Source organism: Ranitomeya variabilis, chromosome 4 (assembly GCF_051348905.1).
Source record: "Ranitomeya variabilis isolate aRanVar5 chromosome 4, aRanVar5.hap1, whole genome shotgun sequence".
Classification (NCBI taxonomy): Eukaryota; Metazoa; Chordata; class Amphibia; order Anura; family Dendrobatidae; genus Ranitomeya; species Ranitomeya variabilis.
Window position 1 is genome coordinate 217412580 of NC_135235.1, and position 139458 is coordinate 217552037.

General features: G+C 46.4%; 2 protein-coding genes across 6 annotated transcripts; one reads left to right on the plus strand and one right to left on the minus strand.

Moving 5' to 3' along the window:
• Nucleotides 1-23265: 23265 nt before the first annotated feature.
• LOC143770383 (guanylate-binding protein 7-like) lies at nucleotides 23266-38254 on the minus strand. 2 transcript variants are annotated; one of them, XM_077259986.1, is made up of 12 exons: nucleotides 38183-38254; nucleotides 37020-37225; nucleotides 35620-35747; nucleotides 35386-35495; nucleotides 31402-31589; nucleotides 30125-30367; nucleotides 28525-28808; nucleotides 25115-25246; nucleotides 24859-24961; nucleotides 24343-24536; nucleotides 23465-23945; nucleotides 23266-23378 (listed from the first exon to the last, which is right to left on the minus strand). In XM_077259986.1, the coding sequence occupies exons 2-11, from the start codon at nucleotides 37210-37212 to the stop codon at nucleotides 23841-23843; spliced, it is 1680 nt and encodes a 559-aa protein (XP_077116101.1). In that variant the 5' UTR covers nucleotides 37213-37225; nucleotides 38183-38254; the 3' UTR covers nucleotides 23266-23378; nucleotides 23465-23840. The 2 variants fall into 2 exon arrangements, with proteins under 2 accessions (XP_077116101.1, XP_077116100.1); XM_077259985.1 differs by having other exon boundaries at nucleotides 25115-25327; nucleotides 38183-38253.
• A 112-nt stretch (nucleotides 38255-38366) lies between these two features.
• On the plus strand, nucleotides 38367-113018 carry LOC143770384 (fish-egg lectin-like). 4 transcript variants are annotated; one of them, XM_077259987.1, is made up of 8 exons: nucleotides 38367-38463; nucleotides 39020-39166; nucleotides 41792-42051; nucleotides 102881-103237; nucleotides 103879-104046; nucleotides 104759-104986; nucleotides 112220-112553; nucleotides 112742-113018. In XM_077259987.1, the coding sequence occupies exons 4-8, from the start codon at nucleotides 102970-102972 to the stop codon at nucleotides 112908-112910; spliced, it is 1167 nt and encodes a 388-aa protein (XP_077116102.1). In that variant the 5' UTR covers nucleotides 38367-38463; nucleotides 39020-39166; nucleotides 41792-42051; nucleotides 102881-102969; the 3' UTR covers nucleotides 112911-113018. The 4 variants fall into 4 exon arrangements, with proteins under 4 accessions (XP_077116102.1, XP_077116103.1, XP_077116104.1 ...); XM_077259988.1 differs by lacking the exon at nucleotides 41792-42051; XM_077259990.1 differs by lacking the exons at nucleotides 38367-38463; nucleotides 39020-39166 and adding an exon at nucleotides 39177-39215.
• Nucleotides 113019-139458: the final 26440 nt, after the last annotated feature.

Genomic DNA, 139458 nt, shown 5'->3' on the forward strand with positions numbered 1-139458 from the left:
ACCACTACGCCACCAACGGAAAACTAAGCAAGATCTGGGGGAAGACACCATGCCCATCTGACCAGACCAGCCTGATTGACAGGCGAAAACGGCTACTTTGGTAACGTATTTCGGCAGCATAGGTGGGGAATCGGGGTCCACAAAATACACTATTGTAATGCACAGCTCAGGCCCTATTTAACAGTATTTTTATCTCATACGGAAAAAACGGGGTGACAGGTTCCCTTTAATTTAACCAAAAAGTTATCATGGAGGTATATAATGTGCAAATTAAAAACAGACCTATACCACCCAGTCTTGGTCTGCCGTCCCCCACCCGTCAATTCTTCCATTCTACTGTTTGATGCCCTGTGCCACTACAGATCGGGTTGTTCCTCTGTGACGTTGTCGTGTTCGCCTTGCCGTCTAGCCACAATCCTTTACCCTATCCCAGCCATATAACATCAGATGTGACACCTTACTTCTCCTGGCAGCCATCAGGTTCCTTATATCATTCCGCCATTGTTCGGCAAAATAGAAATGAGTAAAGTTGATCAGTAAGTTATATGGAGACTGTAGACGAGCGAATTGATTTTCAGGACCCTGGTCAGGAGGCCACATCATGTCCACCGAATGGGAATGCTTCCCACTTGCCGAAATCCTTTGCCGAACTGTAGATCCAAAATGGTCATCATTGTGACATGACGCACATGTCATGTCATGCCAGACCTACCAATCAGGGGAGCTGTCATGGATGCCAGTAGTAGGGCTAGGGTAGGGTAGGGTAGGAAGCCAGTTGTAGGGCTCCTTCCTAGGGGCCTGGAATGACATATGTGGTTGCTCCACCAGGGTCCTGCAAATTAATGGAAAAATAAAATCAAAGGGATACAAAAAAAAAAAAAAAGTAATGGCTCCTTGATGAAGGGGAATGTAAAAAATGAGGGAAAAATATAAATAAAAATGTAATGATGGGAAAGAGTTAAAGGAAGCAAGTAACGTCATGTACAAGTCTGCAATATGCCTTTAGATTTAATTTTTCACATTTCTGAACAAAGGCTTTAGGAGGAGATTCCTGCCGACGGCTGTGATGGGACATTTCCAGTAAGTTCGCCGTTTCCAGTAAATGTCTCCGATCTTCTCTACCTACTTTTGGTTTCAATGTGAGAATTGTATTGTTTTTTTTATAAAAACTTAAAATGAACACTGGCCTCCTGATCATTGTGTTGCAAAAAATTGAGATTCTCACCCATATGGCTTGTGCTGAAGTCTGTATCCTCTATGCCTAATAGTATGTGAATAAAGAAAACTTTTTTACGGATTCGGTGAAGCTGGACATTCTTTTCTTTGTTGCAAAAAATTCTCTGCTGATTCTACAAAGATCAGAGAAATATTTTTTTTTCTTTTTAAAGCTTCAAAGCCCCTAGCACAGACATAAAATGATGTTTTTTTTTTAATGTGTTTAAAAAAAATCTTCTTTCGAGTAGGGAATTCTTTGAAATAGAGAAATAAACATTACTTAATGGACTGTCCGATACATGAAGTCCTGTATTACCACATTGGTAATTTGCTTTGAAAATGCCTTATTGTAATCCCTATACAGCTTCCTGTGTTTCGTTAGATGAGATGTCTCAGGACAATGGCCCCGAAGTCACTTCTCTGTAGCTTTCATCATCCCCCACCACCAAAACAGGACTTCATCATGGAGGGGAAACTGCGGTCACTTTACCACAGCTTCTATCACTGCAGAGTCTAGACCTCCTCTGGTGTTACCATCAGCACAAACACTGCGCCCCTGCCAGGAGCTTCATGACTGAGCAGCCTTACATTTTTTGTGGGGGGTGGGGAGAGACCCTTCTTTGTTCCCCATGACTGTGCCCAGTGCACAAGGTCCATACAGACAAGAGGAGGGAGAACATGAGTGGCAGCACAGAGTCCAGACCTCAGTCTCATCCTAGACCATTTGTAGTAAACTAGACTGGAGATTGTGAGCCCGGCCTCTCCCAAAAAATCCAGGTCTGCCTTCACAAATGTTCTTCTGGATGAAGGGGAAAAACAATCTCCACAGAGACCTCCAAAATCTAGTGGAAAGTCTTCCCAAAATACAAATTTTGTTTTGCAGCATTTTAATGACATGTGTGCACAGCATCTTTCAGGGCATGGCAAAATCACCCTATAACATGAGCATAGTGCATAGCAAAAGGACATTACTGCATACATGTTCCATCTTAAGTCACTTTTAGCCACTTCAGAATTTGAAACCCCTGAACCCAGAAGTGGTTAAAAGAACTTCACAGTAGAGGGTTACGATTAACATCCCATCTGTTTTTTTTCATACATTTCTACTCCCTGTATCAGGTAGCCATTTTTTGACAATTTTGCTACACATTTGTTCCAAACATTGGTCTACTCTACACTACCCATGTAACCTTAAGGAGCTAACTGCAACGTAATGATGTCAAATTTTTTGGATAACAACTTTGGTAAAATATTATTTGTCCATCTGTGTTTGAGATATACATATCCATCTGTAAACTATTGTTCTTACACTAAACCAACATATCCAGGAATTGAATTTCTCTCCTAGAATATGTTATGGTGAACTGAAACTCTGCAGATATACCATTCAATTCTTGTTGAAAACTCAGTAGTTCCTCCTCTGGTCCATCCTAGAGGAGGAAAAAAGAAATCTAAATACATCAGCCAAAATCTAACATGTCCATCAAAAATGAGTTTTGCCCTGGGGCAGAATTATTTTCCGTTTGGGGATAACTTGTAATTGGCAGTGACAGGGAACTGCCATGGGGTCCAGTGTGACCCCTACATATGCAAACTTCCTTTGCTGCCTTTGAGGGTATGTGTACACATCTTTTGGGGCAAAGTTAATCCTGTAGATGCTGCTCCAATATGGCAGCCTAAGATCACTTTAATGCCATTTCCCTTAAAATGAACCCTGTATCTGCAATTAAATACCATTTTTCGAACGTGAAAGGTTCCCTTTAATGTTCCTGTGCAGATATGTCCAGTATATGTTATGATTGAAGGTCTCCCAACAGGGTTGAAACACAGAAAGAAAAGGAACATTCTGTCTCTCCATCCTTCTGTCATGCATTCATCTTTTATCAATAATTGTATGGTCCAGATCCTAGAGTGGAGGAGACAGTTGGACACATATAACCTAGGAAAAACAGGATCTCTGAGATACTTTGTTCAGTGTTATTCTTGGGTCAAAAAACAACAAAAAAAACGAACATCAGAATGTTCTGAAAGGTAAATTAAGAACTGTAACCCCCTGCCATCCAAAATATATAGCATACAAACATAGGAATCATATAAATCTTATGTAGTATCTAAAACATACCAGTTGAATCATATTGTAATGCCAAAATAAAGATTGTGTTGTTCACACTTCCCTTCATTTAAGAATTATAGTAGCCATTTCTTGAATTTTGCAATTTTTTATTTTCACAAACAGCACCATCGTTTATTTACAGGCAGTGACTGGTATTGCAGTATTTAAATGAGAGACTTGCAAATCTCTTAACTTGCAGGATCTCCACCAGAGCTTTTGATTAGCCAGGGCTGGTGTGACTTCATCTGTATGTCATGTGTTATGATCCGGTGACCTTGGAGCCGCATGAGAGACTTTCTCAGGAGTAGGTGGTACCTGTACTGACCGCAAACCCTAAACTAACACCGCAACTAGAAGTAGCCGTGGGATGTACCTAACACGTCCTAGACACCTCGACACAGCCGGAGGACTAAATACCCCTATAGATAGAAATGGGAATTCTATCTTGCCTCAGAGCAGAACCCCAAAGGATAGGACAGAATTATAAGCGGTCAGTATTAAAATCCTAAAAATATCCACAGCAGATAATACAAATATTCTACATCTAACTAAAGACATAGAAAGTATATCTGCATCTCCTGAGAATCCAGCATGACTGAAAAATCCAAACAAAGTCTAAGCTGGACAAAAACACAATGAATAGCACTGAATTGCAAAGCACACTGCATGTGTGCACAGAGACAAAAAAACAGACACTTATCTTAGATGAATTGGCAGCAGGGCATGAGGAGCCAGAGAGAGATGCAATCCCACCAAGTACAATGGACAACTGGCATGGACTCATGGATCCTGCACACCTTAATACCTAATAGAGCTGCAATCAGCAGAAACACCTGCCCAGATTTCAACCCCAAGACAACTGCACTACCACCAACAACCACCAGAGGGAGCCCAAGAGCAGAATTCACAACAGTACCCCCCTTGAAGAGGGGTCACCGAACCCTCACCAGAGCCCCCAGGCCGATCAGGACGAGCCAGATGAAAGGCACGGACCAAATCAGCAGCATGGACATCAGAGGCAAAAACCCAAGAATTATCCTCCTGGCCATAACCCTTCCATTTGACAAGGTACTGAAGCCTCCGCCTCGAAAAGCGAGAATCCAAAATCTTCTCAACCACATACTCCAACTCCCCATCAACCAACACAGGAGCAGGAGGATCAACCGAGGGAACAATGAGCACCACATATTTCCGCAATAAAGATCTATGGAAAACATTATGGATGGCAAAAGAGGCCGGAAGGGCCAAACGAAAAGACACCGGATTGATAATCTTAGAAATCCTATAAGGACCAATAAAACGAGGCTTAAACTTAGGGGAAGAAACCTTCATAGGAACATGACGGGAAGACAACCAGACCAAATCCCCAACCCGAAGCTGGGAACCAACACACCGACGACGGTTAGCAAAACGCTGAGCCTCTTCCTGAGACAACACCAAATTGTCCACCACATGAGCCCAAATCTGCTGCAACCTGTCAACCACAGAATCCACACCAGGACAATCAGAAGGTTCAACTTTCCCCGAAGAAAAACGAGGATGAAAACCAAAATTACAAAAGAAGGGCGAAACCAAGGTAGCCGAACTAGCCCGATTATTAAGGGCAAACTCGGCCAATGGCAAGAAAGCCACCCAATCATCCTGATCAGCAGACACAAAGCATCTCAAATAAGTTTCCAAAGTCTGATTAGTTCGCTCGGTCTGGCCATTTGTCTGAGGATGAAATGCGGAAGAAAAAGACAAATCAATGCCCAGCCTAGCACAAAAGGCCCGCCAAAACCTAGAAACAAACTGGGAACCTCTGTCGGACACAATATTCTCCGGAATACCATGCAAACGAACCACATGCTGAAAACACAACGGAACCAAATCAGAAGAGGAAGGCAATTTAGGCAAAGGCACCAAATGAACCATCTTAGAAAACCGGTCACAAACCACCCAGATAACAGACATCCTCTGGGAAACAGGAAGATCTGAAATAAATTCCATAGAAATATGCGTCCAGGGCCTCTCAGGGACCGGCAAAGGCAAAAGCAACCCACTAGCACGGGAACAACAAGGCTTGGCCTGCGCACAAGTCCCACAGGACTGCACAAAAGAACGCACATCATGCGACAAAGAAGGCCACCAAAAGGACCTACCAACCAAATCTCTGGTACCAAAAATACCAGGATGACCAGCCAACACAGAACAGTGAACCTCAGAAATCACTCTACTAGTCCATCTATCAGGAGCAAACAGTTTCCCCACAGGACAGCGGTCAGGTTTGTCAGCCTGAAATTCCTGCAGAACCCGTCGCAAATCAGGGGAAATGGCAGAAAGGACCACCCCTTCCTTCAGAATGCCGACCGGCTCCAATACCTCAGGAGAATCAGGCAAAAAACTCCTAGAGAGGGCATCAGCCTTATCATTGTTAGAACCCGGAAGATACGAGACCACAAAATCAAAACGGGAGAAAAACAGGGACCATCGAGCCTGTCTAGGATTCAGCCGCTTGGCAGATTCGAGGTAAATCAGATTTTTATGATCTGTCAAGACCACAATACGGTGCTTGGCTCCCTCAAGCCAATGTCGCCATTCCTCAAACGCCCACTTCATAGCCAACAACTCCCGATTGCCGACATCATAATTGCGTTCCGCAGGCTAAAACTTTAGGGAAAAGAAGGCACATGGTTTCATCAAGGAACCATCAGAATTCCTCTGTGACAAAACGGCCCCTGCCCCAATCTCAGAAGCGTCAACCTCAACCTGAAACGGAAGGGAAACATCTGGCTGACGCAACACCGGGGCAGAAGTAAATTGGCGTTTAAGCTCCTGAAAGGCAGAGACAGCCACAGGGGACCAATTCGTTACATCAGCGCCTTTCTTCGTCAAATCGGTCAGGGGTTTAACCACACTGGAGAAGTTAGCAATGAAACGGCGATAAAAATTAGCAAAGCCCAAAAATTTCTGAAGGCTCTTCACAGATGTGGGTTGAATCCAATCATGAATGGCCTGAACCTTAACCGGATCCATCTCTATAGATGAGGGAGAAAAAATAAAGCCCAAAAAAGAAACCTTCTGCACTCCAAAGAGACACTTAGACCCCTTCACAAACAAAGTATTATCACGAAGGATCTGAAATAGCATCCTGACGTGTTTCACATGAGACTCCCAATCACCGGAAAAAATGAAGATGTCATCCAAATATACAATCATGAATTTATCAAGATAATTCCGGAAGATATCATGCATGAAGGACTGAAAAACAGATGGAGCATTAGAGAGCCCGAATGGCATCACAAGGTATTCAAAATGGCCTTCGGGCGTATTAAACGCAGTTTTCCATTCGTCACCCTGCTTAATATGAACAAGATTATATACCCCCCGAAGGTCAATTTTAGTAAACCAACTAGCCCCCTTAATCCTCGCAAACAAATCGGAAAGCAAAGGTAAAGGGTATTGAAACTTGACCGTGATCTTATTCAAGAGGCGATAATCAATACAGGGTCTCAAGGAGCCATCCTTCTTAGCAACAAAAAAGAATCCCGCTCCCAACGGTGAAGAAGATGGCCGAATATGCCCTTTCTCCAAAGACTCCTTAACATAACTCCGCATGGCAGTATGTTCCGGCACAGACAGGTTGAAAAGTCGGCCCTTAGGAAACTTACAGCCTGGAATCAAGTCAATAGCACAATCAAAGTCCCTATGCGGTGGAAGGGAACTGGACTTGGGCTCATCGAATACATCCTGAAAATCAGACAAAAACTCTGGAACTTCAGAAGAGGAGGAAGAGGAGATTGACATCACAGGAACGTCATTATGAACCCCCTGACAACCCCAACTAGTCACAGACATAGACTTCCAATCCAACACAGGATTATGTATCTGCAACCATGGAAAACCCAGCACAATAGAATCATGCAAATTATGCAATACCAGAAAACGACAATCTTCCTGATGGGCTGGCGCCATGCACATGGTCACCTGTGTCCAAAACTGGGGTTTATTTTTAGCCAAAGGTGTAGCATCAATGCCCCTTAAAGGAATAGGGTTCTGCAAAGACTGCAAGGGGAAACCACAACGCCTGGCAAATTCAAAGTCCATTAAGTTCAAAGCGGCGCCTGAATCCACAAACGCCATGACAGAAAATGACGACAATGAGCAGATCAAGGTCACAGATAACAGAAATTTAGGTTGTACAGTACTGATAGTAACTGAACTAGCGATTCTCTTTGTACGTTTTGGGCAGACTGAAATGACATGAGAAGCATCGCCACAATAAAAACACAACCTATTCTGACGTCTGAATCCTTGTTGTGCCGTTCTAGACAGAATCCTATCACACTGCATAGGCTCAGGCATCTGCTCTGAGGACAACGCCACAGCGCGCACAGTTCTGCCCTCCCGCAAGCGCCGACCAATCTGAATGGCCAGAGACATAGAATCACTCAGACCAACAGGCGTGGGAAACCCCACCATAACATCTTTAACAGATTCAGAAAGACCCTTTCTGAAAATTGCCGCCAAAGCATCCCCATTCCATTTAGTCAGCACAGACCATTTTCTAAATTTCTGACAATACAATTCTGCTGCTTCTTGACCCGGAGACAGGGCCAACAAGGTCTTCTCCGCTTGATCCACAGAATTTGGTTCATCATATAATAATCCTAGAGCCTGAAAAAAGGCATCTACATTAAGCAAGGCCGGATTCCCAGATTCCAGGGAAAATGCTCAATCCTGAGGGTCGCCACGCAGCAGGGAGATGACAATTTTAACCTGCTGAATGGGATCACCAGAGGAACGAGGCTTCAGAGGAAAAAACAGTTTACAATTGTTTTTAAAACTCAAAAATTTGGACCTGTCCCCAAAAAACAAATCAGGAGTAGGAATCCTAGGTTCTAAAAGCGGAGTCTGAACAATATAATCTGAAATACCCTGTACCTTAGCAGCAAGCTGGTCTATGCGAGAAACTAATCCCTGAACATCCATGCTAGTGGTATATCATATCTTGGACACAGGGGCTTTCCTCAATATCCTGAAAGAACTAGGACATATCCCTCCACATTCTGTACTGGTGACTATGGACGTAAAGGATCTTTATACTTCCATCCCACATATTGAAGGCATTAATTCTGTGCATAAACTTCTCACTCATTCCGGCTTACAATCCGATCAAGTCAGTCTTTGTGTAGAACTGTTAACCATTATTCTCACCCACAACCATTTCATGTTCCAGGACAATTTCTACCTACAGATCCGTGGCACCGCGATGGGCTCCAACGTAGCGCCCCCCTATGCTAACTGCTATATGGCTGATTTTGAGGAGAGTAAGATATACTCCCACTCTCTATTCTCTAGTAACGTGCTCCTTTGGAGACGTTACATAGATGACATTTTCTGCATATGGGGGGGCACGTTGGAAGCCCTGGCGTCCTTCTTTGACTAGTTTAATACAGCCTGGCCGGGTATCTCTTTTACCATGTCCCACGATCCCAACAAAATTAATTTTCTTGACACAATGGTGATTCTTCAGCCGGATGGCTCCATCTCTACTGACCTTTATACAAAAAGTACCGACCGTAACAGTCTGTTACATTTTACGAGTTTCCACCCTCCTGCTACTAAGAGATCGGTACCCAAATCTCAATTTCATCGGGTTTCAAAAATCGTGTCTGACTCAGAATTGCGGCCTCTCCGCTTACAAGAAATGGCCACTAAATTCACTCAACGTGGATATCAGTCACCCATCCTTCAAGAGGCTGCCTTACCTTCGCCTCCACGACCCAATGGAGCCACCAATCGGATCCCATTTATACACTCCTACCATCCGTTTGCTTACATCTTACATAGGTCTATACGTAGACACTGGCACCTACTGGCAAGTGCCCACCCCAACGTCCTGGAATTCAAAAATCCATTTCTTCCATGCTTTAACCCCTTCATGACCCAGCCTATTTTGGCCTTAATGACCTTGCCGCTTTTTGCAATTCTGACCAGTGTCCCTTTATGAGGTAATACCTCAGGAACGCTTCAACGGATCCTAGCGATTCTGAGATTGTTTTTTCGTGACATATTGGGCTTCATGTTAGTGGTAAATTTAGGTCGATAATTTCTGAGTTTATTTGTGAAAAAAACGTAAATTTGGCAAAAATTTTGAAAATTTCGCAATTTTAACATTTTGAATTTTTATTATGTTAAACCAGAGAGTTATGTGACACAAAATAGTTAATAAGTAACATTTCCCACATGTCTACTTTACATCAGCACAATTTTGGAAACACATTTTTTTTTTGCTAGGAAATTATAAGGGTTAAAATTTGACCAGTGATTTCTCATTTTTACAACAAAATTTACAAAACCATTTTTTTTAGGGACCACCTCACATTTGAAGTCAGTTTGAGGGTTCTATATGGCTGAAAATACCCAAAAGTGACACCATTCTAAAAACTGCACCCCTCAAGGTGCTCAAAACCACATTCAAGAAGTTTATTAACCCTTCAGGTGTTTCACAGCAGCAGAAGCAACATGGAAGGAAAAAATGAACATTTAACTTTTTAGTCACAAAAATTATATTTTAGCAAAAAAAATTTTATTTTCCCAAGGGTAAAAGGAGAAACTGGACCACGAACGTTGTTGTCCAATTTGTCCTGAGTACGCTGATACCTCATATGTGGGGGTAAACCACTGTTTGGGCGCACGGCAGGGCTCGGAAGGGAAGGAGCGCCATTTGACTTTTTCAATGAAAAATTGGCTCCAATCTTTAGCGGACACCATGCCGCGTTTGGAGAGCCCCCGTGTGCCTAAACATTGGAGCTCCCCCACAAGTGACCCCATTTTGGAAACTAGACCCCCCAAGGAACTTATCTAGAAGCATAGTGAGCACTTTCAACCCCCAGGTGCTTCACAAATTGATCCGTAAAAATGAAACAGTACTTTTTTTTTTTTCACAAAAAAATTATTTTAGCCTCAGTTTTTTCATTTTCACATGGGCAACAGGATAAAATGGATCCTAAAATTTGTTGGACAATTTCTCCTGAGTACACCGATACCTCACATGTGGGGGTAAACCACTGTTTGGGCACATGGTAAGGCTCGGAAGGGAAGGAGCGCCATTTGACTTTTTGAATGAAAAATTATCTCCATCGCTAGCAGACACCATGTCACGTTTGGAGAGCCCCTGTGTGCCTAAACATTGGAGCTCCCCCACAAGTGACCCCATTTTGAAAACTAGACCCCCAAAGGAACTTATCTAGAAGCATAGTGAGCACTTTAAATTCTCAGGTGCTTCACAAATTGATCCGTAAAAATGAAAAAGTACTTTTTTTCACACAAAATTTCTTTTAGCCTCAATTTTTTCATTTTTACATGGACAACAGGATAAAATGGATCCTAAAATTTGTTGGGCAATTTCTCCTGAGTACGCCGATACCTCATATGTGGGGGTAAACCACTGTTTGGGTGCACGGCAAGGCTCGGAAGGGAAGGCACGCCATTTGGCTTTTTGAATGGAAAATTAGCTCCAATCATTAGCGGACACCATGTCGCGTTTGGAGAGCCCCTGTGTGCCTAAACATTGGAGCTCCTGCACAAGTGACCCCATTTTGGAAACTAGAGCTCCCAAGGAACTAATCTAGATGTGTGGTGAGCACTTTGAACCCCCAAGTGCTTCACAGAAGTTTATAACGCAGAGCCATGAAAATAAAAAATAATTTTTCTTTTCTCAAAAATGATTTTTTAGCCCACAATTTTTTATTTTCCCAAGGGTAACAGGAGAAATTGGACCCCAAAAGTTGTTGTCCAGTTTCTCCTGAGTACGCTGATACCCCATATGTGGGGGTAAACCACTGTTTTGGCACACGTCGGGGTTTGGAAGGGAAGTAGTGACGTTTTGAAATGCAGACTTTGATGGAATGCTCTGCGGGCGTCAGGTTGCGTTTGCAGAGCCCCTGATGTGCCTAAACAGTAGGAACTCCCCACAAGTGACTCCATTTTGGAAACTAGACCCCCAAGGGAACTTATCTAGATGTGTGGTGAGCACTTTGAACCCACAAGTGCTTCACAGAATTTATAACGCAGAGCCGTGAAAATAATAAATGTGTTTCCTTTCCTCAAAAATATTTTTTTAGCCCAGAATTTTTTATTTTTGCAAGGGTAACAGGAGAAATTTGACCCCAAAAGTTGTTGTCCAGTTTCTCCTGAGTACGCCGATACCCCATATGTGGGGGTAAACCACTGTTTGGGCACATGCCGGGGCTCGGAAGGGAAGTAGTGGCGTTTTGGAATGCAGACTTTGATGGAATGGTCTGCGGGCATCATGTTACGTCTGCAGAGCCCCTGATATGCCTAAACAGTAGAAACCCCCCACAAGTGACCCCATTTTGGAAACTAGACCCCCCAAGGAACTTATCTAGATGTGTGGTGAGCACGTTCAACCCCCAAGAGCTTCACGGAAGTTTACAACGCAGAGCCATGAAAATAAAAAATCATTTTTCTTTCCTCAAAAAAGATGTTTTAGCAAGCAATTTTTTATTTTCACAAGGGTAACAGGAGAAATTGGGCCCCAATATTTGTTGCCCAGTTTGTTGTGAGTGTGCTGGTACCCCATATGTGGGGGTAAACCACTGTTTGGGCGCACGTCAGGGCTCGGAAGGGAAGTAGTGACATTTGAAATGCAGACTTTGATGGAATGGTCTGCGGGCATCACGTTGCATTTGCAGAGCCCTTGATGTGCCTAAATAGCAGAAACACCCCACAAGTGACCCCATTTTGGAAACTAGACCCCCGAAGGAACTTATCTAGATGTGTGGTGAGCACTTTCAACCCCCAAGTGCTTCACAGAAGTTAATAACGCCGTGAAAATAAAAAATAATTGTTCTTTCCTCAAAAATTATGTTTTAGCAAGTAATTTTTTATTTTTGCAAGGGTAACAGGAGAAATTGGACCCCAACAGTTGTTGCCCAGTTTGTCCTGAGTACACTGGTACCCCATTTGTGGGGGTAAACCACTGTTTGGGCGCACGTCGGGGCTTGGAAGGGAGGGAGCACCATTTGACTTTTTGAACGCAAGATTGGCTGGAATCAATGGTGGCGCCATGTTGCGTTTGGAGACCCCTGATGTGCCTAAACAGTGGAAACCCCTCAATTCTAACTTCAACACTAACCCCAACACACCCCTAATCCTAATCCCAACTGTAGCCATAACCCTAATCACAACCCTAACCCCAATACACCCCTAACCACAACCCTAACCCCAACACACCCGTAACCCTAATTCCAACCCTAACCCTAATCCTAACCCTAATCCCAACCCTAACCCTAATCCCAACCCTAACCACAACTGTAACCCCAACACACCCCTAACCCTATCCGTAACCCCAACCACAAGCCTAATCTTAACCCTATTTCCAACCCTAGCCCTAATTCCAACCCCAACTCTAATTCCAACCCTAACCCTAAGGCTATGTGCCCACGTTGCGGATTCGTGTGAGATTTTTCCGCACGATTTTTGAAAAATCTGCAGGTAAAAGGCACTGCGTTTTACCTGCGGATTTACAGCAGATTTCCAGTGTTTTTTTGTACGGATTTCACCTGCGGATTCCTATTGAGGAACAGGTGTAAAACTCTGCGGAATCCTCAAAGAATTGACATGCTGCGGAAAATACAACGCAGCGTTTCTGCATGGAATTTTCCGCACCATGGGCACAGCGGATTTGGTTTTCCATAGGTGTACATGGTACTGTAAACCTGATGGAAAACTGCTACGAATTCGCAGCGGCCAATCCGCTGCGGATCCGCGGCCAATCTGCTGCGGATCCGCGGCCAATCCGCTGCGGATCCGCGGCCAATCCGCTGCGGATCCGCGGCCAAATCTGCACTGTGTGCACATGCCATTACCCTAACCCTACCCCTAACCCTAACCCTACCCCTACCCCTAGTTCTAACCCTAACCCTAGTGGAAAAAGAAAAAGCATTAAGCTACTTACAGGTAGCGGCATTTTTCGGAGGCCCATGACAGCACTACGAGAGAGGGGATCCGCCCTTCAGGAACAGGAAACCTACAAAGATACAAAAGGGCGGCACCTCTCCCTATGCATCAGTTGTATATTAGAGCCTGAGAGGACTACCGCGGTTAGTAGCACACAAATATTATATACAGTTTATATACAAAACTAATCCAATACAAATACCCCACGTGAGATCTATATATATCTCATTATATACATTATAGGAAGTGCAACCCCCACGTGAATAGGGAGGGAACTAAGGGTGCTGTCATGGGCCTCCGAAAAATGCCGCTACCTGTAAGTAGCTTAATGCTTTATTCGGACTCCCATGACAGCACTACGAGAGAATTACAGAGATGTAAAACTACCTTAGGGAGGGACTATAGCTTGCAGCACCCTTAACCCGAAGGTGAGATCAGAGGAGCACCCCAAGTCCAACCGATAGTGCTTGAAAAAGGTGGAAGGGGACGACCACGTAGCTGCCTTACATATCTGGTCGATTGATACTCCAGATCTTTCCGCCCAGGATGTAGCCATGGCCCTGGTGGAATGCGCCCTCAGATTCTGCGGAGCCGGACCTCCACCTGCAGTATAAGCCAGAGAGATAGCCTCCCTAATCCACTTCGCTAGTGTGAACTTCGAAACTCTAAGCCCTTTCCTAGGACCTTGGAAGGATAAAAATAACGCATCCTCTCTCTTCCAAGCGTTAGTGACTGTGATGTATTCTAACAGGCATCTCCGAACATCTAATGTATGGAGTAGTTCTTCTTTAGCGTTAGAGGGGTTAGGGAGAAATGATGGTAACACTATCTCCTGTGATCTGTGAAAATGTGAGGCGACTTTTGGCAAATAGGCGGGGTCTGGTTTTAGGACTACTCTGTCCTGTAAAAACTCTGTATATGGGGAGAGTCTAGAGAGTGCTTGAATGTCCCCTACTCTACGAGCAGATGTTATCGCTACCAAGAACGCTGTCTTGAGGGACAATAATTTAATTGAAGCAGAATGTAAGGGCTCAAACGGTTCTCTAGTCAAGGCTGACAGGACTAGGTTGAGATCCCAAGGTACCGACCTGTTCTTGTGTATAGGTCTAGCTCTACTAGAAGCTTTTATAAACCTTGATACCCAATAGTTATTAGCAACGTTACAAGAAAACAGGGCCCCCAGGGCTGAGACTTGTACTTTTAGTGTACTTGTGGATAGGTTTAGCTCTAACCCTTTCTGCAGGAATTCTAAAATTTGGTTAATTGGTAACCCTTCTTCAATTCTGAAATCTGAAGAGGCCAAGAACTTCCTCCAGGTTCTAGAGTAGATCTTTGTTGTTATATTTTTTCTACTCTTCATAAGGGTATCAATTAAGTTTGGGGAAAAACCTCTGTTTTTTAATAATGACCTCTCAAACACCATGCCGTCAAATGGAGCCCCTTCACCTGCGGATGGGTGATCGGACCTTGATGGAGTAAATTGGGAATGTCCGGAAGTACCCAGGGGTCTTCCACCGACATGGTCCTGAGCCACGCGAACCAAGCTCTCTTGGGCCAGAAAGGGGCGACCAGTATGACCCTTGCTCGGTCCTCCCTTATTTTCCTGACCACAAGAGGTAATAGGCCCAGCGGGGGAAACGCATAAGCCAAACGGAAGTCCCATTTGATCAGGAAGGCGTCCACTGCCAACGGATTCTCCCTGGGATTCAGAGAACAGAATTTTTTTGTTTTTCTGTTGTCCCTGGTGGCAAACAGGTCCACGTCTGGATGACCCCACATGTGGACGATCTGACCGAAGATGTCTCTGTTCAGGGACCATTCCCCTTGTTTTAAGGTGTTGCGGCTTAGAAAGTCCGCTTTTATGTTTTCTTTCCCTTTTAAATGTAGAGCAGTTAAAGATAGTAAACTGCTCTCTGCTGTCTGGAGAAGGCGGTCTGCTACTTCCATCAGAGATTCGGAGTGTGTACCACCCTGGTGGTTTACGTAGGCTACTGCCACCTGGTTGTCGGAGAGGATCTTGACATGGTGACCCTGTAGATACACGAGGAGTTTTTTAACTGCTAGTTCAATAGCCATTAACTCTCTGATTGGAGGAAGCTGATGTTTGAGGGTCCCATAGCCCTTGAACTACGATGTCACCCATGTGCGCCCCCCATCCCGTAGGGCTGGCGTCAGTTGTTATTACACGAGTCACATGTGTCACCCAGGGAACTCCTGCCGACAGATTGCCTTCCACTAGCCACCATCTGAGAGATGTAAGTACTACTGGACTTAACGTCACCTGACCCTGCAAGGACCCCTGTAAGGCTCTATCATTGTCCAGAACCTCAAACTGTAAAGGTCTGGTATGGAATTGGGCCCAACGGACGGCAGGAATGCACGAAGTTAGGGATCCTAACAGTGACATAGCCTGTCTAAGGGTCATGGATGGTTTATTAATCGCCTTCAACACCTGTTGTTGAATGTGGAGTAATTTATCAGGCGGCAGACAGCATTGTTGGGTCTCTGAATTTAATAACAGTCCGAGGAATCTCTGAATTTTTAGGGGCTGTAAACGGGATTTGTCATAATTTATAATCCAGCCCAGATGTTCTAGTTTGGCTATGGCTGTCTTTGCTTGTGAAAGGCAATGACCTGCTGAATTCCCCACAATAAGGAAATCATCCAGATAAGGTATTATGAGGATATCGGATTCTCGCAAATATGCCATAACCTCAGCGACTACCTTGGTAAATACCCTAGGAGCTGCAGAAATGCCGAAGGGAAGGGCTCGATATTGAAAATGACGAACAATTCCCTCTATAGACACCGCCACCCTCAGGAACCTCTGGAAGTTCTCATGGATAGGAACATGATAGTATGCGTCCTTAAGATCTACAACTACCATAAAGCAGTGTTTGAACAACATCTTTATTGTAGTACTGATAGACTCCATTTTGAAGGTTTTATTAACCAGGAATTCATTAAGAGATTTAAGATTAATGATGGTCCTAAATGACTTATCTGGTTTTTGAATCAGAAATAGAGGAGAGTAGAACCCTCTTCCTCTTTCTGAATCTGGGATCTCAATCAGCACCTTTTTAAGACATAAATTGGTGACTTCAGCTTCCAAAGCCGTTTGTTCAATAGAGGAGGAACGTAAGGGGGTTAATTTGAACTTATCCCGAGGCCAATGGTCAAACTCCAGTCTCAGACCGTCTGATATAATGCCTCGGACCCAGTCACTATTAGTGATGTCAGACCATGCGGAAGAGAAGGCTGCCAATCTCCCTCCCACAGGGATTGCTAGTCATTGGTCTGACTTTTTACGTTCTTTTGAGGAACGGCGGAACATATAGCCCGTACCTCTCTTGCGTCTATCCTCCCATCTGAAATTATCTCTCGAGGGTGAGGACGCGCGTTTCCTTCCGCGACCAAACCTCCTTCTGTTGAAGGGGCGACGGTAAGATGCTGATGGCAGATTAGGGAACTTCTTATCATCACCTGCTTTTTCAAGCAAGTCATCCAGAGTTGGTCCGAAGAGATATTCCCCTTTACATGGGATAGCGCAGAGCTTGGATCTTGATTGGATGTCACCAGACCAACATTTTAACCATAAGGCTCTACGAGCCGCGTTGGAAAGACCTGCTGCTCTGGCCGCCATTTTGACGGAATCCAGTGAAGCGTCCAACAGGAAGGCCGCAGCATCTTGAATCACTGGGAGCGCATTCAGGATTGTATTCCTGGATGCACCTTCCTTAAGTTGTGACTCTAACTGATCCAGCCAGACCATTAAGGATCTGCCTGTACACGTTGCGGCCACCGCTGGTCTCAGAGATCCGGCCGCCATCTCCCAGGTACCTTTAAGGAAGGTGTCTGCCTTCCTATCAAGCGGATCTTTAAGGGTCCCCATATCCTCAAAGGGTAATGAGGCTTTTTTGGACGCTTTCGCCACCGCCGCATCTAGCTTAGGGGCCTTGTCCCAGGTATCAATGGCTGCATCCTCAAAGGGATACCTGCGTTTTAAAGCTGGTGGTAACGAGCCTTTTTTCTCCGGTTTCTTCCACTCACGGAGAATTAGATCTTGAACTTTATCTATCACCGGAAAGGATCTGCGCTTCTTATGGTCTAATCCGCTGAACATTATTTCCTGCCTGGAAGGTTGTGTTTTAGGCTCTTCCAGGCCCATGGTACCCCTGACCGATTTAACTAGTTTGTCCACTCGGTCCAGCGGTAGACAAAACCGGCCAGAGTCCTCTTCCGATGACGAGGAAGAGGGAATAGAGCCATAGGAACCTTCCTCTCTTTCTTCCTCCGAAGATTCAGAGATTAAGGGAGTTTTAGGTTTTGAACTTCCCGCCTGGGATAGAGACCGCAGGGATTCCCTTACTTCCATACGGATCATCTCTTTTAAGTTAGCCGTATTTGCAGATTCTTCCGCTACCTAGGGGAGGACAATAAGGTGATACCATCTATCCGACCTGATGTCCCTTAACCCCTACCACACCTGTAGACCTCACCGTCTGTTGTATACAGGGGGCACATAATTTTTTAGGGTAAGAATCTGGTAAAGGGATTCCACACAGGGCGCACTCCTTATGTTTCGTCTTTGCACTTCTCTTCCCCTAGAATGACAAAGTATAAGGGGGCCCGCGTCACTGAGTGAACATTCACGTAGATCACTTACCAGTGTACGCCAAATCAAGGTACCGGAACACGAAGGGGTTCTTTCCCAGTCGAAGCTCTCGATCCCTGCTTGGACGAGCTTTTGCGGCTGGACTGGTCACTCCTGACATGCTCCTTCTCCAAGGGCTTCTGTCGCACCTCCAGTAGCTGAGGCTGCTCACCACCACTCTCCATGATGGAAGTGTGACCAAAAGCAGGGCTCTAAATCCGACACCTGCTTAAATCCCCCTGGGTTCCGGTCAGCAGACTGCCTGGCGTCATCCCATTGGTTTCTGCTGACCAGACCGCAGCTGGGAGGTCAGCGGTAGTTAGTGGGGAATCCGGTGTCCAGGATCGATGGGCGCCGCCATCTTGGATAGACTGCGCATGCGCAGCCATCCAGTAACCCGGAAGCGCCTGCCGACTCCGCCCCCGGCGTCACAGCATTCCGGAAACGCTCCTGAGAGCGGTGCAGGACGCCGGAGATGTGCGACAGCGCTCCGGTCGGCGCCGCTTTCCCGTCACCGCTACCCCACTCCACCACTGCACCGCCGCATCGCTGCAAGAACCAAGGGGGGCATATACTTACCAACGCCGGCATAGAATGGAGATCAGGCAATCCTCCGGACCCTGCTGCCATACACCACCGACGTGCAGTCCAGCCAGGACCACCGTGGCGCCTCCAGGGACATCCGCACCGGCCGAGGTAGGAGACCCCCCGCTACCAGATTCGGCCGGCCGGCCTGGGATCCACTACGGAGAATTTCATCTGTAGGATCCTGTCCCTCCAGGAACAGGAAACCAACTGATGCATAGGGAGAGGTGCCGCCCTTTTGTATCTCTGTAGGTTTCCTGTTCCTGAAGGGCGGATCCCCTCTCTCGTAGTGCTGTCATGGGAGTCCGAATAAAATATATATTTTCTTTATTTTATTATTGTCCCTACCTATGGGGGTGATAAAGGGGGGAGTTTATTTATTATTTTTTTTATTTTGATCGCTGTGATAGAACCTACCACAGCGATCAAAATGTACTTTGTAATGAATCTGCCGGCCGGCAGATTCGGCGGGCGCACTGCGCATGCGCCCGCCATTTTGGAAGATGGCGGTGCCCAGGGAGAAGACGGACCGACTTCGGGAGGCTCGGTAAGTATGAGGGGGTGGTGGGGGGGGGGGGAATCGGAGGACGGGGGGAGCGGACAGGAGCACGGGGGAGCGGACAGGGGGACGGAGGGGGTACCGGACAGAACGGAGGACTGGGGAGGAGATCGGGGGCGGTGGGGGGGGGGCAGAACATGATTTCCAGCCATGGCAGATGCTATTGCAGCATCGGCCATGGCTGGATTGCAATATTTCACCATTTTCATAGGTGAAATATTGCAAATTGCTCTGATTGGCTGTTGCACTTTCAACAGCCAATCAGAGCGATCGTAGCCACGTGGGGGCAAAGCCACCCCCCCTGGGCTGAAGTACAACTCCCCCTCTCCCTGCAGATCGGGTGAAATAGGAGTTAACCCTTTCACCCGATCTGCAGGGACGCGATCATTCCATGACGCCACATAGGCGTCATAAGTCGGATTGGCACCGACTTTCATGACGCCTACGTGGCGTCAAAGGTCGGGAAGGGGTTAAGCGCCCCCCGAACCTGAAAGATTCATTGGTAAAGGCCGATATGGGATCAAACAAATCGTCCCCACGGCAACGTTTCTTACAAACTCCCCGTACAGGTACATTTCCCTGCCTCAATTGCGCACAATGTCATAATGTCCTTAAAGGTTCTTTTCATCATCCTCGTTCAGGTAAAACATTTCGTATCCCTGACTATTTCACTTGTGCTTCATCATGGGTCATATACTTGATCAAATGCCCATGCGGCCTATTATACGTGGGTGAAACCACACAACCTATACGCGATAGGATTTCCAAGCACAAGTCCACGGTCCGTTGCAAACATCTCTTACTACCCATCCCGTCACACTTTAACACTCAAGGCCATAATATTTCACAACTAGTGTTGAGCGATACCGTCCGATACTTGAAAGTATCGGTATCGGAAAGTATCGGCCGATACCGGCAAAGTATCGTATCTAATCCGATACCGATACCCGATACCAATACAAGTCAATGGGACTCAAGTATCGGACGGTATCCCTGATGGTTCCCAGGGTCTGAAGGAGAGGAAACTCTCCTTCAGGCCCTGGGATCCATATCAATGTGTAAAATAAAGAATTAAAATAAAAAATAGGGATATACTCACCCTCCGACGCAGCCTGGACTTTACCGCTGTAACCGGGAGCCGTTGTACCTAAGAATGCGCGCTTGAAGGGCCTTAGATGAGGTCACTGCACTCTGATTGGTCCGTAGCGGTCGCGTGACCGCGTAGCGGCCAGTCACAAAGCAGTGACGTCACCTAAGGTCTTTCAAGCGCTTGAAATACCTTAGAAGACGTCCGCAGCTTCTGATTGGTCGCGTAGGGGTCGCGTGACCGCTACGCGACCAATCACAAAGCATTGACGTCTTCTAAGGTATTTCAAGCGCTTGAAAGACCTTAGGTGACGTCACTGCTTTGTGATTGGTCGCGTAGCGGTCACGCGACCGCTACGGACCAATCAGAGCGCAGTGACCTCATCTAAGGCCCTGCAAGCGCTCATTCTTAGGTACAACGGCTCCCGGTTACGGCGGTAAAGTCCAGGAGCCGCCGGAGAGGTGAGTATATCCCTATTTTTTATTTTAATTCTTTATTTTACACATTGATATTAATCCCGATACCGATTCCCGATACCACAAAAGTATCGGATCTCGGTATCAGAATTCCGATACCCGCAAGTATCGGCCGATACCCAATACTTGCGGTATCGGAATGCTCAACACTATTCACAACTAAAATTTCAGGTCATTGAGGTCATTGAGCACATTCCCCCTATGAGACGAGGTGGCGATCGGGTTGCCCGTTTAAAGCGTAGGGAGGCCTTCTGGATCCACACTTTGGAGACCCTCCATCCATTGGGTCTCAACAGGGACTATGACCTGGCATCATTCCTCGGAGTACTCATTTAAATGGTTTTGTTATCAGAAGTATACCCATCGTTCCACACCACCCGATAACCTTTTACCCTCACTATTAACATATCTGTATGACTTATATCATAGTTCACACTGTTTATATGCCTTATCATAAATCCGGATGTTTCCTTAATTTTTCTCTTCTGCCAACAGTGTGGTTATCATGTATTTCCAAAAGAGCATTTAGTGACTATGTACACCCAGCGCTGTCTATTTGACCCCTGTGTTGCCTATCTATGACCTTACTGTCTATATAATGCTATTTGTTCTATTTAACAACTATATCAGGTTATCATGTAAGCTGTATATTTGCTCTCACAGGCAGCTCTCTATTATTCTTTAAGGTGTACCAGTGCATCACATTTGTAACCCTTTTTTCCTCTATTGATAGAGCCGTCTATACTGAAGTCACTTTACCACCGTCTTGCTGCATAGACACTGAACGCACTGGATCAAGCTCTGTTTCACATTATGCCTAGAACTGCACGGCTGAACCCAGCACTGAATAACAGCATTCACCACGGAGCCTTTCCACCACTCTCTGGATCTCCGCTAGGCACCGCCCCTTTGTTTATCCTCCAGTGGACTTTGTTCTCATTTTTCTTAAGTGGAACGTTTCTCACCGCTGCATGTTGTTTAAGGGGTGTTACACCCTGCCGCGTCATTTCCGCCGGCACACTATTATGCGATACACATAGCCGCACATTGACAAGCCGGACTATCACATGTCCGGTGACGTCACTTCCGGATTCACGGGTGCACATCGTGCATTGGCTAACAATGCCTGCACGGTCACTCCCCTGGCTTATTTAACGGCGGTTCACATGGCCACAGACCAGACCAGCGGTGGACACCGCGTCTGACAGCGGCACATCACACCAGGTCTCTACCAGGTAACACCCACACATCGCGGTCACATATCTTAGGCGAACTGTTCTCCTCATTATAACGCTCACTACGTACCTTTCTCCTACCCCCAGTATCTACATCGGTCCAGCGCTCAGATAAGGTACGCCTTCTCCGGCATCCCTTCCTACCTTAGCACCATTATCACCCTTTAATACAATTCTCCTGTGACTCTTAGACGCTGTACGTATATGTGCCCTGAGACATTACTGTCTCCTATGCCCAAGCTTCTATCTAGTACGGTATGTGTCACATAATCTCACCACTTACTTTCTCTTTTAATGGACAGAGTGCCTCTATATGTCGTATGGTCCTCTTCAGCATGACATTTAGTTGTATGTCTATTTCACTGATTCTTTTGACCTGCCATTTTATTAATGCTGTACTATTTCTTGATATACGATTATTACATTATGTATATACTTTTGTTGTTTTTTGTTATATTATTTTGTTTGGTGTATTTGTTTCTCACCTGTAGTAACTGAGGAAGGTCTGTTTGGTGGACCGAAACGTTTATTGGTACTACAATTAAATTTCACTTAAGCATAAAAGTTGAGTGCTAGGTTTTTTTGTTATTTTGAACATCCATGCTAGCACAAGACTCCTCAGTCACCCAGAGGAAAAGAGGGAAGAAAAGACAAAGCAGACTACAGAAAAAAAATGGCTCTTTCTTCCCTTCTTCCGAGATGCATTTAACTCATTGTTGGCCAGTTGTACTGTTATGATCCGGTGACCTTGGAGCCGCATGAGAGACTTTCTCAGGAGTAGGTGGTACCTGTACTGACCGCAAACCCTAAACTAACACCGCAACTAGAAGTAGCCATGGGATGTACCCAACACGTCCTAGACACCTCGACACAGCCGGAGGACTAAATACCCCTATAGATAGAAATGGGAATTCTATCTTGCCTCAGAGCAGAACCCCAAAGGATAGGACAGAATTCTAAGCGGTCAGTATAAAAAACCTAAAAATATCCACAGCAGATAATACAAATATTCTACATCTAACTAAAGACATAGAAAGTCTCCTGAGAATCCAGCATGACTGAAAAATCCAAACAAAGTCTAAGCTGGACAAAAACACAATGAATAGCACTGAATTGCAAAGCACACTGCATGTGTGCACAGAGACAAAAAACCAGACACTTATCTTAGATGAATTGGCAGCAGGGCATGAGGAGCCAGAGAGAGATGCAATCCCTCCAAGTACAATGGACAACTAGCATGGACTCATGGATCCTGCACACCTAAATACCTAATAGAGCTGCAATCAGCAAAAACACATGCCCGGATTTCAACCCCAAGACAACTGCACTACCACCAACAAAAACAGGAGGGAGCCCAAGAGCAGAATTCACAACAGTCATGCCACAATGATGACGTTGAACAAGTACCAGCTAGTCGAAAGCATCATCAAGGATTCCAGAAAGCAACAGATTCGTGATCCTCCCATCCAGCGGCCAGGGACTACAGACCTGGCCGATTAACTGGAGTCCCATAAATCGATCTGGCCATCTCTAACCATCAACTAGAATTTTGGTAAACAAAAAAAAGATGTAACACATCACTAATTCCTTAGGCATTTTACACATGCACAGAGCAAGGAATCTGTCGGCTTGCAGGTGAAACTACAAAGAAGGAATCATCCAGGATCCTGGGAGACTTCGAAACACAATCCAGCACATCTTTTATAGTATTGGCAAAAAGTATTTTTATATATTCTGTTATTTTACAGCACAGAAAATGTACATCCACCAATCCTTGTCCTAGAGGGAACAGCAATGTCAAACATTCAAGACTTTTTTTTTTTTTTTTTCCAGCAGGCTGGGGACCGGTCTTTCATTGTCAAAGTACTGAAAATTACAGGTCTGTTGGGTTCCAGAGTAGATTACCTTAATATTTTGAACTTTAACTAAGGGATTTTATTTTTTATAATTTTACATTACATTACATCCACTTTTTGAGTTCTCTTCCTGTAATTTTTTAATTTCTTTCTTCAGGTCTGACATTTGATTTTGCAAATTCATCATCATTTCTTGCTCCTAAAATGGACAAAAAATACAGAATTAGCAAAGATTTAGAAAGACTCAAAAAACTAAATACATGGGAGTGATTTCTTAGTTCTCAATCAACATTTTACATACCCAAGTACCCTACTTTTGCATGTAATCGGGCCCTGAACGTTTTCCAGGAGACTTGCAGACATTGTTGGACTTTGTAGAGTTTGTATTTTAAAACAAGAAACGTGACCTCTCTCGAGGAAGATTCAAAGTCATCGCTGAGACTTTTTGTGGAAGCGTCAGAAGCCACCATACTGTAGTCTGAGTGCCATTTTAGACTAATCGGCCACCAGAGACACAAAAATATTCCCATTTTTTGAATCTCATGCACCAGAAAGGACAGTTTTGGGAAATCCAGCTGAGCTTTACAACACCCTACCTTGAGCTTCCGGGCTATGACCAATTCATTTTGCTGAACCATCATCTTTCTTTCTTGTTCCATCTTTTCCATGAGCATTGCCTTATGCTGCTCAAAACTTCTTGGCTGATCTTCCTTAAATTGTTGCATATTTCTGGTATTTTGCTCTATAATTTGTTTTTCCCTAACCGCGTTTTCAGCTTGAGCACGTTCCTCTGAAACAGCAAGAACAAGTGAGCAATTACCAATTAGCATTACGAAATACATAGACAGTAGATCAGAATGCCACCAGTCCTGAGAAAGAAGGACCTTTAGGTCTGATTTTATAGCATGGCCTTTTTTTGGCCTTTCCAGGGACCCAAAACCGCTCTCCAATCAAGTAAACTGTCGTGCAGCAGATCACTGGATTGCAGCGCTCCTTGCACTCCAATAAGATCATATTTTGACCAGTATTTGGTTCCAGAAACATCAGTTGATCAAATATTGGGTCAACGTCCACGATATTCGCAGCCGTCCCTACGACTGCCCATTTCTCACCTGCTAGCTGTCTCTCCTTCTCAGTCAGGGTCTCATCTGCTTTAATGATGGCAGCTTCAATGTCTTTCTTCTCAATGATGTACTTCTGGATCACTTCAAGAGACTGTTGTTGTGAAAAGGTGGAATTGGTTACATGGTGGCTAGGGTCAGCTGACCTGATGAAGTATACCAAATATTTTCTCTTTTACAAAAAGTATAAAATTGCAATTAAGTGAGTATTTCTATCAGGGGTCTTAACCCACGTTACGAAACTCACCTTTATACCTTTTCCAGGCCGTGTGTTATAGGCTTCTATAACCTTAAGCTTCTCCATTAAATACAGTTTGTGTCCTCCAGGTACGAAATATATCCCCGCCAATATGTCATTCTCCATAGTGGCACTGAGTTCCTGAAGAAGATTACGGCAATAATCTCTTGATGCCTTTTCATTCTTTGTAGAATATTCACTCATTTTATCATCAATTAATCCCTGGTTTAAAAAAAGGAAACTAATTAAAATTTTCAAATACAATGGAAACTAACAAGTGTGGTGTAGATATCAAAGATGACCCTGTCCATGAGATCTGGTCATTCGGCACACTGCTATCGTTCCAACTCAGCCATACACATGAGCACTCATTTTGACGGAGTATTTTATAACAGGGACAGAATAGAGAGCCAAAGCCAGTTACCTTGGGCATCAGCTCATTTCTTTTGAAGATTGGACTTTGGAATGCCAACTTCCTGATCCTTTAGTTTGATATCTGTCGAGAAGGCGTCGGTATATGAAATGTATGGAGTCTCATCGGAACGTCCAGTCATGCCAAAATAAACAGGCTCTGATGACTATCAGCTAGCATGGATGAATGTCTTAAGGGTGAATCATTTATACCAAAAGAGTACACAATATTCCATAGTGTCATTAGGGTTATAAAAGCTTGAGTTAGACAAAGAGCAGTGGAGTCCAGACTAACGGTAGAAGTGTGCAGAAGTCAAGTCTACTCTCATTAGATGAAGTCTCGGTGTTCAATAAATAGAATCTCCCACAGATTGATTAAATCGTGGAGGGAGAGTATACTACATTTTTTTTCTATATCCTGTTGATACTATCATATCTTGATTTAGTTTGTCTAGTATTTCTATTGATCTTATGTTTTGATATCTCGTAGGAATTTTATTTTTTTGTATGTTTGTCTTTTTCACTTCAAAGTGGTTGTCTAGAACCAACACATTCATTCAATGCCAGACTGTCAGGAGTCAACTCCTAGCATCCCTACCAAAAAGTGTTTGTCTGCTCCAGTAGTGGCAGAGCAGCACAACTCTTCTCTGTACCCTGTTTGGCGACAGATGGTGGGTATTGGAGATATTGAATGATTAAGATCTGAACTCCAGCTATGATAGAAAGGAGGTCACTGTCCTAAAATGGAATCGCCAAGTTGTGCCTATTGATTGCCATTCAAAAACATGAGTGCCAAGATTTAACAATTCTCATAGGCGAAGCAGCACAAAAATAATGCCAATAATGACAATATACTTATTTTCATGGAAAAATTAAAATCCATAAGCATAAAACAATGTCACTGGCGCTCAGCACTGATGCCCACCAAGTGAGTGGGAAAGACTGGTAAAATCACCCAGCTGCTGGTATCCTCAGAAATTGTGCCACTTCTGTAAGGACCTATAAATATACTAAAAACTGATACCGCGCTCGGGTGATTATGGTGATCTATCCCTGTTTCAGGGGTACGATAGACCTGAGTGTACTGGTGGATGGTGAACAAGACACACTAGAAATAATGGTATAGCCAATTGGGGAATATTGCGCAAGCTGGCCAACTGCTTGCTACTAGCGGTATGTCCTTGTGTGAATAAAACCAGAATATGTGGTCCCCCGCAAATCAAACATATACAGTTATGGCAGACGCTAACAGCGTATAAAGAAACAAAGCCTGTGTAAGACTCTTACCGTGCGCTACATTCAGTAACCGCCCAGCTGCTCCTGGTGAGTATCCGAGGGGTGTGCAGTGTCCCACGAATCCCCGTGGCAACTAAAGGGGCGAGACTGGCCTCCAGAGGGTAGCGGACGGATGGGCACGCATATACTGATCAGACCCGACCAGTGGGAGTGTAGCTGCTAAGCGTAGAGACGTCACACGCTGCCTGTCAGCGGCGGCCATTTTTTCCTAAATGTAGCCAGGGACGCCTCCGGCCGGGACGTTCCCTGGCTCTACGCTAGGTCTATCGTACCCCTGAAACAGGGATAGATCACCATAATCACCCGTGTGAGGTATCAGTTTTTAGTAAAATCCATAAGACATCTCCAGAAAAGGGACAAGAGCTGACAAATTAAACTCCTTTTGGAAGTGGGGCCTCACATTAACATTTGGGGAAGAGAAGAAACTAGTTCTAGTTAGGAAGAAAAAAAACATTTGAAACAGTAGCCCCCCTGCAGTGTCCAGGTAATTAAACAGATGTGTTGGAAAAGTGACAAGACAGACATTTAAGTACACACAAGGATGGAACATCCTCAGTTCAGAGGGAATGTTCCAGACATTGTGTCTACATTGTAGAAATATGAATATTAGTGTTTGTATCGATTTGACATTAATGGGATATAGATGTTTGGCTTTATAGCAAAGAGGGATGCGAGTCACATCCCTGTAGGGGCTACTAGAACACCTCCTTCAACTTAACAATCCAATATATTATGCAAACCCAAGTCATATTTGGTCTCTATGCCAGGGTAAAATCTTGATAAAAAAAATAAGACATTAATTTCCAATGCCTGGGACCTTCAGGAGAGAAGATATCCTGTAAGTTGGAGCTCTCAGAATGTTAAAAGGGCTGAGAACAACCTACAATCAGCCCCAACGTGAGGTAATCAAGTGGAGGTGTGTGGGCGTAACCTAAAGCTAATAAAGCAGAAACTGGGTTTGGGTCTGTCATTGTGGGAAACATTTACTGTGTGGCTCCGAGCCATTTCTGTGACCAGGTTTAGCAAGTTTATTTCATTACCTTTTTTAATTTTATTTAACTGTATATATAGTGAATTGTTTTGTTCCAATTTTGCATTATCTTTGTATATTTATATAAGCACTGCCCATCTTTCTGGATTAAATATTAATTTTAATAACTCTGTTCCTCTTGTTCTGTAAACCGCACCCCTGAACTGAAATGCTACCTGTAACGGGTGTCCAATCAGCCTATATAAAAGATTTGTGGTGGCAGCGAGTAGCTTGCCATTGTGAAGCTGGCAGTGACCATACCGGGGTATTAACATATCGGAGGTGTATATACACCATACAGTCACTGAGTTCACCAATAACCGGCCTAGTAGTGGAAGCAGCCACGGGCTCGTCCATCACTCAGCAGCCAATTGCATAATTGTCCTGACGTCTGGAGGCTGTGGTGAGATCTGTATGGTATCTCTGGTGTCATCTGTGTCAAAGTGGTCACAGTGGTGGGTTCAGTGTGATCACTTCCCCCCCCCACCGGCTATGTATCTGACATTTTTTAATAAAAGTTGTAAATAGTAAAATTTACAGATATTAATATTCAAATCAAGGATGAACTGGTTTTCGTGATCAGTGCAGCCATCTGTTTTCAATTATGGAGCCTGGAGTTTCAGGAGAGTCATTATTAAAGGAAGGGGGGGGGGGGGATTAATTTCTTATTCTCGCGACTGACCTTCAGCTTCTTTTGATATTTCTGATCCTCGTCATTGAGGGAACGTCCCATGAAGACCACAATGGCCTCTTTCTCACATTCCATGTGCATGTTCAGGAACTCTTGTTGTGTCTCCGTTGGGAATTTCAGAACACATTTTTCCATCTCACATTGATATTTGGACATTGCGTCTTGCACAGCTCCGCTGTTTTCTATCTTGGCCAGAGCCAGAACCGCATTCTCCATGCAGGGGACTGTTCCACTCTGAATTGCTGCCACATACGAGGCCGCGAGAACGACTAACACTGAAAGATACAGACAATATTAGATTCCCATATTTAGCGTTATATGGCCATCATGTTATTTCTTCTATGGTATTCATCCCCATTTGTGTATTCTACAGAAAGAGCTAACAAAACATTTGTTCACACAGGTTTAAGGTTTACAGCAGACTACCTGTCCTTGCTCCACAGACTGGTTTTAGGTTATTTAGACTTCTGTAAAACCATAAATAACCCCCCCAAAAAATACATTGTTTGATAAAAGCAAGAAAGGGTGGAAAGTTGAATGAATAAAGACTGAAAGTTACATACTACACTCTATTAGTATTTCATCTACATGCCAACATTAAGGGAAAATTGCATTTAAAACGTAGAGGTCCCTTCACAAAAAAACAACCAGTCTGCTGCATTTAGGAGCTTCTTATAATCTGTAACTTGCGTTTACTATTTGAGTGGGTCATTCTATATCAGTATTCTGTCAGCACATTAGGAGTTGTGTCTACCTTTCCCGGCTATGCTTCGCTCCAGTTAAGCATCAGCCCAGTCCATTAGATTGTCTCATGCTTCATGTTGCAAGTATCCCTGCATGTTCCTATGTGTTGCTTTTCCTGGGCCTAGATAAGGCCTCCCAAGACACTGACCTGGGTCTTTGTAATAAGACTTGCTAGTAACTTAGTTGACTGTACCGTTCCAGTGTACAGTTCCAGTCCACAGTCATGATGTTTCCTGGCTGTCTGGTTTGTTTGTCCATGAGTTTCCAGTAACCTTGTTGCCTGTCAGTGGAAAACATCAAATGCTTGTTTGTGACTTCAAGGATCCCTTTAAGATTGTTTGTCTCTACGGGCCCACCTGCGGCTTCCAGTACGTCTCCTGTCTGCCTGCAGCTTCCAGTACGTCTCAAGACTAAGTTTCTCTCTACGTGTCCACCCGTGGCTTTCAGAAACTCTGCTAGCTGTTTTGCCACGTTCTATACCTGCCTGTTACACAGACGACATTGGCACGTGTGCTCACCCTGACCTTAGGAGGATCCTCCTCACCAAGTGAGCCCACTTTGTATAACAGCTCCTGCTTTGTCCAGTAGCTTACCTTTCCTAAGTAAATCATCCATATGAGTAGAGAAACAAACAACCTCCCCTCATCTTGCATTTTTTGTTTGGCATCTTTGCTTCTAGAAATTGATTAGACTTGACAACAGGCCACAAGTTGTGAGAAGGACAGAAGGGTTCCACTTTGTGGAGGAAAGGCTACAATTTTAGGCAAAACGATTATCAAATAGAAGGTTTATCAAAAACCAGTAGGAGGACTTTGTATGGAACATAGTCCACATTTATGTAACTTACTTCTCCCAGTTACTTCAGCTCCTCCAGCCAGGGATTTAGCCTGACTGTGATGCATCATGTAACTGTAGAATCTTGTAGTTTGTTCCACAAAGTCCTCATCCAATTCGCTTTCTTCCAATTCTTCTAAAATCTGAAGTTGTTTCTTTGATCCCGGCCGGTCAAATACAAAACATTTGTGCTCGTGGAAGAAGTGCAGAATGCAGTCACGGGACAAATTGAAAATTTTGGTTTTTTCATCAGTACCTTGAAGAGATAAATTAGAGTAGTTAATATCCATTACATCAACCCAGATAAGTTGTGAAGCCTGCAGACAAGGTTTTCCAGAGTCACCTCCTATGGTAGCCACACACTGGACACTGGGCATGTCACAGGAGGGAGGCTATGTGGGGGTGGCTAATACTCTACATAGAGGCTATGTGGGGGATCATAATGAATATAGAAGCCGTGTGGGGGCTCATACTGTAAATAAGGGGAATATATATATATATACACACACACACAGATCACAGAACCTGAAAGGGTTCTGCATAAGATCAATATAGCTGCAGGACAAGTGCCTGGAGAAAAGATGGTGTAAAAGTCTTATCAATTAGCCCAATAAACATATACAATCAAAAAATTTTAAGAGATGCCAACACTGGGATGGATTGGAAGTCAGTAATATGCTGTCAATAATTTGACATATCCTTAATTCGTATTCAAGGTGTAGATACTATATTGCACATGCCATCACAATCCATCACTGCTTGACATATAAAATGTATAGATGTGTGAAGATATCCAGCTGGGGGAATGGCTCGTACCTGGATCAGAACATGTTCTGCAGACAGTGTGGCACTCACCCCGACGCACGTTTTGCTGCATCCTGATCATTGACTATGGAGGAGGTGGCCCCGGTTCAGGACAGGAGTTAATTTTTTTTTTTTTTTTAGCCTCACTGGAAACATTAATAAGTGCTTATCCACTGCTTATTTATTTAGAAATAATAATGAAAAATAAACTGGTATGAAGTTGTGCATTATCTTAGCCTAGATGTCGATAAGTAACCAAAACAGTTGCAAATATTTCTAAAGTTTTCACAAATTTAAGTGAATCTAAAAAGGATTTAGAAGTTAAAAAAACAAAAAACAAAACTTGCCAAAATTGTCAATCTGAGCATTCTCATAGAATACAGTCTGATTCCAGGATGCAAAAAAGTCTTCATTCCCCCATCCCCTCTCCTACAGGGAAAAGAAAAATTAAACTAATTTTGTAACTAAAGTTACAAATTCTATTACCTTTCTTGAGCTCCAGAGAAGACAGCAGATATTCATCTTCCGTTATTTCCTTTCCATTCTTTTCCAGTGTCAGAGTGAAGTCTCGGACGCACCAGGTGAAGGATGGCATGTATCTCTTATAGTCCCCGCTGTGGACTTCCTCAGTAGATGATTTCAGCTTGATCAGTTTTGTCAGTTCAGTGACGTAACTGGGAGACTGGGGTTAAGGGCTCATTTCCACTGGCGAGGAAAACGGACGAGTGCAATACGATAAAAAATCAGATTGCACTCGGACCAATGTTATTCAATAGGTGTCTTTTCATTTGCGATTTTTTTCTCAGCCGAAATCGGACTGAGAAAAAAATCGCAGCATGCTGCGATTTGTTGCGAGTCTCGGACGAGACTCGCCAATGCAAGTCAATGGGCGCGAGAAAAAAAAAAAAAAAAAAAAATCGCACAGCACTCGCACCATGCGAGTTCTGTCCGATTTTTACGCTCCGGTGTCCTTTGAAAAGCAGGTAATTCAGCGCGGTGTACAGTAAAATCACACTGACAGGTTAGAATAGAGTAGATATATACACATAGAATAGGTATATATACATATACATATACATATATATATATATCAGTGAGACACCTATATAATGCATATTTATATTTAATGCAGCGCAAGATAGCATTAAAGCCGCTAATTCAATTACCGGATTTTCATTTCTCCTTCCCAAACCCGACAGGATATGAGACATGGTTTACATACAGTAAACCATGTCATATCCCCCTTGTTTTTGCATATTCCACACTACTAATGTTAGTAGTGTGTATGTGCAAAATTTGGGCGCTGTAGCTATTAAATTTAAGGGTTAAATCGCGGAAAAAATTGGCGTGGGCTCCCGCGCAATTTTCTCCGCCAGAGTAGTAAAGCCAGTGACTGAGGGCAGATATTAATAGCCAGGAGAGGGTCCATGGTTATTGGCCCCCCCTGGCTACAAACATCTGCCCCCAGCCACCCCAGAAAAGGCACATCTGGAAGATGCGCCTATTCTGGCACTTGGCCACTCTCTTCCCACTCCCGTGTAGCGGTGGGATATGGGGTAATGAAGGGTTAATGCCACCTTGCTATTGTAAGGAGACATTAAGCCAGGTTAATAATGGAGAGGCGTCAATTATGACACCTATCCATTATTAATCCAATTGTATGAAAGGGTTAAAAAAACACACACACATGATTAAAAAGTATTTTAATGAAATAAACACACAGGTTGTTTTAATATTTTATTGCTCTCTCAATCCATGTGATGACCCTCGCTTGGAAAAATAATAAACCAACAATATACATACCTTCAGATGACCCGTCAAGTCCCACGAGATAATCCATCTGAAGGGGTTAAAATATTTTACAAGCAGGAGCCCTGCTAATGCAGCTGTGCTCGTGCTTGTAAGCCCCGGGGAATGAAGGAAATGTAGGTCAATGACCTATAGTTACCTTCAGTCGCGGTGATGCGCCCCCTGGTGGATGTCCTCATGAACAGCAGCCTGGGAACTTTTTCCCACGCTCGAGGTCATATGAGGACAACCAGCAGGGGGCGCATCACCGTGACTGAAGGTAACTATAAGTCATTGACCTACATTTCCTTCATTCCCCGGGGCTTACAAGCATGAGCACAGCTGCATTATAGCAGGGCTCCTGCTTGTAAAATATTTTAACCCCTTCAGATGGATTACCTCGTGGGACGTGACAGGTCATCTGAAGGTATGTATATTGTTGGTTTATTATTTTTCCAAGCGAGGGTCTTCACATGGATTGAGAGAGCAATAAAATATTAAAACAACCTGTGTGTTTATTTCATTAAAATACTTTTTAATCATGTGTGTGTTTTTTTAACCCTTTCATACAATTGGATTAATAATGGATAGGTGTCATGACTGACACCTCTCCATTATTAATCTGGCTTAATGTCACCTTACAATAGCAAGGTGGCATTAACCCTTCATTACCCCATATCCCACCGCTACACGGGAGTGGGAAGAGAGTGGCCAAGTGCCAGAATAGGCGCATCTTCCAGATGTGCCTTTTCTGGGGTGGCTGGGGGCAGATGTTTTTAGCCACGGGGGGGGGGGGCCCCAATAACCATGGACCCTCTCCTGGCTATTAATATCTGCCCTCAGTCACTGGCTTTACTACTCTGGCGGAGAAAATTGCGCGGGAGCCCACGCCAATTTTTTCCGCGATTTAACCATTAAATTTAATAGCTACAGCGCCGAAATTTTGCACATACACACTACTAACATTAGTAGTATGGAATATGCAAAAAAAAAAGGGGGATATGAGATGGTTTACTGTATGTAAACCATGTCTCATATCCTGTCGGGTATGGGAAGGAGAAATGAAAAGCCGGCAATTGAATTAGCGGCTTTAATGCTATCTTGCGCTGCATTAAATATAAATATACATATATAGGTGTCTCACTGACATATATATATGTATATATCCCTATTCTATGTGTATATATCTACTCTATTCTAACCTGTCAGTGTGATTTTACTGTACACAGCACTGATTTGCCGGCTTTTCAAAGGACACCGGTGCGTAAAAATCGGACAGCAATACGGATGTTGCGATAAAAAAAAAAAAAAAAAAAAAAAAAAAAATCGCATGACACTCGCATGACAATCACATGATTTTCCTCCGTTTTTTCGGTCCGTTAATCGGACCGTTATGTCTCTCGCATGTGGAAATAAGCCCTAAGGAAAATGAATGGGTGATAGATTTATAAAAAAAATAATAATAATAATAAATCGCTCGTATTACTGTGAGGAGGCTGCTTGACCAAATTGTGCTACCAGGTCCTGCAGCATCTCCAGACTTGTCTCCCATCAAGAACGTCATTGGTCCGTGATTGCTTAAGGTGCTTCCAGCAGTGGATCTTGATTTCCTCAAGCGCATTTTAGCATAGAGAACCTTCCTCTGTCAACCATTAAAGTAAACTAGTCAGCAGAATTTTGATAAGTAAACTACAGGCACTGTCAGGTTGGCAGTGTTAAACTGATTAAAATGAAACCTGGGGTGAAGAAACCTGTCTTGTGGTTCTTGTGTAATCAGTGTTAGAAGTGTTCAGTTAATGAGATGCCCGTGCTACGGGTTGATACTGGAGGCATACTCATATCTTCCTGCTCTAAGCCAGAGAAACCAAGGAAAGACCAGCCCACAGGCCATACCGAAGCACAAACATGTTCCTCAAAGAGGCAGAGAAAAAGACTGCTTTGGAGCGGCCTGTGGTCAGGTCTTTCCTTGGTTTGGCTGGCTTTAGAGCAGGAAGATCAGACTGCCTACAGTCCTGACCCGGAGCACAGGCATCTCATTAACTGAAGACTTCTAACACTGGTTGCACAAGAACCACAAGACAGATTCATCACCCCAATTATCAGTATAACGGCGCCAACCTGACAATGCCTGCAGTTTACTTCTAAAAATCCTGCTGACAGGATCTCTGTAATAACCTAATTGATAGCAGCAGAGGCTGGAAGTGTGTAGAATTCTGCACATGGCTCATATTCTCCCTCCACACTTAAAAGGAACCATCATAAATATATATATCTGTTGTAAATGCTGCTATTCGGAAGGTCAAATTTTTTTTTTGTTGCCTCACCTCTCCATTCTTGGATTAGGGCCTTCTTTTCAAACATATAACTCTTGTCTTGTTCTCCAACTGGACGTAGTGATCAGCCATTTTTATTTATTTATTCTTTTGGAGTGTCCTATTCAGGATCATGACTACTTGGTTAACATTAGATTTACAGACAAGATGGAGCCATAACTTAAGAGGTGCAGGAGCAAAAGACACTGACGGATTCAAGAGAATAGCAGCATTTACATCAGAGAGAGATAGATAGATAGATAGATAGATAGATAGATAGATAGATAGATAGATAATACACCTCTATATAGCAAGCGACAGGTCATCTCTAAAAGTCAAATGATATGTTCCCAAAGTGTATTGCGGATACTGCAGCTGCTCAATAGACTGTTGGTCAATCGTCCCCAAACTGTTAAACACCAAGGAGCTGCTCAACATGACGGCCAAGGAGAAGATCCAGGCATCGTTCTTACAGTCACCCTGAAGAACAGGAAGAGGAAAAGAGGAAAAGATTACTGCCGATCCACAACACCTGAGGGAAGGAGGAGACAAGAGACTGATCAATGTCTGACCGATAGGAGAGGAGACAGAGGCTGTAACTCACCTTTTCCACATCACCGAGACCCTCCGTGTCCAGGAGAACAAGTGTCTGTCCAGATTTCTGAGGGTGAGGAACGCACCACATCCAGATCCCTTTAGTCTTCGACTGGATGGTGGATCCCAGAGGAAAACCTGGAGAGATTTAAACAAACACAATAATTTATTTATGTACACCAGCAGAATAGAGTGCAGCTCTGGAGTATAATACAGGAGGTAACTCAGGATCAGTAATGTAATGTACTGTATGTACACAGTGACTGCACCAGCAGAATAGTGAGTGCTGCTCTGGGGTATAATACAGGAGGTAACTCAGGATCACTAATGTAATGTATGTACACAGTGACTGCATCAGCAGAATAGTGAGTGCAGCTCTGGAGTATAATACAGGATGTAACTCAGGATCAGTAATGTAATGTATGTACACAGTGACTGCACCAGCAGAATAGTGAGTGCAGCTCTGGGGTATAATACAGATGTAACTCAGGATCAGTAATGTAATGTATGTACACAGTGACTGCACCAGCAGAATAGTGAGTGCAGCTCCGGGGTATAATACAGGATGTAACTCAGGATCAGTACATCCTTTACACGTAACTATACATCAGGCTACTTTCACACTAGCGTTGGGCACTGCACGTCACAATGCGTCGTTGTGGAGAAAAAACGCATCCTGCAAAGTTGCCCGCAGGATGCGTTTTTTCTCCATAGACTTTTATTAGCGACGCATTGTGACGCAGTGCCACACGTCGCAACTGTCGTGCGACAGTTGCGTCGTGTTTTGGCGCACCGCCGGCACAAAAAACGTTACATGTAACTTTTTTTGTACGTTGAGGCCGCCATTTTTGACCGCACATGCGCGGCCGAAACACCGCCCCCTCCTCCCCGGACCTTGCAATGGGGCAGCGGAAGCGTCATAAGACTGCTTCCGCTGCCCACATCGGGCATTTTTTTCTCAGTATGTGTTGGTATGTTGGGCCGACGCAGCGCGACGGCCCCGTACCGACGCTAGTGTGAAAGCAGCCTTAGTGTGATATTTCTGGGAAGCAGAGAGCTCTCCTGCTGCAGATGATGTGATGATATCATTCCCTGTTTTCGCTGCTAAGGAACAGAAATGTCAATATTTACAGATCCTGGTGTAGAAGGAATTTCTGCACAGGACAATGAATGGTGCCGTTTGTTACTTACAGGAGCTTTTCGTGCAGATAACAGGACCGGCTCCCGGGGTCAGTGGAGCAGTAATGTCCATGTATGACCGGTCTCCCATAGACAATGAGTGGAGCATTGGTCGGTCATGGACATGTGACCTCTGTGGATGAGCGGCGCTCCCCCCTGATCAGTGACCGGACCCCCGATCATACATTCTTCATACATAGGACATGTTTGGCGCTCGCCTTTATCACTCACCCGTTCTGCTCCCGGCCAATTTGTTCATCAGATAAGATTTTCCTGTCCGGTATTTCCCTACGATTGCGATCACCACCACCGGCTGTGAGATTTCCAGAAGGATTTTCTCGGCTTCTTTATTGAGAACCAGCGTATTCCCATCAACATTTTCTATCAGGCAGATCGGCCGCGGCATAGGAAGGAGCGGAGCCATCGTCAGTGGGGTTCTACAGAAGAGGAAGGACAGCCATTACAGGGCATCACAATCTCCGGCTCCACTGCACGGTCTATAGGGGATCTGCAGTAGTCTGAAATTTCTCCACAGGCTCAGGTTTGGTCAGCAGATATATAAAAGAAAAAAAAAACAAACAAGCAAAACACCTCTGTCATAACGTGCAAATTCAGCCTTAAGAATGCTGTGGTTTTGTTTCTAGCTTTCATTATTACATTCCAAAACTCTGTTTTCTGAACACATTCTATCCATTAATGTAAATTACAGAAGAAAAAAAAAATTGACATATATACACATTATATATATATATATATATATATATACACACACACACATATATATACATATATACATATTTTTTTTAAATCAGATTAATAAAACTACAGCTTGCCACACGAAGATGAGAAGCTTAGCCTCACTGAATGACAAAAGAAAGCAACTTTTTTCTTTTCAAATTAGAAAATTACTTTTTTTTTTTTTTTTTTCTTTAAGCCTCTTAAAACAAAAAGGACTGTAGAGCTTTTTTAGAGAGTTTTTTTTTAAGTTTTACAATTTGTAAAGTTTGGCTTAGAGATAGTTGTGCTGATAGGAATCATGTAGTCAGGTAGTCAGGTTGATTTTTACCACATTTACTGAATCCTGAACCCCAAAAACAATTGGAATTAATTTTTTGCCCCCATTATTTCATTTTACTTGGATTTTTTTTTTTGCCCCTCCATAATAAAAAAAAAAAAAAAAAGTCATAGCTCTTGGAAGTAAAGGATATAAACAAAAGTGAAGTTTGGCTGCATCTTTCAGGAGTTATTTTTTTATTAACAAAACCAGTCCCCCTCCCTCCCCCAGCCTGCCTCCCCATTTTTTATCTAGCTGGAAACAATGTATCAACACAAAAGGAAAATATTTACACCAATAAGCGTAAATACCAGTGTCATTGTGTATCACACTCCATTACCTTCACTAGCCCCAACCACAGCCGGTGTGTCTGCTCTCACCTTGTAAGAGGCCAAGGTGCAGCCCCACCGACATTATATGGTTAATACTGCAAAGAATTGTGGGAGTCTTCATGTGTATAAGATGCAATCAGGTAGATTAAAAAAAAAAAAAAAAAGAAATTATAAAAAAAAAAAAGTGCTAAAGGTGTCCTGCGTGCTTGGATGGTTCTGGGAAACTGGACTTACAGAGAAATTACCATTTGCAAAAATTTAAGCTGCTTTGTTCTCTGGGAACAATCAGGTAGATTTAAAAAAAAAAAGTACAAAAGTTGCTCTGTTCTTGGATACTTCCTAGAAACTGGACTTACAGAGAAATTATCCTTTGCAAAACTGTAAGTTCTCTGGGATCTCTCTAGATTCCAAAGCAGAAGAAATACAAGATCTAGGGGGGGAGGGGAATCGCTCTGCCCTTAACCATCACTCATCTAGGATCATCGCCACTCATCTAGGATCATCGCCGCTCATGCTGGACTGTGAATTTTGGCTTTAATATGGTTTAAAAAAAGAAAGATGGCCAATAATTGTCATTTTGCTGACTGCACAGACCCAAATTACAAATATTCTGTGTTTCCCCGAATGCCGATTTTTGTAAAATTCAAATTGAATTCAATTACACCCAGGGCCGTATGTGTCCCTAGGAACCTGGGGCAGGCGCCTAGGGCGGCAGGTTGTCTATGGCGGCACCACTATGAAAGAAGAGTTTTAAAAAATAAATACAATTTTTCAACCTTCCTCTTTTTCTTACCTTTACTGGACTGGGTAGGAAAACCACCATCTTTATTTATTTTTTTTCAGAGTGCAAGGGCAGAAGAGCACCGATCAGCTCCCTGGCTCAATGGAAGGACCAGTGATTACACTACGCCCATGTGACTTATAGGTGGAGCCATACTTCAGATTACAAGTGATTAAGGGCTTTCCCAGGAAGGAGGAGGCACTGGCAACAGGTAATTGGGGAGCAGGGGTACGTCATGGGATCACAGGCTGTGTGAGGAGGTACGTGAGGTAAAGAGTGCATATGGGGTGCAAGCTATATGTGGGGGTGCATGTGGGGTGCAGCCTATATGTGGGGGTGCAAGTTATATGTGGGGGTGCAGGCTATATGTGGGGGTGCAGGCTATATGTGGGGGTGCAAGTTATATGTGGAGGTGCAGGCTATATGTGGAGGTGCAAGTTATATGTGGGGGTGCAGGCTATATGTGGGGGTGCAAGTTATATGTGGGGGTGCAGGCTATATGTGGGGGTGCAAGTTATATGTGGGGGTGCAGGCTATATGTGGGGGTGCATATGGAGTACAAGCTACACACCTCCCAACTTTTAAACAATAGAAAGAGGGGCAGATCTTATAAAACAAGCAGCAGAATATACTCAGCATTTAGGCTATATGTGAACAAGGTCTAAATTTCCAAGCAAAATGGAGGTGATTCCATGAAATCTCCACCCTCTGTGGTCTGAAGACTCTGCTGAACTCTGCGGTTTTGGTGCTTTTTTTCTCTGTAGGCTTCTTCTGAAAAAAACCTCTGCTGCATTTTTAAACTCAGAATCAAAGCTTTACTTTTCTATTAAAAAAGCGTTGAAAACTCTGCTTCTTATCTGCACCAAAAAAATAAGAGGGAAAAGGCATAAAAGAAACGCAGCAAACACATAGTAACCTGAGGAGTTTGTTATTGCATATTCTGGTGCAGACTCCTGTAGAAAACGAGCAGAAAAATATCTTTAGAAATGCATTTATATATCCAGTGTATGGACATGTATACTCTGTTTCTGGGTGCATTGCCCCTGGGAGGGGCTGAATGTTCTACACTGGGGGCAATAGGACTGATTGAAAATCCTGAATTCAATGATTAAAGGGAACTTGTCACCTGAATTTGGCGGGACCAGTTGTGGGTCATATGGGCGGGGTTTTCGGGTGTTTGATTCACCCTTTCCTTACCCGCTGGCTGCATGCTGGCCGCAATATTGGATTGAAGTTCATTCTCTGTCCTCTGGAGTACACGCCAGTGCAGCGCCCCAGAGTCCTGGTCGTTGCAGTACTGTGGCTCCGCCACTATGGGGAGCTATGGTACGTCTGATGGCACTGAAGGAGTTCATCTGATCAGGTATCACAGACACCAATACATTTCACAGTCGGGCCTCCGGGGGGAGCTAAGGGTTCTATTCACTAGGCCACTCCCCACCATAGTGGGTAAACTGGGGGTCAGGCAGGAAGTTAGATGAGAAAGCTGACTGGGTTGGAACCAGGCAACACCTTGTGGCAGAGGGTGTTGTGGGGGAAGATACAGTAGGGTCTCTGTCAGGGGTGGGATCCTGACAGAGGCTTGGCAACTAGAGCGAACGTAACGGGACCGTGCCTGCTCAGGATAGCGACGGTGCCCAAGGAAGGATCAGAAGCGAGATAGATTGTGCTGAGTGAGAAACGAGATCAAGCAATAAGGAGAATACCAGTAGGAGTCGTGCTGTAAGACCGAAGCAACATCCTACTGAGGCGCACTACCGGTGGCCGGAATGCCGAGGGAGTATTACAATATTCAGCTTCAAGCAATACTCCAAACAGCGGCAGGACAGTCAGTCTAAGGCGGGCTGTCTAACTTAAATCACCTATGCAGTCTTGGGGGGCAACTTGTGGAGAGGGGCGACTCTAGGGTCCCGGAAGAGCTCCGAGCCTACCCGTCAAATGGGTGCCGTCCTAACCAGAACACCAGGGAGGGACGGAGGATTAGCAGAACATCATCTAATCGAGTTGTGAGGGAACTTAAGAAACAGACACAACAGTTGTGGGGACTTTCCGTAAGCACAGCAGGGAAGGACCGCAACACATAGCGCTAGAAGGAAGGCACAGATTTCCACCTGTGAAGAGAACTCTGGAGGTGCCATTGGACCGGCCGGACTTGCGCAGCCTGGTGAACCGTATTCCGGACTGAGGACCCAGAGATCTTCAGTAAAGAGGTAAAGAGACTGCAACCTGGTGTCATCCGTCATACCTATCACTGCACGCCCCTCGGCAGGGTCACGGACCGGGCCTAGCCACCGTGACAACCCCAGAGCAGAGACTCAGAGGCCCGGTACCGGGTACCCCTCGGCCTTGCGGCTGTGGGGGCGTTGCACCTGCGCAAGGCAATATTGCCTTACGCAGGCATGTACTATGGAGGACAGAGAATGAACTTCAATCCAATATTGCAGCCAGCATGCAGCCAGCGGGTAAGGAAAGGGTGAATCAAACACCCGAAAACCCCGCCCATATGACCCAAAACTGGTCCCGCCAAATTCAGGTGACAGGTTCCCTTTAAGACGTGGTGCGGACCACCAGATCTGTGGTACTGGGGTGGCGGGGGATTTATTAGTAAATAATGCTTAGTTGTTTATTTTATAGCATTCACTAGCATAAAGAATATTTTGTGAAATCCCACAAAAACCCTTTGAATTTTATGTCTGTGTTGGGGATTTGGAGCTAAAAAAAGAAGTTTTTACTTCTCTAAAGATCAGAGAAATAATTAGCAGAGAATGTTTAGCCACATGGTGACCAGGAGGCGAATGTTCACGCTGAGTCTTTTTTATTTTGCATTCTTTTACAGTGAAAGTAAAAGTAGGTAGAGAAGATTGGAGACATTTACTGGAAACAGGGAACTTACTGGAAACAACACACAGCAGCAAATCGTCAGGAATCTCCAGCTAAGGCCTCTTCATTCAGCAATGTGAAAAGTTGTATCCAAAGGCAGATTGCAATGTAACGTGGCGCGGAGTGAGGTACTAGTCTTACACGCTCTGGCACGCTACATGAAAATGGAGGTCCTGGCTGGGGATGTGGACCCTCTTTAGGCAGGCATTGCTCATGGTAAGCTGTTGTCTCTCTTTAGGACACTCCCTTCTAGAGGTGGAACATCTGGAGGACTGGTCGGTTCTTTGCGCCGTTTCATGTCCTCTACAAACACAATGGGTCCTTCTCATGCTGGGACACTAGCCGTCATTTTAAAGGCCATGCTCGGCACCATCTTAAACCACATCATGGTTGCCAACTTCCATGTAACTCGAGTCATCTCTGCATTCCTCCGTTCTTTCTCTTCCGAGACTCGATCCTGCTAACTACACTAAACGTAACATGGCACAGTGCGGTAGCTGTGGGCGAGGTACTTTTCTTCCAAGCCCCGTCACGCTACAGGAAAATGAAGGTCCTGGTTGGGGATGTGAACCCTCTTTGGGCAGGCATTCCTCACTGTAAGCTGGTGTCTCTCTTTAGGACACTCCCTTCTAGAGGTGGAACCTCTGGAGGACTAGTCGGTTCTTTGCGCCCTTTCATGTCCTTCCTCTACACCCACAATGGATCCTTCTCATGCTGTGCCACTAACCATCATTTTAAAGTCCATGCTTGGCATCCTCTTAAACCACATCATGGTTGCCAACTTCCATGCAACTCGAGTCTTCTTCGCATCCCTTTGTTCTTTCTGTTGCAAGACTCGATCCTGGCGACTACACCAAACGTAACATGGCACAGGGCGGTAGCTGTGGGCAAGGTACTTGTCTTCCAAGCCCTGTCACTCTACAGGGAAATGAAGATCCTGACTCGATGTGTAGACTTTATCCGTGGGGGCACTACGACCATTGCAGACCACATGATGCCGTTTACCTTCCATTGACCTTGACTGGCCAAGACTTGATGTTGTAGAGTTCAATGAGGGAGACCACTCAAAATAAACTGTTTTACTAAACAATTACTTACGGGGATGTATGTACAGTAGATAGCGAGTACAGCACTTCGTGGTTGTTTCCCTTAGAACATATGACATTTTCATACACACTTCTTCCTGAGGTCGCCTCGTTCTCTGTTCTTAAGCCTCTCTCTCTAGCATCACCACCACGCTTCCCTAGTCCCCATCAACGGCACCACTAACCGGTAATCGAGAGTTCTATTTCTCAACCCGCTGTATCGCATCCTTTTCCTCTTAGAGGAGATACATGTGCCACTATGGCAAATACTTAGCTTCTCTGCTTGCCGACGCCTTAGAACTACCGCACCGAACACTCTCTCTCTTCGCCCCAATTTCCTTCTCAGAGCTGCTCCACCCTTTGACTGTCAGATAACTCTCTACCATCCCGCAATGCTTCTTGCCCCAGAACTCGTCTCAGGAGAATCACTCACTCCTTCTAAGGCCGGGGTCACACTAGACCGTAATACGGACGAGTGCTATGCGATAAAAAATCGCATAGCACTCGGCCCAATGTTAATCTATGGTGCAGCTCCCATCATCCGATATTTTCTCCACCGTATTTCGGATCCGAGGGAACTCGCAGCAGGCTGCGATTGTCAGCGTATCTCGGCCGAGACTCGCCAATGCAAGTCTATGGGTGCGAGAAAAAATCGGATTACACACGGACCATGTGTGTGCATTGCGAGAAATACGCAGCGGTGTTCTATAGAAAAGCCGGTAATTCAATTGCCGGCTTTGCATTTCTCCTTCACAAACCCGACAGGATATGAGACATGGTTTACATACAGTAAACCATCTCATATCCCCTTTTTTTTGCATATTCCACACTACTAATGTTAGTAGTGTGTATGTGCAAAATTTGGCCGCTGTAGCTGCTCAAATAAAGGGTTAAATGGCGGAAAAAATTGGCGTGGGCTCCCGCGCAATTTTCTCCGCCAGAGCGGTAAAGCCAGTGACTGAGGGCAGATATTAATAGCCAGGAGAGGGTCCATGGTTATTGGCCCCCCCGTGGCTAAAAACATCTGCCCCCAGCCACCCCAGAAAAGGCACATCTGGAAGATGCGCCTATTCTGGCACTTGGCCACTCTCTTCCCACTCCCTGTAGCGGTGGGCTATGGGGTAATGAAGGGTTAATGCCACCTTGCTATTGTAAGGTGACATTAAGCCAGATTAATAATGGAGAGGCGTCAATTATGTCACCTATCCATTATTAATCCAATTGTTTGAAAGGGTTAAAAAACACACACACACATGATTTAAAAGTATTTTAATGAAATAAACACAGCGGTTGTTTTAATATTTTATTGCTCTCTCAATCCATTTTCAGACCCTCGCTTGGCAAAACAATAAACACACAATATACATACCCTCTCTGATGAACTGTCACGTCCCACGAAGTAATCCATCTGAAGGGGTTAACTAATATTACAGGCAGAGCTGCGATAATCCACTCGCTCGTGCCTGTAATCCCCGGGTGCTGAAAGGAAAGCAGTGATGTGTACTTACATTCAGTCGCGGTGATGCGCCCCTGCTGGATGTTCTCATGAACTGCAGCCTGGGAACTTTTCCCCAGGCTCCAGGTCATATGAGGACATCCACCAGGGGGCGCATCACCGCGACTGAAGGAAATGTAGGTCAATGACCTATAGTTACCTTCAGTCGCGGTGATGCGCCCCCTGGTGGATGTCCTCATATGACCTGGAGCGTGGGAAAAAGTTCCCAGGCTGCAGTTCATGAGAACATCCAGCAGGGGCGCATCACCGCGACTGAATGTAAGTATAGATCACTGCTTTCCTTTCAGCACCCGGGGATTACAGGCACGAGCGAGTGGATTATCGCAGCTCTGCCTGTAATATTAGTTAACCCCTTCAGATGGATTACTTCGTGGGACGTGACAGTTCATCAGAGAGGGTATGTATATTGTGTGTTTATTGTTTTGCCAAGCGAGGGTCTGAAAATGGAATGAGAGAGCAATAAAATATTAAAACAACCGCTGTGTTTATTTCATTAAAATACTTTTAAATCATGTGTGTGTGTGTTTTTTAACCCTTTCAAACAATTGGATTAATAATGGATAGGTGACATAATTGACGCCTCTCCATTATTAATCTGGCTTAATGTCACCTTACAATAGCAAGGTGGCATTAACCCTTCATTACCCCATATCCCACCTCTACAGGGAGTGGGAAGAGAGTGGCCAAGTGCCAGAATAGGCGCATCTTCCAGATGTGCCTTTTCTGGGGTGGCTGGGGGCAGATGTTTTTAGCCACGGGGGGGCCAATAACCATGGACCCTCTCCTGGCTATTAATATCTGCCCTCAGTCACTGGCTTTACCACTCTGGCGGAGAAAATTGCGCGGGAGCCCACGCCAATTTTTTCCGCCATTTAACCCTTTATTTGAGCAGCTACAGCGGCCAAATTTTGCACATACACACTACCAACATTAGTAGTGTGGAATATGCAAAAAAAATGGGAATATGAGATGGTTTACTGTATGAAAACCATGTCTCATATCCTGTCGGGTTTGTGAAGGAGAAATGCAAAGCCGGCAATTGAATTACCGGCTTTTCACAGATATCGCGCTGAATGAAATATAAATACAGAATATATATATATGTGTCTCAATGACATATATATATATATATATATATATATATATATATATATATACATACTGTATATATGTTTTCCCGAACATTTGAGCACATAAATCCATTAGATGTCGGTTTTGCAAGCTTGCGAGAAAATCTCGGCATACGGATGCCATACGGATGTCACACGGATGTCACACGGATCATTTGATGCGAGGAAATTGCATCCTCGCACTGCACACGGATCACTGTTTTTGAAACATTTGTGCGATTCTCGGCCGTGAAAAACAGACCGTTTTTTTATACGTTAAGTGTGTCCCCGGCCTAACACTTTTCCTTGTCTCTACTCCAGATCACTCTATCTCTTGCATCGGTCTCTGCTCACTTCTAGGGACGTCCAATTCATGCAGCTCTGCTGAATAATCAGAACGTAGGCCTACTCTAATTGTAAGCTAGACCCTATCTGACTCGTGACAGGAACCTCACCACTGTCACTTCACTTTATCCCCTCCCACCCTGGACTAGTCCCAACAATTAACCCTATAGGCTACTTAGTCTTGGGTATAACAAAACCTATCACTATCAATACAGATTATTAATCATTTAAAGGTCATAATGTATTGCAACAACATACATGTCTTCAAGGGGGAAAATGGGCAACACCCCCACCTTCTTACAGTAGACTAGTGCATGATTTTTCTTGCTAGTTGTTTTCGTTAACCCCTTCCAACATTTTTAATTTTTTCACTTTCATTTTTTGTATTCCTTTCTTCCAAGAACCATAACTTTTTTTTTTCCAGCAGTAACACTGAGCCTTCTTCAAGTGTTCGAGCCAAACTGTTGCACACCTTGGGCATGGAAGAAGTATCTTTCTAAGCTTTATTGAAGGTCGTGCTGCATCCATTGTATTGGTCTACAAGCATGGCCGATAAATCATTAGCCAAGATTCCGGAACTGGAGGGTCAGCCGTGGCCAATCCTAATCACATTTATGAGGTTTCCAGACAGGTTTTATCACCAGAGATAATTAGGTTTATCCTCAATTAAGCATTGTAACCTCATTTATCCACAGAAACTCCACAATGGAGCGAACGGACGTCAATTCACCGATTCGGCGTGTCCCACTCCAGTGCAGTGGACAGATGGACCACGTGTGTGACCTGGAAATCTTCGGCACTGATTATGCAGCGCCCCAGAGTCCTGGTCGTTGCATTAATGTCATTCTTCCACCAGGGGGAGTGATATTACATCTGGAGGTAATAAAGGAGTTCATCTTTCCAGGTATCACAAACCAAACACCACACTTCACACTCCAATCCACCAGGGGGAGCTACGCTCCTATCTAGTAGGGCACTCCTCACAGAAGGTTAGTTAGAAAGTAAGAAAGTTAGAGAGACGCTGCCTGGGTTTGACCCAGTAAGTACCTGTCAGGCAGACAGGGGGAAAAGGAGGAACATCTGAGCTGCAGACAGAAGGTCCCTGTCAGGGGTGGGATCCTGACAGAGGCCTAGCGGGATAGAAAGCTACGGAGCTGCGCCTGCCCCACGTGCGGCAGCATCCTAAGAAAGGACACGAAGAGAACTGTGTTGTAGAGAGTGAGAAATGAAGTCACAGCACAAGGAGAAAACACCGGGAGGAGTTCTGCCCTGTAAAGGCTGCCTCCTTCTGAGGCGCGTAGCCGGTGGCCGGAACACAGAGGGAGTAATTGACTCTACGCTTTACTTCAGAGACCAGCAGGACAGTCAATTGCAAGTTGGCTGCCCGACCTAAATACCTAAGAAGACACAGTGGCAAATTGTGGGGGTCGGGGCGTCTCTAGGTTCCCTATAAACAAACCTCAGGCCATCAGTCAAATGGGTTTGTCCTATCCATACCATCTGGGGGACAGAGAGGAAGAAATAACATCTAGAACATCTACAAGAGTTGTGAGGACCTTACCGAGAAGCTCAGCAGGGAGGTACTACAACCCACAGGCGCTAGTAGGAAGGCTACTGATTTCCACCTGGATAAGGGAACTCTGGATTTGCCTTCGGACCGGCCGGACTCTGCCTACCCTGTGGTCCGTACCCTGGACTGTGGATGCTGAAGCTTCCAGTAAAGGTAAAGAGACTGCAACCTTGTGTCCTCGTTATTCATCGTGCCTTGCACCATCCACCATCATCACCTACATTTCTGGGAAGCCCTGGCTGGGGATACACTTCACCTGTGGGAAGGTATACCATCTTGCTGCCATAACATCACCCCAGCGGACCCCTAAGCAGCGTCGGTCAGCCTGACCGAATACCACAGGTGGCATCACGAACATCATACAAACTCTCCATTTATTGGACGCCCCTCAAAAGGGCCACAGACCGGGTCAGGCCACCGTGACATCCCCCGAACCGAAGGACCCGGTGCCGAGTTCCCCATTGCCCTTACACGTGGGGGCGCTCCAATTATTAATTAGAAAAATATAAGGAGAAAATGGAAAAATTACATAATGACGTAGTTAATTCAATTAAGTTTCTACCCTGGCTGCAGTATTTTATTTTATTTTTTTAAGCCTATTATCACCTTTCCCAGGTCCACCAGCAAGACCCTGCATCTGGTGTTGGCTATGGCGCTGACGTCACTTCGACAGAAGTATGAGTCTTAAAAAAAAAAACATTGGGCAGTGTAAAAAGTGATTTGTATACAGACAGTAAACAGAAGTTTCATCCCCAGAGTCCAGCGGTGACGGTTTTACACCACTACATCCGACGCTCGACATTGTGCTTGGTGATGTAAGGCTGCTTGGCCATGAAGACTCGTATAATAAAATAATAATAAAATCATGGCTTTTGAAAGAAAAATGGAAAAATAAAAAGTTAACATTTATTTATTTTTGTTCCGAGAAATTTTAAATTTAGGGATGACGGAAAAAGTGGAAATAATGAAAGCAAAAGAGAAAAATAAAGGGTCAGAAAACAGTTAAAGAAACCAGTCTCTAATCGCCTTTGCATATGAATTTTCCACATTGCTGAGCACTCAAGGGTTTTAATCTGAGAGATTCACATGTTTGTGACATCTGTGCTATTTCCAGTAGACTCCTAGTTTCCAGGAAATGTCTACGTGCTTCTCTAACGGCTTTCACTTTCATTGTGAGTAGGAGAAAAAAAGCAAAAAAACCCTGAACCCTCGTCCCCCTGATTATAACATCCTTGCTCGCTACAAGGTCTGAAATTGTTTGCGGATTATTTCTCTAATTTTTAAAGAAGTCAGAACTTCTTTTTTTTTTTTCTAAAATTCCCTGGTCATAAAATGAAAAGAGTTATTATGGGATTTGTCAAAAATGTTATAAAGCATTACTGAGCCTCAAATCGTTCACCGCTCCAGCACCACTGCTCTGGTGGTCTGTGCCAGTAGCCAATCTCTAGCTTTAGTGGCCATGTGCTGTGCATGTGCAAGAGGTCCTTGAAAAACATGGCTGCTTTTCTCCAAAAATACCACCACGTCGTGTTCATGCTGCAGCTCAGCCCCCTTCCCTTCATTGGAGCCAAGCTGCACTATCACACAAGGACAGGGGTGGCGCTGTGTTTATTACATTCTGGACAATCCTCTGGAAGCTCACGGTGCATGACATGTGACCCCATTGCCTCCCGCGATGTATAACATCCGGCCCCATCACCTCCAGTGTATAACATCCTGCCCGATCGCCTCCAGTGTATAACATCCGCCCCCATCATCTCCAGTGTATAACATCCGGCCCCATCGTCTCCAGTATATAACATCCGGCCCCATCGCCTCCAGTGTAAAACATCTGACTCCATCGCCTCCAGTGTATAACTTCCGGCCCCATCGTCTCCAGTGTATAACATCCGGCCCCATCGCCTCCAGTGTATAACATCCGGCCCCATCGCCTCCAGTGTATAACATCCGGCCCCATCACCTCCAGTGTATAACTTCCGGCCCCATCGCCTCCCGTGTATAACATCCGGCCCCATCGTCTCCAGTGTATAACATCCGGCCCCATCGCCTCCAGTGTATAACATCTGACCCCATCACCTCCAGTGTATAACATCCGGTCCCCTCGCCTCCAGTGTATAACATCCACCCATCGCCTCCGGTGTATAGTATAACATCCGGCCCCATCGCCTCCAGTGTATAACATCCGGTCCCATCACCTCCAGTGTATAACATCTGGCCCCATCACATCCAGTGTATAACATCTGGCCCCATCACCTCCAGTGTATAACATCTGGCCCCATCACATCCAGTGTATAACATCCGGCCCCATCACATCCAGTGTATAACATCCGGCCCCATCACCTCCAGTATATAACATCCGGCCTCATCGCATCAAGTGTATAACATCCGACCACTTGCCCCCTCGGGTGTATAACATCCGGGCCATCGCCCCCCAGTGTATAACATCTGGTCCCTCACTGCCCTCCTGGTGTATAATATCTGGCCCCTCACCGCCCCCCTGGTGTATAACATCTTTGCCCTTTCCCCAAGTGTATAATATCTGCCATACAATGTATAACATCCAGCCCCACTTCCACAATGTATATTATATCTGGCCCCTTGGTGTATAACCTCTGGCCCCCGTCATTCCTTTACTAACATGTGACAGAGCGGCTGGTGATGTAGAGCTCACTGATACAAGTGCGATCCTGTAATAGGAGCCACTGGGTCCAAGTCCGTTCATGACATTTCTTCCTTCTAAATCTTCCCGCTTCACCTGTGAGTGATATATTATTGAGAAATGGAAGAAACCACAGCAACTCAGCCAAGAAGTGGAGACCCCATAACATTACAGAGTGAGGGGCTGATTAGCAGAGGGCTGAAAAGATCAATGCTTTACTTACTCTATAATTGCAGATTTAAGACTTCCTGTTATGATCCGGTGACCTTGGAGCCGCATGAAACTTTCTCTGGAGTGGGTGGAAACTGTACTGACCGCAGATCCTGAACTAACACCGCAACTAGAAGTAGCCGTGGGGTGTGCCTAACAAACCCTAGACACCTCGACACAGCCGGAGGACTAAATACCCCTATAGATAGAAATAGGAATACTACCTTGCCTCAGAGCAGAACCCCAAAGGATAGGCAGCCCCCACAAATATTGACTGTGAGTAGGAGAATAAAAGACACACGCAGGCAGAAAACAAGATTTAGCAAAAGAGGCCACTCTAGCTAAATAGGAAAGGATAGGACAGAATACTAGGCGGTCAGTATTAAAACCCTTCACAAAATATGCACAGCAGATAATACAAAAACTTCCACAATCTAACTAAAGACGTGGAGTGAATATCTGCAACCCCAGAGAATCCAACACAGACTGAGAAAATACTGACACAATCTAAGCTGGACAAGAAAACACAAAAGAATAGCACTGAATTGTGAAGCACACAGCATGTGTGCTGTAGCGCCCCCACTGCCGCAGGGCCGAGGGGTACCCGGTACCGGGCCTCTGAGTCTCTGCTCTGGGGTTGTCACGGTGGCTAGACCCGGTCCGTGACCCTGCTGAGGGGCGTACAATAATAGATGTGGATGGTGGTGGAGGTGCGGTGCAGTAAATAACGAAGACACCAGGTTGCAGTCTCTTTACCTCTTTACTGAAGGCTTCGAGTTAGCCAATCCAGAGCACTGTTAACCGGGCTGTCTGAGACCGGACGGTCCAAAGGCACATTAGGAGTTCCCCTTGATAGGTGAGAATCAGCGTCTACCTGCTAGCGCCTATGTGTTGTAGTCCTTCCCTGCTGAGCACCCCGGGATAGTCCTCACAACTGATGCTGTCTGTCTCTGATGTTCGTTCTCTCCGTCCCCCAGATGATATGGCTAGGACGCACCCGTATGACGGGGTAGGCCTGGAGTTCTTCCGGGACTCTAGAGTCGCCCCTCTCCCACAGCTGCCTCCGTTGTCTGCTTAGGTGTTTAAGTGAGACAGCCAACCTATAATTGGCTATCCTACCGTGGTTTGAAGTATTGCTTAAAGTCTCTTACTTTCTCGGCGTTCCGGCCACCGACTGTTTGCGCCTCAGAAGGATGTTGCCTCGATCTTTCAGCACGACTCCTTCTGGTCCTATTGTCTCCTTGCTGTATTCCCTTTGCTCACTTGTTGCGTTGTTCTCTTAGGAGTCTGCCAGGATCCCATCCCTGACAGGTCCTCTCTCTAGCACTTCCCAGTTACTTCTCTCTGTCTTCCTGTCCAACCCCCAGTTTTACCAGAGTGTGAGGAGTGGCCTACTAGATAGAACCACTCCCCCTGGTGGCCGGAGTGTGAAGTGTAATGTGAGTGTTACCTGATCAGGTGAACTCCTTTAGTGCAATCAGACGTAACATCACTCCCCTTAGCGGCAGAGCGACGTTACTGCAACGACCAGGACTCTGGGGCGCTGCACTCCCCCCTGGTTAAATCCAGTACTCCCGGACTGGGAAAATAAGAACAACAATACATGTTAACAGGAAAACACACAACATTTTAAAAGATTATACACAATTAAACATAACATTGCTTCCCTCTAGGGGAGGTGAGGACTCTTGAACGTTGCGAAAGTTAGGTCATGCACAGTTTATGACTCTCAGTTCAGTGGTTGAAACAGCGGGGACCCCGGGTAAACAAAGGGGTCCCCTTTTAGAAGTTTTTGGAGCAATTCACTGTCCATTACCCCGTTGTCCATTTTTAAAACCTGTAACAGAAGATATGCACACAAACATTTTCAACTAAATAGCAGCCCTCATTAATACCTCCAAGTTTTGTAGCGGAGTGGAGTTTGATTCTGAGTGCTGCGTGTGGACCTTCGCAGCGCAGTGGTCGCTATTGACCTAACAGGGCCCGCTATGCTTGCTACCGCTGGTGTAGTGCACTGTTTTCTGGCTACACTTCTAGTGAGTCTGGGTAGCACTGGCAGGCTAGAGCTCTCAGGGCTGCTGCTACCAACAGTGGGTATGACAGATTCGCCGATAGCAGAGGGAGGACTTGCCGGTTCAACGGTTGGCATGGCATCTTCAGATCGGATCTGCTGAGCTGGCTGAGGGTGCGGGGCCAGATGATCTGGTACCACCATTGTTTCTGGTCGGTCCGGCTGTTGGAACGTTAGAACAGGTACCACGATGGCCTGATGTATTTGAGTCCAGGACTGGGGAAAGTCACCAAGGACAGTGTGGATCATCTTCTCCTTTTCTTCAGGTGGGGAGATTCCTGGAGCCGTTTCCCTCTCTCTCAACTTATCAGGGCAGACCTTAAGGTGATCCCTGGATATCGCCGTTGAGGTCTCCCCTCCGTCCTTGCTGATGAGACAGACCTTCGTGTTGTCGAAATCGGATGGCAGGATGGTATACGGTTCCGCTTCCCATTGGTCATCGAGCTTGTGTAGTCTCCTCTTTCGTTTGAGTACTTGCTCACCAGGTGACAGGGGAATCGCAGGAGCGTGCTGGTTGTAGTCCCTTTCTTGTTTTTGCCTAGCCTGGGCGAGACTTCTCTCTACGCACTTCTGTACCTTGCGCTACCTTTGCTGCCTTTCTACATCCCAGTCTGCATCCGGTGAGGTATCTTCGGGGACTAGGACCCCCATGTCCAGATCAACGGGTAACTGGCTAGACCATCCTCGCATTAGGTACGCTGGAGTGCAGTTGGTAGAATTTACTGGGATGTGATTGTATATATCCACCAAGTCAGGCAACTTTGTCGGCCACAGGTTCCGTTCCTCTACGGGCAAGGTCTTCAATAAGTCAATCACCACTTGGTTCATCTTTTCGCACATCCCATTGGTTTGAGGATGGTACGGTGTGGTTCTGATCTTCTTACACCCGTACAGTTGGCAGAACTCTTGGAACACTTCTGCTTCGAAGGCTGGTCCCTGATCGGTCAGTACCTTCTCCGGGTAGCCATGGGGCCTACAAAAGTACTGCTGGAAGGCCTTGGCGGCAGTCCTGGCCATTAGATCCTTGACATGTACAACCACCAAAACTCTGGAGTAGTGATCTACGATGGTAAGAGCGTAGATATAGCCTGACCGGCTAGGTGTCAGCTTCACATGATCCAGCGCGACCAGTTCGAGCGGCCGTTTGGTGATGATAGGCCGCAGGGGAGCCCGTTGGCTGTCACGGTCCTTCCGGCGTAGGCTATGCAGCGCCCCAGAGTCCTGGTCGTTGCAGTACTGTGGCTCCGCCACTAAGGGGAGCTATGGTGCGTCTGATGGCACTGAAAGAGTTCATCTGATCAGGTATCACAGACACCAATACATTTCACAGTCGGGCCTCCGGGGGGAGCTAAGGGTTCTATTCATTAGGCCACTCCCCACCATAGTGGGTAAACTGGGGGTCAGGCAGGAAGTTAGAGGAGAAAGCTGACTGGGTTGGAACCAGGCAACACCTTGTGGCAGAGGGTGTTGTGGGGGAAGATACAGTAGGGTCTCTGTCAGGGGTGGGATCCTGACAGAGGCTTGGCAACTTGAACGAACGTAACGGGACCGTGCCTGCTCAGCATAGCGGCGGTGCCCAAGGAAGGATTAGAAGCGAGATAGATTGTGCTGAGTGAGAAACGAGATCACGCAAAAGGAGAAATACCAGTAGGAGTCGTGCTGTAAGACCGAAGCAACATCCTACTGAGGCGCACTACCGGTGGCCGGAACGCCGAGGGAGTATCATAACATTCAGCTTCAAGCAATACTCCAAACAGCGGCAGGACAGTCAGTTTAAGGCGGGCTGTCTAACTTAAATCACCTATGCAGTCTTGGGGGGCAACTTGTGGAGAGGGGCGACTCTAGGGTCCCGGAAGAGCTCCGAGCCTACCCGTCAAATGGGTGCCGTTCCAACCAGAACATCAGGGAGGGACGGAGGATTAGCAGAACATCATCTAATCGAGTTGTGAGGGAACTTAAGAAACAGACACAACAGTTGTGGGGACTTTCTGTAAGCACAGCAGGGAAGGACCACAACACATAGCGCTAGAAGGAAGGCACCGATTTCCACCTGTGAAGAGAACTCTGGAGGTGCCATTGGACCGGCCGGACTTGCGCAGCCTGGTGAACCGTGTTCTGGACTGAGGACCCAGAGACCTTCAGTAAAGAGGTAAAGAGACTGCAACCTGGTGTCCTCGTTATTTAATGCACCGCACTACTACAGCACCACCACCATCACCCCATCACAGCATTCATTGTGCGCCCCTCGGCAGGGTCACGGACTGGGCCTAGCCACCGTGACAACCCCAGAGCAGAGACTCACAGGCCCGGTACCGGGTACCCCTCGGCCCTGCGGCGGTGGGGGCGCTCCAACTTGGCGTCACGAACAGGATTTACTTAAGCCTGAAGAATCAGGTCATGTGTGCCTTGGAACTGTGATTTGTTGTGCTTGGACTGTACTTTATTGCAAAGACTGTGCTGTGCCATTTACCGCCAAAATCCGCCGCCATTATAGCGCTGAGGAGAGCGCAGAAGAAGAGGGGCGTGGAGTGGGCGTAGGCAAGCTGGAGAGCGCGAACAACAATGGCCGCCCAGTCTAAATATTTCTGTGTCCTGAGGACGTGTCCGTCAACAGCTGAGGTCCGCCTCCTGATCCTGTTTGGAGGGTGGAGACCATGGAGACGGGGCCGCCCACGAAAGAGACCGCGGGAAGAGGACACTGGAGAAGGAGAAAAGATGGCGACACCGGGAACACCGCGTGGGACTGACCCGATTCAGCCTGAGGCTGCGCCACTCGACACAGCCCCAGATGCGCCAACGTTGCGGGGACTGACCCTCACGGAGTCACCGATGGACCGACCCCCCTTGCCACCGTCTGAGGAGTGTGTAGCTGCAGCCGAGGCCCGCCGGATAGCACGCTGCTTGGAGGCTGATGCCCGCGTGCTTGCTCGGCTGGGCCAGCCTACGGAGGTCCGTTTGTCTCTGGTGTCCCCTGCTCCTCCCAACCCGGCCACGGCTGAAAGTGCGCTGCAGACGCAGGGCCTGAAGATCATGCCCGAGGCCGAACACCTGCGGCGCTTGGTGGCTGCATGGCGAGACCGACCACACCCGGCAACCCAGGTTGATCTGACCAACGTTGCAGAGGTCCCATCGTCCCACTGGGGTGTAGTGGTCTCCTTCAACCCCCGACATGGAAGAGGGGTTATACAGGAGATCGGGGAGCCGCTACAAGTCCACGTGGACCGAGAGGAGGTAGAGCCCTGCGGAGGAAGATTCGCTCGCGACCTGGAGCCAGGTGATGCTGTGACCTACACCAGGTGGAGGAGAGCAACAGGCGAAGCTGGCTGGATGACGCGGGGTGTTCAGCGGTGCGTCGCGCTCCAGGCCGCCGCTGCAACGTCTGAAGATGAACCTCCCGCCGAAAAGGCCACGGAACCTGACCCTGCGGAGCAGCGGGGAACCCGGACCCACCATGTACCTTGGGGGCGTGCCGGATCCTCAGCGAAAAGAGCATCGCGGCGAGGGATCCTGTCGTTGCTGGGACCAGAACCGCTCCCTGGATCGGCAGCGCGACCCGTTGGTCTGGTGAGGCCCGGAAGGAAACCACCTTCTATACCGAAGAATGAGTAAGCATAATTGCTTTATCAATATATGTAAATAGTTCCTTAACTGTTTGTTGATTTCTGATTTTGCTAAAACCCGTCCAGGGTTAACTCTTAAGGGGATCCTTTTTGTTGACCCGGGATCCCTATTGTTTTGTTTGATTTTTCTAAAGTTTTTGCACAAAGTTTCCAGAACTGCCGCAATCATGAACAGTGCATGATACAAACTTTTTGTACATAGTTTGCACCTTATTAAAGGTGCTCCCTACTGGTTTTACTTAAAGAAGGACTCTTTGTGAAGATACCACACTGGAACCTTTGCTGAGTATGGACTGGTAGCTGGAGAAGGCGTGCTACCTCATAGAGACTTGGTCCCCTCTTAAAGGGGATGTTCATTTGTCACACTTAAACGGTGATATTGCTTTAAGACAGGTAGCAATAATGTTTTGACGAAAGAAAGTGATGATAATGTTTACATGAGCAAGTTATATGTATTCAACTAGTTAATTGTGAAGAAATCCTGATGATGTTCCCTGAAAGAAAGTGAAAGATGGAAGAGAGTTTCATGTTCTATAGGGAAATGCTTGATAATGTTGATAGACGATGGGGATAGAAGGTGAACCCTGAGTCCTCCTAGGAGCCATATAGAAACGGCTCGGTGCTCTTAAACTGAAAGTAATGTTATGTTCTATACCGTGTATAGTAGTTGAAAAGGCAGTAGGCCCGGGCTGAACGGGGCGGTCCTGTAATAGAAAGGAGAGGCAGTAGGTCTGGTGCCGTTAGGACAGGCGGTCCTGCAGATTTAAAGAGGGAGAATGAAAAAGTTAAATTGCCTTATAATGTGATTATAAGAAGGTATTTAGTGGATACAGAGTGTATGTCCTTAAAGGCAATGTTAAATTATTGTTCCACAATTTTTGCACTTAGTAGAATACCCGGTTGGGTAAGAAAAGTTAATTGTAGCATGTTGCTATGATATCTAACCATGTTTGTAACGTTCAAGTGTCCTCACCTCCCATAAAGGGAAGCTCTGTTTAAATATGCTTATTGTTATTGCACTCAACAAAACTGTATGTCTTTTTGCTAACTTGTATTGTTGTTTTCTTCCCAGTCCCGGAGTACTGTGTTTAACCAGGGGGGAGTGCAGCGCCCCAGAGTCCTGGTCGTTGCAGTACTGTGGCTCCGCCACTAAGGGGAGCTATGGTGCGTCTGATGGCACTGAAAGAGTTCATCTGATCAGGTATCACAGACACCAATACATTTCACAGTCGGGCCTCCGGGGGGAGCTAAGGGTTCTATTCATTAGGCCACTCCCCACCATAGTGGGTAAACTGGGGGTCAGGCAGGAAGTTAGAGGAGAAAGCTGACTGGGTTGGAACCAGGCAACACCTTGTGGCAGAGGGTGTTGTGGGGGAAGATACAGTAGGGTCTCTGTCAGGGGTGGGATCCTGACAGAGGCTTGGCAACTTGAACGAACGTAACGGGACCGTTCCTGCTCAGCATAGCGGCGGTGCCCAAGGAAGGATTAGAAGCGAGATAGATTGTGCTGAGTGAGAAACGAGATCACGCAAAAGGAGAAATACCAGTAGGAGTCGTGCTGTAAGACCGAAGCAACATCCTACTGAGGCGCACTACCGGTGGCCGGAACGCCGAGGGAGTATCATAACATTCAGCTTCAAGCAATACTCCAAACAGCGGCAGGACAGTCAGTTTAAGGCAGGCTGTCTAACTTAAATCACCTATGCAGTCTTGGGGGGCAACTTGTGGAGAGGGGCGACTCTAGGGTCCCAGAAGAGCTCCGAGCCTACCCGTCAAACGGGTGCCGTTCCAACCAGAACATCAGGGAGGGACGGAGGATTAGCAGAACATCATCTAATCGAGTTGTGAGGGAACTTAAGAAACAGACACAACAGTTGTGGGGACTTTCTGTAAGCACAGCAGGGAAGGACCACAACACATAGCGCTAGAAGGAAGGCACCGATTTCCACCTGTGAAGAGAACTCTGGAGGTGCCATTGGCCCGGCCGGACTTGCGCAGCCTGGTGAACCGTGTTCTGGACTGAGGACCCAGAGACCTTCAGTAAAGAGGTAAAGAGACTGCAACCTGGTGTCCTCGTTATTTAATGCACCGCACTACTACAGCACCACCACCATCACCCCGTCACAGCATTCATTGTGCGCCCCTCGGCAGGGTCACGGACTGGGCCTAGCCACCGTGACAACCCCAGAGCAGAGACTCACAGGCCCGGTACCGGGTACCCCTCGGCCCTGCGGCGGTGGGGGCGCTCCAGCTACATGGATCGCACTCCCGACACCACTTCTCAATGGCTCTCTTCATGCCAATCCAATAGAACCTCCCCCGGAGCAGCCTCTCTAGCTTCCTCCATCCGAAGTGTCCGGCTCCATCGTGGTAGGCTCCCAGAACCATGGGCGCATCCCGCCTCGGTACCACTATCTGCCACACCAATTCATGAGTACGTGGGTCGATGCTCCTCCGGCACAGCTTGCCCTCATGGATAAACAGTTTGCTTCTCCCCCGCCACAGCTGTTGGGTCTCCTGTGGATCATCTGGGCCGGGATGCAACCCTGCCTGCGTCAAGAGCTCTTTCACCCGACGGACCGCGGGGTCACCATCCTGGGTTTCCACCCACCCGTGGTGGGGCAGGGGGTTCAGCGTGGCACCCGGTTGGTTTTTGTGCCTGTTCCTCACATGATGGGAGTTCTGAGTGGCTTTAGGGTGATGGAATGCAGGTAGCTCCACCTCTTCAAGTGCCTCCGGGTCTTCCTCTGCTTCTGGCAAATTGGGCATTCGAGACAAGGCATCAGCATTTGCATTCTTGTGTCCTGCCCGGTACTTGATGGTGAAGTTGTAGTTGGACAGCCGGGCCATCCACCGCTGTTCCAAGGCCCCGAGCTTGGCGGTGTCCAGATGTGTTAACGGATTGTTATCCGTGAAGACAGTGAACTTCGCTGAGGCCAGGTAGTGTTTGAACCTCTCTGTCACGGCCCAGACGATGGCAAGGAATTCCAGCTTAAAGGAACTGTAGTTGTCAGGGTTCCTTTCCGTGGGACGAAGTTTCCTGCTGGCGTAAGCGATTACCCTCTCCTTGCCCTTCTGGACCTGGGACAGCACGGCTCCCAATCCTACATTGCTGGCATCCGTGTACAGCACAAACGGATGGTCGTATTTGGGGTAGGCCAGTACCTCTTCTCCCGTCAGTGCCGACTTCAAGCAAGTGAAGGACCCTTCCAGCCCCTCGTTCCAATCAAATGGGGTGTTCTTCCCCTTGGTCTTCTTTGATTGCCCCACCAACAGGTCTTGCAAGGGCGCGGCCTTCTTGGTGAAGTCCTTAATGAACCTCCGGTAATAGCCTACCAGCCCGAGGAATTGCCGGACTTCGTGGAGGTTACTGGGCTTCGGCCAATCCTGGATCACCGTGACCTTGTCGGGGTCTGGAGCCACTCCTTCAGCGCTCACCACATGGCCCAGGTACTGCACTTTAGGTTTCAGCAGATGACATTTGGACGGTTTCACCTTTAAGCCAAAGTTGGACAGGGCTTCAAACACCTCAGCCAGGTGTTTCAAATGGTCTTCGTAGGTCTTAGAGAAGACAATGACATCATCCAAATACAGCAGCACAGTTTCAAAGTTCTTGTTCCCCAGACAGCACTCCATCATCCTCTGGAACGTCCCCGGGGCATTGCACAATCCAAAGGGCATGTAGTTGAATTCGCAGAGACCCATCGGTGCAGGGCCGGACTGGGACTAAAATTCAGCCCTGGCATTTGAAGTTACACAGGCCCACTTGTCACATGGTGACTGCATAATATCTTTGTACACTTGTAGGCAGGGCCGGTTTTAGGCAAAGTGGGGCCCTAGGCAAAGTTTAAAATGGGGCCCCAAAAGCTAACATATTCCACATCACACAGAAGCCTTTCTGTTGTATTTACGTGCGCTGAGTTCAGGCCGCTCAATGAGTTTGATCGACAATACGGAAGTTGTTCAACGCTTGTTTCCCGGCCTCTTTCCACCAGCTGAGGAATAATGATGGGACAGAACGATCACTAATAGATCACTAACAGATCACCATACAGTATCATGTTTTCAGCAGCACATCTACAGTTTACATTGGCAATGTGCTGCTGACAACAAGGCTTTTTGTTCCAGCAAAAACAATCTGAATATGCAGCATTTTACTTGTTTAGTAAAATACACCCCATAGTCCTCCATATATTATAATGTGCTCCATAGTCCTCCATATAGTATAATACACTCCCTATAGTCCTCCATATTTTAAAATACACTGCTCAGTCCTCAACATAGTATAATACACTCCTCATAGTCCTCCATATAGCATAATACACTCCTCATAGTGCTCCATATAGTATAATGCACCGCCACAGTCATCCATGTAGTACAATTCACTTCCCATAGTATAATGCACCCCATAGTTCTTCATATAGTATAACGTATTCCCCATAGTCCTCGATACAGTATCATGCAGCCCACATATAGTATAATGCAGCCACCCCAGAGTATAATACACCAACCACAGAGTATAATGCAGCCACCCCAGAGTATAATGCAGCCACCCCAGAGTATGTAACCCCCATAGAATATAATACAGCCCACCTCCCCATAACATATAATGTAGCCCCCCATAGAATATAATGCAGCCCCCCATGGTATAGAATATAATATACTCCCCATAGTATATAGCAAAGCCCGCATATTATATAGCACAAACCGCATAGTATACAGCACAGCCTGCATACTATAGCACAGCCTGTGTAGTAGATAACACAGCCCACAGAGCAGTATTCAGCACAGACCACACAGTAGTATACAGCACAGACCACACAGTAGTATACAGCACAGCCCACGTAGAAGTATACAGCACAGTCCACACAGTAGTATACAGCACAGCCCACAGAGTAATATATACAGCACAGCCCACAAAGTAATATATACAGCACAGCCCACAAAGTAATATATACAGCACAGCCCACAAAGTAATATATACAGCACAGCCCACAGAGTAATATATACAGCACAGCCCACAGAGTAATATATACAGCACAGCCCACAGAGTAATATATACAGCACAGCCCACAGAGTACTATATACAGCACAGCCCACAGAGTACTATATATAGCACAGCCCAGAGAGTACTACATACAGCACAGCCCACAGTGTACTATATATAGCACATAGCACACAGTAGTATACAGCACAGAACACAGCCCACAGAGAACTATATACAGCCCACAGTAGTATACAGCACAGAGCACAGCCCACAGAGAACTATATACAGCCCACAGTGGTATACAGCACAGAGCACAGCCCAGAGAACTATATACAGCCCACAGTAGTATACAGCACAGAGCACAGCCCAGAGAACTATATACAGCCCACAGTAGTATACAGCACAGAGCACAGCCCACAGCCCACAGAGAACTATATACAGCCCACAGTAGTATACAGCACAGAGCACAGCCCACAGAGAACTATATACAGCCCACAGTGGTATACAGCACAGAGCACAGCCCACAGAGAACTATATACAGCCCACAGTGGTATACAGCACAGAGCACAGCCCACAGAGAACTATATACAGCCCACAGTGGTATACAGCACAGAGCACAGCCCACAGAGAACTATATACAGCCCACAGTGGTATACAGCACAGAGCACAGCCCACAGAGAACTATATACAGCCCACAGTGGTATACAGCACAGAGCACAGCCCACAGAGAACTATATACAGCCTGTTATGACCCCAATGGCGAGGGTCTCAGAGGAACGTGGAAGTCTGCAGAATACAAAAATCCAGCTCATAGGGCAGTGGTAACTGGGTTGACCATATATCTACTCCTAACGCCAACACTAGAAGTAGCTGGGGATCATTCCTACGTTGATTCTAGATGACACGCGCCAGCCGGAGAATCTAGCTACCCCTAGTAGAGGAAAACAAAGACCTTTCTTGCCTCCAGAGAAGGGGACCCCAAAGCTGGATAGAAGCCCCCCACAAATAATGACGGTGAGGTAAGAGGAAATGACAAACACAGAAATGAACCAGGTTTAGCACAGAGAGGCCCGCTTACTGATAGCAGAATAAAGAAAGGTAACTTATATGGTCAACAAAAACCCTATCAAAATCCACACTGGAAATTCAAGAACCCCCGAACCGTCTAACGGTCCGGGGGGAGAACACCAGCCCCCCTAGAGCTTCCAGCAAAGGTCAGGATATAGATTTGGAACAAGCTGGACAAAAATACAAAACCAAAACAAATAGCAAAAAGCAAAAGGCAGACTTAGCTGATATAACTGGAACCAGGATCAGTAGACAAGAGCACAGCAGACTAGCTCTGATAACTACGTTGCCAGGCATTGAACTGAAGGTCCAGGGAGCTTATATAGCAACACCCCTAACTAACAACCCAGGTGCGGATAAAAGGAATGACAGAAAAACCAGAGTCAAAAAACTAGTAACCACTAGAGGGAGCAAAAAGCAAATTCACAACAGTACCAACCCCCTTAGTGAGGGGTCACCGAACCCTCACCACGACCACCAGGGCGATCAGGATGAGCGGCATGAAAGGCACGAACTAAATCGGCCGCATGAACATCAGAGGCGACCACCCAGGAATTATCCTCCTGACCATAGCCCTTCCACTTGACCAGGTACTGAAGCCTCCGCCTGGAGAGGCGAGAATCCAAGATCTTCTCCACCACGTACTCCAACTCACCCTCAACCAACACCGGAGCAGGAGGCTCAGCAGAAGGAACTACAGGCACAATGTACCGCCGCAACAAGGACCTATGAAATACATTGTGAATAGCAAACGACACAGGAAGATCCAGACGAAAAGATACAGGATTAAGGATTTCCAATATCTTGTAAGGCCCAATAAAACGAGGTTTAAATTTGGGAGAGGAGACCTTCATAGGAACAAAGCGGGAAGAAAGCCATACCAAATCCCCAACGCGTAGTCGGGGACCCACACCGCGACGGCGGTTGGCAAAGCGCTGAGCCTTCTCCTGTGACAACTTCAAGTTGTCCACCACATGATTCCAGATCTGCTGCAACCTATCCACCACAGAATCCACCCCGGGACAGTCAGAAGGCTCCACATGACCCGAAGAAAAGCGAGGATGGAAACCAGAGTTGCAGAAAAAAGGCGAAACCAAGGTGGCGGAACTAGCCCGATTATTAAGGGCAAACTCAGCCAACGGCAAGAATGTCACCCAATCGTCCTGATCAGCAGAGACAAAACACCTCAAATAAGCCTCCAAAGTCTGATTGGTTCGCTCCGTCTGTCCATTAGTCTGAGGATGGAAAGCAGACGAAAACGACAAATCAATGCCCATCCTACTACAAAAGGATCGCCAGAACCTGGAAACGAACTGGGATCCTCTGTCTGACACAATATTCTCAGGTGTGCCGTGCAAACGAACCACGTTCTGGAAAAACACAGGAACCAGATCGGAAGAGGAAGGCAGCTTAGGCAAAGGAACCAAATGGACCATCTTGGAGAAGCGATCACATATCACCCAGATAACGGACATGCCCTGAGATAGCGGAAGATCAGAAATGAAATCCATGGAGATATGTGTCCAAGGTCTCTTCGGGACAGGCAAGGGCAAGAGCAAACCGCTGGCACGAGAACAGCAAGGCTTAGCTCGAGCACAAGTCCCACAGGACTGCACAAATGACCGCACATCCCTTGACAAGGAAGGCCACCAAAAGGACCTGGCCACCAGATCTCTGGTGCCAAAAATTCCCGGGTGACCTGCCAACACCGAGGAATGAACCTCGGAAATGACTCTGCTGGTCCACTTATCCGGGACAAACAGTCTGTCAGGTGGACAAGACTCAGGCCTATCAGCCTGAAATCTCTGCAACACACGTCGCAGATCCGGAGAAATAGCTGACAAGATAACTCCATCTTTAAGAATACCAACAGGATCAGTGACTCCAGGAGCATCAGGCACAAAGCTCCTAGAAAGAGCATCGGCCTTCACATTCTTTGAACCTGGTAAATACGAGACAACAAAATCAAAGCGGGAGAAAAACAATGACCAGCGGGCCTGTCTCGGATTAAGGCGTTTAGCAGACTCGAGATACATCAGATTTTTGTGATCAGTCAAGACCACCACACGATGCTTAGCACCCTCGAGCCAATGACGCCACTCCTCAAATGCCCATTTCATGGCCAACAACTCCCGATTGCCCACATCATAATTTCGCTCGGCAGGCGAAAACTTCCTAGAGAAAAAGGCACAAGGTTTCATAACAGAGCAACCAGGGCCTCTCTGCGACAAAACGGCCCCTGCCCCAATCTCCGAAGCATCCACCTCAACCTGAAAGGGAAGTGAGACGTCAGGCTGGCACAAAACAGGCGCCGAAGTAAACCGGCGTTTCAACTCCTGGAAAGCCTCCACGGCAGCAGGAGCCCAGTTAGCTACATCGGAGCCCTTCTTGGTCATATCCGTCAAAGGTTTCACAATGCTAGAAAAATTAGCGATAAAACGACGGTAGAAGTTAGCGAAGCCCAAGAACTTCTGAAGACTCTTAACTGACGAGGGCTGAGTCCAATCAAGAATAGCTCGGACCTTGACTGGGTCCATCTCCACAGCAGAAGGGGAAAAAATGAACCCCAAAAAGGGAACCTTCTGTACACCAAAGAGACACTTTGAGCCCTTGACAAACAAAGAATTTTCACGCAAAATTTTAAAGACCAACCTGACCTGCTCCACATGCGAATCCCAATTATCAGAAAAAACCAAAATATCATCCAGATAAACAATCAAAAATTTATCCAGATACTTCCGGAAAATGTCATGCATAAAGGACTGAAAAACTGAAGGCGCATTGGAGAGCCCAAAAGGCATCACTAAGTACTCAAAATGACCTTCGGGCGTATTGAATGCGGTTTTCCATTCATCACCTTGCTTAATGCGCACAAGGTTGTACGCACCACGAAGGTCTATCTTGGTGAACCACTTGGCACCCTTAATCCGGGCAAACAAGTCAGACAACAGCGGTAAAGGATACTGAAATTTGACAGTGATCTTATTCAAAAGCCGATAATCAATACAAGGTCTCAAAGATCCGTCCTTTTTTGCCACAAAAAAGAATCCCGCACCAAGAGGGGAAGAAGACGGACGAATATGTCCTTTCTCCAGAGACTCCTTGATATATGAACGCATAGCGGTATGTTCAGGTACCGACAGATTAAACAGTCTTCCCTTAGGAAATTTACTGCCCGGGATCAAATCTATAGCACAGTCACAGTCCCTATGAGGAGGCAGTGCACTGGACTCAGACTCACTGAAGACATCCTGATAATCAGACAAATACTCCGGAACTTCCGAAGGCGTAGAAGAAGCAATAGACACAGGCAGGGAATCCTCATGAATACCACGACAGCCCCAACTTGAGACTGACATAGCCTTCCAGTCCAGGACTGGATTATGGGTCTGTAACCATGGCAGCCCTAAAACAACCAAATCATGCATTTTATGTAAAACCAGGAAACGTATCACCTCGCGGTGTTCAGGAGTCATGCACATGGTAACCTGTGTCCAATACTGCGGTTTATTTGCTGCCAATGGTGTAGCATCAATACCCCTAAGAGGAATAGGATTTTCTAATGGTTCAAGAGTAAAACCACAGCGCTTAGCAAATGAGATATCCATGAGACTCAGGGCAGCACCTGAATCTACAAACGCCATGACAGGATAAGATGACAGTGAGCAAATCAAAGTTACAGACAGAATAAATTTAGGTTGCAAATTACCAACGGTGACAGGACTAACAACCTTAGCTATACGTTTAGAGCATGCTGAGATAACATGTGTAGAATCACCACAGTAGTAGCACAAGCCATTCTGGCGTCTATGAATTTTCCGCTCATTTCTAGTCAGGATTCTATCACATTGCATTAAATCAGGTGTCTGTTCAGACAACACCATGAGGGAATTTGCGGTTTTTCTATCACATTGCACCGAATTAGATGTCTGTTCAGACAACACCATGAGGGAATTTGCGGTTTTGCGCTCCCGCAACCGCCGGTCAATTTGAATAGCCAGTGCCATAGTATCATTCAGACCTGTGGGAATGGGAAAACCCACCATAACATTCTTAATGGCTTCAGAAAGGCCATTTCTAAAATTAGCGGCCAGTGCACACTCGTTCCAATGTGTCAGCACGGACCATTTCCGAAATTTTTGGCAATACACTTCAGCCTCGTCCTGCCCCTGAGACATAGCCAGCAAGGCCTTTTCTGCCTGAATCTCAAGATTGGGTTCCTCATAAAGTAAACCGAGCGCCAGAAAAAACGCATCAAGATCAGCCAATGCCGGATCTCCTGGCGCCAGCGAAAAAGCCCAATCCTGAGGGTCGCCCCGTAAGAACGAAATAACAATTTTTACTTGCTGAGCAGAATCTCCAGATGAACAGGGTCTCAGGGACAAAAACAATTTACAATTATTCACGAAATTCCTAAACTTAAACCTGTCTCCGGAAAACAGTTCAGGAATCGGTATTTTAGGTTCTGACCTAGGATTTCTGATAACATAGTCTTGTATGCCTTGCACACGAGTAGCCAGCTGGTCCACACTTGTAATCAAGGTCTGGACATTCATGTCTGCAGCAAGCATAGCCACTCTGAGGTAAAGGGGAAGAAGAAAAAAAAAAAAAAACTCAGAATCTTCTTTCTTATAATCCCTCTTCTGCAATGCATTAAACATTTAATACTGGCCTGGCAAACTGTTATGACCCCAATGGCGAGGGTCTCAGAGGAACGTGGAAGTCTGCAGAATACAAAAATCCAGCTCATAGGGCAGTGGTAACTGGGTTGACCATATATCTACTCCTAACGCCAACACTAGAAGTAGCTGGGGATCATTCCTACGTTGATTCTAGATGACACGCGCCAGCCGGAGAATCTAGCTACCCCTAGCAGAGGAAAACAAAGACCTTTCTTGCCTCCAGAGAAGGGGACCCCAAAGCTGGATAGAAGCCCCCCACAAATAATGACGGTGAGGTAAGAGGAAATGACAAACACAGAAATGAACCAGGTTTAGCACAGAGAGGCCCGCTTACTGATAGCAGAATAAAGAAAGGTAACTTATATGGTCAACAAAAACCCTATCAAAATCCACACTGGAAATTCAAGAACCCCCGAACCGTCTAACGGTCCGGGGGGAGAACACCAGCCCCACTAGAGCTTCCAGCAAAGGTCAGGATATAGATTTGGAACAAGCTGGACAAAAATACAAAACCAAAACAAATAGCAAAAAGCAAAAGGCAGACTTAGCTGATATAACTGGAACCAGGATCAGTAGACAAGAGCACAGCAGACTAGCTCTGATAACTACGTTGCCAGGCATTGAACTGAAGGTCCAGGGAGCTTATATAGCAACACCCCTAACTAACGACCCAGGTGCGGATAAAAGGAATGACAGAAAAACCAGAGTCAAAAAACTAGTAACCACTAGAGGGAGCAAAAAGCAAATTCACAACAACAGCCCACAGTAGTATACAGCACAGAGCACAGCCCACAGAGAACTATATACAGCCCACAGTGGTATACAGCACAGAGCACAGCCCACAGAGAACTATATACAGCCCACAGTGGTATACAGCACAGAGCACAGCCCACAGAGAACTATATACAGCCCACAGTGGTATACAGCACAGAGCACAGCCCACAGAGAACTATATACAGCCCACAGTGGTATACAGCACAGAGCACAGCCCACAGAGAACTATATACAGCCCACAGTAGTATACAGCACAGAGCACAGCCCACAGAGAATTATATACAGCCCACAGTGGTATACAGCACAGAGCACAGCCCACAGAGAACTATATACAGCCCACAGTGGTATACAGCACAGAGCACAGCCCACAGAGAACTATATACAGCCCACAGTGGTATACAGCACAGAGCACAGCCCACAGAGAACTATATACAGCCCACAGTGGTATACAGCACAGAGCACAGCCCACAGAGAACTATATACAGCCCACAGTGGTATACAGCACAGAGCACAGCCCACAGAGAACTATATACAGCCCACAGTGGTATACAGCACAGAGCACAGCCCACAGAGAACTATATACAGCCCACAGTGGTATACAGCACAGAGCACAGCCCACAGAGAACTATATACAGCCCACAGTAGTATACAGCACAGAGCACAGCCACAGAGTACTATATATAGCACAGTAGTATACAGCACAGAGCACAGCCCACAGAGAACTATATACAGCCCACAGTAGTATACAGCACAGAGCACAGCCCACAGAGAACTATATACAGCCCACAGTGGTATACAGCACAGAGCACAGCCCACAGAGAACTATATACAGCCCACAGTAGTATACAGCACAGAGCACAGCCCACAGAGAACTATATACAGCCCACAGTAGTATACAGCACAGAGCACAGCCCACAGAGAACTATATACAGCCCACAGTGGTATACAGCACAGAGCACAGCCCACAGAGAACTATATACAGCCCACAGTAGTATACAGCACAGAGCACAGCCACAGAGTACTATATAAAGCCCACAGTGGTATACAGCACAGAGCACAGCCACAGAGTACTATATATAGCACAGTAGTATACAGCACAGAGCACAGCCACAGAGTACTATATATAGCACAGTAGTATACAGCACAGAGCACAGCCACAGAGTACTATATATAGCACAGTAGTATACAGCACAGAGCACAGCCCACATCTCTTCTCTTCTTCCACCCCCTCCCCTCACCTCCTCCGAGAATGGCCCCACAGTCCAGAAAAAAAAAAAAACTCTCCTCACCTCTCCTCTTGCCAGCGTTGCTTCCGCCTTCCTGCTCCTGTCTCTGTCTCAGCAGCGTGCAGTCTGCCCGGGACACAGCAGGTGCGCGATGATATGACGTCATCGCGCACCCGCAGTGTCAGAGGCAGAGCGGGGAATGATGGGAGAGGAGCGTCTGTAGACGCTCTCCTCCATCATTGAATTCAACTGTACCGGCGTCTATACGTCGGTATAGTTGAATGCGACGGCGGGGGCGGGGTGAGGCGGATCGAGCGGCCCACTACTGGCACCGGCCCTTCTGGCATTTGCCAGAAGTGCCCGATGGCCAGTCCGGCCCTGCATCGGTGTCGTGAAGGCAGTCTTCCCTTTGTCCGCCTCCGCCACGGGAACCTGCCAGTACCCACTGGTGAGATCTAAGGTAGAGAAGTAATTAGCAGATTTTAAGGCAGCCAGAGACTCCTCTATCCTGGGCAGTGGGTATGCGTCTCTATGTGTAATGCGATTCAACTGTCTATAATCAACACACATCCTCATTGTACCATCCTTCTTTTTAACCAGGACTAATGGAGCTGCCCAGGGGCTACAACTGTCTCTCACCATCCCAGCCTCCTTCATTTCTCGCAACATGTCCTTGGCACACTGGTAATGGGCTGGGGGTACAGGGCGGTATCTCTCTTTTATGGGTCGGTGATCTCCCGTGGGGATGTGGTGTTGGATCCCTTTCACCTGCCCAAAATCTAAGGGGTGTTTGCTGAATACCTGCTCGTACTCGTGAACCACCCTGTAAGCCCCTTGTTTTTGATGGGATGGGGTAGAGTCAGTGCCCACATGCAATTCCCGACACCAATCTTTCGAGTGCCCTGCAGAACCGTTGTCCTCCGCCACATTTGACGGGACCAAGGGTTCAGGTGTCCGTATCACATTATTATTGACAGCAAACAGTTTGGCGAGCATGGCATACTTGGTGAGGTGAACCTCTTCCTCCCCACAATTGAGGACACGTACGGGCACCCTCCCCTGGCGGACGTCAACCACCCCCCAAGCTGTCAGGATAATAGGCCTATTATCCGAATACACGGGTTCTACCAAGGCCTGGTAGTCTTTACCCCTGAGGCCTATGGCTGCCCGACACCATATTAACATCTCGCTCCTGGGGGGTACCGCGATGGGGTTTGAATCACTCACAGTGACACGACCAATCTCACCACCATTCAGCTCTACCTGCTGTCTCTGCATCAGAGCTCTGATTTCTTTTTGCAGGGCACGTTGTTCACTGTGGCCAGCGGTTTCTGCTACCTGTTGCAACAAAACAATAACTTCTGCAAGACAATTTTCTATAACATTAGTACCGATAGTCATCATGGGGTTACATTCTCGGCGGTCAATATCAACAATTACAATTCCTTGGGCTTTCAATTCCACCCGCCCCACTTTGATGGTGGCCTCTTTATACCCCACTTGTGGCAATGGCTGACCATTACTGGCTATGATGGTGAAATCGTCATCGGGGCCACGAGTAATATCGGTGTCCTCCCAATACCGTTTATAGAGTACGTAAGGCATAGTCGTCACCTGAGAACCGGTGTCCAGCAAAGCATTCAGGAAGAACTACACTACACTACAGGAAGAACTGGTCGCCCTCCAATGTATTTGGCTCTCCAATGCTGTGGGCCTGACCATCCTACTCCTGGGGGTTGGCCCTTTGCCCCAGGGGTTGCTCGTTTAAAGGACAGTACCTTGCAAGGTGGCCCACCTGATGACAGCGGCAGTAGATGGGTCGTCCATCCTGATGAAAGCGATCGTCGGCCCGGCCTCTGGTCGGCGGAGTCCTCCTCTGTCGCATCCAAGGAACATCCTCCGGTCGGGAGGCCAGCTGGATCTTCTCCTTGGGGGCCTCCTGTAGGGACTGCACCGTCCGGGCCAGGGCAGCAACGCTCTTGGTCAGCTCCTGCATCTGGAGGCGGAGTCCTGCAGGGGAGTCGTCTTCTAGGCTCTGGGCATCGGCCTCGGTGGTGAATGGAACATCCGACGCCACCCCCTGGTGGTATGTGAGAGCGGGACGCCTGGGAGGTGCTGCACGGCTAGGCTGTCGCTCCTGCAATGCCTGGATAGCTTTATCCTTGAATTGCGCAAAAGTCAAGTCTGGATTTTGCATGGCCAGGAAGTGCAATTGGCTCCGTTGGTGAATGCACAGGAGCCCCTCAATGAACCGCTCCTTCAGGAGTTTATCCTCATCCTGCATGCTGTCGGGGTCACTCTGCTTAATGGCCCGCATCGCCTCCTGGAGATTAAGGGCATAGTCCCGTAAGCTATCCTGCGGTCTCTGTTTACATCCATAGAAAGTCAATTTAATTTCTGTAGCTGTACGGGTATCGAAGGTGGCTTTAAGCTTTGCAAAAACCTGCTGTGCTGTTCCCTTATCCGCGGCGGGCCAGGACTTCATTTCTCTCAGAGCCGCTCCAAAGAGTTGGCCGTTTATCATATGAACCTTCTGAGGCTCTGTCAGGGGATAGAACTCGAGCAGGCTGCAGATCCCTTCTTTAAAGTCAGCGAAGGTATGCGACTCCCCGGAGTATCGTGGGAGCCAGGCCGCTCCGGGCAGGTATGGCATAGAGAAGGGCATTATGGCCTTTGTGGTAGCGGCAGTGTCCAACTGGCTGATGGGGGCAGCGGGCTGCGGGGCTGCCAGTGGTGGTATTAGGGCCGCGGCTTCACCCGCTGCGGGGACCGGAGCTGCCCCTGCGTCCACGGCTGCGGCCGCCATCTCCTCTCCTCCCGACTCGGACATGGCTGTCCCTTCCTCCCACTAACCTGCTGGAGGTCGGAGTTCCTCTTCCGGGGCTGGCACTTTGCCACGCTTTCTCGTTCCGCGCTTCTTTTTGACCGGTTCCGCCCACTTCCACACCCCTCTTCTTCTCCTGCGCTCTCCTCAGCGCTGTAATGGCGGCTGGTTTTGGCGGCAAGTGGCAATACACAGTCTTTGCAATAAGTCACAGTCCAAGTATAATAAATCACAGTTCCAAGGCACACATGACCTGATTCTTCAGGCTTAAGTGGATCCTGTTCATGACGCCAAGTTGTAGCGCCCCCACTGCCGCAGGGCCGAGGGGTACCCGGTACCGGGCCTCTGAGTCTCTGCTCTGGGGTTGTCACAGTGGCTAGACCCGGTCCATGACCCTGCTGAGGGGCGTACAATAATAGATGTGGATGGTGGTGGAGGTGCGGTGCAGTAAATAACGAAGACACCAGGTTGCAGTCTCTTTACCTCTTTACTGAAAGCTTCGAGTTAGCCAATCCAGAGCACTGTTAACCGGGCTGTCTGAGACCGGCCGGTCCAAAGGCACATTAGGAGTTCCCCTTGATAGGTGAGAATCAGCGTCTACCTGCTAGCGCCTATGTGTTGTAGTCCTTCCCTGCTGAGCACCCCGGGATAGTCCTCACAACTGATGCTGTCTGTCTCTGATGTTCGTTCTCTCCGTCCCCCAGATGATATGGCTAGGACACACCCGTATGACGGGGTAGGCCTGGAGTTCTTCCGGGACTCTAGAGTCGCCCCTCTCCCACAGCTGCCTCCGTTGTCTGCTTAGGTGTTTAAGTGAGACAGCCAACCTATAATTGGCTATCCTGCCGTGGTTTGAAGTATTGCTTAAAGTCTCTTACTTTCTCGGCGTTCCGGCCACCGACTGTTTGCGCCTCAGAAGGATGTTGCCTCGATCTTTCAGCACGACTCCTTCTGGTCCTATTGTCTCCTTGCTGTATTCCCTTTGCTCACTTGTTGCGTTGTTCTCTTAGGAGTCTGCCAGGATCCCATCCCTGACAGGTCCTCTCTCTAGCACTTCCCAGTTACTTCTCTCTGTCTTCCTGTCCAACCCCCAGTTTTACCAGAGTGTGAGGAGTAGCCTACTAGATAGAACCACTCCCCCTGGTGGCCGGAGTGTGAAGTGTAATGTGAGTGTTACCTGATCAGGTGAACTCCTTTAGTGCAATCAGATGTAACATCACTCCCCTTAGCGGCAGAGCGACGTTACTGCAACGACCAGGACTCTGGGGCGCTGCATGTGCCACAGAAACAAAACCAGACACTTATCTTTGCTGATTTGGCAGAAAGGCAGGAGGAACCAGGCAGAGGTCCAACACATCCCAACAACAATTGGCAACTGGCAAGGACTAATGAATCCTGCACGCCCAAATACCCCAGTCAGAACTGCAATCAGCAGATACACCTGACCAGGACTGCAACTCAGGGACAACTGCATTACCACCTACAACCACCGGAGGGAGCCCAAAAGCAGAATTCACAACAGTACCCCCCCCTTGAGGAGGGGTCACCGAACCCTCACCAGAGCCCCCAGGCCGATCAGGACAAGCCAGATGAAAAGCATGAACCAAATCAGCAGCATGGACATCAGATGCAAAAACCCAAGAATTATCCTCCTAGCCATAACCCTTCCATTTGACAGGATACTGAAGCCTCCACCTCGAAAAACGAGAATCCAAAATCTTCTCAACCACATACTCCAACTCCCCATCAACCAACACAGGGGCCGGAGGATCAACAGAGGGAACAACGGGTACCACATATTTCCGCAATAAAGATCTATGGAAGACATTATGGATAGCAAAAGAGGCCGGAAGCGCCAATCGAAAAGACACTGGATTAATAATCCCAGAAATCCTATAAGGACCAATAATCCGAGGCTTAAACTTAGGAGAAGAAACCTTCATAGGAACATGACGGGAAGACAACCAGACCAGATCCCCAACCTGAAGCCGGGAACCAACACACCGACGACGGTTAGCAAAACGTTGAGCCTCCTCCTGAGACAACACCAAATTGTCCACCACATGAGCCCAAATCTGCTGCAACCTGTCAACCACCAAATCCACACCAGGACAGTCAGAAGGCTCAACCTGCCCAGAGGAAAAACGAGGATGAAAACCAAAATTACAAATAAAGGCGAAACCAAAGTAGCTGAACTAGCCCGATTATTAAGGGCAAACTCGGCCAATGGCAGAAAGGCCACCCAATTATCCTGATCAGCAGACACAAAGCATCTCAAATAGCTCTCCAAAGTCTGATTAGTTCGCTCGGTCTGGCCATTTGTCTGAGGATGAAATGCAGAAGAAAAAGACAAATCAATGCCCAGCTTAGCACAAAAGGCCCGCCAAAACCTAGAAACAAACTGGGAACCTCTGTCGAACACAATATTCTCCGGAATACCATGCAAACGAACCACATGCTGAAAAAACAACGGAACCAAATCAGAAGAAGAAGGCAATTTAGGCAAAGGCACCAAATGAACCATCTTAGAAAACCGGTCACAAACAACCCAGATAACCGACATCCTCTGGGAAACCGGAAGATCAGAAATAAAATCCATAGAAATATGCGTCCAGGGCCTCTCAGGGACCGGCAATGGCAAAAGTAACCCACTAGCACGGGAACAACAAGGCTTGGCCCGCGCACAAGTCCCACAGGACTGCACAAAAGAACGCACATCACGTGACAAGGAAGGCCACCAAAAGGACCTACCAACTAAATCTCTGGTACCAAAAATACCAGGATGACCAGCCAACACAGAACAGTGAACCTCAGAAATCACTCTACTAGTCCATCTGTCAGGAACAAACAATTTCCCCACAGGACAGCGGTCAGGTCTGTCAGCCTGAAATTCCTGAAGAACCCGCCGTAAATCAGGGGAAATGGCAGAAAGGACCACCCCTTCTTTCAGAATGCCGACCGGTTCAAGGACCTCAGGAGAATCAGGCAAAAAACTCCTAGAAAGGGCATCAGCCTTAATATTCTTAGAACCCGGAAGATACGAAACCATGAAATCAAAACGGGAAAAAAATCGTCAAATCGGTCAAGGGTTTAACCACGCTGGAGAAATTAGCAATGAAACGGCGATACAAATTTGCAAAACCCAAAAATTTCTGAAGGCTCTTCACGGATGTGGGTTGAATCCAATCATAAATGGCCTGAACCTTAACCAGATCCATCTCCATAGATGAGGGAGAAAAAATGAAGCCCAAAAAAGAAACCTTCTGCACCCCAAAGAGGCACTTGGACCCCTTCACAAACAAAGCATTGTCACGAAGGATCTGAAATACCATCCTGACCTGTTCCACATGAGACTCCCAATCATCGGAAAAAATCAAAATATCGTCTAAACATACAATCAAGAATTTATCAATATAAGTCCGGAAGATATCATGCATGAAGGATTGAAAAACCGAATGGCATCACAAGGTATTCAAAATGGCCTTCGGGCGTATTAACCCCTTCCTGACATCTGACGTACTATCCCGTCGAGGTGGGGTGGGCCCGTATGACCGCCGACGGGATAGTACGTCATACGCGATCAGCGGCGCTCACGGGGGGAGCGCCGCCGATCGCGGCCGGGTGTCAGCTGATTATCACAGCTGACATCCGGCACTATGTGCCAGGAGCGGTCACGGACCGCCCCCGGCACATTAACCCCCGGCACACCGCGATCAAACATGATCGCGATGTGCCGGCGGTGCAGGGAAGCATCGCGCAGGGAGGGGGCTCCCTGCGGGCTTCCCTGAGCCCCCCGCAGCAACGCGATGTGATCGCGTTGCTGCGAGGGTCTTACCTCCCTCCCTGCAGCTCCCAGACCCGGATCCAAGATGGCCGCGGATCCGGGTCCTGCAGGGAGGGAGGTGGCTTCACAGACGCCTGCTCAGAGCAGGCACTGTGAAGCAGCCTGCACTTTCCTCAGATCGGTGATCTGTCAGAGTGCTATGCAAACTGGCAGATCACCGATCTGTATTGTCCCCCCCTGGGGCAAAGTAAAAAAGTAAAAAAAAAAATTTTCCAAATGTGTAAAAAAAAAAAAAAAAAAAATATTCCAAAATAATGAAAAAAAAAATAAAATATTATTCCCATAAATACATTTCTTTATCTAAATAAAATAAAAAAAACAATAAAAGTACACATATTTAGTATCCCCGCGTCCGTAACGACCCAACCTATAAAACTGCCCCACTAGTTAACCCCTTCAGTAAACACCGTAAGAAAAAAAAAAAAAAAACGAGGCAAAAAACAACGCTTTATTACCATACCGCCGAACAAAAAGTGGAATAACACGCGATCAAAAAGACGGATATAAATAACCATGGTACCGCTGAAAACGTCATCTTGTCCCGCAAAAAACGAGCCGCCATACAGCATCATCAGCAAAAAAATAAAAAAGTTATAGTCCTGAGAATAAAGCGATACCAAAATAATTATTTTTTCTATAAAATAGTTTTTATCGTATAAAAGCGCCAAAACATAAAAAAATTATATAAATGAGATATCGCTGTAATCGTACTGACCCGACGAATAAAACTGCTTTATCAATTTTACCAAACGCGGAACGGTATAAACGCCTCTCCCAAAAGAAATTCATGAATAGCTGGTTTTTGGTCATTCTGCCTCACAAAAATCGGAATAAAAAGTGATCAAAAATGGTCACGTGTCCGAAAATGTTACCAATAAAAACGTCAACTCGTCCCACAAAAAACAAGACCTCACATGACTCTGTGGACCAAAATGTGGAAAAATTATAGGTCTCAAAATGTGGAGACGCAAAAACTTTTTTGCTATAAAAAGCGCCTTTTAGGCTGGTTTCACACTTGCGTTTTTATCTGCATGCGTTTTTTAAAAAAACGCATGTGTGAAAAAACGCATGTAAACGTGGTAAAACGCATGCGTTTTTAGACGCATGCGTTTTTATAGAAAAACACAAGAAAACAAACAAACAAAAAAAAACCCTACCCCTAACCCTACCCCTAACCTGAAATACGTGGCACTAAAATATACGTTTATATACGTATATAAGTGCCACGATATTTCAGTGGCCACGTATATAAGTGCCACGTATATAAGTGCCACGTATATAAGTGCCACGTACTTAAGTGCCACGTACTTAAGTGCCACGTACTTAAGTGCCACGTACTTAAGTGCCACGTATTTACGTGCCACGTATTTACGTGCCACGTATTTACGTGCCACGTATTTACGTGCCACGTACTTAAGTGCCACGTACTTAAGTGCCACGTATTTACGTGCCACGATATTTCAGTGCCACGTATAACCACATAGTTATAGTATTTATAGTACGTGGCACTGAAATACGTGGCACTGAAATATCGTGGCACTGAAACACGTGGCACTGAAACACGTGGCACTGAAACACGTGGCACTTAAATACGTGGCACTTAAATATGTGGCACTTAAATACGTGGCACTTAAATACGTGGCACTTATGACTGTCAGAAAATGTTCATTAAACGGTTAGAGGTGAGGTTAGGGGTAGGGTTAGGGTTACCGTTGGGATTAGGGTTAGGGGTGTGTTTGGGTTAGGGTTTCAGGTAGAATTGGGGAGTTTCCACTGTTCAGGCACATCAGGGGCTCTCCAAACGCGACATGGCGTCCGATCTCAATTCCAGCCAATTCTGCGTTGAAAAAGTAAAACAGTGCTCCTTCCCTTCCGAGCTCTCCCGTGCGTCCAAAAAGGGGTTTATCCCAACATATGGGTTATCAGCGTACTCGGGACAAATTGAACAACAACTTCTGGGGTCCAAGTTCTCTTGTTATCCTTGGGAAAATAAAAATTTGGGGGGCTAAAAATCATTTTTGTGGGAAAAAAATATGTTTTATTTTCACGGCTCTGCGTTGTAAACTGTAGTGAAACACTTGGGGGTTCAAAGTTCTCACAACACATCTAGATAAGTTCCTTGGGAGGTCTAGTTTCCAATATGGGGTCACTTGTGGGGGGTTTGTACTGTTTGGGTACATCAGGGGCTCTGCAAATGCAACGTGACGCCTGCAGACCAATCCATTTAAGTCTGCATTCCAAATGGCGCTCCTTCCCTTCCGAGCTCTGTCATGTGCCCAAACAGTGGTTACCCCCCACATAGGGGGTATCAGCGTACTCAGGACAAATTGGACAACAACTTTTAGGGTCCAATTTATTCTGTTACCCTTGTAAAAATACAAAGCTGGGGGCTAAAAAATCATTTTTGTGAAAAAAAAAAAGAATTTTTATTTTCACGGCTTTGCGTTACAAACTGTAGTGAAACACTTGGGGGTTCAAAGTTCTCACAACACATCTAGATAAGTTCCTTGGGAGGTCTAGTTTCCAATATGGGGTCACTTGTGGGGGGTTTGTACTGTTTGGGTACATCAGGGGCTCTGCAAATGCAACGTGACGCCTGCAGACCAATCCATTTAAGTCTGCATTCCAAATGGCGCTCCTTCCCTTCCGAGCTCTGTCATGTGCCCAAACAGTGGTTACCCCCCACATAGGGGGTATCAGCGTACTCAGGACAAATTGGAAAACAACTTTTAGGGTCCAATTTATTCTGTTACCCTTGTAAAAATACAAAGCTGGGGGCTAAAAAATCATTTTTGTGAAAAAAAAAAGAATTTTTATTTTCACGGCTTTGCGTTACAAACTGTAGTGAAACACTTGGGGGTTCAAAGTTCTCACAACACATCTAGATAAGTTCCTTGGGAGGTCTAGTTTCCAATATGGGGTCACTTGTGGGGGGTTTGTACTGTTTGGGTACATCAGGGGCTCTGCAAATGCAACATGACGCCTGCAGACCAATCCATTTAAGTCTGCATTCCAAATGGCGCTCCTTCCCTTCCGAGCTCTGTCATGTGCCCAAACAGTGGTTACCCCCCACATAGGGGGTATCAGCGTACTCAGGACAAATTGGAAAACAACTTTTAGGGTCCAATTTATTCTGTTACCCTTGTAAAAATACAAAGCTGGGGGCTAAAAAATCATTTTTGTGAAAAAAAAAAGAATTTTTATTTTCACGGCTTTGCGTTACAAACTGTAGTGAAACACTTGGGGGTTCAAAGTTCTCACAACACATCTAGATAAGTTCCTTGGGAGGTCTAGTTTCCAATATGGGGTCACTTGTGGGGGAGTTTGTACTGTTTGGGTACATCAGGGGCTCTGCAAATGCAACGTGACGCCTGCAGACCAATCCATTTAAGTCTGCATTCCAAATGGCGCTCCTTCCCTTCCGAGCTCTGTCATGCGCCCAAACAGTGGTTACCCTCCATATATGGGGTATCAGCGTACTCAGGACAAATTGGACAACAACTTTTGGGGTCCAGTTTATTCTGTTACTCTTGTAAAAATACAAAAGCTGGGGGCTAAAAAATCATTTTTGTGAAAAAAAAAAAAGAATTTTTATTTTCACGGCTCTGCGTTATAATCTGTAGTGAAACACTTGGGGGTGCAAAGCTCTCAAAACACATCTAGATAAGTTCCTTAGGGGGTCTAATTTCCAAAATGGTGTCATTTGTGGGGGGTTTCAATGTTTAGGCACATCAGGGGCTCTCCAAACGCAACATGGCGTCCCATCTCAATTCCAGTCAATTTTGCATTGAAAAGTCAAATGGCGCTCCTTCCCTTCCAAGCTCTGCCATGCGCCCAAACAGTGGTTTACCCCAACATATGGGGTATCTGCGTACTCAGGACAAATTGCACAACGTTTTTTGGGGACCAATTTCTTCTCTTACCCTTGGGAAAATAAAAAATTGGGGGCGAAAAGATCATTTTTGTGAAAAAATATGATTTTTTATTTTTACGGCTCTGCATTATAAACTTCTGTGAAGCACTTGGTGGGTCAAAGTGCTCACCACACATCTAGATAAGTTCCTTAGGGGGTCTACTTTCCAAAATGGTGTCACTTGTAGGAGGTTTCAATGTTTAGGCACATCAGGGGCTCTCCAAACGCAACATGGCGTCCCATCTCAATTCCAGTCAATTTTGCATTGAAAAGTCAAATGGCGCTCCTTCACTTCCGAGCTCTGCCATGCGCCCAAACAGTGGTTTACCCCAACATATGGGGTATCTGCGTACTCAGGACAAATTGCACAACATTTTTTGGGGACCAATTTCTTCTCTTACCCTTGGGAAAATAAAAAATTGGGGGCGAAAAGATCATTTTTGTGAAAAAATATGATTTTTTATTTTTACGGCTCTGCATTATAAACTTCTGTGAAGCACTTGGTGGGTCAAAGTGCTCACCACACATCTAGATAAGTTCCTTAGGGGGTCTACTTTCCAAAATGGTGTCACTTGTAGGGGGTTTCAATGTTTAGGCACATCAGGGGCTCTCCAAACGCAACATGGCGTCCCATCTCAATTCCAGTCAATTTTGCATTGAAAAGTCAAATGGCGCTCCTTCCCTTCCAAGCTCTGCCATGCGCCCAAACAGTGGTTTACCCCAACATATGGGGTATCTGCGTACTCAGGACAAATTGCACAACATTTTTTGGGGACCAATTTCTTCTCTTACCATTGGGAAAATAAAAAATTGGGGGCGAAAAGATCATTTTTGTGAAAAAATATGATTTTTTATTTTTACGGCTCTGCATTATAAACTTCTGTGAAGCACTTGGTGGGTCAAAGTGCTCACCACACATCTAGATAAGTTCCTTAGGGGGTCTACTTTCCAAAATGGTGTCACTTGTAGGGGGTTTCAATGTTTAGGCACATCAGGGGCTCTCCAAACGCAACATGGCGTCCCATCTCAATTCCAGTCAATTTTGCATTGAAAAGTCAAATGGCGCTCCTTCCCTTCCAAGCTCTGCCATGCGCCCAAACAATGGTTTACACCCACATATGGGGTATCAGCGTACTCAGGACAAATTGTACAACAACTTTTGCAGTCTATTTTCTCCTGTTACCCTTGGTAAAATAAAACAAATTGGAGCTGAAATAAATTTTGTATGAAAAAAAATTAAATGTTCATTTTTATTTAAACATTCCAAAAATTCCTGTGAAACACCTGAAGGGTTAATAAACTTCTTGAGTGTGGTTTTGAGCACCTTGAGGGGTGCAGTTTTTAGAATGGTGTCACACTTGGGTATTTTCTATCATACAGACCCCTCAAAATGACTTCAAATGAGATGTGGTCCCTAAAAAAAAATGGTGTTGTAAAAATGAGAAATTTCTGGTCAACTTTTAACCCTTATAACTCCCTAACAAAAAAAAATTTTGGTTCCAAAATTGTGCTGATGTAAAGTAGACATGTGGGAAATGTTACTTATTAAGTATTTTGCGTGACATATGTCTGTGATTTAAGGGCATAAAAATTCAAAGTTGGAAAATTGCAAAATTTTCAAAATTTTCGCCAAATTTCCGTTTTTTTCACAAATAAACGCAAGTTATATCGAAGAAATTTTACCACTATCATGAAGTACAATATGTCACAAGAAAACAATGTCAGAATCGCCAAGATCCGTTGAAGCGTTCCAGAGTTATAACCTCCTAAAGGGACAGTGGTCAGAATTGTAAAAATTGGCCCGGTCATTAACGTGCAAACCACCCTTGGGGGTGAAGGGGTTAAACGCAGTTTTCCATTCATCACCCTGTTTAATACGAACAAGATTATATGCCCCCCGAAGGTCAATCTTAGTAAACCAACTAGCCCCCTTAATCCTAGCAAACAAATCAGAAAGCAAAGGTAAAGGGTATTGAAACTTGACCGTGATCTTATTCAAGAGGCGATAATCAATACAAGGTCTCAAGGAGCCATCCTTCTTAGCAACAAAGAAAAATCCCGCTCCCAACGGTGAAGAAGATGGCCGAATATGCCCTTTCTCCAAAGACTCCTTAACATAACTCCGCATGGCGGTATGTTCAGGCACAGACAGGTTGAAAAGTCGGCCCTTAGGAAACTTACTGCCTGGAATCAAGTCAATCGCACAATCACAGTCCCTGTGCGGTGGAAGGGAACTGGACTTGGGCTCATCGAATACATCCTGAAAATCAGACAAAAACTCTGGAATTTCAGAAGAGGAAGAAGAGGAGATTGACATCAAAGGAACATCATTATGAACCCCTGACAACCCCAACTAGTCACAGACATAGACTTCCAATCCAACACAGGATTATGTACCTGCAACCACGGAAAACCCAGCACGATAACATCATGCAAATTATGCAACACCAGAAATCGACAATCTTCCTGATGGGCTGGCGCCATGTGCATGGTCACCTGTGTCCAAAACTGAGGCTTATTTTTAGCCAAAGGTGTAGCATCAATCCCCCTTAAAGGAATAGGGTTCTGCAAAGGCTGCAAGGGAAAACCACAACGCCTGGCAAACTCAAAATCCATTAAGTTCAAGGCGGCGCCTGAATCCACAAACACCATGACAGAAAATGATGACAATGAGCAGATCAAGGACACCGATAACAGAAATTTAGGTTGTGATGGTAACTGAACTAGCGATCCTCTTTGTCCGCTTAGGGCAGACTGAAATAACATGAGAAGCGTCGCCACAATAATAACACAACCTATTCTGACGTCTGAAGCCTTGTCGTTCCGTTCTAGACAAAATCCTATCACACTGCATTGGCTCAGGACTCTGCTCTGAGGACAACGCCATAGCGCGCACAGTTCTGCGCTCCCGCAAGCGCCGATCAATCTGAATGGCCAGAGACATAGAATCACTCAGACCAGAAGGCGTGGGAAACCCCACCATAACATCTTTAACGGATTCAGAAAGACCCTTTCTGAAAATTGACGCCAAAGCATCATCATTCCATTTAGTCAACACAGACCATTTTCTAAATTTCTGACAATACAATTCTGCCGCCTCTTGACCCTGAGACAGGGCCAACAAGGTCTTCTCCGCTTGATCCACAGAATTCGGTTCATCATATAATAATCCTAAAGCCTGAAAAAAGGAGTCTACATTAAGCAAAGCAGGATTCCCAGATTCCAGGGAAAATGTCCAATCCTGTGGATCACCACGCAGCAGGGAGATGACGATTTTAACCTGCTGAATGGAATCACCGGAGGATCGAGGTCTCAGAGCAAAAAAGAGTTTACAATTGTTTTTAAAACTCAAAAATTTGGACCTGTCACCAAAAAACAAATCAGGAGTAGGAATCTTCGGCTCTGAAACAGGAGTCTGAACAATATAATCAGAAATACCCTGTACCCTAGCAGCAAGCTGGTCTACACGAGAAGCTAATTCCTGAACATCCATGCTAGCACAAGACTCCTTAGCCACCCATAGATAAAGAGGGAAGAAAAGACAAAACAGACTGCAGAAAAAAAATGGCTCAACACCTTTCTTCCCTTCTTCTGAGATGCATTTAACTCATTAGTGGCCAGTTGTACTGAAATGATCCGGTGACCTTGGAGCCGCATGAAACTTTCTCTGGAGTGGGTGGAAACTGTACTGACCGCAGATCCTGAACTAACACCGCAACTAGAAGTAGCCGTGGGGTGTGCCTAACAAACCCTAGACACCTCGACACAGCCGGAGGACTAAATACCCCTATAGATGGAAATAGGAATACTACCTTGCCTCAGAGCAGAACCCCAAAGGATAGGCAGCCCCCACGAATATTGACTGTGAGTAGGAGAAGAAAAGACACACGCAGGCAGAAAACAAGATTTAGCAAAAGAGGCCACTCAAGCTAAATAGGAAAGGATAGGACAGAATACTAGGCGGTCAGTATTAAAACCCTTCACAAAATATGCACAGCAGATAATACAAAAACTTCCACAATCTAACTAAAGACGTGGAGTGAATATCTGCAACCCCAGAGAATCCAACACAGACTGAGAAAATACTGACACAATCTAAGCTGGACAAGAAAACACAAAAGAATAGCACTGAATTATGAAGCACACAGCATGTGTGCCACAGAAACAAAACCAGACACTTATCTTTGCTGATTTGGCAGAAAGGCAAGAGGAACCAGGCAGAGGTCCAACACCTCCTAACAACAATTGACAACTGGCAAGGACTAATGAATCCTGCACGCCCAAATACCCCAGTCAGAACTGCAATCAGCAGATACACCTGACCAGGACTGCAACTCAGGGACAACTGCATTACCACCTACAACCACCGGAGGGAGCCCAAAAGCAGAATTCACAACAACTTCCTCTGGTAAAATATCATCATAACACTGCGGCCCCGCTAGGAGCTTCATGGCCGAGCAGCTGCAGCCGTACATCACCAAGCACAATGCCGAGCATCGGATGGAATGGTGTAAAGTTGCCACCACTGGAATTTGGAGGAAACGTGTTCTGTGCCAATGCAAGGGTTAATCACAGTTTACTGTATTACTGGAGATTTGTGATGTAATATACGATTTGACCAGTAGAGGGCATCGGGAGTTTGGTGGTTGGGCAGAGTTGAAGGGGAGTCCTGGTGGAGAGTGAAGCTGCACATCCTTGGAGAAAGTCTAGATAGAGTGGTGCGACTCTGGATCTGATGTTTGTGACTTTGAGATGCAGTGTTTGGCTTGACATGAGCCAATTCGGTGATGACAACCAAGTACACAGCATCTTGGGCTAGGCCATGTGAGACCTCAACTCTAAGGACATAGGAAATCCCTGTGTTAGAGAGATTGGCATTCCCTATGAGCTTTAGGACGGCATTTCTATCTCTAATGACTTATTGAAGCCCTGTGTTGGAGAAATCGGCATTCCCTAAGAGCTTCAAGATGGCGTTTCTGATTATTCGGGACTCGGCCCAGCAAGGACCCTTCTAACTTAAGTTTCAGGATGTACTGCTACCATCTTAAATCTGAACGTATATGCGCATATATAAATAGCTTTATAGAGGTCCAGTTACTTAGGAGACAAGGCCTCTTCTGTAAGAGACATTTCGAAAACTGCTCCGAATAGGTGATTACTGAAATACTTTCCTAACACTGTTGTTTTATTGATTTATGCATAGAAAGGGTTAATCACATTGTACTGTGCTCGCATTTAACTTTTAGTTTTGTGTACCTTTGTCTACTCTTAGTCGTGTTATCGAGAGTAACTGCTGTCATTGTTGCCAGGGAGCCCTGGAAGGAGCGACTTACCACTGTAAGATTGCACTTACTTACGGGTTTGGGGAATACTCGCTTGGCAGCGATATAACACACAGCAAGACGTTTTTCTTCAAAAGTTCAACTGGGTTTATTACTCCATAAACCCCAGTGGCAGAAAACACAAAGCAACAATGTTCACAGCGTGACTCTGTTCCATCAGGACTGTGACCATACACTCTTGGTCGAGTCCAATATTCAGGCTCGCTCTGGAGCCAAACACACAGTCTGGTATTACCTGCTTGTCAGCGTTGCAGGCTTTCCACTGGCAGTACCACACGGGACCTGTTTCTGGCTCTGCAGATCCCTGTCCTCACCTCGTGCTGTTCAGGGATCCGATCCTCCTCCCAGGACCTCCCAACACCCAGGTTACTCGGGATCAAACAGGTGGCCTGTCCGGGTACTATTCAGGACGTCCATACCCAGCTGGGACCGTCCAATACCCAGGTCACCAGTAGCAAAGTCCCACCCCGTGCTCTTGAGGGCTTAGCACACCCAACACCGAGGTTTCTCTCAGGACCTTGCACCTGTCCCACACAGGTCTACACACTCAGACCACATAGGAACCTACAGGAACATGTGACCCACACCCTGGTCACATTATGTACCTGTAACCACTCCCACAGGTGAGGTATGGATCACATGGGCTGGTCACGTGATCCTGACATCATTGCAGGTCCTCAAAATACCCGCACTGCAAAATAGGAAAAAGGGGTACAGTGAGCACCCTCACCCAGTGGTGAGGAATGTGGGTAGTCAGACCCTCCCATCTCTCATAGCTACCCGCAACACGGACCCAGGTGCACTAAATGACATCTTCAGTGCTTACGTGCTCTAAAGACAAGATACTCCGGGTTGCATCGCAGGGAGCATCCATCCCTGTGACACATACCTCCCATTAACCAGAATGCCGGACACTGTCTCACTATCACATCCATGCCTACAACTGCCATGCTCTCTCACGGCCTCAATACGCCTCCGTGCGCATACTGAGGAGACCATGCAGTGCCCTCTACCTGTTACAGGGGTCACTGAATCACACCGCACACAGGAAGGATTGCTGCAGACTCCGGTGGCAAGATGTCAGCCCTGCAAGGTTAGCAAGGGGGAAAGGGACATGTCCGACCCGGGAGGAGAACTGGCGGCAGATGCAGCCGCAGGCTCCATGATGCCTCCAGGCCACGCAGTGCCCACAGCTCCTGTAAACCGGCAGGACCCCGCCGCAGTAACAGCTCCTATAATGCCGCTATCCATGCCTTATATACCAGGAGCGGCCTGGCTGCCACAATATTCAGTCGAGTCCCATACGTTCAGTGACTTTAAAGAAAGGCTTTGCAGCCTATTTGAAGTATATCCCTTGACTGAAGATCAAAAGGTCAACATTCTAACTGGCCAACTAATTGGCGCAGCACAAAGAGAAGTGAAATTGTGGCCGGATATGGAAAAAGAAACTGTTAAGCAGATATTTGCCAAACTTAAAACCACTTTTGACAGCCACAACGCTGCAGAAATCAAAATGAGGTTTTTCGGGTGCAAACAAAGAGCACAGGATATCATACGGGACTATGCCCTTAATCTCCAGGAGGCACTATGGGCCATTAAACAGGTTGACCCTAACAGTGTGCAAGATGGGGACAAACTATTAAAGGAGCAATTCATTGAGGGACTCCTGTCCAGCACCCACAGGACACAGCTGCGCATCCTGGCCTTGCAAAACCCTGACCTGGACTTTGCACATTTTAAAGACAGAGCCATCCGGGTGCTACATAAACCACCGCCCAGCCGTACAGTGCCCCCTAGGCGTTCCGCAATCACGTACCACCAGGAGGTGGCATATTTTCAGCCGGCCCCCGTTGAGGCCGACGCACAGATCCTGGATGATGATCCCTCAGCAGGACTGCGCCTCCAGGTCCAGGAACTGAATAAAAGCGTAGCTGCACTAGCCAAAACCCTGCAGTCCCTGCAGGAATCCCCCAAAAGAGAAAATCCAGCTGGCTTCCAGTCGGGAGGACGTCCCCTGGTGACGACAGAAGAGGATCCCACCGATCAGAGGAAGAGACAACGACCGCTATCATCAGGATGGAAGACCCATCTGCCGCCGCTGCAACCAGGCAGGACACATCGCAAGGTTCTGCCATTTAAACGAGAGACCCCTGGGGCAGTGAGCCATCCCCTAGGAATAGGACGACAAAGGTCCACAAAGCTGGCGAGCCAAGTACATCGAAGGATGACCAGTCCTCCCCATCGTGATCAACGGTATCCCGATGAACGCTTTATTCGACACCGGCTCTCAGGTTACAACTATGCCTTACATTCTTTATAAGCGTTATTGGGCTGACACAGACATTACCCGTGGTCCAGATAATGATCTAACAATAGTTGCCAGTAATGGTCAGCCTTTGCCACAGGTGAGGTACAAGGAGGTCACCACTAAGGTGGGGCAGGTAGAATGGAAGGCCCAAGGACTGGTGATTGTTGATATTGACCATCGAGAATGTAATCCCATGATGACCTTAGGTACTAATGTCATAGAAAATTGTCTTGCCGAGGTTATTGTCTTGTTACAACAGGTGGCCGAAACTGCTGGTTCCAGTGAGCAGCATGTCCTTCAACAAGAAATCAGAGCCCTGATGCAGAGATGGAGCGCCCCCACACCGCCGCAGGGCCGAGGGGTACCCGGAGCCGGGCCTCTGGGATCTCAGTCCTGGGGTTGTCACGGTGGCTAGACCCGGTCCGTGGCCCTGTCTGTCAGTGGGGGACGTCCGTTGCAAATAGGTGCTGTTAACGGTGGTATAGCGGTGCAGTTGTGGGGTGCAGGTTGCGGTAAATAACGAGGACACCAGGTTGCAGTCTCTTTACCTCTTTACTGGAGATCTCTCGGTCCTCAGTCCAGAATCCGGTCCACCAGGCTGCGCAAGTCCGGCCGGTCCAATGGCACTTCCAGAGTTCTCCTCACAGGTGGAAATCAGTGCCTTCCTTCTTAGCGCTTTGTGTTGTAGTCCTTCCCTGCTGTGCTTACGGAAAGTACCCCACAACTGTTGTGTCTGTTTCTTAAGTTCCCTCACAACTCGATTAACTGATCTTCTGCTAATCTTCCGTCCCTTCCTGATGTTACAGTAAGAACGGCACCCGTTTGTCAGGTAGGCCTGGAGTTCTTCCGGGACCCTAGAGACGCCCCTCTCCCGCAATTGCCCCCCAAGACTTCATAGGTGATATGTGGTAGACAGCCCGCCTGAGACTGACTGTCCTGCCGCTGTTTGGAGTATGGCTTAAAGCTGTATATTATTCCACTCCCTCAGCGTTCCGGCCACCGGTAATGCGCCTCAGCAAGGTGCTGCCTCTTTCAACAAAACCCCTGCTGGTATTCTCCTTCTGCTCGATTTCGTTTCTCACTCAGCACAATCTATCTCGCTTCTAATCCTTTCTTAGGGCACCGCCGCTATTCTGAGCAGGCACGGTCCCGTTACGTTCTTTCAATGCCAAGCCTCTGCCAGGATCCCACCCCTGGCAGAGACCCTACTGTCTCTTCCTCCACAACACCCTCCCTCACTAGGTGTTGCTTCGTTCGATCCAGTCAGCTTTCTCTACTAACTTCCTGCCTGACCCCCAGTTTACCCACTATGGTGGGGAGTGGCCTAATGAATAGCACCCTTAGCTCCCCCCGGAGGCCCAGCTGTGAAACATATTGGTGTCTGTGATACCTGATTGGAGGAACTCCTTCAGTGCCATCGAACGCACCGTGGCTCCCCTTAGTGGCGGAGCCACAGTACTGCAACGACCAGGACTCTGGGGCGCTGCACTCCCCCCTGGTTAAACACAGTACTCCGGGACTGGGAAGAAAACAACAATACAGGTTAGCAAAAAGACATACAAATTTGTTGAGTGCAAAACAATAAGCATACTTGAACAGGCTTCCCTTTATGGGAGGTGAGGACACTTTAACGTTACAAAACATAATCAAATATCATAGCAACAGGCTACAATTAACTCTCATTACCCAACCGGGTATTCTACTAAGTGCAAATGCTGGAACAATAAATTAACATTGCCTTTAGGAAACATACACTCTTAGTTTACCAAAGGCCTTCCTATAATCACATTACAGGGCAAGGTAACTTCACATTCTCCTACTTTGAACCTGCAGGACCGCCTGTCCCTATGGCACCAGACCTACTGCCTCTCCTTTCTTTTACAGGACCGCCCCGTTCAGCCAGGGCCTACTGCCTTTCTCTACTATACATAGTATAGACATAACATTCCTTTCAATTTGAGAGCATGGAGCCCACTCTGCTTGGCTCCTATAAGGACTCACTCATTAACCCCTACGGGTCTACTTTCTGTCCTTAGTAACGAACTAACTTTCTATGGGGACGCAGGGTTTACCTTCTATCCTCACCTTCGTTATTACTTCTTTACTTTTAGTTAAACGGAACTCTACATCTACCCCTACGGGCTTTCTACATCTTTCTCTTCAAAGAACATTATCTAGGTTTCACATTTTAAACAAATTAAACACACATAACTTTTCCATGAAAAACAGTTACATTTCCTTCAAAGCATTATCTTGACATTACTGTTCTAAAACAGTATCACTTTCAAGTTCAATTCTAACCTCCCCTTTAAGAGGAGATCAAGTCTTTCTGAGGTAGCTCTTCTTCTCAGCCTACCAGTCCATGCAAAGGCTCCGGAATGGTATCTTCGCAAAATGTCTTTAAACAAAACCAGTAGGAAGCGCCTTTAATAAGGTGCAAACTATATACAGGAAGTTTGTATCATGCATTGTTCATGATTCAGCAGTTTTTATAACATTGTGGAACACAAAGCAAAAATGAAAGTGAAAGCAAAAATAAAAAGCAATAGGGATCCCGGGTAAACAAAGGGATCCCTTTAAGAGTTAACCCAGGACGGATTTTAGCAGCAAAACAGCAAGGAAATAAACAGTTAACTATTTACAGTTTCAGGTTTCCGAGGCTTAGTTGGACGGCTTCCAGGGCAGCACCTGGCACTTAACCCTTCCTGGCCTGGGAAAAGTGAGGTCCAGGGCTACACCCAGTGCTGGACACACGCCGTTAATCCGTCTTTCATGTATGGTTAAATCATGCGCAGCGATGGAGGTCTGCGCAGCTTGAGTATGGGCATTTGTGGCAGCAAAGGTAGCGGCTGCTGCAAGATCAGTCACTGGAACCGAGTCAGCAGCTGTGGCACTAGCAGTCACTGGAGTGGTGTCGGTCGTCAGGGCAGGGTGGCTCTTCCTACCTGCTTCAGATGCGGTTCTCCCGGTGCCGGTCTGCTCCGTCTCCGCTGGGGTCTGGAACGCTGGCTGCGGGGCCTTGTGCTGCGACGCTGTCATCTCTGCTTGCAGCACCTCGCTTTCCGGCAGGGCCTTGCTTTCCAGCTTCGGAGCGCTGGGACTTCTTTCCTGCTCCGGACCAGATGAGGCTGCCGACAGATGTCTGGTGAGGCTCCTGATGATGGCCTTCTTCCACCCGGCCTCAGTGCTCAGCTGCGTCCGCCGGGGTCGGTCGCTGAGCTCGTCCACTCCGGCCTGCAGGAATTCAGCATCAGCGGTGGACGCCTGGTTGCGGTGCCCCTCCGGGTGGCTGGGGGAGTCCTCTGCTCTGACCCCACGCTCCGGCTCCGGGCGGCTCGCCATGGCGTCCTCCATGTCGCTCGCTCCTTCTTCCTGGTCCTTTTCCCGCTCTCTCCTTCGTGGGCGGTTTCGTTTTCTCTGTCTCTGCCCACCATTGAGGATCAGGAGGCGGATCTCGGCTGCTGACGGACACGTCCTCAAGGGGCCGAGATATTTAGACTGGGCGGCCATTGTCTTTCGCGCTCTTCAGCTTGTTCACGCCCACTTCCACGCCCTTCTTCTTCTCCTGCGCTCTCCTTAGCGCTGTAATGGCGGCGGTTTTGGCGGGAACTTCTGGCGGCAAGTGGCAACACACAGTCCTTGTAATAAAGCACAGTCCAAGCACGATAAATCACAGTTCCAAGGCACACATGACCTGATTCTTCAGGCTTAAGTAGATCCTGTTCGTGACGCCAAGATTTGGAGCGCCCCCACACCGCCGCAGGGCCGAGGGGTACCCGGAGCCGGGCCTCTGGGATCTCAGTCCTGGGGTTGTCACGGTGGCTAGACCCGGTCCGTGGCCCTGTCTGTCAGTGGGGGACGTCCGTTGCAAATAGGTGCTGTTAACGGTGGTATAGCGGTGCAGTTGTGGGGTGCAGGTCGCGGTAAATAACGAGGACACCAGGTTGCAGTCTCTTTACCTCTTTACTGGAGATCTCTCGGTCCTCAGTCCAGAATCCGGTCCACCAGGCTGCGCAAGTCCGGCCGGTCCAATGGCACTTCCAGAGTTCTCCTCACAGGTGGAAATCAGTGCCTTCCTTCTTAGCGCTTTGTGTTGTAGTCCTTCCCTGCTGTGCTTACGGAAAGTACCCCACAACTGTTGTGTCTGTTTCTTAAGTTCCCTCACAACTCGATTAACTGATCTTCTGCTAATCTTCCGTCCCTTCCTGATGTTACAGTAAGAACGGCACCCGTTTGTCAGGTAGGCCTGGAGTTCTTCCGGGACCCTAGAGACGCCCCTCTCCCGCAATTGCCCCCCAAGACTTCATAGGTGATATGTGGTAGACAGCCCGCCTGAGACTGACTGTCCTGCCGCTGTTTGGAGTATGGCTTAAAGCTGTATATTATTCCACTCCCTCGGCGTTCCGGCCACCGGTAATGCACCTCAGCAAGGTGCTGCCTCTTTCAACAAAACCCCTGCTGGTATTCTCCTTCTGCTCGATTTCGTTTCTCACTCAGCACAATCTATCTCGCTTCTAATCCTTTCTTAGGGCACCGCCGCTATTCTGAGCAGGCACGGTCCCGTTACGTTCTTTCAATGCCAAGCCTCTGCCAGGATCCCACCCCTGGCAGAGACCCTACTGTCTCTTCCTCCACAACACCCTCTCTCACTAGGTGTTGCTTCGTTCGATCCAGTCAGCTTTCTCTACTAACTTCCTGCCTGACCCCCAGTTTACCCACTATGGTGGGGAGTGGCCTAATGAATAGCACCCTTAGCTCCCCCCGGAGGCCCAGCTGTGAAACATATTGGTGTCTGTGATACCTGATTGGAGGAACTCCTTCAGTGCCATCGAACGCACCGTGGCTCCCCTTAGTGGCGGAGCCACAGTACTGCAACGACCAGGACTCTGGGGCGCTGCAGAGACAACAGGTAGAATTGTCTGGTTGAGAAGTTGGCCGTGTCACAGTGAGTGATCCGATCCCTATTGCAATACCCCCCAGGAGCGAAATGTTAATTTGGTGTCGGGCAGCAATAGCCCTCAGAGGTAAAGACTACCAGGCCCTGGTAGAACCTGTGTATTCAGATAGTAGGCCCACAATCCTGACAGCCAGAGGGGTGGTTGATGTCCGCAAGGGGAGGGTGCCAGTATGCGTCCTTAACTGTGGAGAGAAAGAGGTCCACTTACCCAGATATGCCACACTTGCTAAACTGTTTACTGTTAATAATAATGCAATACAGGCAACAGAACCCTTGGTCCCGTCCGACCAGGCGGAAGACAATGGCTCTGCAGGGCAGTTGGAGGATTGGTGTCAGAAGTTACACGTGTGCACTGACTCTACCCCATCACACCAAAAACAAGGGGCTTACCTGGTGGTCTATGAGTATGAGCGGGTATTCAGCAAACACCCAATAGATTTTGGGCAGGTAAAAAGGGTTCAACATCATATCCCCACTGGAGGTCATCCGCCCATTAAAGAGAGGTATCGGCCTGTACCTCCAGCTCACTACCAATGTGCCAAGAGTATGTTACGAGAGATGAAGGAGGCTGGGGTAATCAGAGATAGATGTAGCCTCTGGGCCGCTCCATTTGTCCTCATCAGGAAAAAGGATGGTACAATGAGGATGTGTGTTGATTACAGGCAGATAAACCGCATTACACACAAGGATGCCTACCCGTTGCCAAGAATTGAGGAGTCATTAGTTGCTTTAAAATCCACTATTTCTCCACCTTGGATCTCACTAGTGGGTATTGGCAGGTTCCCGTGGCAGAGGCGGATAAAGAAAAGACCGCCTGCACAACACCGATGGGCCTCTGAATTCAACTACATGCCGTTCGGACTGCAACGCTCCGGGAACATTCCAGAGGATGATGGAGTGCTGTCTCGGGCACAAGAATTTTGAAACCGTCCTGTTGTACCTGGATGATGTCATTGTCTTCTCCAAGACTTATGAAGACCATCTGAAGCACCTGGCCGAGGTGTTTGAAGCTCTGTAAAGGTAAAGTTGTCCAAGTGTCACCTGTTAAAGCCCAAAGTGCAGTACCTGGGCCATGTGGTAAGCACCGAAGGAGTGGCACCAGACCCTGACAGGGTCACCGTTATCAGGGACTGGCTGAAACCCAGCAACCCACGAAGTCTGACAGTTCCTCGGGTTGGTAGGCTACTACCGAAGGTTCATTAAGGACTTCACTAAGATAGCCGCACCCCTGCAAGACCTGTTAGTGGGCCAATCCAAGAACTCCAAGAGTAAGAATACTCCATTCAAGTGGAATGACAGGCTGAAAGGACCCTTCACTTGATTGAAGTTGGCTCTCACGAGAGATGAGGTACTGGCCTACCCTGAATATGAACAACCGTTTGTGCTCTACACAGACGCCAGCAACGTGGGATTGGGAGCAGTGCTGTCCCAGGTGCAGCAAGGCAAAGAAAGAGTAATTGCCTACGCAAGCAGGAAGCTTCGTCCTACTGAAAGGAACCCTGAAAACTACAGTTCCTTCAAGCTGGAGTTCCTCGCCATAGTCTGGGCGGCAACATAGCGGTTCAAGCACTACCTGGCCTCACCAAAGTTCACCATTTTCACAGACAACGACCCCCTGAAACACCTGGAGATGTCAAACCTAGGTGCCTTGGAGCATTGATGGATCGCCTGGTTGTCCAACTTTGAATTTACCATCAAGTACCGTGCAGGGCACAAGAACGCAGATGTCGATGCACTGTCCAGGATGGCCAATTTACCAGGGGTGGGAGAAGATCCGGAGGCGCTTGAAGAGATTGAGTTACCAGCTTTCCATCACCCCGGGGCGACTCAGTACTCCCATTATGTGAGGAACAAGTGCAATGACAAGCGAGAAGCCACGATGAACCCATTGCCCACCATGGATGGGCAAAGACACAGGATAGTGACCCAGCAGTCCATCTGGTAAAAGAGCTGCTGACGCAAGCCGATTCACATGCTGGTTCAGATGTGCCACAAGAGACTCAACAGCTGTGGAAGGAGAAGGGCAAATTGTTTATCTACGACGGTAAGCTGTGTTGGAGGAATATCGACCCACGAGTTGGTCTGGCAGGTGGTAGTCCCGAGACAAGATGCGCCAATGGTCTTGGAAGTGTACCACGATGGAGTAGGACACTTCAGATGGAAGAAGTTAGAGATCCTACTCCGTGGAAGGTACTACTGAATTGGCATGAGAAAAGCCATTGAAAAGTGGTGCCTGGAGTGTGGCCCATGTAACCTGCACAGAAAAGACCGTGACAGCCAGAGGGTTCCCCTACAGCCCATAGTCACCAAACAGCCACTTGAACTGGTGGACTTAGACCACATGAAGCTAACTCCAAGCTGGTCAGGCTATGTCTGTGCTCTGACCATTGTGGGCCATTACTCCAGATTCCTGGTAGTCGTGCCCGTCAAGGACCAGACAGCGAAGACTGCAGCCATAGCCTTCCAACAACACTTTTGTCGATCACACGGATAGCCTGATAAGGTACTCACTGACTAAGGTCCAGACCTTTAAAGCGGAAGTGTTCCGAGAGTTCTGCAACCTGTACGGATGTAAGAAGATAAGAACAACACTGTACCATCCACAGACCAATGGTATGTGTGAAAAGATGAATCAAGTGGTAATCGACCTGTTAAAAATCTTACCTTTGGAAAAGAGAAACTTATAGCCAGACAAGTTGCCAGATCTGTATAATCACATCCCAGTGAATTCCACCAACTGCACTCCAGCCTACCTAATGAGAGGAAGATCTAGCAAATTACCTGTTGATCTTGAAATGGGAGTCTGTTGTGAATTCTGCTCTTGGGCTCCCTCCGGTGGTTCTTGGTGGTAGTGCAGTTGTCTCTGGGTTGTAATCCAGGGCAGGTGTTTCTGCTGATTGCAGCTCTGCTAGGTCTTTAGGTGTGCAGGATCCATGACTCCATGCCAGTTGTCCATTGTTCTTGGAGGGATTGCATCTCTGTCTGGCTCCTCTTGCCCTGCTGTCAATTCAGCTACGATAAGTGTCTGTTTTTTGTCCCTGTAGCTCATATACAGTGTGCTTTACATCTCAGTGCAATTCTTTGTGTTTTTGTCCAGCTTAGACTTTGTTTGGATTTTTCAGTCATGCTGGATTCTCTGGAGAGGCAGATATACATTCTATGTCTTTAGTTAGATGTAGAATATTTTGTATTTTCTGCTGTGGATATTTTTAAGGTTTTAATACTGACCGCTTAGAATTCTGTCCTATCCTTTTCTATTTAGCTAGAAGTGCTTCTTTTGCTAAATCCTGCTTTCTGTCTGCGTATGTCCTTCCTCTTATACTCACAGTCAATATTTGTGGGGGGCTGCCTATCCTTTGGGGTTCTGCTCTGAGGCAAGATAGAATTCCCATTTCCATCTATAGGGGTATTTAGTCCTCCGGCTGTGTCGAGGTGTCTAGGACGTGTTAGGTACATCCCACGGCTACTTCTAGTTGCAGTGTCAGTTCAGGGATTGCGGTCAGTACAGGTTCCACCTACTCCAGAGAACGTCTCATGTGGCTCCAGGGTCACCGGATCATAACAGTACAACTGGCCAACAATGAGTTAAATGCATCTCAGAAGAAGGGAAGAAAGGTTTTGAGCCATTTTTTTTTCTGTAGTCTGTTTTGTCTTTCCTTCCCTCTTTACCTTTGGGTGACTGAGGAGTTTTGTGCTAGCATGGATGTTCAGGGATTAGTTTCTCGTGTAGACCAGCTTGCTGCTAGGGTACAAGGTATTTCAGATTATATTGTTCAGACTCCGGTTTTAGAGCCTAGGATTCCTATTCCTGATTTGTTTTTTGGGGACAGGTCCAAATTTTTGTGTTTTAAAAACAACTGTAAACTGTTTTTTGCTCTGAAACCTCGTTCCTCTGGTGATCCCATTCAGCAGGTTAAAATTGTCATCTCCCTGCTGCGTGGCGATCCTCAGGATTGGGCATTTTCCCAGGAATCTGGGAATCTGGCCTTGTTTAATGTAGACGCCTTTTTTCAGGCTCTACGGTTATTATATGACGAACCAAATTCTGTGGATCATGCGGAGAAGACCTTGTTGGCCCTGTCTAAGGGTCAAGAAGCGGCAGAATTGTATTGTCAGAAATTTAGAAAATGGTCTGTGCTGACTAAATGGAATGAGGATGCTTTGGCGGCAATTTTCAGAAAGGGTCTTTCTGAATCTGGTAAAGATGTTATGGTGGGGTTCCCCACGCCTGTTGGTCTGAGTGATTCTATGTCTCTGGCCATTCAGATTGATCGGCGCTTGCGGGAGCGCAGAACTGTGCGCACTGTGGCGTTGTCCTCTGATCAGATACCTGAGCCTATGCAGTGTGATAGGATTCTGTCTAGTGCGGAACAACAAGGATTCAGACGTCAGAATAGGTTGTGTTTTTACTGTGGCGATGCTTCTCATGTCATTTTAGTCTGCCCTAAGCGGACAAAGAGAATCGCTAGTTCAGTTACCATCAGTACTATACAGCCTAAATTTCTGTTATCTGTGACCTTGATCTGCTCATTGTCATCATTTTCTGTCATGGCGTTTGTGGATTCAGGCGCCGCTTTGAACTTAATGGACTTTGAATTTGCCAAGCGTTGTGGTTTCCCCTTGCTGTCTTTGCAGAACCCTATTCCTTTAAGGGGCATTGATGCTACACCTTTGGCTAAAAATAAACCCCAGTTTTGGACACAGGTGACCATGTGCATGGCGCCGGCCCATCAGGAAGATTGTCGTTTTCTGGTGTTGCATAATTTGCATGATGCTATTGTGCTGGGTTTTCCATGGTTGCAGGTACATAATCCGGTGTTGGATTGGAAATCTATGTCTGTGACGAGTTGGGGTTGTCAGGGGATTCATAATGACGTTCCTTTGATGTCAATCTCCTCTTCTGAAATTCCAGAGTTTTTGTCTGATTTTCAGGATGTATTCGATGAGCCCAAGTCCAGTTCCCTTCCACCGCATAGGGACTGTGATTGTGCTATTGACTTGATTCCAGGCTGTAAGTTTCCTAAGGGCCGACTTTTCAACCTGTCTGTGCCTGAACATACCGCCATGCGGAGTTATGTTAAGGAGTCTTTGGAGAAAGGGCATATTCGGCCATCTTCTTCACCGTTGGGAGTGGGATTTTTTTTTGTTGCTAAGAAGGATGGCTCCTTGAGACCCTGTATTGATTATCGCCTCTTGAATAAGATCACGGTCAAGTTTCAATACCCCTTGCCTTTGCTTTCCGATTTGTTTGCGAGGATTAAGGGGGCTAGTTGGTTTACTAAGATTGACCTTCGAGGGGCATATAATCTAGTTCGTATTAAGCAGGGTGATGAATGGAAGACTGCGTTTAATACGCCCAAAGGCCATTTTGAATACCTTGTGATGCCATTCGGGCTCTCTAATGCTCCATCTGTTTTTCAGTCCTTCATGCATGATATCTTCCGGAGTTATCTTGATAAATTCATGATTGTACATTTGGATGACATTTTGATTTTTTCCGATGATTGGGAGTCTCATGTGAAACAGGTCAGGATGGTATTTCAGATCCTTCGTGATAATGCTTTATTTGTGAAGGGGTCTAAGTGTCTTTTTGGAGTGCAGAAGGTTTCTTTTTTGGGCTTCATTTTTTCTCCTTCATCTATAGAGATGGATCCGGTTAAGGTCCAGGCCATTCATGATTGGATTCAGCCCACTTCCGTGAAGAGCCTTCAGAAATTTTTGGGCTTTGTTAATTTTTATCGCCGTTTTATTGCTAACTTCTCCAGTGTGGTTAAACCCCTGACCGATTTGACGAAGAAAGGCGCTGATGTGACGAATTGGTCCTCTGCGGCTGTCTCTGCCTTTCAGGAGCTTAAACGCCGATTTACTTCGGCCCCGGTGTTGCGTCAGCCGGATGTTTCTCTTCCGTTTCAGGTTGAGGTTGACGCTTCTGAGATTGGGGCAGGGGCCGTTTTGTCTCAGAGGAATTCTGATGGTTCCTTGATGAAACCTTGTGCCTTCTTTTCCCGTAAGTTTTCGCCTGCTGAACGCAATTATGATGTCGGCAATCGGGAGTTGTTGGCTATGAAGTGGGCGTTTGAGGAATGGCGACATTGGCTTGAGGGAGCCAAGCACCGTATTGTGGTCTTTACCGATCATAAAAATCTGATTTACCTCGAGTCTGCCAAACGGCTGAATCCTAGACAGGCTCGATGGTCCCTGGTTTTCTCCCGTTTTGATTTTGTTGTCTCGTATCTTCCTGGTTCTAAGAATATTAAGGCTGATGCCCTCTCTAGGAGTTTTTTGCCTGATTCTCCTGAGGTCCTTGAACTGGTCGGCATTCTGAAGGAAGGGGTGGTCCTTTCTGCCATTTCCCCTGATTTACGACGGGTTCTTCAGGAATTTCAGGCTGACAAACCTGACCGCTGTCCACTGGGGAAACTGTTTGTTCCTGATAGATGGACTAGTAGAGTGATTTCTGAGGTTCATTGTTCTGTGTTGGCTGGCCATCCTGGTATTTTTGGTACCAGAGATTTGGTTGGTAGGTCCTTTTGGTGGCCTTCTTTGTCGCGTGATGTGCGTTCTTTTGTGCAGTCCTGTGGGACTTGTGCGCGGGCCAAGCCTTGTTGTTCCCATGCTAGTGGGTTGCTTTAGCCTTTGCCGGTCCCTGAGAGGCCCTGGACGCATATTCCTATGGATTTTATTTCAGATCTTCCAGTTTCCCAGAGGATGTCGGTAATCTGGGTGGTTTGTGACTGGTTCTCCAAGATGGTTCATTTGGTGCCTTTGCCTAAATTGCCTTCCTCTTCTGATTTGGTTCCGTTGTTTTTTCAGCATGTGGTTCGTTTGCATGGTATTCCGGAGAATATTGTGTCCGACAGAGGTTCCCAGTTTGTTTTTAGGTTTTGGCGGGCCTTTTGTGCTAGGCTGGGCATTGATTTGTCTTTTTCTTCCACATTTCATCCTCAGACAAATGGCCAAACTGAGCAAACTAATCAGTCTTTGGAAACTTATTTGAGATGCTTTGTGTCTGCTGATCAGGATGATTGGGTGGCTTTCTTGCCATTGGCCGAGTTTGCCCTTAATAATCGGGCTAGTAATCGGGCTTTTGTAATTTTGGTTTTCATCCTCATTTTTCTTCAGGGCAGGTTGAGCCTTCTGATTGTCCTGGTGTGGATTCTGTCGTTGACAGGTTGCAGCAGATATGGGCTCATGTGGTGGACAATTTGGTGTTGTCTCAGGAGGAGGCTCAACGTTTTGCTAACCGTCGTCGGTGTGTTGGTTCCCGGCTTCGGGTTGGGGATTTGGTCTGGTTGTCTTCCCGTCATGTTCCTATGAAGGTTTCTTCCCCTAAGTTTAAAGGGCCAATGTCACCCCACTCCAGCCGTTATAAACTAAAAGAGCCACCTTGTGCAGCAGTAATGCTGCATTCTAACAAGGTGGCTCTTTTAGTTTTAGGCTCAAGCATACCCCAAATAAAACGTTTTTATACTTAGCCACAATTCCTGTCTCTAGCCACGTAGGCGGGTCCTCACTCCCCAGCTTGGCCAGCTCCTCTGCCGTCACTCACATCTTCCTGCGCTTTCGGCGCCGCCCCCTCAGCGCTGTTATCGTTTCAAATCCGGCGCCTGCGCTGTGTACTGGTGTCCTGCGCAGACGCAGTAAGCTCTGGCCGTCTGATGTAATGGCTGATACCAGAGAACAAAAGACATCCACAGAACACCAGGATGGATCTGCTGCACAGCAAATAGCTGTAGGACCTGCGATGACGTCACTGCCATGTGATTGCCCTAATCACATGGCAGTGACATCATCGCAGGTGAAATGGAAGGGTTATGGCCAGGAGGATAATTCTTGGGTTTTTGCCTCTGATGTCCATGCTGCTGATTTGGTCCGTGCCTTTCATCTGGCTCATCCTGATCGGCCTGGGGGCTCTGGTGAGGGTTCGGTGACCCCTCTTCAAGAGGGGAGTACTGTTGTGAATTCTGCTCTTGGGCTCCCACCGGTGGTTCTTGGTGGTAGTGCAGTTGTCTCTGGGTTGTAATCCAGGGCAGGTGTTTCTGCTGATTGCAGCTCTGCTAGGTATTTAGGTGTGCAGGATCCATGACTCCATGCCAGTTGTCCATTATTCTTGGAGGGATCGCATCTCTGTCTGGCTCCTCTTGCCCTGCTGTCAATTCAGCTAAGATAAGTGTCTGTTTTTTGTCCCTGTAGCTCATATACAGTGTGCTTTACATCTCAGTGCAATTCTTTGTGTTTTTGTCCAGCTTAGACTTTGTTTGGATTTTTCAGTCATGCTGGATTCTCTGGAGAGGCAGATATACATTCTATGTCTTTAGTTAGATGTAGAATATTTTGTATTTTCTGCTGTAGATATTTTTAGGGTTTTCATACTGACCGCTTAGAACTCTGTCCTATCCTTTTCTATTTAGCTAGAAGTGCCTCTTTTGCTAAATCCTGCTTTCTGTCTGCATATGTCCTTCCTCTTATACTCACAGTCAATATTTGTGGGGGGCTGCCTATCCTTTGGGGTTCTGCTCTGAGGCAAGATAGAATTCCCATTTCCATCTATAGGGGTATTTAGTCCTCCGGCTGTGTCGAGGTGTCTAGGACGTGTTAGGTACATCCCACGGCTACTTTTAGTTGCGGTGTCAGTTCAGGGATTGCGGTCAGTACAGGTTCCACCTACTCCAGAGAACGTCTCATGCGGCTCCAGGGTCACCGGATCATAACAGGAGTCCTCACACCAGAAGCAACATCACTAGATGCAGACTGGGATACTGAGCGACAACAGAAATACCGCCAAGTACAAGAATGCGTGGAAAGAAGCTTGTCCCAGGCAAGGCAAAAACAAGAAAGAAACTATAACCAGCATGCTTCTGCAATTCCTTTGTGACCAGGTGAACAAGTGCTAAAGCAAAAAAGAAGAATGCATAAACTTGATGACCAGTGGAAGCAGAACCATATACCATCTTACGATCAAACTTTGACAATACTAAAGTGTGTCTTATAAGCAAAGATGGAGGAGAAACCTCGACTGCGGTATCAAGGGATCATCTTAAAATATGCCCTGACAAACTGAGAGACAAGAAAAAAGACCCAGGTACTTCTCAACCCACGAAAGTAGAGGAAAAGAGAATCCATACCATTCTTGGATACTTTCCCCAGTCTTGGACTCAAGTACATCAAGCCATAGTGATACCTGTTTTGACTTTTCCCCAGTTGGACATACCAGAGGAAAATGTGACTCAAAACCATCCTGAAGCAGGAGAGACTCTAGCCCAGCAGGCTCAAGCAACAGACATCACACCAGCAATGGAAGCAGAGAATCCACTCTCTGCTATCGGTGAATCTGTCAGACCCATGGTGAGTCTAAGAAGTCGCAGACGGTTGCCCAGTTTACCAATACAATTCATGCCTACAAGTAGCACAGACACTAGTGGGTTCACAACAGCAGCAGCAGACATGTTAGACCAGGCAAATCATCATGAGTACCTGAACTGCTTAGGTCTACCCATAGTGCCAGAGGTCAAATCTCAGCCCGTTACAAGGACTAAAGTATGAGATGTCAATAATTGCTGTTACCTGTTTTTTAAAAAAAGTTTGCTTATGCTTATTACACTTTTAAAATGGACAATAGGGTAACGGATGGTGAATTGCCTCAAAACTGTCACTGTAAATAGTTGGCGCCTTCAAGGTGCACCTTTGGTTCTACCCACATTGCCAGTGTGAGTAGGGCCTTGTTTGTTCACAGACCTGAAGCAAAACCGTCTGGCGTGGCCGAACATTGGGTCTGGATATATGCATTGTAGCCAGCCTAAGGCCTACGTTGGAAGTTTATGACAGATCCCTTGCATCGGTACTGTTGTTCATGAACAAGGACACCCTGGTATAAGATCAGTTGAACTTTTGTAAATATGTTTGCAACGTTTAAGCCAAAAGTGCCTCCCGTAAGGGAAGAAAGAATTTATGTACCCCGTTTGTATGCCTTTTTCAAAATGTTTGCCATTCCTAACCTGTTTGATTATGTTTCTTTTCCAAGTCCGGGAGTACTGTATTTAATGGGGGTAATGTGGCACCCCAGCCCAGGAGTTTGGGTACCAAAGTGGTGCTGCCTTCCTCTCAGGGAGGGTAATGCCATGGCTGGAGACGGGGGATCCCTTTGGCAGGTAATCTCACATTCAACACATTCTGACTCCAGGCCAGAAGGGGGAGATCAAAACCCAGTTTTAGGGGAACTTCCCTATATACATCCTGGTCTGGAGGAGGAGTTACATAGTCTGGTAGAGACAAGAGACAGTGAAGGAGCAGAGAGGAACAGAAGAGCTAGAGGAGGCTGTGACTGGGCCCCTCAAAACTGAGCGCAGAAATCGGGCACCAGGAGCCCGAGGCTGCGTGGAACTGCAAGTCTCACAGCAGAACCAGAGGGCAGAGAGCTGAAAGTAACCTGCCCACACAATACCTGAGATACAGCAGCTGTTAGAGCCCGGAGTCACTGTGTGCCGAGACCCCAGAGGAATGGCTCATGTTGCCTGCTGTGCAGGTACAGTCCCAGGCCTATGATTATTTTTTATAATGGTAAGCCCCCAGGTGGAATACAGGGACTAAGGCTACATTTAGGATGTAGAAGTATGATGCACCATGCAGACAGCTGACCCCTAGAAGGGACCCAGAGCTGACAACAGATGAGAAGGAGGCTAGCTGAGCCCAGACACAAGTCAGGAGTCAGGACAGCTATCCTGTGCTGTATGCATATGGGACCTCCAGCTGCAGCCTCTTGTCAGCCATATTCCAGAGAAGGCAGCTGAAAGGAGACAACTCAAGAAACACATGGGCCATGGGTATCAAGAGATACATGGGGAGCGGCCGGGCAGAAAATTGGCACTTTTAATTAGGTGCTTATACCTGACTCCTAAGTCAATCACAACTTCACTAAATATATATCTCATATTTCAGGTCACGCTATTAGGATACGTTTGGACAAACGTATTTTTGGCTTGTATACCATCCTCGTAGAACGTATTTTTGGCTTGCATACTGTCCTCATGGAATCTATTTTTGGATTTTATACCATCCTCGTGGAACGTATTTTTGGCTTGTATACCATCCTCGTGGAACGTATTTTTGACTTGCATACCATCCTCGCAGAACTTATTTTTGGTCTTCTATATTGTCCTTGTGGAATGTATTATTGGCTTGTATACCATCCTCATGGAACGAATTTTTGGCTTGTATACCATCCCCAAGGGACGTATTTTTGGCTTGTATACCATCCTCAAGGGACGTATTTTTGGCTTGTATACCGTCCTCATGGTACGTATTATTGGCTTGCATACCATTTTCGCAGAACTTATTTTTCGCTTGTATACCGTCCTCATGCTACATATTATTGGCTTAAATACCGTCCTTGCAGAACGTATTTTTGGTCTTCTATATCGTCCTTGTGGAATGTATTATTGGCTTGTATGCCGTGCTCGTGGAACGTATTATTGGCTTGTGTACCGTCCTTGTGCAACGTATTTTTAGCTTGTACGAGTATATCGTCCTCGTGGAACGTATTTTTGGCATGTATACCGTCCTCGTGGAAATCTAGTTTTTTAATTCTTATGACAGTCAATATGGGCAGAGGACCATGTGAAAAAAAATCGCAGCATGCTCCAGTCTGGTCCAATTTACAGACGGGGAGGATGGGCATACGGAGCTACACATGGAGCCAGCAGAGCCTGAAAGTTTTCAGCAGTTTAAACGTGGCCTAAAAGTATTTTCACACTTTACATTTTTCCAACGATATTTTTCCCGTATTTTTGAAGCACAAAACAAAAATTGCCACATTTTACAGTACCAATAAAGTAAACGAGATTTCCGAAAATTCATGCACACGCTGCTTAATGTTTCCTTGCAGATTTGAAGCAGAATCCAGTATGCCACATGTCAGTTAATCATTTTTTTTTAAGGTGGAGTGAGGGATCATTCCATTTCCAAAATTGATAAGTGGCCTGGGGAGGAGTTCGGGCTTCTTATAAATGGGGCAGAATCAGCAGTAGATCACATCACACAAGGAGTCATCATGATCCAGATCCTCGGTGTATTACTGCTGAGCATCGGAGCTGCCACTGCTGCAGGTAAACCGCTGTGCAATTATTAGGAGAACTGCAGATGTCACCTATGGACAAATGGCTCATTATTCCTTCTTGGTTTTGATATAGTAGAGTTAATATTTTATATTTTATTGTATTCACTAGTCTCATAGTATTATATTTTATTTTATTTATTTTTTCTTCAGGTTTGATATTTGTTCTAATATTTTCATATCCTATGTCAAGGTTTTTCAGAAAACTGTGTTATGGGTCCCTTTAATTAAAAATAGGAAATTTTTAATTGATGTACATTACAAAAGTACTTAGTTTTTAACATTAAATCGTTATATATGGAGTATTGGGATCACTTTAATTTTTCTGATAACCCCTGTAAGTATTTTTTGTTGTACAGGACCTTGCCTCTCAGAGCCGGGGGAGTTGTAGAGGTAGTAATTGCATAGGAGCTTATAGTTCCCCTGTGCTCAGAAGAAACTAAGATATGGAGCACGAATCTATTGTAGGAAGGTGCCCTGGCTCCTTCTTTATGGAAATCATACGGCCCCAATGATTCGACCCCCATTGATAGAAGATGAAAAAAAAAAGTTGCAGCTAAATTTCGACCTACGGTTTTTATGTCTGAAGATCGTCAGCTGAGAAACTGACAATTGCATAAATTGTAATTCCATCCTGTAACGTTATCGTTGCCATCGTCATGATACTTGCTTTTCTTGGTCTCTCTCATCACTTTTCTCCGCAGACAGTCTATGCACTGTGATCGATGGGCGGTTGAAGCAGGTGGATGCCGGTGCCGGTCAGGTTTACGGTGTGAATGATAATGATGACATCTACCAATGGCTGGGCCACGGGTGGAAACATATTCCTGGAAAGCTGATGCACGTGACGGTTGGTCCCGCCGGTGTCTGGGGAGTCAACAACATGCAGAATATCTACAAATTCCAAGATAACAAATGGGTGCAGGCATCAGGTAAGAAGACACCGCACGTGCCTTGTGGCTTCCTCAGGCTGCACCATTTTTTATTCAGGTCATGGAAATTCAAGGGCAACTGCAGTAATCCAAAGTATCCCATGTTCCCCCATGTCTAACTAGTAAGCTGAGATATGAGATTTTTATATTTAGCTGTTCTGGGCCTGTCTTTAGCATAGAAAGTAACTGAGTAGTAACTATTTTCCTTGTCTTAGAGCAAGTTTCTCAGTTTGTGAGATGTAAGGATACGTCACTGATCTCCCGGTCAAACCTCCTGCATGATTAGACAGTGCTGGGAGATTAGAGCACGCAGAAAAAAAATCCCAGCAGTCTGTGTTTAGCTGTATCACCTTACAAATCCTTCTTTCGGTTGTCCTTCTCTCGTTGTCCTTCTCTCATTGTCCTTCTCACAGTCACCTCTGCTGTACTGTCTCTCCCCCAACATGGATTATTGGTACCTTATCTGGAATGTGTCAGTATTCTCACATATGTCTATTGTGCTCACAGCATATTGTAATGCCACTGCAGTGAGAGAAGAGCAGGCTACTCCTGTGTGAGATGTAATGACAGGCTGCTCTGCTTTCACTGCAGGGGTATTACAAATTTCATGAGAACAACAGAAATAAATGTGATTACTTACACCTTTGAGGTCTCATGACAGTCAATATGGGGAGAGGGTCAGTACAGCAGAGGTGACCTTACTATGAAAAGAGTAGAACTGATACAATGGTTTGTAATATGACATAGCTAAACTCATCTGTGCTGCCACTCCCTCACACTAACTGCCAGGACCTTATCTGGAAAGTGTTGATCATCTTTTCTCCCAGCACTATCTAATCATGCATAAGATTAGACATTAGGGATCTGTTATAACTAGTGATGAGCGAATATACTCGTTACTCGAGATTTCTCGAGCATGCTAGGGGGTCCTCCGAGTATTTTTTATTGCTCGGAGATTTAGTTTTTCTTGCCGCAGCTGAATGATTTACATCTGTTAGCCAGCATAAGTACATGTGGGGGTTGCCTGGTTGCTGGGAATCCCCACATGTACTTAAGCTGGCTAACAGATGTAAATCATTCAGCTGCGGCAAGAAAAACTAAAACTCCGAGCACTAAAAAATACTCGGAAGACCCCCGAGCATGCTCGAGAGATCTCGAGTAATGAGTTTATTCGCTAATGACTAGTTATAACCTTTCCTCCCAACTTTTAAAAACAAGAAAGGGTGACATATACAATGGTACACTTAGCATGCCATGGCAATTTTTATAATTCCCCATAGTACATTCCCCCCCATGATGTACACACATACAGTTAGGTCCATATATATTTGGACAGAGACAACATTTTTCTCATTTTGGTTATAGACATTACCACAATTTAATTTTAAACAAAACAATTCAGATGCAGTTGAAGTTCAGACTTTTAGCTTTCATTTGAGGGTATCCATATTAAAATTGGATGAAGAGTTTAGGAGTTTCAGCTCCTTAACCTGTGCCACCCTGTTTTTTAAAGGGACCAAAAGTAATTGGACAATTGACTCCAAGGCTATTTCATGGACAGGTGTGGGCAATCCCTTCATTATGTCATTCTCAGCTAAGCAGATAAAAGGCCTGGAGTTGATTTGAGGTGTGGTGCTTGCATTTGGAAGGTTTTCCTATGAAGTAAACATGCGGTCAAAAGTGCTCTCCATGAAGGTGAAACAAGCCATCCTTAAGCTGTGAAAACAGAGAAAAAACCCATCCGAGAAATTGCTACAATATTAGGAGTGGCAAAATGTACAGTTTGGTACATCCTGAGAAGGAAAGAAAGCACTGGTGATCTCATCAATGCAAAAAGACCTGGGCGCCCACGGAAGACAACAGCGGTGGGTGATCGCAGAATAATCTCCATGGTGAAGAGAAACCCCTTCACAACAGCCAACCAAGTGACCAACACTCTCCAGGAGGTCGGCATATCAATATCCAAATCTACCATAAAGAGAAGACTGCATGAAAGTAAATGCAGAAGGGTCACTGCACGGTGCAAGCCACTCATAAGTGTCAAGAATAAAAAGGCTAGACTGGACTTTGCTAAAAAAACATCTAAAAAAGCCAGCACAGTTCTGGAAGAACATTCTTTGGACAGATGAAACCAAGATCAACCTCTACCAGAATGATGGAAAGAGAAAAGTATGGCGAAGGCTTGGTACAGCTCATGATCCAAAGCATACCACATCATCTGTAAAACACGGCGGAGGCAGTGTGATGGCTTGGGCATGCATGGCTGCCAGTGGCACTGGGTCACTAGTGTTTATTGATGATGTGACACAGGACAGAAGCAGCCGAATGAATTCTGAGGTATTCAGAGCCACACTGTGTGCTCAGATCCAGCCAAATGCAGCCAAACTGATTGGTCGTTGTTTCATACTACAGATGGACAATGACCCAAAACATGAAGCCAAAGCAACCCAGGAGTCTATTAAAGCAAAGAAGTGGAATATTCTTGAATGGCCAAGTCAGTCACCTGATCTCAACCCAATTGAGCATGCATTTCACTTGTTAAAGACTAAACTTCAGACAGAAAGGCCCACAAACAAACAGCAACTGAAAACCACCGCAGTGAAGGCCTGGCAGAGCATCAAAAAGGAGGAAACACAGCGTCTGGTGATGTCCATGAGTTCAAGACTTCAGGCAGTCATTGCCAACAAAGGGTTTTCAACCAAGTACTAGAAATGGACATTTTATTTAAAATTATTGAATCTGTCCAATTACTTTTGGTCCCTTTAAAAACAGGGTGGCACATGTTAAGGAGCTGAAACTCCTAAACCCTTCATCCAATTTTAATGTGGATACCCTCAAATGAAAGCTGAAAGTCTGAACTTCAACTGCATCTGAATTGTTTTGTTTAAAATTCATTGTGGTAATGTCTATAACCAAAATGAGAAAAATGTTGTCTCTGTCCAAATATATATGGACCTAACTGTAGCTTTGCTACATCAATACACCCCCTATGCCCACACAGTCCTGCTAGATCAATACACCCACCATTCACACACATACCTGCTATATCAGACACTCATTATGCACACACAGCTTTGCTACATCAATGCAACCTCATGCACACACAGCTGTGCTACATTAATAAACCCCCGCATGCACACACAGCACTGCTACATCAATACACTCTTCATACCCACAGCTGTGCTACATGAAAACACTCCCATGAACACACAGCTCTGCTACATAAAATACACCCCTCATGCACACACTGCTCTACTATATCAGTACACTCCTCATGCACACACAGCTCTGCTACATCAATATAACCCTGCGCATACAGCTTTGCTATATCAATACACCCCCCATGCACACACAGCCCTGCTACACCAATACACCCCCAATACACACAGCCCAGCAACATAAATCTTCATCATGCACACACGACCCTGCTACATAAATGCACCCCGCATACACACACAGCCAAACTACATCAACACATCCTCCATGCACACGACCCAGCTACATCAATACACCCCACATGTACAGATGACTGTGGTAAATTTATAAATAAAATGACACACTGAAACACACTTTACTTGTGTCTTGCTCCTTTTCCATTTTCTTCACTGTCATTCAGGTGACCACAGACGGTCACCTGACTTAAAGCTCTAAGGAGATCACTAATCTCTGGCCACGTGACTGACATGAAGAAAAGGGAGAAAGAGCAGGACATAAGTAATGTGTGTGAGTATTTATTGATGTAGCAGACCTTGACTGCGTATCGCCAAGATTGGTCCTTCTCTCTCATGACATCATAATCCCACCATACCAAATTCCCCATAAAACCAAAACTTATTACTGAACAAATTAACACATGACCATTTTTTTTCTTTGGATAAATTGGCCACAGCGGCCGTTTATTAACAAAACAAACATAATAACACTATTTATACAATTGTGTAAAAAACTTGAAGGGGAGGGTTCTTGGAGCTAACAAAACTGGCACACCATGGGCAAAAGCCTCCCCACAAACTTTTTTAACCTAACCTTCTTTACCCTCAGCCGTAACCACCAGCTCGAGGGCACCATGTAACCCGTTTCCGGGCAAACTCCAAAAGTTCCAGAGGTAAACAACCCGTCCAGAGCCCGTAAACCGAAGCCAGTTCAACCCCATAAAACATCAACTCCAAGAACCCACCCCCCCACAGCCACTGTGACAATGACCTAACACTAAGGGTACTGTCACACAGTGCAATTTTGATCGCTACGACGGCACGATCCGTGACGTCGCAGCGTCGTATGATTATCGCTCCAGCGTCGTAGACTGCGGTCACACTTTGCAATCACGGCACTGGAGCGATGCCGAAGTCCCCGGGTAACCAGGGTAAACATCGGGTTACTAAGCGCAGGGCCGCGCTTAGTAACCCGATGTTTACCGTGGTTACCAGCGTAAACGTAAAAAAAACAAACAGTACATACTTACATTCCGGTGTCTGTCCCCCGGCGTTCTGCTTCTCTCCACTGTCTAAGCACCATAGCCGGAAAGCACAGCGTTGACATCACCGCGTCACCGCTGTGCTCGCTTTCCGGCTGGCCGGCGCTCACAGTGCAGAGAAGCTGAGACGCCGGAGGACAGACACCGGAATGTAAGTATGTACTGTTTGGTTTTTTTACGTTTACGCTGGTAACCAGGGTAAACATCGGGTTACTAAGCGCGGCCCTGCGCTTAGTTACCCGATGTTTACCCTGGTTACAAGCGAACACATCGCTGGATCGCTGTCACACACAACGATCCAGCGATGTCAGCGGGTGATCAAGCGACGAAAGAAAGTTCCAAACGATCTGCTACGACGTACGATTCTCAGCGGGATCCCTGATCGCTGCTGCGTGTCAGACACTGCGATATCGTAACGATATCGCTAGAACGTCACGAATCGTACCGTCGTAGCGATGAAAATTGCACTGTGTGACAGTACCTTAACTCCCTAGAAGCAAAATAATCCCGTTAAAACCGAATGCCCCAACCCCCACTAATCAACTAATCCCCACAAAAACAAGGGAGGGTGGGTGGGTTCTTCTTTCCCTGCTAATGCCACATGTACTGTCCCTAACCACACACTTTTCTTTATATCCACACCCTCCTCAGCCTAAACACCTGCCCACTCCTTTGTCCCCTTTCAACCAATCCCACTGCATTGCCTTTAAATGTTCCCACTCCCCTTGGCACCACAGTCATGGGGGGGGCTTTCATCTAGCTGTGCATATTGCAGCCCCCCCCCCCCGCTTTACAAAGGCTGACCTTATAGCTCTTTCCTTCATTGTTCTGTTTAGCTGCATCTGTGACCTTGGGACACGGACATGGCTTGTGTTCCGACACTTCCACTAAACACAAAACACAACATCAGTAATTAAATTATCTATAAACGTAATTCATTGGTATTGCATACCAACATGCAATACATTTGCGGAATGTACCAACCGATGGCAACATCTATTTAAAATTAAATTAATAACATGAAAAACATGTCAATTATGGGTCTAAGTGTCAGTGTCAATGTAAAAAGAGGTGCATCCACAAGACAAACTATATTCAACCACACTAGAGGAGTCTGTAAGCTGATGTCTGAGTGTGATAGAAGTGCCAGCCCAAAAGATAGTGAGATTAGCACCTTGGTGTGAAGAGCTGTAAGGGTATGTGCACACGTCCGGATTTCTTGCAGAAATTTCCTGAAGAAAACCGGAAATTTTCTGCAAGAAATCCGCATTTTTTTTTGCGTTTTTTTTCCGGTTTTTTTTTTTTGCGGTTTTCTTAGCATTCTGCAAGCGTAATTAGCTTGCAGAATGCTAAAGTTTTCCAAGCGATCTGTAGCATCGCTTGGAAAAGTGACTGACAAGTTGGTCACACTTATCAAACATACTGTTTGACAAGTGTGACCAACTTTTTACTATAGATGCTGCTTATGCAGCATCTATAGTAAAAGATAGAATGTTTAAAAATAAGAAAAAAAATTAAAAAATGGTTATACTCACCCTCTGTAGACAGCCGATCTCAGCGGCGTCCGTTCCTATAGATGCCGGTGTGGTTCAGGACCTTCGATGACGTCGCGGCTTGTGATTGGTCGCGTGAGTCACATGAGCGGTCACGCGACCAATCACAAGACAGCGACGTCATAACAGGTCCTGAACCACACCATCTATTCTATAGGAACGGAAGAGAGAGCATGCACGGGAGAGGCGGGAACACTTCGGGGGCCATCAGAGGGTGAGTATATCACTATTTTTTATTTTAATTCTTTTTTTTTTACCAATTATATGGTGCCCAGTCCGTGGAGGAGAGTCTCCTCTCCTCCACCCTGGGTACCAACCGCACATAATCTGCTTACTTCCCGCATGGTGGGCACAGCCCCGTGCGGGAAGTAAGCAGATCAATGCACTCCTAGGTGTGCGGAATCCCCGCAATTCCGCATTTTTAATGAACATGTTGCTTTTTTTTCTGCAATGCGATTTTTTCGCCGAAAAAAATGCAACATTTGCACAAAAAATGCGGAATACCGTGTAAATAATAGGAGGCATATGTAAGCGTTTTTTTCGCGTTTTTATCATGTGTTTATAGCGAAAAAACGCGAAAAAAACGTGAAAAATCCTGAACGTGTGCACATGGCCTAAATATAGAGAGTAGGTTGCAAGAGTGTGCAAAGTGACATTGATTAGACATTGCTGACAAGATAACTGACTGTGAGAAGTAGAATGTGTGAACTGTGGCAGAGTGAAGGAGGTGTTGCTGAAGAGATTGCCAGCAGACAATGGAAAGTGTCCACAAATTTTTGCAATCATCAGCCCACAAACCCTTGATCTCCACATTATCCAAATGAAAAAAAAAATTAGAACAATTTAAAATGGTGAAAAAAAAAAAAAAAAATAAATTATACTCACCGTACGGGACCCTTGCCGCTCCCTTTTTGATGCTTTCTGGTCAATCACTGGTCTCTGTAGTTCTTTTGCAATTATGACATCCAAATATGGCTGTGCAACCTCTGCAAACAGACAGTGATTGGCTGCAGCAGTTACATGTCTGTGTCAGTACAATGTACATCAATGCTACAGTGACCGTAGTGGGGCTGACGGGAAGGAAAGAACCAGGGTTTCAGGTCAATATGGCTTCATTCATTATTTTAGCCTTTTCAGATCTGTTTTCAACAATATTTATTTGTTTGAGAAAACCCTTTAATTTTTCTCTACCATTTACTTCTATAGGACGTCTGAAACAGATAGATGCAGGTGGGAATAAATTCCTGTCCGGAGCCAATGGGTTGGATGATATTTACTGTGCGAACATGGATCAGACCATGTCCAACCCGGCAAATGTAGCCTATAACAACATAGAAGGGCGTCTGAAGTATTACACCTGCGGTCCCTGGGGATGTTGGGGTGTAAACGCCTACGATGATATATATTACCGCTATGATGTGACGCCCACATCCTGCAAAGGAAGTCGGTGGCAGCAAATAGAGGGCAAATTGGCCATAGTGGAGGTTGGCACAGATGGTTCTGTGTTCGGCGTGAACTCCCAGGGACAAGTGTATAAAAGGTATCAGCTTTTGAGATATTGGACATCAATTGTAATTTCTAACTATAATTTTTATACTTTTCAGATATAAAATCTATCTGCAGTGAGCTGCACTAATGGCAGCCGGCAGTATCACATAGCTATCACATGGCTCTAATAATCATTATGTCACCATTGTAGATGTGAGTAACTTCTAGCCTCTATTTCAGGGAAGGGATCACTGCTGGGAAACCCATCGGAACCTCATGGACCCAGTTGAATTTTTATGACACTTTCAAACATGTATCTTATGATCGGGGAAACTTGTGGCTGATCACCGAGAAAGGAATCATCTATAAGTGCAAAGTCAACAGCTCCACAGACCTAAACTGCTATTAGACCCTACAAATACATATGTTGTGTGTGGTTCATAGGAGAAACAAAAAATAAAATTGCTTCATTTTCCATTGTGTTCTTCACATTAAATAAACTTTTGCTTTCAAACCATTTTACAACTAACTCTTTTAAAGAAGCTCACCAATGATCTAGTCCATAGATGGGCAAATATTTCTGCATGAGGGGTGTATTGATGTAGCAGAGCTGTGTGTGCATGGGAGTGTATTGATGTAGCAGAGCTGTGTGCATGTAGAGAGTATTGATATAGCAGGGCTGTGTGTGCATGGGAGGGGTTTATTCATGTAACAGAGCTGTGTGTGTCTAAGGAGTGTCTGATATAGCAGGGCTGTGTGTGCATGGGGGGTTTATTGATGTAGCAGGGCTGTGTGTGCATGGAGGTGATATTGCTGTAGCAGTGCTATGCTTACATGGGGGGTGTATTAATATAGCATGGCTGTGTGTGCATCTACATCCAACAAGGAGTAAAAGAAGGCACCTGCAGTATCCTCCAACAGCCTGTGATTGCTAATAATGCCCCCCGTCACAACCAGAGCCAATCAATGATACCATCACTAGAGTATTGTAGTTGTGCTACTATATCCTGCACCTTTTACTACTCGCAGACTTTGATATTTCCCACCTCAAATCAAAATACAGGACATTGTGTAAAAGTGCATGACTGTGGACCAGGACAGCAGTCCGACAATCTGCAGAAGAGACACAAGAAAACACAAAGCCAGATATGTTAGCTGCACACACAAGAACTGAAAATGTATAGATAGTACAAGACTTGCAGCAGCGTTTATAGTGTGAACAGCACCAGAGAAGAGTTTGTTATGCTTACAGCAGACGAAGGATTAACTGCAGGTCTGAGCCTGCAAGTAAAAGCAGATTTAAGAAACAAACAAGAGTTTGTTGAGATTATTGCCAGCTGTCGATCAGGTTTGTGAGACAAACTCTAAAGGCACCTGATAACTTATTCAGCTTTGGCTTAGGGGGGTTGATCCTACAGACAGATTCCCTTTAATTCTGCCTGCAGCTATCTCTAGAGGGAGCTTTCTGCATAGTGACTTACAATGATCTCATTGAATTTATATATATATATATATACACTCACCGGCCACTTTATTAGGTACACCATGCTAGTAACGGGTTGGACCCCCTTTTGCCTTCAGAACTGCCTCAATTCTTCGTGGCATAGATTCAACAAGGTGCTGGAAGCATTCCTCAGAGATTTTGGTCCATATTGACATGATGGCATCACACAGTTGCCGCAGATTTGTCGGCTGCACATCCCAAAGATGCTCCATACAAGGCAGGATGGATCCATGCTTTCATGTTGTTTACGCCAAATTCTGACCCTACCATCCGAATGTCGCAGCAGAAATCGAGACTCATCAGACCAAGCAACGTTTTTCCAATCTTCTACTGTCCAATTTCGATGAGCTTGTACAAATTGTAGCCTCAGTTTCCTGTTCTTAGCTGAAAGGAGTGGTACCCGGTGTGGTCTTCTGCTGCTGTAGCCCATCTGCCTCAAAGTTCGACGCACTGTGCGTTCAGAGATGCTCTTAGGCCTACCTTGGTTGTAACGGGTGGCGATTTGAGTCACTGTTGCCTTTCTATCAGCTCGAACCAGTCTGCCCATTCTCCTCTGACCTCTGGCATCAACAAGGCATTTCCGCCCACAGAACTGCCGCTCACTGGATTTTTTTTCTTTTTCGGACCATTCTCTGTAAACCCTAGAGATGGTTGTGCGTGAAAATCCCAGTAGATCAGCAGTTTCTGAAATACTCAGACCAGCCCTTCTGGCACCAACAACCATGCCACGTTCAAAGGCACTCAAATCACCTTTCTTCCCCATACTGATGCTCGGTTTGAACTGCAGGAGATTGTCTTGACCATGTCTACATGCCTAAATGCACTGAGTTGCCGCCATGTGATTGACTGATTAGAAATTAAAAGTGTTAACAAGAAGTTGGACAGGTGTACCTAATAAAGTGGCCAGTGAGTGTATATAGGGCTCCTCTGAGTGGTGGCAGAATTTTTTTTGTCATATAACTCTATCAGACTTCTCCTAATAACTTCTTCTCCCCTCACAGTCTATTGCACACTGCTCTGTCAGGAGCTGCAGAACCTCGTGTCTGCATGGCCCCAGCTCTTCTCTAGACTGGCTACCTAACTCCTCCAGCCGGACTATATAGGGAAGCCATCCACAAACTGGATCAAAGCTCCCCTTCTGGCCTGGAGTCAGAACAGTGTTGTGTGGATGTACTACCTGTTAAAGGGATCCTTCCTCGCTTCCATGCATGGTATCACGCTCCCCGTGAGGAAGGCAATACCACTGTGACAACCGAACTCCTGAAGTTTCACATATAACATCTGACCCCTTACCCTCAAGTGTATAACATCCATTCCTTTTGCCATCAGTGTATAACATACGGCCCCTCACCGCCCCCGGTGTATAACATCAGGCCTTCCTTCCCCAGTGTATAACAACTGGCCCTCTCCCACCGGAGTATAACTTCCGGCCTGATTGCCAACCGGTGTATAACATCCGTCCCCTTCCCCAAGTGTATAATATCTGCCCTCCGATGTATAACATCCGGCCCCACTTCCACAGTGTATGTTATATCTGGCCCCTAGGTGTATAACCTCTGGCCCCCCGTCATTTCTTTACTAACGTGACAGAGCGGCCAGTGATGTAGACCTCAATGATACAAGTGCGATCCTGTAATAGGAGCCACTGGGTCCAAGTCTGTTCATGACATTTCCTCCTTCTAAATCTTCCCGCTTCATCTTTGAGTGATATTATTGAGAAATGGAAGAAATCGCAGCAACTCAGCCACGAAGTGGAGACACCATAACATTACAGAGCGAGGGGCTGATCAGCAGAGGGCTGAAATGTTATCAATGCTTTGATTACTCTATAACTGCAGATTCAAGATTTCCTCTGGTAAAACATCATCACAACACTGCACCCCCACTGGCAGCTTCATGGCCGATCAGCTGCAGCCGTACATCACCAAGCACAATGCTGAGCATCGGATGGAATGTTGTAAAGTCACCACCACTGAAATTTGGAGGAAGTGTGTTCTGTGCCAATATAAGGGTTAATCATAGTTTACTGTATTACTGGAGATTTGTGATGTAATATACGATCTGGCCAGTAGAGGGCATCGGGGGTTTGGCGGAGTTGAAGGGGAGTCCTGGTGGAGAGTGAAGCTGCACATCCTTGGAGAAAGTTTGGATAGAGTGGTGCGACTCTGGATCCGATGTTGGTGACTTTGAGATGTGTAGTTTGGCTTGACATGAGCCAATTCGGTGATGACAACCAAGTACACATTGTCTTGGGCTAGGCCATGTGAGACCTCAACTCTAATGACTTAGGAAAGCCCTGTGTTAGAGAGATTGGCAATCCCTATAAGCTTCAGGACGGCATTTCTATCTCTAATGACTTATTGAAGCCCTGTGTTGGAGAGATAGGCATTCCCTAAGAGCTTCAAGATGGCGTTTCTGATTATTCGGGACTCAGCCCAGCAAGGACCCTTCTAACTCAAGTTTCAGGATGTACTGCTACCATTTTAAATATGAACATATATGCGCTGTGATGCAGTAACCCCTGTGGCAGTTTGGGGGCGCTGTTGTGAATTTGGATTCTGGGCTCCCCCGGTGGCTACTGGTGGAATTGAACTGGTGTCTTCATCTTCTCTGTTCACCTGTTCCCATCAAGATGTGGGAGTCGCTATATAACCTTGCTGCTCTGTTAGTTGCTTGCCGGTCAACAATGTTATCAGAAGCCTCTCTGTGCTTGTTCCTGCTCCTAGACAACTACTAGATAAGTTGGACTCTTGTCCATGTTTGTTTTTGCATTTTGTTCCAGTTCACAGCTGTAGTTTCGTTACTGTGTCTGGAAAGCTCTTGTGAACAGGAATTGCCACTCTGGTGTTATGAGTTAATGCCAGAGTCTTAAAGTAATTTCTGGATGGTGTTTTGATAGGGTTTTCAGCTGACCATGAAAGTGTCCTTTCTGTCTTCTGCTATGTAGTAAGTGGACCTCAAATTTGCTAAACCTATTTTCATACTACGTTTGTTATTTCATCTTAATTCACCGCCAATACATGTGGGGGGCCTCTGTCTCCTTTCGGGGTATTTCTCTAGAGGTGAGCTAGGACTAATATTTTCCTCTGCTAGCTTTATTTAGTCCTCCGGCTGGTGCTGGGCATCTAGAATCAACGTAGGCATGCTACCCGGCCACTGCTAGTTGTGCGTTAGGTTTAGTTCATGGTCAGCTCAGTTCCCATCTTCCAAGAGCTAGTTCCTATATATGCTGATGCTATGTTCTCTTGCCATTGAGATCATGACAGTTTGACCGGCCCACAAAGTGTTAATTGTATTGGCTGAAGTAGGAGGAAAAGAAGTCTGAGGAACCTTTTTTTTTTTTTTTTTTTTTTTTTTTTCCTCTCTCTTACTCAGAGTGTGCTGCCTAGCCATAATTGCAGCCTGCTGCTTCTTTCCTCCTCTTAATCCTTGAATGGCTCTGTGTCCACCTGTTTGTAATGGATCTTCAGAGTGTAACTGCAGGTTTGAATAATCTCGCCACGAAGGTACAAAATTTGCAAGACTTTGTTTGTCATGCACCTGTATCTGAGCCGAGAATTCCTTTGCCGGAATTTTTCTCGGGGAATAGATCTGGGTTTCAGAATTTTCGAAATAATTGCAAATTATTTTTGTCCCTGAAATTTCGCTCTGCCGGAGACCCTGCACAGCAGGTCAGGATTGTGATTTCCTTGCTCCGGGGCGACCCTCAAGACTGGGCTTTTTCATTGACACCAGGGGATCCTGCGTTGCTCAATGTGGATGCGTTTTTTCTGGCCTTGGGGTTGCTTTATGACGAACCTCATTTGGAGCTTCAGGCAGAAAAAACTTTGATGTCCCTATCTCAGGGGCAAGATGAAGCGGAAATTTACTGCCAAAGATTCCGTAAATGGTCTGTGCTTACTCAGTGGAATGAGTGCGCCCTGGCGGCGACTTTCAGAGAGGGTCTCTCTGATGCCATTAAGGATGTTATGGTGGGGTTCCCTGTGCCTGCGGGTCTGAATGAGTCCATGACAATGGCTATTCAGATCGATAGGCGTTTGCGGGAGCGCAAACCAGTGCACCATCTGGCGGTGTCCACTGAGAAGTCGCCAGAGAGTATGCAGTGTGATAGAATTCTGTCCCGAAGCGAGCGGCAGAATTTTAGACGGAAAAATGGGTTGTGTTTCTATTGTGGTGATTCTACTCATGTTATATCAGCATGCTCTAAGCGCACTAAAAAGCTTGATAAATCTGTTTCCATTTGCACCTTACCGTCTAAGTTTATTCTATCTGTGACCCTGATTTGCTCTTTGTCATCTATTACCACGGACGCCTATGTCGACTCTGGCGCCGCTTTGAGTCTTATGGATTGGTCCTTTGCCAAACGCTGTGGGTATGATTTAGAGCCTTTGGAGACTCCTATTCCTCTGAAGGGGATTGACTCCACCCCATTGGCTAATAATAAACCACAATACTGGACACAAGTAACTATGCGTATTAATCCGGATCACCAGGAGATTATTCGCTTTCTGGTGCTGTATAATCTACATGATGATTTGGTGTTAGGATTGCCTTGGCTGCAATCTCACAACCCAGTCCTCGACTGGAGAGCTATGTCTGTGTTGAGCTGGGGATGTAAGGGGGCTCATGGGGATGTACCTGTGGTTTCCATTTCATCATCTATTCCCTCTGAAATTCCTGAGTTCCTGTCTGACTATCGTGACGTCTTTGAAGAATCCAAGCTTGGTTCGTTACCTCCGCACCGAGAGTGCGATTGTGCCATAGATTTAATCCCGGGTAGTAAATACCCAAAGGGTCGTTTATTTAATCTGTCTGTGCCTGAACATGCTGCTATGCGAGAATATATAAAGGAGTCCTTGGAAAAGGGACATATTCGTCCATCGTCATCTCCCTTAGGAGCCGGTTTTTTCTTTGTGTCAAAAAAAGACGGCTCTTTGAGACCATGTATCGATTATCGGCTTTTGAATAAAATCACTGTTAAATATCAATACCCATTGCCGTTGCTGACTGATTTGTTTGCTCGCATAAAGGGGGCCAAGTGGTTCTCTAAGATTGACCTTCGTGGGGCGTATAATTTGGTGCGAATCAGGCAGGGGGATGAGTGGAAAACCGCATTTAATACGCCCGAGGGCCACTTTGAGTATTTAGTGATGCCTTTTGGTCTTTCAAATGCTCCGTCAGTTTTCCAGTCCTTTATGCATGATATTTTTCGCGATTATTTGGATAAATTTATGATTGTGTATCTGGATGATATTCTGATTTTTTCGGATGACTGGGACTCTCATGTCCAGCAAGTCAGGAGGGTTTTTCAGGTTTTGCGGTCTAATTCTTTGTGGGTGAAGGGTTCTAAGTGTGTTTTTGGGGTACAGAGGATTTCCTTTTTGGGATATATTTTTTCTCCCTCTTCCATTGAAATGGATCCTGTCAAGGTTCAAGCTATTTGTGATTGGACGCAGCCCTCTTCTCTTAAGAGTCTTCAGAAATTTTTGGGCTTTGCTAACTTTTATCGTCGATTTATTGCTGGTTTTTCGGATATTGCTAAGCCATTGACCGATTTGACTAAGAAGGGTGCTGATGTTGCTGATTGGTCCCCTGATGCTGTGGAGGCCTTTCGGGAGCTTAAGCGCTGTTTTTCCTCTGCCCCTGTGTTGCGTCAGCCTGATGTTGCTCTACCTTTTCAGGTTGAGGTCGACGCTTCTCAGATCGGAGCTGGGGCAGTGTTGTTGCAGAAAAGTTCTGACTGCTCCGTGATGAGGCCTTGTGCCTTCTTTTCCCGTAAATTTTCGCCCGCTGAGCGGAATTATGATGTTGGGAATCGGGAGCTTTTGGCCATGAAGTGGGCTTTTGAGGAGTGGCGCCATTGGCTTGAGGGGGCCAGACATCAGGTGGTGGTATTGACTGACCACAAAAATTTGATTTATCTTGAGACCGCCAGGCGCCTGAATCCTAGGCAGGCGCGCTGGTCATTATTTTTCTCTCGGTTTAATTTTGTGGTGTCATACCTACCGGGTTCTAAGAATGTTAAGGCGGATGCCCTTTCTAGGAGTTTTGAGCCTGACTCGCCTGGTAACTCTGAGCCCACAGGTATCCTTAAGGATGGAGTGGTATTGTCAGCCGTTTCTCCAGACCTGCGGTGGGCCTTGCAGGAGTTTCAGGCGGATAGACCGGATCGTTGCCCACCTGATAAACTGTTTGTTCCTGATGATTGGACCAGTAGAGTCATCTCTGAGGTTCATTCTTCTGCGTTGGCAGGTCATCCTGGCGTTTTTGGTACCAGGGATTTGGTGGCAAGGTCCTTCTGGTGGCCTTCCCTGTCACGAGATGTGCGAGGCTTTGTGCAGTCTTGTGACGTTTGTGCTCGGGCCAAGCCTTGTTGTTCTCGGGCTAGTGGATTATTGTTGCCCTTGCCTATTCCTAAGAGGCCTTGGACGCACATCTCGATGGATTTTATTTCAGATCTGCCTGTTTCTCGGAAGATGTCTGTCATCTGGGTGGTGTGTGACCGTTTCTCTAAGATGGTCCATTTGGTTCCTCTGCCCAAGTTGCCTTCTTCTTCCGAGTTGGTTCCTCTGTTTTTTCAAAATGTTGTTCGTTTGCATGGTATTCCTGAGAATATCATTTCTGACAGAGGGACCCAATTCGTGTCTAGATTTTGGCGGGCATTCTGTGCTAGGATGGGCATAGATTTATCTTTTTCGTCCGCTTTCCATCCTCAGACGAATGGCCAGACCGAGCGGACTAATCAGACCCTGGAGACATATCTGAGGTGTTTTGTGTCTGCTGACCAGGATGATTGGGTTGCTTTTTTGCCATTGGCGGAGTTCGCTCTCAATAATCGGGCCAGCTCTGCCACTTTGGTGTCCCCGTTTTTCTGTAATTCGGGGTTTCATCCTCGATTTTCCTCTGGTCAGGTGGAATCTTCGGATTGTCCTGGAGTGGATGCTGTGGTGGAGAGATTGCATCAGATCTGGGGGCAGGTGGTGGACAATTTGAGGTTGTCCCAGGAGAAGACTCAGCTTTTTGCTAACCGCCACCGTCGTGTTGGTCCTCGGCTTTGTGTTGGGGATTTGGTGTGGTTGTCTTCTCGTTTTGTCCCTATGAGGGTCTCTTCTCCTAAGTTTAAGCCTCGGTTCATCGGCCCGTATAAGATATTGGAGATTCTTAACCCTGTTTCCTTCCGTTTGGACCTCCCTGCATCCTTTTCTATTCATAACGTTTTTCATCGGTCATTATTGCGCAGGTATGAGGTACCGGTTGTGCCTTCCGTTGAGCCTCCTGCTCCGGTGTTGGTTGAGGGTGAGTTGGAGTACGTTGTGGAGAAAATCTTGGACTCTCGTGTTTCCAGACGGAGACTCCAGTATCTGGTCAAGTGGAAGGGATACGGCCAGGAGGATAATTCTTGGGTGAATGCATCTGATGTTCATGCCTCTGATCTGGTTCGTGCCTTTCATAGGGCCCATCCTGATCGCCCTGGTGGTTCTGGTGAGGGTTCGGTGCCCCCTCCTTGAGGGGGGGGTACTGTTGTGAATTTGGATTCTGGGCTCCCCCGGTGGCTACTGGTGGAATTGAACTGGTGTCTTCATCTTCTCTGTTCACCTGTTCCCATCAAGATGTGGGAGTCGCTATATAACCTTGCTGCTCTGTTAGTTGCTTGCCGGTCAACAATGTTATCAGAAGCCTCTCTGTGCTTGTTCCTGCTCCTAGACAACTACTAGATAAGTTGGACTCTTGTCCATGTTTGTTTTTGCATTTTGTTCCAGTTCACAGCTGTAGTTTCGTTACTGTGTCTGGAAAGCTCTTGTGAACAGGAATTGCCACTCTGGTGTTATGAGTTAATGCCAGAGTCTTAAAGTAATTTCTGGATGGTGTTTTGATAGGGTTTTCAGCTGACCATGAAAGTGTCCTTTCTGTCTTCTGCTATGTAGTAAGTGGACCTCAAATTTGCTAAACCTATTTTCATACTACGTTTGTTATTTCATCTTAATTCACCGCCAATACATGTGGGGGGCCTCTGTCTCCTTTCGGGGTATTTCTCTAGAGGTGAGCTAGGACTAATATTTTCCTCTGCTAGCTTTATTTAGTCCTCCGGCTGGTGCTGGGCATCTAGAATCAACGTAGGCATGCTACCCGGCCACTGCTAGTTGTGCGTTAGGTTTAGTTCATGGTCAGCTCAGTTCCCATCTTCCAAGAGCTAGTTCCTATATATGCTGATGCTATGTTCTCTTGCCATTGAGATCATGACAGGGCGCTGTGTGTGCTTTTCAGGATATGCATGGAGGCGTATCTGTGGTTATAATGGTGGTGAAACAGTGACTGGCAGCATTGTAAGTGGCCGATATCTGTCACAGAGGGAGTCTGCGCAGTAAGTCTGAAGTAATGTTGTTGTTCTGGGACCTGTAGTCCCACAAGTGTTTGTATAGTTGTGAAGGGAGAATTACTGGGCTAGTTATGAGAGATGGGCGGGTCGAACTAGCCACACAAACACTCCCACCTGTGGTAGTGGTTACAGCTTCATAATGTGACCAGGGTGTGGGTCACATGGTTGCTGAGTGTGGACCTGAATGGTCTATGCTGGAAGCTCCTGGAGAGCCTCTGTGTTGGGAGTGTCGTCTCCCTGAAGAGCATGTGGTGGGGCTTTGGACCTGGTGTCCTGGGGTGTTAGACAGATGTCCCGAATAGCACCCGGCAGGTCACATGCCTGTGTGTTGGACGGTCCCTGGTAGGAACGGATGTCCTGAATAGCGCACTGAGTAGCCTGTGTTGGAAGTCCTGGGAGTAGGCTTCCTGAAGAGCACAACCTGTGTTGGATGTCCTGGGAGTCGGAGTCCTGAAGAGCACCACATGCCAGTGTGTTGGACGGTCCCAGGTGGGATGGACATCCAGAATAGCACACAGTGAGACCGTGGACCTGGACGGTCTGTGTTGGGGAAGCTACCGAACTTCGGTGGCTCTGGACTAACTGATGTGTGCCTGCCAGGCAAGTTGCACAATTTTACAGCGCATATATAAGTAGCTTTATAGAGGTCCAGTTACTTAGGAGAAAAGGTGCTTTGAGGGGCCCCACCCGGAGCTACGCTACTGTAACTGTATACATTTGCTACAGTTACATTCTGGTGCAGAGCAGGGAGAATCGATCTCCTTGCTCTGCCGCTATGGGGCCCCTGAGCAGGGGGGGGCCAGTGTCAGCTGTTGGCCCCCCGCCTATCATCGCAGGGTCAGCTGTACCGGCATTTAGCCGATACAGCTGACCGCAATGATGAGGGAAGGAGCGCTGCGCTCCTTCCCCCATCATCCCCCTGTCAGCGTCTGACGTCAGCGACGCTGACAGGGGGCGCAATGAGTCACTGCCCGGTGGCGAGACGAGCAGGAGCTCAGAGCAGCGCAGGAACCAGGAAGAAGAGAGGTGAGTATTAGGGGGTCTGCCTAATACTACAGGGTCTGCCTACAGGTGGGTCTGCCTAACACTACAGGGTCTGCCTATGGGGGGGGTCTGCCTAATACTACAGGGTCTGCCTATAGGGGGTCTGCCTAATACTACAGGGTCTGCCTATGAGGGGTCTGCCTAATACTACAGGGTCTGCCTATGGGGGGTCTGCCTAATACTACAGGGTCTGCCTATGGGGGGTTCTGCCTAATACTACAGGTTCTGCCTATGGGGGGTTCTGCCTAATACTACAGGGTCTGCCTATGGGGGGTCTGTCTATGGGGGGTCTGCCTAATACTACAGGGTCTGCCTATGGGGGGGTCTTCCTAATATTACATGGTCTGCCTATGGGGGGGTCTGCCTAATACTACAGGGTCTGCCTATGGGGGGTCTGTCTAATACTACAGGGTCTGCCTATGAGGGGTCTGCCTTATACTACAGGGTCTGCCTATGGGGGTCTGCCTAATACTCCAGGGTCTGCCTATGGGGGGTCTGCCTTTCGGGGGTCTGCATTATAGTACAAGGTATGCCTATGGGGGTCTGCCTTATATTACAGGGTCTGCCTGTGGGGGGTCTGCTTTATACTACAGGGTCTGCCTATGGAGATGCTGCCTTATACTACAGGGTCTGCCTATAGGGGTGCTGCCTTATAGTACAGGGTCTGCCTATAGGGGTGCTGCTTTATACTACAGGGTCTGCCTGCGGGTGCTACCTTATATTACAGGGTCTGCCTATGGGGTGCTGCCTTATACTACAGAGTCTGCCTATGGGTGCTGCCTTGTGCTATAGAGTCTGCCTATGGGGGGTGCATTATACAATATAGAGTAGGCCTATGGGGAGTGCATTATACTATATTGAGGACTATCTGGTACATTATACTATATTGAGGACTATCTGGTGCATTATACTATATTGAGGACGATCTGGTGCATTATACTATATGGAGGCTATCTAGAGGGGCATCATACAGTGTGGGGATTACAGTGTTGGAGCCATCAGATTGGAGGCTACTAAGGGGTCAGTATACTGTGCATAAGAGAGCATCATGCTGTGTATAGGGGAGCTGTACAGGGGGAGACTCGGGACATTATTAAATGTACAGTGGGCACTTATTGTTATAGGGGAACTCAGGTTACTGTGACTATCAAAGGGGCACACAGGGCAATATTACTTTCTAGGGGGCAAAATATGGGCACTGTTTTCTAGGGCACTTGCACCTGGCATTACTATATTATAGAGGGGTGCCTTAGAATTTAGAGGGCACACAGAACCACACAGCAGAGGCAGTAATAGGGACACATACGGAAGCAGCGGCTCAGTGTTGGGGTATCAGGGGCAGTAATAGGGACATATACGGCAGCAGAAGCTCAGTATTGGGGTATCAGGTGCAGTAATAGGGACACATATGGCAGCAGCGGCTCACTATTGGGGTATCAGGTACAGTAATAGGGACACATACGGCAGCAGCGGCTCAGTACTGGAGTATCAGGGGCAGTAATAGTGACACATACGGCAGCAGCGGCTCAGTATTTGGGATATCAGCAGGATGAGGAGATTGTGCAGGTTGTGAATAGATGGTGATGGGGCTGGAATGTGAGAAGTGAAATGTCTTTGTTGTTTTCTCTGCAGCCGAGTCATTGCTGGAAGAAGTTGTCATGTCGGTCTGGGCCAGATGGAAAAGACGGGAAAAGTGACGACTCCATCAGAAAGAACGTCAGCGGTAAGACATTATCTGTAACTGTGCAGTGATCTCTTATATGTTCTGTAGGGCTGGTATCTACCACTGACCATATGGCGGTAATATTCATGTTGGTCATTACATAGAGATTATCTACAGTAACAGCGCGGTCATCTGCTGAGGTTCTCCTCCACTATTAGGGTGCATCACCGAGTTGTAATCAAGGTTACCTGGTTAGGGGCCCACTCAGAAGCTTCGCCCCCCTGAGCCAAAACCCTAGCTACGCTTCTGGCTGTACCCCTTGTCTTGTGGCCGTCCCTTGTCCATGTTTCACCTTTTCCAGATATAAACAAGAACACTCCCTTTTGGGTTGGGTTTACTTAAACCCTCATCCCTTGCGGAACCAGGAGTCCTGGGAATTCCTGAGACCGCTGCCCCCTAGGCACCTCTCGGGTCTAAAATGGTGCAGAGTATAACAACATCATGTTGCGTCTGTATAGGGCTTTAATTTGGGCACTATTAGAACGCATGATATATTTGTTTTTTGGTGTTATTATTAAATTGAGCGTTCTAATAGCTATCTTTTCTCTGAATTATTTTTTTTATATATTTGAAAGTTTTTTGCTGTGGAAAGGTTAAGAGCTGAGATGGATAATCTGTGGCGGACTCTGATTGGAGACCCCGGGTGATGTAGGAGACAGTAAACAAGTTTGACGTAACTTACAATCTGTCTTATGTCAAGAAAAGAAGGTGAGAGTAAGATACTTTGTAGGATCTCACGAGGTCTAAAAGTGGAAGGAGCTTAAAGTACCAGGATACAGGATGTTCCCACCCCCAGTATTGTTTAGAGTAAGGAGTTCTGCAGAGTGGAAATTATTACAAATACATCCCGAACAAGAGGATTCTCTGGCTAAAATACTAACACGAGAATACATCGGAATTTCTAGAAATACTCCCACAATTTCCAACTTGTAGTCTCCTAGTTTATTTCTTGTAAAGAATTCTCGGTCTACGATACAATGGATTTTACAACTACAATGCAAAAAGACATAAAGTTCTTTTTGAGTGTTTTTTTCTAGCTCATATTGTTAAAAGGGTGGCTGTATTCATGGAGAGTGGTTCCTCTGTTCAGGAACTTCTTTTATTAGCCAGTAGAGAGTGTAGTTCCTGTTCAGTTTCTGCGGGGGTGGAGGAGGTATGATTTGTATCACCTGATTGGCTGTTCATTCTTAATGCTACATTTAGATTTCCTTGTGCATTAGAATTTTTTTTGTCCTAAAATGACACATTGAATTCTATAGGAGAGTGTTGCAGACATGCTCTGGGGCCTGTGCAGAGGTCGCTGTGCAGGTAGAGGAAGAGGTGATCTGTGACAATCACTAATTAGCAAAAGTGGATTTTAAGGGGTCCCAGAGACTATGCATGGCAGTCCCTTTAAATGTTATGGATACACTAGCCTTCGTTGGATGGATTGGTTAGAGAAAACAAAGCAGACGGCTATTAGCAATGGTACGTGTGGATTTTGCGTACTAGGAGGCAAAAGCCTAAGGATTAAACAGTCCCTTTAAATAGGATCTGTTACTTGCTGAAAAAATTAAATATGTAAATTGCCTCTTCTGAGAAAAAGAGGACTTAACTCTATAGCGCCACCTTTTGGAAGTAGCGATCCTACAAGTCACAATCAACCCTCTAACGAGTCGTGCAATATGACTCAGGATAAAAGCCAAATCAGTATCTCAATTCGCAGACACGGTGTAGGATCGCTACTTCCAACAGGTGGCGCTACAGAGTTAAGTCCTCTTTTTCTCAGAAGAGGCAATTTGCATATTTAATTTCCCAGAGGAGCATTGTACGGCAAATAAGCCTCCTTACCTTGACAAGCCAGAGATGGTATGTTACTCTCCATAAGGAGAAACGATACCCCTTAGACCCCAGTCCAGAGCCTCTCACCTAGCCAAATCAGTTCTCATGCTTCGCACTGACGAGGGCCAATAGCCCGAAACACCGCGTCTGCGAATTGAGATACTGATTTGGCTTTTATCCTAAGTCATATTGCACGACTCGTTAGAGGGTTGATTGTGACTTGTAGGATCGCTACTTCCAACAGGTGGCACTATAGAGTTAAGTCCTCTTTTTCTCAGAAGAGGCAATTTGCATATTTACATCTCCTCCAAGGCATGCAAAGTCTGCATCTTTTACCAGATGTGTTGCTGACTTCATTCTTCTAGTGGCACTAGTGCTGGCAGAGATGTCAGGACCAGGAGTTCTGGGTAGCGCAGGCTTTGTCCCTCCTAATGGCTAGTGTGAATGGAGCTATTAGTTCCATGCAGTTTAGCAGTATGTGTATGTGTGCTGTCAGTTGTAGTAATTAGCTCCCTTTTTGCGAATTTGACAGCACCACTCCCTGCAAAAGCTCCCAATGTCTTGCTGGAAGCTGCCAGACACAGATTCCCTTACCTGGTTCACCCACCCTGCTTTCCAGCTTTGGTTTTCTAGTGAAATGTCCTGTCTTTGACCCCAGCTTGTCTATTAGCCTTTCTCTTACCTGACCTTTTCATACCTTGTTTGCCGTCCTAGTTTTGAGCCATCTACCTGACCATTCCTACCAGCCTGCACCACCGAATAACAGCTGACCCTATGGTCCCATTCAAGGGTTCCCAGTGTAATATTAGATCACTGTACAGGGGTTAAAAGGTGAAGGCCAGGGCAACCACTGGGATCTGGTAACCATAAAGGCTGGCCATTTTTTAGAGCTGCCAGGAACTACGTATAATGCTCCCAATTATAAAATGCTAACTCCGTGAACTAGAGATGAAAAACCAGCACTGCCCTAGTTTGTCATCCAGTCTTGTCTTCCTTGGCAGCCGGTTTTCACTTCCGTTCCTGGCCTCCTTGGCACGTTTGATGCTTACTAGGGCCCACAACATCATGACGCTATGGCAGGGAATGCTGGCAATTGCCAGAAGGGCCTGTAATTGCACTAGCCCGCTCTACCATTTGGTGATTCCTGATATCTTCTGCAGTACAGGGACCCCTTCTCTCACGTGATCTTGTTTTCTTTCCATTCAAGGTAGGCACATGAAGGATGAAAGAGGAGATGAAGCTGACTCAGTTAGTCAGCATGTTCATTATCTATGCCCAGTCTGTCTAGAAGGTGCAAGTTTAGGTGATCTTGAAAACAGTCCTGTCATGTGCACAAAATTTGCATATGATTGGCTAATGGTGTGCTTACACGGATCGACCTGTTATGGACCTGGTGGTTAGGAGCACCCGGAATGACCTGATGAGTAAATTCAAAATCGGGACTAGCTCTGGGTAAGTGGGAACTCTGCTGACCGCAAACTCTACTCCTATCACACACACTAGAAATAGCCGTGGAGCATACCTAACTCTCCCTAGACGCCTCTTCACAGCCTAAGAGCTAACTACACCTAAAGATAGAAATAGAAGCCTTACCTTGCCTCAGAGAAATTCCCCAAAGGTAAAGGCAGACCCCCACATATATTGACTGTGAGTTAAGAGGAAAGTCACAAACACAGGAATGAAACAGGTTTTAGCAAAGGAGGCCAGATTTCACTAAATAGTCAGAGGATAGAAAAGGGAACTATGCGGTCAGCACAAAAGACTACAAAAAACCACGCAGAGTAAGCAAAAAGACTCCCCACACCTGACTCACGGTGTGGAGGTGCCACTCTGCACCCCAGAGCTTCCAGCTAGCAAGGGAATATCATGATAGCGAGCTGGACTAGAAATTAGCAGTAACAACAAATGAACTAGCAAAGACTTAGCTTCTGCTGGAGTAGACAGGTCCTCAGAGAAGTCCAAGAGAGATCTGAACCAATACTGAAACAATGACAGCTGGCATGAAGTAACGATCTGAGTGGAGTTAAATAGGGAAGCAGCATAGCAATAAACGAGAGCAGCTGATAAAGCCAACCTCAGTGACCAGCAGTTCCGCTCGAAGCCACCAGAGGGAGTCCAAGAGCAGAACCAACCAAAGTACCATTCATGACCACAGGAGGGAGTCCGAGAACGGAATTCACAACAGTACCCCCCCCTTGAGGAGGGGTCACCGAACCCTCACCAGGGCCCCCAGGCCGATCAGGACGAGCCAAATGAAAGGCACGAACTAAATCGGCAGCATGGACATCGGAGGCAACAACCCAGGAATTATCCTCCTGACCATAGCCCTTCCACCTAACCAGGTACTGAAGCTTCCGTCTTGAAATACGAGAATCCAAAATTTTTTCCACCACATACTCCAACTCCCCCTCAACCAACACCGGAGCAGGAGGAACAACGGAGGGACCCATAGGCGCCACGTACCTCCGCAACAACGACCTATGGAACACATTATGGATGGCAAAAGAAGCTGGAAGGACCAAACGAAATGACACAGGGTTGAGAATTTCAGAAATCTTATAAGCACCAATGAAATGAGGCTTAAACTTAGGAGAAGAAACCTTCATAGGAACATAACGAGAAGACAACCAAACCAAATCCCCAACACGAAGTCGGGGACCAACACAACGACGGTGGTTAGCGAAAGGTTGAGCCTTCTCCTGGGACAACGTCAGATTGTCCACTACGTGAGTCCAAATTTGCTGCAACCTGTCCACCACAGAATCCACACCAGGACAGTCAGAAGGCTCAACCTGCCCCGAAGAAAAACGAGGATGAAAACCAGAATTGCGAAAAAAAAGGCAAAACCAAAGTAGCCGAACTAGCCCGATTATTAAGGGCGAACTCAGCCAATGGCAAGAAAGTCACCCAATCATCCTGATCAGCAGAAACAAAGCATCTCAGATAGGTTTCCAAAGTCTGGTTGGTTCGTTCGGTTTGGCCATTTGTTTGAGGATGGAAAGCCGAAGAAAAAGATCAAATCAATGCCCATCTTAGCACAAAAGGACCGCCAAAACCTAGAGACAAACTGGGAACCTCTGTCCGACACAATGTTCTCTGGAATGCCATGCAAACGAACCACATGTTGAAAAAATAATGGCACCAAATCAGAGGAAGAAGGTAATTTAGGCAAGGGTACCAAATGGACCATCTTAGAAAAGCGATCACAAACCACCCAGATGACAGACATCCTTTGAGAGACAGGAAGATCTGAAATAAAATCCATGGAAACATGCGTCCAAGGCCTTTTCGGGATTGGCAAGGGCAAAAGCAACCCACTGGCACGAGAACAGCAGGGCTTAGCCCGAGCACAAGTCCCACAGGACTGCACAAAAGAACGCACATCCCGTGACAAGGAAGGCCACCAAAAGGACCTAGCCACCAAATCTCTGGTACCAAAAATCCCAGGATGACCAGCCAACACCGAGCAATGAACCTCACAAATAACTCTGTTAGTCCATCTATCAGGGACAAACAATTTCTCTGCTGGACAACGGTCAGGTCTATCAGCCTGAAACTCCTGCAGCACCCGCCGCAAATCAGGGGAGATGGCAGACAGAATTACCCCCTCTTTGAGAATACCAGCCGGCTCAGGGACTCCCGGAGAATCAGGCACAAAACTCCTAGAAAGGGCATCCGCCTTCACATTCTTAGAACCTGGAAGGTATGAGACCACAAAATCGAACCGGGAGAAAAACAGCGACCATCGAGCCTGTCTAGGATTCAACCGCTTGGCAGACTCGAGATAAGTCAGATTTTTGTGATCCGTCAAGACCACCACGCGGTGCTTGGCTCCCTCAAGCCAATGTCGCCACTCCTCGAATGCCCACTTCACAGCTAGCAGCTCCCGATTGCCAACATCATAATTACGCTCAGCAGGCGAAAACTTTCTAGAAAAGAAGGCACATGGCTTCATCACAGAGCCATCAGAACTTCTTTGAGACAAAACAGCCCCTGCTCCAATCTCAGAAGCATCAACCTCGACCTGAAAAGGGAGCGAAACATCTGGCTGACAGGGGCCGAAGAAAAACGACGTTTCAGCTCCTGAAAAGCCTCAACGGCCGCAGAGGACCAATTCACCACATCAGCACCTTTCTTTGTCAAATCAGTCAAAGGTTTAACCACACTAGAAAAATTAGCGATGAAGCGACGGTAAAAATTAGCAAAGCCCAGGAATTTCTGGAGGCTCTTCACAGATGTAGGTTGAGTCCAATCATAAATGGCCTGAACTTTAACAGGATCCATCTCGATAGTAGAAGGGGAAAAAATGAAGCCCAAAAAGGAAACCTTCTAAACTCCGAAGAGACATTTAGACCCCTTCACAAACAAGGAATTAGCACGAAGGACCTGGAATACCATTCTGACCTGTTTCACATGAGACTTCCAATCATCCGAAAAGACCAAAATATCATCCAAATATACAATCATGAATCTATCCAGATACTTTCGGAAGATGTCATGCATAAAGGACTGAAACACAGATGGAGCATTTGAAAGCCCGAATGGCATTACCAGGTACTCAAAATGGCCCTCGGGCGTATTAAATGCTGTTTTCCATTCATCGCCCTATTTAATATGCACAAGGTTATACACCCCTCGAAGATCTATCTTGGTGAACCAACTAGCCCCCTTAATCCGAGCAAACAAATCAGACAGCAGAGGCAAAGGGTACTGAAATTTGACCGTGATTTTATTGAGAAGGCGGTAATCTATACAGAATCTCAGAGAACCATCCTTCTTGGCCACAAAAAAGAACCCTGCTCCCAACGGTGATGAAGACGGGCGAATATGCCCTTTCTCCAAGGAGTCCTTTATATAACTCCGCATAGCGGCGTGCTCTGGCACAGATAAATTGAAAAGTCGGCCCTTAGGAAACTTACTACCAGGAATCAAATTTATAGCACAATCACAATCCCTATGAGGGGGTAGGACACTGGATTTGGGCTCATCAAATACATCCTGGTAATCCGACAGAAACTCAGGGACTTCAGAAGGAGTGGAAGCAGAAATTGACACCAACGGAACATCGCCATGTACCCCTTGACAACCCCAACTAGACACAGACATTGATTTCCAATCCAATACTGGATTATGAACCTGTAGCCATGGCAAACCCAACACGACCACATCATGCAAATTATGCAACACCAAAAAGCGAATATCTTCCTGATGTGCAGGAACCATGCACATGGTCAACTGAGTCCTGTACTGAGGTTTATTCTTGGCCAACGGCGTGGCATCAACTCCCCTTAATGGAATAGGATACTGCAAAGGCTCCAAGAAAAAACCACAGCGCCTGGCAAACTCCAAGTCCATCAAATTCAGGGCAGCGCCTGAATCCACAAATGCCATAACCGAGTAGGATGACAAAGAGCAAATCAGAGTAACAGACAAAAGAAATTTAGGCTGTACGGTACCAATGGTGACAGACCAAGCGAACCGCTTGGTGCGCTTAGGACAATCAGAGATAGCATGAGTGGGGTCACCACAGTAAAAACACAGCCTATTCTGACGTCTGTGTTCTTGCCGTTCAGTTCTGGTCAAAGTTCTATCACATTGCATAAGCTCAGGCCTCTGCTCAGAGGACACCGCCAAATGGTGCACAATTTTGCGCTCGCGCAAACGCCGATCAATTTGGATGGCCAAGGACATTGATTCATTCAGACCAGCAGGCGTGGGGAATCCCACCATAACATCCTTAAAGGGCCACTGTCACCCCCCCCCCCAGCCGTTATAAACTAAAAGAGCCACCTTGTGCAGCAGTAATGCTGCAGTCTAACAAGGTGGCTCTTTTAGTTTTTGATTCATTTATTACCTCAAAAAAGCGTTTTAAAAATTGGCCACACATACCAGATATTATACCTGGAGGCGGTCCGAAGCGTCCTGTATGAATCCCCCAACTGCCGTCACTCATCTCTTCAGGGCCGATGGTCCCCGCCCCCTGAGCGCTGTTATCGTCTGAAATCCGGCGCCTGCGCTGTGCGTGCCTGCCTGGGGCCTGCGCAGTGTTCATTGTCAGTGCGGCCACACTGTTGCTGAAGCCCCCGCCCCGCACTGTTATTCATTATGCACAGTGTGGGGCTGGGGTTCCTGGGCATGCGCACTGCGCTGTTTAGACGCTCCCCAGCTCCGACGCTCCCCAGCTCCCCCGCCTTCCCAGGAACCCCAGCCCCGCACTGTGCATAATGAATAACAGTGCGGGGCGGGGGCTTCAGCAACAATGTGGCCGCACTGACAATGAACACTGCGCAGGCCCCAGGCAGGCACGCACAGCGCAGGCGCCGGATTTCAGACGATAACAGCGCTCAGGGGGCGGGGACCATCGGCCCTGAAGAGATGAGTGACGGCAGTTGGGGGATTCATACAGGACGCTTCGGACCGCCTCCAGGTATAATATCTGGTATGTGTGGCCAATTTTTAAAACGCTTTTTTGAGGTAATAAATGAATCAAAAACTAAAAGAGCCACCTTGTTAGACTGCAGCATTACTGCTGCACAAGGTGGCTCTTTTAGTTTATAAAGGCTGGGGGGGGGGGGGTGACAGTGGCCCTTTAAGGGCTTCAGAAAGACCCTTTCTAAAAATTGCTGCCAGGGCACACTCATTCCATTGAGTAAGCACAGACCATTTTCTAAACTTCTGACAATATATCTCCGCTTCATCCTGACCCTGACACAAAGCTAGCAAGATTTTCTCTGCCTGATCCACTGAATTCGGTTCATCATAAAGCAATCCAAGCGCCAGAAAAAATGCATCTACATTAAGCAATGCAGGATCTCCTGGCGCAAGGGAGAATGCCCAGTCTTGAGGGTCGCCACGCAACAAATAAATAATAATTTTTACTTGCTGAATGGGGTCACCAGAGGAGCGGGGTTTCAAAGCAAGAAACAGTTTACAATTATTTTTGAAATTCAGAAACTTAGATCTATCCCCAGAAAACAAATCAGGAATTGGAATTCTAGGTTCTAACATCGGATTCTGAACTACATAATCTTGAATGCTTTGTACCCTTGCAGTGAGATGATCCACACAAGAGGACAGACCTTGAATATCCATATCTACACCTGAGTCCTGAACCACCCAGAGGTTAGGGGGAAAAGAGAGACAAAACACACTGCAAAGAAAAAAAAATGGGTTCAGAACTTCTCTTATCCCTCTTTTGAGATGCATTAACACTTTCGGGCCAGCTGTACTGTTATGGACCTGGTGGTTAGGAGCACCCGGAATGACCTGATGAGTAAATTCAAAATCGGGACTAGCTCTGGGTAAGTGGGAACTCTGCTGACCGCAAACCCTACTCCTATCACACACACTAGAAATAGCCGTGGAGCATACCTAACTCTCCCTAGATGCCTCTTCACAGCCTAAGAGATAACTACACCTAAAGATAGAAATAGAAGCCTTACCTTGCCTCAGAGAAATTCCCCAATGGTAAAGGCAGACCCCCACATATATTGACTGTGAGTTAAGAGGAAAGTCACAAACACAGGAATGAAACAGGTTTTAGCAAAGGAGGCCAGATTTCACTAAATAGTCAGAGGATAGAAAAGGGAACTATGCGGTCAGCACAAAAGACTACAAAAAACCACGCAGAGTAAGCAAAAAGACTCCCCACACCTGACTCACGGTGTGGAGGTGCCACTCTGCACCCCAGAGCTTCCAGCTAGCAAGGGAATATCATGATAGCGAGCTGGACTAGAAATTAGCAGTAACAACAAATGAACTAGCAAAGACTTAGCTTCTGCTGGAGTAGACAGGTCCTCAGAGAAGTCCAAGAGAGATCTGAACCAATACTGAAACAATGACAGCTGGCATGAAGTAACGATCTGAGTGGAGTTAAATAGGGAAGCAGCATAGCAATAAACGAGAGCAGCTGATAAAGCCAACCTCAGTGACCAGCAGTTCCGCTCGAAGCCACCAGAGGGAGTCCAAGAGCAGAACCAACCAAAGTACCATTCATGACCACAGGAGGGAGTCCGAGAACGGAATTCACAACATCGACCCCAGCGATAAACAATCGCCGATTGGTAAATATTTACCTATCAGGGGTCATTTTATACACACACAGTCAGACCATGCTAAACAGTACGCACCGAGCAATCTGCACTCCATCGTTCAGTGCGCCTAGACTGTCTTCGTTCTCGGTAGTGCGAGTCCTGTTTACACTGCATGGACGAAAAAAGACGAAAATGTGCCTGGTCAGGAACAATGGGAAACAGCCCAATTTTGGACTGGTAATGCAAGCTTAAAAACAATTTTACCTAATGGATAAGCGTTTCATAATAATGAAAGCTTTCAGTGCACAGGGACCGAACTGTCCACTTGGTCTTCTCCTTTTTTCCTGGTCCCTCTCCCTGCCTCCTTTATTTGAATAACATGTCACTTCTTTTTCAGTGACCTGCTTCTGTCTTGAAATTTCGCATAAGTGCCTTCATTATTGTGGGTGGCTCATGTGCAGATTCAGATTTGTGACCTGTCATTCAAACACCGGAGACTGGCCGATGGGCCGAGGCGGGAGGAGAAGACACATTGAACAGTCCAGATGGAAGTTTATATTTTACATTACGTCAATTCAGCTTTGTCTGTAGATGATAAACTGCAGTTTACAGCAATTTTTATTTTGAAAATGTGATATACATCCGAATAAGTCATAACCCCCAAGGGCATGAACCACACTCGAGGTGGGCTTTCAAATGTCATGGCTGACTTTCAGTCCCAGTCCAGCCCTGCGCTATGATGTGACTCACATCATCATGTCGTGTGAGACTTATTGACTAAGCCTCTTGGTCTCCTTCATAGTGCGACGCAGCAAACTCCCATAGTAGTGGTCATGACCCCTTCTCAACTCAAACTCAGCAGTAGCTTGTCTGGATACTTGCAGTGTCCTCACTCAGTCATTCCTCACACACAGGCGTGGAGTGTGGGGGGACATCAAAACAACCTACCCACGCTATATGGAACGAGCTCAACTCATGAGTCCACTCTGAACAGTACGTTGGCACATCAAAGTACCACATATGTCACCAACGGATTTAGCAATAGTAGAAGTTGGTTTGGGCAGGGTTTAATCATTTGCTTGGTTTCGATAATGAATGACTTAGTTTTCCTTATACGTTAAAATATGTCATTTCCTGAGATATTTAGCTAAAGGTTCTACTAGAAAGTGTTATTCACATACTCTGTTAGCTGAGAAGAGGTCACTGTGTGGAGAGGAGGAGGAGGTGAAACGTGACCATCACTAATAAGCAATGGTGGACCCTCTAGAGTTCTAATACAGGTGTTACCTTTCATTGAAATCCTATCTGTACTTGATGCAGAATTTAGGGTCCAGTTAGAAGGTGATGGGATAAACTGGTCACAGAGGAAAGGCCTGTCAATCATTCCAAGAAGCCAGTGGGGACATGCTCTAATGACTACTTATTGATGCCTCCCCGCTCTTACTTTTTTCAAAACACAGCAGAATAGAACATCTCTGTTCGCACCTCTCATGCAGGTGATTTCACATCATTTTTTGGATTCAATGTACATGTGACACCCCAAGTTCCTGGTTGTCACAGTGACATTGCTTACCTCACGGGGAGAGTGATGTCACGCTTGGAAGTGAGGAAGGATCTTCTTTATCAGGTAAACACAAGCATGCAACATGTTCATGCTCCAGGCCAGGAGGGGGAGCTCTGATCCAGCTTGTGGGTGGCTCACCTATATATATTCTGGTCTGGAGGGAAAGTCAGTCAGTTCCTGTCAGAGAGACAAAGGAGAAGGGAGCAGAGGGACTGTGCAGCCACGAGAAGTGAAGCAGCTCCTGGAAAGCGAAGGAAAGAGAAAGCCGAACGATTTGTAGAGAGCGTGTAGGAGAAGTGAAGCGCAGGAGAGTGAGAACTGGGGAGGACAGCTGCGACTGGGCTACTGCACTACAGAGCGCAGATGTAGCGCCCCCACTGCCGCAGGGCCGAGGGGTACCCGGTACCGGGCCTCTGAGTCTCTGCTCTGGGGTTGTCACGGTGGCTAGGCCCGATCCGTGACCCTGCCGAGGGGCGCACAGTGAATGATGTGACGAATGTAGATGGTGCGGTGCAGTAAATAACGAGGACACCAGGTTGCAGTCTCTTTACCTTTTTACTGAAGGTTTTAGAGTCCTCAGTCCAGAGCGCTGTCAACAGGGCTGTCCGAGACCGGCCAGTCTAAAGGCACATCAGGAATTCTCTTTACAGGTGGGAATCAGTGTCTACCTTCTAGCGCTGGGTGTTGTAGTTCTTCCCTGCTGAGCTCCCGGGATAGTCCTCACAACTGAATCTGTCTGTCTCTGATGTTCGTTCTCTCCGTCCCCCAGATGATATGGTAGGACGCACCCGTATGACGGGGTAGGCCTGGAGTTCTTCCGGGACCCTAGAGTCGCCCCTCTCCCACAGCTGCCTCCGTTGTCTGCTTAGGTGTTAAGTGAGACAGCCAACCTGTAATTGGCTGTCCTGCCGTGGTTTGCAGTAGTACTTAAAGTCTATTACTTGCTCGGCGTTCCGGCCACCGACTGTTTGCGCCTCAGAAGGATGTTGCCTCGGTCTAACAGCACGACTCCTTCTGGTCCTAATTCCACTTTACTGTATTCCCGTTGTGCACTGGTAAGTTCTGCTCTGAGGAGTCTGCCAGGATCCCATCCCTGACAGGTCCTCTCACTAGCTCTTCCCAGCTACTTCTCTCTGTCTTCCTGTCCAACCCCCAGTTTTACCAGAGTGTGAGGAGTGGCCTACTAGATAGGACCACCCCCCCTGGTGGCCGGAGTGTGAAGTGTAGTGAGGTGTACCTGATCAGAGAAACTCCTTTAGTGCAATCAGACGTACCATAGCTCCCCATAGTGGCGGAGCCACAGTACTGCAACGACCAGGACTCTGGGGCGCTGCACAGACACCAGTAGCCAGAAGACCGAGGTTGTGAAGGACTCCAAGACTTACAGCGGAAGCCGGCAGGACAGCTGGACTACATGTCACCTGCCTTCCTAACACCTCAAAACACAGTGGCGCAAAGAACCTGGGTCGTGACAGAGACCCTGTAAAAAGGCTCGAGCCACCTGCCATATGGGTTAGTGTCCCACCTAAGGAGGACAGAGAGAACAGTGAGGACCTTGACAGAAGCCACAGGCAGCAAGGGACTACACCACAGAGCTAGTAGGAAGGCTTCTAACTCCACCTGGTAAAGGGGACTCTGAACTCGCTTCCAAGCTGGCTGGACCCTGCCTGTACTTGTGATCTGGTGCCCTGGACTGTGGCTGCCTGAAGTCTTCAGTAAACCAGGTAAAGAGACTGCAAACATGTGTTCTCCTTTTCTTTCAACACTATCCACCATCTCCATTTATACATCGGGAGCCCTGGGGTTTATTTAGTACTATTTTTATCATCATTACCAAAGGAAACGTGGCTCACAGGATCCTCAGGGGCGTGTCTTAAATCTGCTTTGCATTATTACCATGTGAGCACCGCCCCCTTTTAAAGACTATAAAAATTAGCACTATGTAAAAAAGGATCATATCTCAGGAACCGTATAGTAGATTTAAAGAAACAAACCAAAAATATTCAGAGCAGCAGTAAGAAAATAAAAGCAGTAAGTGTACACTTTTGACGTGATGATAGGTCAGGTTCCTGACTTTGATGTGGGCTCGGAACCCATCAGATTGTGGCTGTGTTATTTAGCCGTCATCTCCCTCTAACAGTCGCTGGTCAATCGAAGCTCCGTTTGTGATTGGTAACCTATCAATCTCTGACAACAGCATTCAATGCGTGCCGTCAGGGGGCGCATCACTTCATGTGCCCATTGTGGCACCTATGACATGAGCGTGGGGTGCCGATGGGTTACCATGACAGCTACCTAAGACCTCCATGTTTGGCATAATGGTACTCCTGTGAGAGCCAGTAACCAGTGTTCCTAACAGACCGTGATTTTCACAGCAATTGAATGATCACAGATTCAAGTCCCCTAAGGGGACTATTAAATCCTGTAAAAAAAAAAAATACAAATATGAAAAAATAAAAAAAAGATAAAAGTTCAAATCACCCACCTTTTTCCCCATTAAAAATAAAGAAATAAAAAAATAAACAAATACACATATTTGGTATCGCGATGTCAGTAATATATAAAAATTAATCTAATGAGTAAATGGTATAATGAGAAAAAAATGAAATACCAGAATTACGTTTTTCAGCCGCCGCAACACTGTAATAAAATGCAATAAAAGGCTATCAAAACATCGAATCCACCACAAAATGGTATAAATAAAAATGTCAGCTCCGGGTGCAAAAACTAAGTCCTCACCCAGCCCCATTAATCAAAAATGTAAAATGCTACACGTCTGTGAAAAATGGCAAAACAAGTGAAAGTTTTATTTTTCACAAATTTTCAAAAACATTTTCACCACCTAAAAAACAACAAAAACAATAGACATGTTTGGTATCTGCGTACTCATA

Bases quoted from the DNA above. Each gene is read 5' to 3' on its own strand.
- LOC143770383 (XM_077259985.1), bottom strand. From the start codon at position 37,212: ATGGCTCCGCTCCTTCCTATGCCGCGGCCGATCTGCCTGATAGAAAAT. The intron at 35,748-37,019 runs GTGAGTGATAAA...AAATCTCTCCAG, and splicing joins ATTGGCCGGGAGCAGAACGG to GTTTTCCTCTGGGATCCACC. The intron at 31,590-35,385 runs GTATCCGCAATA...CCAGTCTCCCAG, and splicing joins CAGTCTATTGAGCAGCTGCA to TTACGTCACTGAACTGACAA.
- LOC143770384 (XM_077259987.1), top strand. From the start codon at position 102,970: ATGGAATCTATTTTTGGATTTTATACCATCCTCGTGGAACGTATTTTT. The intron at 103,238-103,878 runs GTACGTATTATT...TTTTTTTTTAAG, and splicing joins GCTTGTATACCGTCCTCATG to GTGGAGTGAGGGATCATTCC. The intron at 104,987-112,219 runs GTAAGAAGACAC...TTACTTCTATAG, and splicing joins CAAATGGGTGCAGGCATCAG to GACGTCTGAAACAGATAGAT.